Source organism: Notamacropus eugenii, chromosome 1 (genome assembly GCF_028372415.1).
Source record: "Notamacropus eugenii isolate mMacEug1 chromosome 1, mMacEug1.pri_v2, whole genome shotgun sequence".
Taxonomy (NCBI): domain Eukaryota; kingdom Metazoa; phylum Chordata; class Mammalia; order Diprotodontia; family Macropodidae; genus Notamacropus; species Notamacropus eugenii.
In genome coordinates this window covers 717824658-717968836 of record NC_092872.1, presented here as the reverse complement: position 1 = coordinate 717968836, position 144179 = coordinate 717824658, and the positions used below count along the sequence as shown (strand labels likewise).

Here is a 144179-nt window from a genome sequence, read left to right as displayed (position 1 = left end):
CCTGTGGTTCTGAACTTATAGGATCAGCACAGTGTTGAAGTAGACCCAGCTTTTGTCTTGCCCCATCTCATTGACTCCCAGGAGGACGCAGAGCAGGAGGGACTGGGATATGGCCTTGTCTTTCCTGGTGATGCGGAGAAGCCCCTAGTCCCCCCTCCTCCCCGGACCCCCACCCTGACCCATCCCGTCCCCTTTGCATCTCATGTTTGATTTTGTGCATGCCTTCTCATCCCATCTCCTCACATTCCTCTCTCATTGTTTGTCTCCCTCCCTCCGGCAGATCCTCATTCACCCTTCGCCATAAAGCAGGAAACCCCCGATGGGTCCAGTTCTAGCTCCACCCCTTCCTCTTTATCTAGCTCGGCCTTTTTGGATCTGCAACAAGTCGGCTCAGGGGGCCCAGCTGGTGCCTCGGTCCCATCCTTCAATGCTTTTCCCCATGCTGCCTCCGTGTATGGGCAGTTCACAGGCCAGGCCCTCCTTGCAGGTATGGACAGGGAGGTCCTGGGGGGCCCATGCAGGGCATTGTGGGAGGGTCTATAGGGTTATCAGTCTACCACCATCCCTTCTCTCACTTCTTTCCTCCATACAGAGTGACTCTCTCTCTGTCTCTCTCTCTGTCTCTCTCTCTGTCTCTCTCTCTGTCTCTCTCTGTCTCTCTCTGTCTCTCTCTGTCTCTGTCTCTCTCTGTCTCTCTCTGTCTCTCTCTCTCTCTCTCTCTGTCTCTCTCTCTCTCTCTCTCTCTCTCTCTCCATTCCTGCCCCATCTCCACCAGGTCAGATTAGGTGTGACATGAAGGGAAGCACTTTGAAAGGCTTAGGAAAGAAAGAGGCATCTGGCAGGTCTGATTTCAGTCTAGCAGTCCAACTAACCCTCTCCCCAAAGTTGGCAGGGAGGATATGAACTGGGGTGCGGGGGTCTAGGGGTTGAGGGGCACTCACTTCTGGCTTGGGGGTGATCATGGTCACTGAAATGTCTTTGGGCATGAAAACTGGAGGCAGGGACCTTGCCCAGAGTCCTTTCTTCTTTTTTCCCCAATTTAATACAAGTTTATTATGGGCCAGGCAGCACTAGACATTGGGGAAAGAAAGGGAACAAGTTTTCATTAAGCTCTCTCTGTGTGGCTGGCTGTGCTGAGGGCTTTACAAATACTGATCCTCACAAGAAACCTGAGAGGGAGGAGATTATCATCCCCATTTTATAGTTGAAAAAAACTGGGTCTGCTCTAGATGCAGTGCTCTATCCACTATAACACCTAGCTGCCTTTGAGTATGTGAAAGCAAAATTGAAGCAGTGCCTGTCTTCAAGGAGTTTCTAGTCAATGAGTTGGGACAGAGAAGGATGAAGGACAACAATTATACTTATTATTAATGCTTTTCAGTTATTTTTCCAATTGTGTCTGATCCTTTGTGACCACATTTGGGGTTTTCTTGTCAAAGATACAGGAGTAGTTTGCCATTTTCTTCTCCAGCTTATTTTACAGATGAGGAAACTGAGGTAAATGGGGTGAAATGACTTGTCCAAGGTCACACACAGTTAGTAAGTTGTATGTGCAAACTGAGACTGAATTTGAACTCAGGAAGATGAGTCTTCTTGACCCCAAGCCCAGTGCTCTGTCCACTGTAACGGCTAGGTGTACTCGTAAGTAAATGTAAATGATGTAAAAGTACTTTAGGGAGAGCAGGAGTACAGTTCTAATATAAAAGGTGATTCATTAACAGTAGAAAAGAGGGCACAAATGGAGGGTAGGGGATGGTGCTGGCCCAGATTTCTAGCCATCACACAGAGGTCTGGCCCCATTTAGGTTTCCATGAGAAAAGAATCTCTGCAGACAACCCAGCAGCAACAACAGCTGGGTAAGCTCACAGTTGTTGACACTGTAAATCATGTTTTTCCAAATAGTCTCAGGATGAACATCTGTCTCTGGTGCCTTTCTTTTTTATTGCCTGCTTGGCAACTGGGAAATCTCTTTCTCTTCCCAATGCTGTGTTGAATGCAAGAATGCTTTTTGGAGGAGATGTGAAGGAAATCTGGTTAAGTGCAAAGCAGGAGAGAAGTAAAGAGGGACATTGAAAAAGTGAATGGTTAGTAGAGAGAGTTTATTTAGTCTAGATCAGACAAGGAAGAGAATCTGAGAGAAAAGCAAAACTCAAAACTGGGAGCAAATGGGCTAGGTGGAATGGCGAGTGAAGTGTCCTTCTGATAAGGAGCATGATGTGATTCGATGGGCATATGATTCTGTTTGCATATATAACGGTTTTGATGAGGAGAGCATTGTCCTTGCCCAAGTGATGAGTCACAATAGATAAAGAATTGTAAAGCAAGAAATAGGTTTTCTTCAAATACTGACAGTGAGTGGAAGAAAAGGATTCTGGGATTTTCTTCATAGTCATGAATGTTATGCCCTTTAATGAGGGAGGGAAGAGCTTGGGATGGCCGTAAAGGCTATTGGACAAGGCTCCTGCAGGAAAAAAATATATAAGAAAAAAATCATAGACTCTTAGAGACAGAAGGCTCTTAAAAGTGACAAGATCATAGAATGTAGAACAGGAAAGTCCTTAAAGATCATCTATCTATTTCGAGGGTTCTTATCCTGGGGTCAATGAATTTGCTTTTTAAAAAATACTTTGATAGCTATATTCCATCACAATTGTCTTTTGCTGTAACCTTATGCATTTTATTTTATACACTTAACAACAGAAGTCTGAGAAGGGGTCCCTAGACTTCACCAGCCTGCCAAAGGCGTACATGACACTAAAAGGGCTAGAAACCCCTGATCTAATTTAGCTGTTTCTTTATCCACATGAGGAAACTGAGGGGAATGTATTAAGTATTTCTAAAGCTTCTACTACATGTCAGGAGCTGTTCTAAGCACATTACAAATGTTATTTGACCCTCATAGTGGCCCTACAAGGGAGGTGTATTATCCTCATTTTGTCACTGAGGAAACTGAGGCAAACAGATATAAAGTGACTTGACCGAGGTCACATGGCTAGTAAGTGTCTGAGGTTGGATTTGAACTCAAGTCTTCTTGGCTTCAGGACCACCTAGCTTGCCTTGAAGCCCAAAGATGTCAAGTGCTTTAACCAAAGCCTATTTGTATAGTGTTTATATATACATACACACATATGTACATACACACATACATACAGACATATATATACATACATATAGACACATACATATACACATATAGTTTCCTCCTGCTCTAAATGTAATGAGAATGAATTGGAGATTTATACATATATATTTTTATATACATACATGCATATATAAACATATCTGTGTATATATATGTGTGTGTTTGTGTGTGTGTATGTGTATTTGTGATAAGGTTTTTAGCTGAGAAAACTAAACAAATAAGTTTTAATATATATGGTGTATGGTATGTAGTGTAATATGTATAAAACTGTATATAGTGCAGAACTTGACCTCAAAGGCACTGAGTTCAAATCTTGACTCTTTCACTTATTGCTTATGTGACCTGGGCAAGTCACCTTTTCTGGGCCTCAGTTTCCACATTTATAATACCAGAGGGTTAGGCTAGATGACCTCCAAGCAACACGAGGGCTTACAGCTCTAAATGTATAATCTGAACATACTGTATGAGATTGATAAGGGAGGAAGACTCAAAAATTGTTTTGCTGTTGCGTGATAAAAATGATTGAGGAACAAATCATTTTTTTCTATATTCCCAAAGTAAGAATTCCTGTTTTTACCGAGGGAGTCCCAACCTCAGAGAAATATACAAAGGTATTAGTAGAAAAGAGGGGATTCTATTTCTGTTTCTAAATTGACTTTCCAGATTAGATAACCTAGAAAAAGAATATTCCAGTAGAATGTAAACTGTGAGAACAGATTTTTGTCTCCATGTCCCTAGCCCATAGAACAGTGACTGGTCTTTAGGGAACCTTTAAATACTTACTGTAACAAGTCTCTCCCCTACATACCAAATATTTAAATGTCAGTCACCTAGCATTTATTAAGTGCTTACTGTGTGCCAAGCATTGGTGATACAACTACGAGTGGAAGGAAAGACAGTCCCAACCCTCAGGAAGCTTGTGTTCTGATGGGTGAAGGCAATGCATCAAAGGAAGCTATCAAGTGGAGGTGGAGGAAGACCAGATATGAGCATGGCAGAGCCTGGAGAGGAAGAGAGCCACGGGTGGCCGGGCCCGCTCTTCAACTGGAGGTTCTGAGAGGAGCAATCCAAGCATAGGGAGAGAGGGCAGAGGAAGACAAATCCTGGGACTGGAGTGAGAGGGCAGGATGCAGAGCTGGGGCATGGCAGAGGAAATCCAGAGTGTAGTCTAGAGGTGGACATTTAAATATGGCAGAACAGGCGATAAATCCAGTCATTCTGACATTAAATGTAGATGGGCTACACTATAGTGTACTCTTATGAGAAGGAAAATAGATATAGAGTAAAAAAAAAAAGTCTAAAAACATGAAACTCATATAATACCTGGGCTTAAACTGAAAAACTAGTCTAAAGTATACCATGGAAACATTACCCCCACAAAAACCTAGATGAAAGGAAGAATAACTGATAAATAACTGATAAAAAAAAATCTGTCCATCTTCTCTACTTACATAGCATTTGTTCAAGGGAAGGCCCTCATTTTCTCTTCCTTGGACAGTTGCAACAGACTCATAACTTAGTTTCTTGCTTTCAGTCTCTACCTCTTCCAGTCTAACCTCTAGATTGATATTCCTAAAGCTCAGATTTGAACACATCAGTCTCCTGCTCAAAAAACTTCTCAGGCTCCCTATTCCCCCAGGACAAAATGAGACCGCCTTTATTTGGCGTTAAAAGCATCTCACAGTCTGACTTCATCCAATGTTTAAAGACTAATTCGCATTCCTACATCTTCCTTATGGGTGCTATATTCCAGGCAAATTGAAGCATGCTTGAGGCTTCCCATACACACCACTTCATCTCCTGCCTTCTTTGCACTGGCTACCCCATGTCTGGAGTGCTCTCCCTCTTCAACCATGTCTTTGGAATCCCTAGCTTTCTTCAAAGCCCAATCAGGGAGGTTTCCCTTAATAATGACAAAAGAGCAAACATCCTCTGACAACTTTTATTTTTAAAAAATGTTATGTAGTTACTAGCCTAAGAAGCTTATCAGGTACAAAGACTTGACCTATTAGATTGTAAGCTCCTAGAGGTCAAGGACTATCTCTTTCTTCTTATTGTATTTCCAGAACTTAGCATAGTGTCTGACATATAGTGGGCTCTTTGTTGTTCAGTCATTTTTGCTTGTGTCTGGCTCTTCATGACCCAAATTAGGGTTTTCTTGGCAAAGATACTGGAATGACTGATTCATCATTTCCTTCTCCAGCTCATTTTACAGATGAGGAAACTGAAGCAAACAAGGTTAATTAACTTGCCCAGGGTCACACAGCTAGTAAGTGTCTGAGGCCAGATTTGAACTCAGGGAAATGAGTTTTCCTGATTCCTGGCCTGGTGTTCCATCCACTGCACCACCTAGCTGCCCAAGTGAAGTAGGCACTTAATAAATGTTTACTGATTGATCCACCTGGCTCAACTTGACTGCAATAAAGAGTTGGACAAAAGATAACACAGATCACAAAATCAGCACGTTAGCTAAGGGGAGGGGGAAGGGCAAGTTGACCCACTTAAAGAAACCCCAACCACACATGCATCTGTACTTTGTCAGTCATATGGATGTTATTTTAAACCATGCCTGGTGACCATTGGGGAAGCATGTGAGCAAGTAGTAACTCAACCCTAGGACCAAAGGACAAGAAACAAATCCAGCAACGCCTTCCCTGGGGAAAATAAAGGAGCCAAATAGGACCCTAGATAAGGAGCTGGAAGGGAACTTAGAAGCCACTGGGTCCAACCCTCACATTTTACAAAGGGGGAAACCAAGGCTGAGGTGGTTTGATTTGCCCAAGGTTACCCTGGTTGTAAGCATCATAGGCAGGATTTCAACCTGGGTCCTCTGACTCGTCTGTCAGGCAGTTCAGAAACTTCTTTTAGAAGAACGCACATTTCTATCCCTCACATTCAAATCCGTTCCTCTAGACATGGGTGCAGCTCCATGGAGCTTGCCATTTCCATCTTTTTCCATAAGAGCCATACCATTGACTGATCCTAGCTAGTCCTCAGCCCTCTACTTTGGGTCCCATGAGACCCAGTTTTCCAGAAGAGCTAATGCCATGGTCAATTCCAGGTGCCACATTTTAGGAAAGGCATTAACAAGATGGAATGCATCCAAGGATGGGCACCAAATGGGGAGAGCTCCAAAGAGATAATGCCATTCAAAGATCAAAGTGAGGATGTTTAGCCTGGAAAAGTGAAGAGAGAGGAGGATACAACAGCTGTCTTGAAGGATCATGGCGGGAGAACTAGATGTTCTATAGAGTCAGGTTTCTGTTTAACACAAGGGAAAACATCACAGCACTCAGAGCTGTCCAAAAGGGGAATAGGCTGCTTTGAGAATAGTGAGTTCCTCATCTCTGGAAATAAGTGAAGAGAGAGTTGTGGGGATTCTTCCAAAGAGGTTTTCTGCTCAGGTATGGATTGTTCTCAGTGACCTCCTAGCTCCTAGACTGATGTCTATGAAATAATGAGGCCCCAGTGATAAGAATTGGCCTTTAGGAACATCTTTAAGGTTTACCCAAAGTCTTCCAAGCTTATGTGAGCTTCACAACAGCATTGTGAAGGAGGTATTATAAGCATTATTATCCCCATTTCACAAAGGAAAAAATTGAGGGTCAGAGAAATGGAATTTGGACCTTGGTCTTCCTGATTTCCAGTCCTTGCTGTCTTTTTATTTGTCCAAAGTTGAAAAGTTCTTCCCTATTGCAGCCTTAAATTTGGAGTTATAGCACCTCATTAAGATCCTGAGTGCTGCTTCTTTATGATTAGGCAAGTGACCCAACTTCTCTGAGCCTCAGTTTCCTCATCTGTAAAATGAGGGAGCAAGAGTCGATGATCTCTGCAGTTCCTTTCAGTTCTAAATCTAATCCGTGTAAGATTATGAGCTAGTTTGTTGTAGAAGGGTATGTTCTTGAGAGGTATGGTAATGCTCCAAATGCAAACAATGAGAGGCAGCCAGATGGCATGGTGGATAGTGTGCTGGATTCAGAATGAAGAAGTGAGTTCTAATCCTCATCAGGTACATAATAGCTGAGTGACCCTAGGCAACATCACTTAACCATGCTCTCTGCCTCAGTTTCCCCACTTGTAAAATGAAAATAATCTACTTCCCAGCATTCCTATTAGGCTGGAATGAGATAAACATATGGAAAGTGCTTTGCACACCTAAAAGTGCTAGGTGACTGTTAGTGATTATTATTATAATATAAAGAAAGATAATGATGGGATGCTCAGAAACACTGGTGAAAACCGGAGACGAAATAGGGTAAGGCTGAAAATTGTGTCTCTAGTGATCCCTGAGGGAAAATGAAAGAGAGGCTCAGAGAAGAGGCAGGAGAAGAGGCTTTGAGTGAGAGAATTCTGAGTTGGGGGAAGGGGGGAGGAGAAAGAGAGAAAGTGCCCTAGTCTGCAAGGAAGTAAAGCTAAAGAAGTCATTTACTTGGAGGAGCCAACTGTCCTAAAGTGTGCATTGAATGGATAAAGCACCATTGTGACCTGAGGGGAAAAATGCAGACGGCAATCTTGAACACTATAGGTAGGCAAGGCTAGACAGAGGTGGGGCAGTGTTTGACGAGGATGCCCATGACGTGAACAATGAGGAAAGAGGGCATTCAAGTTAATGAAGGGTGTAAGATCGAGGGAGGTGTCAGAGCTGGAGGGTAACTTAGGAATCATCTCATTCCATCCCCCTCCTCTTACAATTGAGGAAATTGAGAACCAGGGTCAGACTCTCCTCTAAAAGCTCAGTAAATGGCAAATTTAGGGTCAAGTCAGCACCTTCTCCCATTCCTAGCATTGCCTCCAGTACTCCTCACCACATACACCTGTCCCCTCTTCTCTTGGCTGCGCATGTATTTGCCTCATTCCTAGTCTCATGGGTCTCATTAAGAATTCTCTTCTGTTCCTTCCTTCTGGTGTTGTAGCCGGAAGAATCTCTGTGGTTTGTTTTGCAGTTCATTTAGAAAAAAAAATGTCTGAGTTTTCCAGTCAAAACAATGATGTTTATTTACATTTGGGACATATTATTCATTTTTCTCAAAACATACCATAATAATGGTGTAGTAGATACAGACCAGCCTTGGAGTCTCGAAGACCTGGGTTCAAGTCCCGTCTCTAACTTAGGTTGTCTGTACGACCCTAGGCAAGCAAGTCATTTCCTTTCTTAATGTCCCAGAAAACTCTCTTGAAACTATACCTTGCAGAGTGATGCCGATATATGGTGGCAGACAGAGTTTGCTCCTGGTAAGGTCTTTAACCTAACGAAATCGCAGGCTCGGTTCACAAATAAAACCAAGCCAAACAAACAAACAAAACCACTTATATTTCTATTATATTCTATTAGATAGATTTCATTTACATTGTTTCATTTCATCCTCAAAACTACTTAGTGAGGTGGATAATGATAACGTAGTAATGTAGCACTTGAGGATTTACAATGTATTTTCCTCACAACAACCCTGTGAAGTAAGATAGGCTGCGCTAGCATTTTTATCTAAGTTTTACAGATGGGGAAACTGAGGTTTGGAGTTTCCCAGAGTCCCATAGCTAATAAATGGCAGAGCTGGAACTTGACCCCAGGAGCCTCTGGCTCCAAGTCTAGTCTTTTCACTGCCCTGACCTAAACACAGTTTCTTGGCAGAGTTTCCAGTTCTAATGCCTTTCCATCAGTACCATTGTGTTCTGTGAATAGGAGTCTGCCTAAAGAACTGCTGTTTGGGTTTTGCCTGATTGGGTCCAGTTTCGAGGATAGATTGCCTGTGTTGCAAGCAGACCTGGCATTCAGAGATCTGCACTTGCAGGCCAAATAGTGCATTTTTAATCAGATTTGGGTTACAAGAACTCAATTTCCAGGCAGCCTTTTTAGGAAAATGGCTTCACTGTTCTAAGCAAGGTTTGGCTCACAGTACAACTCCCTGAAGTTCCCTGAATTTGAACTTGACTGAGCTGGAGATAGGGGACTATGCAGCAGCAGCGGTCTGGTTAATGCTTTCTTACTTCTGAAGACCATGTGAGGTCAGGGGTGAGGCAGGGTAGGAATCAGTGTAGCCTTTTTAATGGGGGAGGAGAGTGAACCTTAAAGGCACTAAGGGGTATCATGAGTCCATGCCAGAGTCACGAGCTTCAGGGAGTCAAGAGAGGGTGCTGGTGATCCAGGGATGGTGCCCTGGCTCCAAAGGATCTGTCCCATTCCATCCCTCGCCAGCATGGTGGGACCAAAAGAGCTCTGGACTTGGAATCAGAACACTTAGATTGAAGTCCTAACTGGGACACCTCCTACCTAAATCACAACCTTTCTGAACCTCAGTGATCTTTGCTGTAAAATGAACTAATGCTACTCAAGACAGTCTAGCAGAGTGGATAGATCAAGTGATTGTGGTTAGAAAGACCTCTGTTCAAACCCTACCTCTGACACTTAATAGATTTGAGCCTCTGGGCCAGTCATGCTCATTTATTCAGCCTCAGGTCACTTCCAAGGATATATCTGCTAAGTCATAGATGGAATCAGGTTTGCTTTGGAAGAGAGATCATGAGATCATAGCCTTAGAGCTGGAATGGATCCTAGAGGTCATTGGATCCATTTTACAGTTCATTTTACAGTTGAGTAAACTGAAGCCCAAGGAAGTGACTTGTCTGGGGTCACATAGCTAACAAGCAGAATTTGAACTCAAGTCTTCTTGACTCTAAATTCAGCGCTCTATCTAATACACTGGGTTGGCTCACATGGTCCAACACCCTCATTTTATAATTGAGGAAACTGAGCTCAGGGAGGTCCCCCATTTGCATTTGTGCCTCCTACCTTGAGAGAAGGTGCAGAAGATTCTTGGTGAAATTTCAGTGTACTTTGAAAACAAGAACTAGCTTATTTCACTTCCATCATTCACTAATACAATATAGTATCTAGCTTTCAAAAGGCTTTACAGGAGAATGGTCTATATGGAGAGTTCAGATTAGGAAAAGGGAGGAGTAGCAGCTTATCTGCTTTCATAGGGAGTATCAGTTGAGTGGGCAGTACAGTGTATGATCAGTCACCCATGGAGGGAATGTTTTCCCAAGAGACCTCAAAGGCACATGGTGGGAGGGAGAGTTAAGGGCCAGCTCTGCTATTGAGGCAGCCACTGTCCAGTAGAGTTAGAGCGCTAGAGGACACTCAGGGACCTAGTAAGGCTTACAGGAGAAATGAGATGATCATTCCTGGAGGAGAAGGAGGGTATGTGGGTGGCATCACTGAACTCATACCGGAACCAGAAAATGAGAGGTGGGAAGGGAAGGACTTGGGGAGGGGAGGCAAATGGGAGGGATGGTCAGGGGACTGGGAAAGGAAGGAAATTGGAAATTGGGATGGATTGTAGGCAGTACATAGATGGTAGAGACTTGTTTTTTGTTTTTTAAACAAGTTTTATGATACAAGGGACCCAGAGACACTGACCAACGCTGAATTTTTTTGTGAAGGCCAGTAGTCACAGAATCCAGTGACATTCCTGTAATTAAAATAATAATAATAAATTATATCTTTCACCTTTCTATTGTTTATAAAGTTTATAAAGCATTTCCTAATTAGCTACTGTTTCCCAGTGGCTCAGAAGCAGATGTATATTTCTTGGGGCTGAAACATTTCCATTGAGGCACATGACTAAGCAAGCTCTTCCTGGTTGTCTGTAAATTCCAAACTCCCTGTAATGGAGGGTGACAGTAAACCAGCAGACTGGCGGTACTACCCAGATGCTGAGGTCCACTCTTACCACACCAAGCCTCTGTTGGCTTCTGCCCACACCAAGGGACCCACAGCTCATTCTAGAGACTTGGGAGTCTGTGAACGTAGGGTTATTGAAGAAGCCTGCACCTGGAATTCACTCCCTCCTCATCTCTGCTTCTCAAAATTCCTTGTTTCCTTCAAAACTCAACTCAGATGTTAGTGTTTCCTGTCACCTCCTTTCCCCAGGTTCTAGTGGCCCCCACTCCCAATCATTTTGTTTCTACTTTTGTGTGTACTTGAATCAATTGACAATCAACATGCATTTATTAAGCACCTACTATGTGCCAGGCACTGTGATAGGTAGGTGTGGGAAAACAAAACAAGTGAAGCCATCTAAATTGCCCTGTCATTTTCCTTAATAGAAAGTGAGCTTCCTGAGGTCAGGGACTCTCCTTTTGTCTCCATATTCCTATAACCTAGTACGATGCCTGGCACATAGCAGTGGCTTCATAAATATTTGTTGATTGATTAATTGAAGATCAACTGTATGCATGGCACCATGCTAGGCACTGTGAGGAGTAGAGAGGGAAGCATCTGCCCTCAAGGAGTTTACACTTTTATTGCTGAAATGATGGCACGGCTTATGAAGTTATTAGAGAACGGTGTGAAAGCAGTGGCCCCATGATGGCTGCAGACTCCATGAGCTGGACCCATTCAGAGAACAGAGACATTAGTGGGGCTTGGAGCAGTCAGGGTAGGCTTCATGGGGGAAACAGCTTGAATAGGATTTGTAGAGGAGAATGCGGGGAGGGGGGGGGGCATTTGAGGCAGGAACAAGCCACAAGAGAAAAGACTGTGGGCATCTCCAAAGAAGGAGGTCATAAAGGTTGAATCCTAAGCTCATGATGGCTTCTACTTTTTCCATTTTTTTCACAGGGCGGGAGATGGTGGGACCCACGCTGCCCGGATACCCACCCCACATCCCCACCAGTGGCCAGGGCAGTTATGCCTCTTCTGCCATCGCTGGCATGGTGGCAGGTAGGGAGAGTAACTGGGGACCAGGGTTCTAGGGTTTTGAGGGAGGGGACCTTACCATGAGTAGATGGAGGCTGGGAGTGAAGAGATGGCTCCCTGGTTTGGAGTTACCAGAAGGCACTGAAGGACAGTCCCAGAATTTGTCTCCTTTGGAAGGCAAGCTGCTTTTCCTCTTTGGGCAGTTTTAGTTCCCTGACTGTCTTCAGTTTGTGCTTTCCTTTCCAAGTTTATGCTCAACTCCAAATTGGGATCAGGCATCATGGAAGGAGCTGGAACATCCTATCTCTAGCTGTCAGTCCCCTGGCATCTCACAATGGCTAACTTAAACTTGTTGGTAGCAGACATATGACTTTCCTAGTGCATGAAGCAGGGCCAACCTTAGTGCAGTGGAAGGAATGCTGGGTTGAGAGTTGGGGATGCATGGGGGGATTCAGATCACCATGGCACAGTGGGAAGAAAGATGGATTTGCACTTAGAGGGCATTAGTTTGATCCCTGATTCTGCCAGTTTTGATCTGCATAAGATATTTCATCTCTCTGGGTCTCAGTTTTCATATCTGTAAAGTGGAGGGGTGGGCTCTGACTTCTAAGGTCCCTTCCACCTGTAAATATATGATCAAATGAACAAATGACTTGTAAGACCCTTTTAGCTTAAAATCTATGACCCTATGATGATCCCATCATCTTTAAGATCCATTCTAGCTCTGAATCTATGGTTATATGAATCTCAACTCTCCTTTGTGCTACTCTTGTGACTCATCTAATCCTTCTGGGCCTCAGTTTACTTATCTGTAGAATTAAAGTGTTGGATTCAGTATCTTCTATGGCCTCTTCTGGCTTGAGATCTATGTTCCTATGACTAGATGACCTCCAAGGTCCCTTATAGGGTTTAATATATGACCTTTAAGAAGTTCCTTCATCCTGTATTCTGGCCTACTGTTGTCCCTCAAGACCAGGGATGATTACCACCTATTTTGGAATTTGGAGGTGTGGGAAGTGTCATGTGAGGTCCTCTATTCTGTCCTTTTGTCCTCTTCCAGAGTCTGGTCTTCAGACAGGAAGCACACACTGAAAGAGGATGCCTGGCAGGCCACACTGCCTCCCACCCCAGGGCTTTCTGTCAGAGAGCAGTGGTAGAGAGCACTCTCTGGCCTCTACTCCAGACTCTCGTTAGAAGTAGATGAGTATTCGTCATGTTGGAAAGTGATCCTCTGCTTCTAGTCACTGGGGTGGGAAATGGAACTGCTTTATGTAAAGAGGGAAAGAGAGGAGATAGAGAGACAGGGAGGAGGAGGAAGGGGGAGAGAGAGAGACAGAGAGAGAGAGAGAGAGACAGAGAGACAGAGACAGAGACAGAGAGACAGAGACAGAAAGAGAGGAAGAGAGAGAGAGAGAGAGAGAGACCTCCTGAGGCTGCTTCGGCTCCTAATACCATGTTGGCTCCCCTGGCTCCCACCTCCCAAAGCATTGCTCATTAACCTGCTCCTCCCTCCCTCCTTCCCTCTCCAGACAGGAGTTAATTTTTTGCCGGCTGCCTGCCCCTTGGTGCCCTGTGTTGAGGCAGGTGTGCTGAGAAAGAGACAGAAACAGAAAAAGAGAGACAGAAAGAGACAGACCCAGATAGACAGAGAGACAAAGAGATTGAGAGACAGAGGGACAGAGACAGACAGAGAGGGAAGGGAGGGGAAGAGAGAGAAAAAGATAAGAGAGAGACATACACACACAGAGGCAGAGATGGAGACAGAGAGAGGCAGAAAGAAACACAGAAAGGCAGAGACAGAATGACAGAGACACAGAAACTAGATACAGGCAGAAAGAGAGAGAGAGACAAGACAGAGAAAGAAGGACAGAGGAGAGACAGGGAGGGAGGAGGGAGTGGAAAGGAGGGAAGGAGGTTGCTCTCTCCCTGGGAACCTGCTGAGCTGGCACTTGTTGCTGCTTGGTTACCGTGGCGATGTGGTTAATGCACCGTTGAAAATACAGAATACTGACTCCTCTCTCCCTCCTGGCCCAGGCCTCCCTCCCTCCCTCCCTTCCTCTCCTGGAGCGTGAAATGAGATTGGTCAAGATAAAAAAGGAAAAGATTCGGTTATTTTTTTTAAGAGTGTGGATAATGGGGGCTCTCAATCACAATCCAGGGCTCCAGTCGGTTCCCCCTGCCTCTCACTACCCCACTCCTCTGCAGCTTGCTTGGAGAAGGAGAAGGAGAAGGAGGAAGAAAGAAGGAAGCAGTTTCTCTTAATTATGACTCACTCCTCAGGCCTGGCCAAGGGGAAAGGTGGAGGGCACCTGGGGCTAAGTGGGTGAGTTATTGGCTTGTGTACCAGGATAGTGGTCAAGGCTCCGACCTGGAACCTAGTGGGAGAGCCCATAAGAGAAGACTCTTTCCCATACAGTTTGCATAATACCTCCACCTTAGCTACACCTTAACTACAGATGTAAGAGTCTTAAAAAAGAAAAGAAAGGTAACCCATTAACAATCACTGATTAAATGCCTACTGTGTGCCAGACACTGTGTTAGGAGTTGAATTTACAAGACAAAGAAGGAAGTAGTCTCTATCCTCAGTTTTTAATTCCAGATGTTTCATGCTGTGTCCAGATCATTTTAGGTGTGGCCCATCTATACCTCATTGGGCAGACTGATCTCCAGAACAGATGGGATCCTGACAAGTCCATTGGTGCAAAGCTCTAGAGCTGAAAGGGACCTCAGAGACCATCTATAACAACCCCCTCATGTCCAGATAAGGAAACCTTGTCTCAAAGGGCTTAAGTGAATTGCCCAAGGTCACACAGAAGCAAGAGATAAAACCAAGACTTGAACTCAGGTCCTCTGACTCAGTGTAGTCCTTTCTCTACTTTGCTCACAGAGCAAACTGTGGGAAATTAAGTCTGATCTCAATGTGGGTTGGCTGTTTAAAGGATCCTTCTATAAAACAAAGGCTTGGATTATGACATAATTGGGCCCATCCTTCCTCCACATAATTCAATTGAGATCAAAGTTCAGATTTTTCATAAAAAGGCATCGCTTGAGGCAGAGAGAGGGAACCAGCTTTTATGAAGCACCTACTATGTGCCAGGCACCAGGCTAAACACTTTACAATTATCTGCTTTGATTCTCACAAAAACCCTGTGAGGTAGGTGCTATTATTATCTCCATTTTACAGATAAGGAAACTGAGGCAAACACAGGTTAAGTGACTTGACAGAGTCACACAGCTAGAAAGTGTCTGGGACCAGATTTGGTCTCAGATCTTCTTGACTGGAGGCCCAAGGTAACCACTATACAACCTAGGTACCTCAAATGCCCATCCATGTAAAAACCAGGTTCATGTTATTGCTTGAGAGTGAGAGTAGAATAGGTAATGGAGATCTGGCCTTGTCATCAGACCCAGATTTAGCTCCTTCCTCTGACATACATTGTTCATGACCTTGTTTGAATCACTTGACTTTATAGACTTAGGACTGAAAGGGACCTCAGGGTCCCAGAAGACAACTCTTCTGTCCTTCCATCCCATTTTTCCGGATGAGTAAACTGAGGCCCAGAAATTAAGTGATTTACCCAAGTTCACACCAAAAGTCAGTTGTAGGTTTTGAAGTGAAGGTTGAATAATCCAGAAGTAATGTTCTCTCCATGGTGCTATACCAGTGTCCTCAGGCAACTTTCTAAGGCTACAAATTCCCAGTCAACTGCTGGTCTGCATTGGCAGAGGGATTGTGCACAGTGGGAGTTCCACAAATTAAGGAAGTCTGAATCCCTCTTGCTTTCCCCAACTCAAAGCATTTGGTGAATAGGTCCTTCCCATGGCTCTATGTGCCTTTGCACCATTATTTACCCTGACTACTATGAGAATGAAGTCAGCATTTAGGTCCGCTTGCCTTGGGTATCTGCCCCACTGCTCACCTTTATTCTACCTCCAGCAAGTCACCTAATTTTCCTGGGCTTCAGTTTCCTCATCTGTAAAATGAATGAGTGTGGTACTAGATGACTTCTAATTGATCACAATGCCATCTCTTCTGCCTCTCTGCCCCTACTCCTGCATACCTGGTGGATTTAAGACTTGGGGCGAAGGCTAGAGCCAAAATCTCAGCTATGCATGCCTCAGTTTTCTCATTGATACAATGATGATTGTATTGATACTAGATGGCTCCTGAAGCCCCTCTGGTTGTCAATTTCTCATCTATAAAATGAAAAGGTTGAACTAAATGGTCTCTGGGGTCCTTCTAGGGCTCAGTTGCCTCATCTGTTAGGTGAGGGGGTCAGAGAAGATGATCTCCAAAGTCTTTTCCAGATCTGTGAAATTCTCCCATATTCAGTCAGCTTACACTGAGGTGCACCTGCACTGATGCAATCTGGGACAAGCACTTGAAAACATGCCAGAGCATCCAGGGGCTTAGTCTCTGGATTGTTCATCCTGATTGGGGGAAGGGTGTAGTGGGTAGAGTGATGGACTTGGAGTCTGGAACATCTGGTTTGGAAGACTCCATCGCAGACACTTACTAGCTGGGTGACCCTGAGCAAGTCACTTTCATGCCTCAGTTTCCTCATTTGTAAAATGCAAGGATTGGACCATGGTCTCTTCAAGTTTTAAATGTATGTTCCTATAGTGCTCCAGAGACCTGAATTCTACCCCTGGTTGTGTTTATTCTAAGTTCTGTTCTTTCATCTGTGAAGCAGGAGTGGGAGTAGAGTTGCTTGGACTAGATTAATTGTTGTCTAACTGTCTCTTCCAGGTCTAAAATTCTTTGACTTCTCCCATTTTCTCCCACCCATAATCAAGCCTCAACCTTTCCCACTTCATTCCCAGGTATAGCCTGCATCTCCCTTGGGAGAAACCAGTCTTGGGGTTCAATTAGAAACCTTTAAATTTGGAAGGACAATGGAGATCCTCAGAGAAAGTTCCAATGGAGTAGTCTTAGATACAACTCTGTCTTACAACTGAGGAAACTGAGACTCCATTAAGGTGGCTGATACCCCCTTCCTCCCCTGTCCCCTGAGCCTCAAGCCCTCTCTGCTCCCTCTGCTCTGGAACAAAGATACTGGTTCATAGAATCATATATTTAGAGCTGGAAAGGACATTAGAAGCCACTGAGTTCAGTCCCTTCATTTTACAGACAAGGAGATAGGAAAGTTAAATGACTTATCCAAGGTCATATAGCTAGCAAATATCTGACATGGGATGAAATCCAGGTCTTTCAGACTTAAAGTCCAATCCCTGACTGTTGGTTCCTAAGGTTCTAGATTGAGAGCTGGAAGACACCTTTCCAAGTGTCTGCTTTGAAATCTGGTCCCACTCTCTGGAACTCAGCCACCCCCCCCACACACACACTCCCCAAGCTAGATGCCTCACAGGCCTTTCTTCTTCTGTCTTATGCCAGCAGGAAGCGACTACTCTGGAAATGCCTATGGTCATTCCCCCTACCCCTCCTACAGCGAGGCCTGGCGCTTCCCCAACTCCAGCCTGCTGAGTAAGTGTCCTTCTCTGGGGTCAGCCAACCCTCCTAGGGCAGGGAGGGCAGTAAACTGCGTTCAAGGTGTTGGGATGGTGAGCAGAGAGGGGAGAGTTAGGGAAGGGGGCAGACTGTCTGCCACTGGGCTTCCCCTCCAGCTGGCATGAGCTATGGTCATGGCGCCCAATGAAATGAAGAGAAGGAGTTAGGATCCCTCCCCTGAAGAACCATCCATCAATCAACCAATGAACTTTTAACAATCCACTACTATGCTCTGGGCATTGAGAGCAGTGCTAGGGATACAGAGATAATGATGAACCAGACCTTGGCATCATCCCTCCAAGACCTTCCTTTTCAACGAGGGAGTCAATAAGTCTACAAATAAGTATACATCTATGTCTATATGCATGCATACACACATACATATGTACACACATACATCATGCATGTGCCATGTGTGCATGTGCTTATATTTGTGTTTACATATATGCTGCATAAGTTTAAAAGTATATACACTATAGATACATACTATATTGTACATATACTATATGAAGTATGTGTACTTTACGTAAGTATATATATATATACACAAACACATATATAATGATATATACTTGATATAAACTTTATATTTGCATGTGTACAATACACATATGTGTACCTCTATACATATATATACACATACTTACAGGCAGCCTACTTTAATAAAAATGATAATTATCACTGATATGTGCCAGGTTCCATGTTAAACACTTTACAATTATGATCTCATTTGATCCAAACAACAACCCCAGGAATTAAGGGTTATTGTTACCTCCATTTTACAGATGAGGAAACTGAGGCAAACAGAGGTTAAAAGACTTGCCCAGAATCACATAGCTAGGAAGTGTCTGAGACTGGATTTGAACTCAGGTATTCCTGACTACTACAGGCCTAGCTCACTATCTACTGGGTAGAGAGCTAGACTTGCAGCCAAAAAGACTTGGATTCAGATCCTGACTGACACTGGCTGTGTGGCTCTGGGCCAGTCAGGTCACTCCTTGGTGCCCTAGGCAATTCTCTAAGACTAAGTTGAAGAGAAGGTAGAGGCCTGCATCTGTAAAGGGATTGTTCTCATCTGGGAGTTCCCTGTACCAGGGAAGTCACATATCTAGCTTCTATTCCTATCCCTAGAATGTACACAATAACCATGAGAATAAAGGGGAAGAGCACCCAGGCCCAAATAATTCCAAGGCAGTATATGTTAAGTCCTTCATGGATTCCAGACTTTCCTCCTGTCCTAGCCATTGGCCCTGGGATTCACTGGACACCAGGAGAAGACATTGTCGGTTGAGATGGAGGAGCATATTTCAGATCTTCTGACTGCTTCTGCTGGCAAGAGTGGAGAGATTAGTTGTGCTATATGAGGGAGGGCTTTGCTGTTACAGTGTCCCTGGGGTCCAGGCTTTGGGGTGGTGTGGTAGGAGAAGAAGTCTTAATCTTGAAGGCCTTCCATCAATGACTTGCTCATGGAGATCATCCTTTATTAGACTCCTCTCAGGTAGAAGAGTAGCCCCTGGTTAAGTCTGCCCCCTCTGCCTCTTTCCACCCCTCCCTACCATTCTCACTTATTGCTAGACTTCTGGGAGCTGTAGAAAACACTAAAATTGAGAAAATCTTAGATCAGTTTCCACAATCTCTCCTGTTTTTCATCTTCAGTTTAAAGATTTGGGGGACAAATAGTTGATTAGACAAAGAGTTGAAGGGTGGGGGTGTTGAGAGAAGCTGGAAAAGAAAAAATAACATAATGAGAACACTGGACTTGGGATTCAGAAGGCCTGGATTTAAGTCCCAACTCATCCAACCTCTCTGGGCCTCAGTTTCCTCATCTGCAAAATGATGGGGTTGTACTTAATGATGTTTTCCAGCTCTGTACCATCTAGACTCGATGACTCATCAGGGAACATTTCCCCGGATATTTAAAAGGCTATCACGTTGGCATCCAGTGGGATCCTTGGGGAAAGAATTACAAACCCAACTCCTCTTCTTGTCCTGCACCCTTCTGGCTAGTTAGGACCTTGTCCTCAAGGAACTCAAAGACCACTGTGCCATCCAGATGTGTTTTCACCATTACGCTATTAGTTCTGCAAGATGTGGTCTTTTCCCAAAGTCAGAGTGTAGAAAGTCAGTTATCTCAAAAAAAAAAAGAAGGAAAAAAAAAAAGAAAGAAACATTCTCACCCTTGCCAGAAAGTCAGTGCTAAGGCCTGGGAAGCAGAGGAAATAAGAAGAGAGAGGAGTTAATCTTTGATGATCAGATAGGAGAGGGGTAAATGTTTAACTTCAGCTGTCTTAAAGGTCAGCAGATGCAGGGAAATCTCTGAGACAACTCTCGCTTCTGACCAGTAACATTGTTATTTCTTTTAACTCGTCCAGGCTCCCCATATTATTACAGTTCCACCTCAAGGGCAAGCGCGCCTCCCACCACCGCTTCGGCCTTTGACCACCTGTAGTTACCATGGGGACAGCGGGAGCGACTGTTCGGCCGGCCGGCAGGAGGATTCGGGCTGGGACAGGCCCCAGGAAGTCACACAAAGGAATCTTTATTTATTACATGAAAAAATAACCACAAGTCCAGCTTTGCAACTCCCTGTGTGGTTAATTTAATGAAACGTGAAAGACACAATGACCTTGAGGAAGGCCAAGCTGTCCCCCAAGACTCCTTAATATGAGGCAGGAGTCCTGGAGAAAGGAAATCATCCCATTTTTAAAAAAAGAGACAGATTTGGAGAAAAAGCAACTGTGGACTGTGGCTTTAGGAGAGATGATGGGAAGGCAAAGGCGAAAAGTTGGGGAAAGATGGGTCCTTGGCAAGAGTGAGGTGGGAGGAAAGCCAGCTCCAGTGGGGTATAGATGTGGCCTCCCTTGGCTTTGTACTCAGGGGATGCGGTGTTGGGATATGGGGGCACTCCTGCAGACACCCCCAGCTCACCCCCACCTCCTTTCCCTGATGCAGATGCTCCTCCCAGTGACTTGCCCATCTCTCTCTCTCTCTCTCTCTCTCTCTCTCTCTCTCTCTCTCTCTCTCTCTCTCTCTCTCTCTCTCTCTCTCTCCCCTACCCTATCTTTCCCGGAAGAGGGGCAGGGAGGAGGGGTGTGCTTTTTTTCTCCTCTATTCATCTTCTTGGGCTCCCCTTATACCTTATTTCATAGGCATGGACTGAGGGACACTCTTGATCGGACCCTCGGGCTCTTCACTAACCTTCATGCCTTCTGCTGAAGCAGAAGTTCTTTGCATAAAAGTGCCCTATGAGGTATTCTTCTCATGGATCCTCCCCTTGACCGATGCCACCAGCCGGACCTGACACAGGTCTTATACAGACTGAGAAAGGAATGGACCAAAAGCTCCTCCAGCAGTCCCTCAGACACCCTGGGGATGATGGGAGAAGCAGGTTCTCCTCTGGTCAAACTTGTATGGTGTAGGGGGAAACAGAAATCATTTGGGATCCATTTCCCTAGACTGATACATCATTCCTAGGTCACGTGCTCCTTCCTAAACCCAAACGTACCATGCGGGAGACATCCTTCTGAGGTCTGGCTAACTTGGGGAGGACCAGGATCCTCCCTTAGGGGAGAAGATGCCCTCCTTGTGTGGGGGTAGGGGGGTGGAGCCTCAGGTTCCATTGGGCCTATCTGTAAATACTGTAAATGACGTTCAGCCAGAGTTCGATCCCTCTTTCCATCCCTAGACCTTATGAATTCTCCTTATGAATTCTTTACCTGTGGCAGCAGGACTTCCCTCATTGATGCTTCTCTGAATACACACACACACACACACACACACACACACACACAGACACACACACACACACACACATGCACACACACACACACACACACACACACACACCTCAAAAAAAAAAAAAAAACCCTGCCACCCACCTCAGTAAATAAAACATTCTTCTTTGTTTCAGACTTCTGGATTGGCTGGGGAAGGTGTTGGGTCAGCCTTCTAAGAAGGTTCCTGAGGGAATTTTCTTGTATTTTCCTTGGGGAGATGGGGAGAATTTGGGAGACAGAGCTAGTTGATGGGGATGAGGAGCAAACAGTGAATAATCATAAAATGCAAAAAGGGAGAACCCTGCGACTCCCAGAAAAGACTCTGGGCGCTTCCGGGGTCCTTCCTTAGCACACTGCATAAGAGGACTAACGATCAAAGATACTATGAGGGTTTTCAGTGACAGAAAAGTTCAAAAGGCAGTCCCACATTGTGTAAAGAATTCTGGATCGGGAGTCAGAGAGAGCTGGGTTTGCATCCTGGCTCCAGTACTTACTCTGAGGGATCCAGGGTGAGTCCCTTAAATTCTTGGTATCCTCATTTAGAAACTGAAGGGGTTGGTCCTCCAGATGTAAATCTTAGAAGGATTCTTCTGAGCTCCCAAGGCTCCTGGTAGGGGAGCATGGAGTAAAAGAACTGGTTTGGTGATTTCACAAGATCCTCTATGACCCCACCAAGCTTTGGCTAGAGTGAAAGAACAGAGGTTTCCAACCATGCCTCTGGGGTTACACCTGGGGAGGGGAAGGCATTAGAGAATGCCTGTGAGAGGTTTGGGGGGTCATGGAGGAGAGGCATGGGGAGGGATATGGAATCTGTCCAGATGGTTCAGCCCAAAGAGTCAGAGCTGTACTCACCAGGCTTCACTATTAGGAAGGGTGCCAGGAGGTCAGGGAAAGAGGATGGGTCTACCCACTAAGGCTCAAGTTCTAAAGGAAATGGCCAGCAGACTCCCCAAAGGCAGGGATGCCATTTCAAAGATCCCAAGTGGGCTTCCTCCCCATGCTGAGAACCTGGTCTGTAGCCTCCCAATCTCCTTTGGGGTGGGGATGGGGAGTAGTATACACACACACACACACACACACACACACACACACACACACACACACACACATATACACACACAATGGCACCTGCCAAGGAGAGACTTACCCTTATCCTTTTGAGAAAGTACCTTAGCTCGGGGCTAACCACTAGGACACTGGGGTCCCATTATGCCTTAGATCTGCCTGAGGACTTTGAATCTCTCCCTTTTCTGACCTGTAGCCCCTCTCCCAATGGACTGTGAAGAATTCCTTTCCCTTTACAGAGGTTCAGTGATAATTGCCACCCAAAGAGTGCTTTGGGATCCTTGACTAGTACCCAGAGAGCTCCCTGCTCCAATGGACCAGAACCCATCTTCAGGAGCATTCTATGCCTGTAACTTGGAGCATGAGAGCCCCTACAAGGCAGGGGTGGAATCTGAATTTTGTTTTTGCTGCAGTTATGATAGAGGTGCTAGTTCAGGACACCCTACAGCAACTATATTTGAAGCTGACTATGAAACAGAGGGATCGTTAGGTTCCCCCCAGTGTCCACAGCCCTCAAAGCTCAGAGTGAAAAGTCCAGATATTACTTTTCCCAGATTGCTCCTAAAAGTGAGGGGACAGGCAACAGAGCTGGGCATATGAAAGGAGGTGTGTGCCTTGCCCTTGTGGGTAGGTAGGATAGGGGAAGGGGAAGAGGGAGCAGGGGGTTTCAAGGTGGTAGGAGATGAGGGATGGCACATGGGAAAGAGGTCAGGAGCTGAGGAGACCTGGGAAGAATGTGCATGGGAAGGAGGGATGGAGAAAGGAATGAATGGGAAGGAAGGTGATCTTGGGAAAGAAGGCATGAGAATTGTCAATGAGTGGGAGGAGGAGGGATGGGGAGAAGGTGTAGGAGGGGAGGCAAGTGTGAGAAAGAGGAGGGATGGGGGAGGTGTGCATGGGAAGAGGTGTGGGAGGGAGAGGGACTATGAGGAGAGGATGGAGGGGGCATGGGAAGGGAGCTTGGGAGGAAGAATGGGAGGGCTACATGGTTAGAAGTCCTCAAGTTTACTGGGAGGGGATGGTAGGAGGGACCGGTATCAGAGCCATAGCTTGGAAGTTTTCACTGTTGAGCCAGCAGCAGCAGCACAGGGGAGAGTCTATCTTAGGATCAGAGTTTTGGAGCTGGAAAAGACCTCCAATTCCCTCATTTTACAGATGAGGAATCTGATACCAAGGGAAATTAAGTGAGTCATCCATGTCACAAAGATAGGGGCAGAGCTGGGATCTGAACTCGGGTCCCTTGACTGCCAACTTTGCCTTCTGTCCAATGTACTGTAATGTAATTTTGATGGGATGGGATCTTGCCCTTTTGGGGGTTTGGAGGGAAAGTTGGTGGCTATGATAGGCCACTGGTAGTCATGGCTTGGGGTGGTGGCACTGGGAAGTAGGAGCAAAGCAGGAGACACAGAGAAGAATCATACTGTCACTGGGATGCAGTGGGCTCCTCCCCAGCAGATGTCAGTGCCCTGGGAGAAAGCCCTGCTTTCTCCACACTCGTTTACACTTCTGTGATACACTCTTTCCCAGAAGCCTGCACATGCTATGATCCCAGGACAGGCTTTGCCTCTGGTTTAGTCATGAAAGCCTTGATACCGAAAGTAGGTCTCTGTAGTTCTCCACCCCCACTCCCAGTTTCTTAGCAGTCTTGCCCAGCCCCCTTCTTTTCACATTAGCCTGCCCATTCTGAGTACCCCTCTTACCCCAAGGCAATTGGTCTGGGAGGGGATGGAGGGAGGTGGCCCTCCCATGTCTCGTTAGGGCAAATCTAACTAATTAGCTTCCCCTGGAGGTGGTGGCTTTCCTCTTTTGAAAATAAACATGCAATGGTCCATTGTGTAGCACAGGGAACTCTTACTCAGGCTTGGGTTGGGTCAGATGTCCTCTGAGGTGCCTTCTTACTCTGAGAGTATCTGTGTCCATGCTTCTGGGAAGCAGGAGCTTGAAGAAAGGCTAAACTAATCAGGGTAAAGGGAGAGGTAAATTAGGGAGAGAGGGATGACAGTAAGGAAATGTATTAGAGAGAGAGACAGACAGATCAGGGACAAACAGAAAGAGATGGAGAGATAGACAGAAAGAGACAGGAGAGAGGGAAGGAGGGAGACAGAGAGAGGGAAACAGACAGAGACAGAGAGACAGCCATAGCCAGAGACAGAGACAGAGGAGAGAGGGAGAGGCAGAGATACACAAAGAAAGACAGAGAAAGAGAGAAAGAGAAGAAAGGAGAGGAGAGGAGAGGAGAGCTGGGAAATCTGCTTTAGAATGCCTCCTAGGGATACTGCCCCTTGCTACTGACTCTCTCCGTGGGGAGTGTGGAAGGCTTCTCATTTTCTGAGGTCACCTCCCTTATTAAATCCTGGGAGACAAGCCTTCTAGGAGGGGGAGGAATCCTCCACCATAGTTTTGGACCTGGACCTCATCAGTTCAGCTGCCAGTAACCTTTATCCTTGTATCTCTCCCTCCATCCTCTCCACTCTTCCTAGTGGCCCTCTTCCTGTGGGCTAGTCACTGAAGAATTCCCATGAGAGATTGGCCTAGGCCCCCAGGTACATACAGCTCCTCACACCTCCCCCTCAAATCCTCCAACCTTCTCCTTTTCCTCCTTCCCGTACATTGCTTCCCCCTCCCCCAAGCATAAGTACAAATTCTCTAAGACAGGACTGCCTCAATGCTCTCTGGAGTTTCGGGGAAACTCCTTTTGGTCCCAATTTTTCCCTGCTCTGCATCACATGTCCATTCCCTGCTATCTGGAGCATGTTAAGATAGAATGGAGGCATTTGAACTCTGCCAGAAACACATGAACCCTGAAGTCAGGACCTGGGTTCACATTCTGCCTTTGACACTTCATAGATGTGTGACCTTGGCAAAGGTACTTTATCTCCATGACCTCAGTTTCCTCTTCTGTAAAAAGAAGGGGTTGGACTAAATGATCCTTGCTAGTTCTAGGTCTATGCTCCTCATTTCCTTGACTGCCATGAGCTGCCTCATCTGTAAAATGACTCACTGGCTTCTGAGATCCTTTCCTTCTCTTGATTTATGATTACTAAATATCTTAACCTTTCTGAATTTCACTTTCCTCACGTGTTAAGTGGAGGCCAGGGCCTCTGAGGCCCCTTCTGACCCTGGAGCTATGATCTTAATGACTCCTTGAGGTCAACAGCTCTATTCTGGATTCCCACCAGTCCCACCTCCCTTTCCTTTCTCAGATACCCCAGTAAGTGATGATGAACACTAGTACAGGTGTTAGGAGAACTTCAAAACACCATTTGGGCAATTTGGGGAGGGAGTTAAAAATCCCTGGACGATCACAGCTGCCTAGTACCCTCCTCCGTTCTCATTCTGGTGATACTGGGTCCTGGTTCTCAGCCTTATCTATGTCTGAGCAGATGAACCTGGCTGGATTTAGCATGAAGGAGCCAGTGTTCAGATTCTAGCTTTGCCTCAGTTTTCTCATCTGTGAAAATGCCAGGGTTGAACTGAATGTCTCTAAAGTCCTTTATAGCTTTAAATCTAGGAGCCCACGAGTCCGTGACTTAAGAGTGAAAGACATTGTTGACATGGTTGTAACTCCACTTTAAATTGTCACTATTCTAGGACAGTGGCCCAGGGTCTCTCCTCATCTGTAACGCTTCAGTCCTCCAGCCTTTTAGATTTATAAAGGATTTATGTTCCTTGAGAAAATAACTGCTCTCCTGTCTGTCAAGGGGCATCATCATGTTTTGTCTTCTCACCCATATGTTGGACAAGGCTCTCATGCTGATGAAAGTTCCCCTTCTTAATAAAAGCTGCTTCTTCCCCTCTCTTCTCCATCTTTTTCTCCTTAGCTCTCTTCATCCTCTTGACTTTTCATGACTACCTGACCCTTCTGGATTTGCCTCTTACCCAGAGAATGTTGTATCATGGCATTTTAGATGCCAGGGTTGGGGCGGGGGAGAGATGGCATGGTCCTGGACTGACCAGAGAAAGACAAATTTGGGGGGCAGATGAGCAGGTGGGGACCAGGCTGGTGGACCAGGCTGGACAAACAAGGGATACTGAGCTGGGAAGCTGGAGCCAAGTCTCTGAGCTGTCTTCTGTTTATTCTTGTTTTTGGAGGGACCTGGAAAGTGTCCTCTCATTTCTGCATCTCCTCCCACTTATCAGGAAGAAAAGTGTCTCTCCCTCAACTCTGTCCCATCCCAAGGGCAGTGGGAAAAGGGATTAGACAATACCAAAGAGCTCTGGATATGAAGAGAAGGGAAGGGGAGGAGAAGGGAACAATTATTTATATAATGCCTACTATGTGCTAGGTACCTTGCTAAGCACTTTACAAATATTATCTCGTTTATTCCTTACAACAACCATGTGAGACTGTTATTATCCACATTTTACAGTTGAGAAAACTGAGAGAAGCATGTAAAATTGACTCACCCAGGCTTACACAGCTAGGAAAAGTCTGAGATCAGATTTGAACCCAGCTAGCTCTCTATTCACTGGGACAACTAGCTGAATCAGTGGACCTGGACTAGGCTGCTGGTTTTACTACCTATTGTTAAATTACCTTGTCCAAGTCATTTCTCCTCTGGTGTCCTCAGTTTCCTCATATGTTACCCCTGATGGCTTCTGAGGTCCCAGACCTAGACCTATTACTGATGACTTTTTTGGGTGTCAGTTTCCTCATCTGTAAAGTGATGTGATTGGACTTGGTGATCTCTGGGCTCCCTGCCAGTTCTCAGCCTATGGATTCACTGTGCTTAGAAAATTATCCTCCATTGAATGACTCTAATATATCCTTTTCATTTTTCTTTCCTCGGGGTCCCCTTCCCTTTCTGTTTTACTCTCCAAGGCTTCAGTGATTGTATGTAGATTGAAAGTTTGAGGATCTGAGTGAAGGGGTAGGGGTGGGTGGGTAGAGGGAGGGTGGGGCTGAAATTAGCTCTTGCAGGACAGATACAACAATTTCTCCCTCTCCTCCCTTCCCAACCTAACTTCACTGGCATCATGTGTTCTCTCCAAAGACTAGAATCAGAGAGCCAGAGGAAAAGTTAGCTAGACTGACTTTCAATGCCTTGGAAGGAGGTAGAGTGTAAAGGTGACAGGGATTCCTTTGTCCCTTTTCCTAGTGGTCATTCTCTTCTTTACTCCTTTGAATCCTCCAGGGCTCCTGTGTTAGTCAGCACTCAGGTCCTAGATCCTAGGCTCTTGGAGAGATATTAGAGACCTTAGAGAACATTTAGTTTAACTGCCTCATTTTACAGAGGAGGAAACTGAGATACAGAGAATGGACTTAAGATCATAGGACTGTAGATTTTAGACCTAGAATGGATTTTAGTGACCACCTAGTTCAACACCTTTATTCTCCAGATGAGGAAGCTGAGGCACAGAAAGGGGGAATGAGTAGGATTATGGATTTTAGAACTGGAAAGGACTTTAAAGACCACCTAGTCTAACTTCCTCATTCTTCAGGAGAGAGGAAACAGGCAGAGGAAATAAGTCTCAGAGCTGAGATTTGAACCTGGGCCCTCTGACCCCAGATACTGTGTTTTTCCATGGTGATACCATACTATTGGGAGGCTTGATGGAGAAGGGGTTCTTGGAGGTTCCTTGGGGTTTTGACTGCGGTACATGGGATGTTTGTGTGTGGGGGAAGGGTGGGAGACAAGTTTGGGGGACTGGCATGTCTCCCCATCTGTGATGAGGCGGCAGCCCGCCAGGCTTCCCAAGTGTGGCACTCGCTGCCTAAGGATTTCGCTGGGAAATGTGATTTCCCCTTGAGTGAAACGGACTGTGCATTGTGGAAATTGGCTCTTTTCTGAGCGGGCGGTGGCTGTCGCCACGGAGCCCGAGCGGGGATGGGGCCTGCGGGGGGCCGCCCTGGCCCCTAGAGTGAACCGGGAGCAGCCATGTGCTCAGAACTCATTAGGGATAAATCAAATCTGAAACAGCACGACACTGACGCACCCCCTCCTCCCCTACCCGAGCCCCAGCTTCCTCCATGCCCCTCCTTCCCTCGGCTCCCCTTCCCACACCCCTACCTTCTCCCCACCACGGCACCTCCTTCACACAGGCAACTACCCTCTATCCAGACCCCAGGAGACATCAATTACGAGCAGACATATTCATTGCAAATAAATCTTGGGGAGCCGCGGAGCCGCTGGCAGTGTAGGACTGAATCTTGGAGGGCATACAGAGATGGGGAGCTCACACCCCATGTCCCCGCGGGCTGCTGCCCTCTTTGCCAAATCACCGGGAACTGGCGCTAGCCTGACAGCAGAGATGGCTTCCTCAGCTGCCCCGCCCAGTCCCCCCACTTTGAGAGAAAAGGTGGGGTCACCACAGACGGACCTCCCAAGAGACCTTTCAGCGGAACAGCTCAGATGAAAAAATCCGCCCCCATCCTGTTCCCCACGCACCTTATATTAAGATGGAAATAAATTGCCCGGAAAATAGAGGCATGGGGTACGACTGAACCCTCGTTTATTTAGCAAAGAAAGAAGGAAGAAGAAAGGGAGGGAAGGGAGAATGACAGCATTCCTGCATGAACTGGTGAAAACCTCTATTTCTGAGCGTGATTTAAAAATATATATATATAAACATCAAAGAAAACGGTTTCATCCCCATTTCCAGTTTGCTGAACTTCTCTCCCTCCCTCAGATCATAGATTCGCTAACGATATGGGAAAGGGGCCGAATCTGCATATTATTCTGTAATGGGCTAGATTTGTGGGAGTTATTAGGTCCCATTAATTATGGTAATAATAATAATGCCATTAGCAATTGAGCTGGGTGTTCATAAGAATCAGGACCAGATCTCCCCTGGGAGCGAGGGTGGAGACAGCATGGCGAAATACAAAACATTGCTCCCAGTTGGGAGACCTACGTTCCAGTGTAATGAGTTGAGTGACTTGGGGGAAGGCAGTTGACCTCTCTGGGTCTCAGTTGCCCCAGAAGTAAAATGAGAAGTGGCTGAAATTCTTCTTGACAGTTCTCGTTCTACACTTACAGAATCAATCAAAGATACAGGGGCCTGATTGATTGAGGAGAAAATCTTGTTTAATTTCCCCAGGAAATCATGAAAGGGAAGGTCTAGGAGGAAACTTTCAGGTCATGTAATCTAACCCTTTCATTTTTTTTCAGATCAATAAGCATTTATTGTGTGCCTACTGCATACCAGGACCTAGGCACTGGAGATTCAAAAAGAGGCTAACAATAGTCTCCACCCTCCTGGAACTCACAATCTGATGGGGGAAAAAAACAAACAGATGCTCAATAGCTACGTGAACACAATGAATTATACATCAACAAATAAACATAGGGCAAATGTCTGAGTTAAGCAGATTGCAAAAAAATTTATTCTTAAGGAGCCTGGGTTTTATCAATCATTGCCGATTTTAGTCTAACAGTACCATATAACAGATGAGAAAACTGAGCCCTGAGATTGAAGTCACTTTCCCAAGATCACAGCTAATTAGTGGTATCACTGGGACATAGGTATCCCATGATGACCGATCCAGGGATCTCATGGCTACATCAGTGGACCCTAGAGGCTGCTGGGCAGTACAGTAGATAGAGCACAGGATCTAGGATCCAGAAAGGTCTGAATTCAGTATCAAATACACTCTGGGAAAGTCACTTAACCTCTGATTACCTCAGTTTTCTCAACTGCAAAATGAGGATCACTCCCAGGGTGGTTGGGAGGATCAGATGAGGTAATTGGTATAAAGTTCTTTCTGCAGGAGCCATCCATGCAGTCTTGGGTGGGGAGGTAGTTGAGGGTTTTCCCAACAAGCTTTATCCTCCCTCCTACCCCAAAGTCCCCAATGGGAAGAAGGTGGACCTGGGAAAATCAGATGGATTACCCTGGCGCTGAATTAGACCATCTAAGAAATTGTCAATATGACTGTTCTCCAGGGCAGCTGGTTGAAGCAAACTCCAGCAGAGATGATCTTTTTAGGAAAGTTTGAGTGTTGTTGTAGCCCTCATCAAGTCAACTCTCAGTTCTTCTCTCAGACCAATGAGGAGCCCCCTGTACTCCCCACCAAGGAGCCACTTAAAAGAATAAAGCCAGCTGAATGCTTGTATTATGTATAAGGGGGCAGCAGTGAGTAGAGCACTGAACTTGGAATCAGGAAGATCCCTCTTCTTGAGTTCAAATTTGGCCTCACACACTTACTAGCAAGTCAATGAACCCTGCTTGCCTCAGTTTCCTCATCTATAAAATGAGCTGGAGAAGGAAATGGCAAACCACTCCAGTATCTTTGTTAAGAAAACCCCAAATGAGGTCACATGGGATCAGAGACGGCTGAAAAAGTACTCAAAATAACAAAGGCAACAATTCTATATAAGCTAACAGGTTCTTGGCCTGAGATGGGTCACTGAGGCAGGATAGAATGCACAGACATGGGAGAATTGAAATGAATGTGACGACTCCTCAGCATAGCAGCCTAGATTTGGATGTGGAAGGGAGTCATCAAATGAAACCTCTTCATCTTCTTTTGTAGCTGAGGAAATTGAAGCCCTGAGTGACTGACTTACCCAAGGTCACCTAGGCAGTACATGGCAGAGCCAGAATTTGAACTTGATGCCTCTGGGTACAGATGCAGCACTCTTTCCTCTATTTGGCCTAGAGGGCAGAACTAAGAGCCCTTGGTGCAAAGAAGAAGACTAAAGCTTATTGTTGGGAGCTTACCCAAAGGGCAATGGGCTGCCTTGAGAAGTGGTGGGTGTCTCTCTCTTTGGAAGTCTCCTAGCAGAGGCTGGACACCCCCTTCTCCAGTATGCCACAGTGGGATTCCTTAATATAGGAGTTAGACTGAATGGCAACTAAGGTGCCTCTCAACTCTCAAATGTTACAATTCCATGATAGCACATGGCCTTATGATTTCCTCTTTTGTTCTAACCCTACATCCATCCCATCTCACACTCCATCTTCACCCCTATATCTATATAGATGGGTCCAGTGTTGGCCATTTCATAAAACTTCCTTCCTGTTCTCATCTCCCAGAACTGGGAGCAGAGGAATAGGGAAGGGAGGGGGAGAGGGAAAGAGAGGAAGGCAGTGGGAGGAAAGAGAAGGGATCACTTTGTCTGACTAGTTCTCATTTTACTTATATGTAAAATGAGGAGTTGATCTTGATATCTCCTAATACCCCTTCCAGTCCCAAATTCTAAAATTATTGGTTTATAGACTGAGAAGAGACCTTCAGGATAATCTTATCCAACCTTCTCATTTTACTGATGAAGCAAATCACTTAAGAGGAAAGTGACTGATGAGGAAAGGCAGCTTGGGCCTCCAGAGAGAGCCAAGGAGTAGAAATGATTTTCCCATGGTGCCTCCCTCTGACCTTGAGGGTCAAATGTAAACTTCTTTGTTCTTCAGCATTCAAAGTCTTTCAGAAGCTGGCCCTTTCCCATCTTTCTAGCCTTTCTTCATCAATAAGTCTGTGGTCCCTGAACATGAGGCTACTTGCAGTTCCTGCATCATTTCCACATCACAAGCTATTCCTCATTCTGGGAGAGCTTTGCCCCCTTAATTCTGTCTCTTGGTTTTCTTGACTGGCCTTAAGCCTCAGCTCAAATCCAGCCCACTCTAGGAGGTCAACTGGTAATGCCTTCCCTTCTCAGATTGCCTTTCATCTACCCTATGTGGTTCCAAGAAGAGGTAGCATGCATGGTGTTCACACCCCTATAAGCCATCTCAACAGATAGGCTAAACCAGGTTGAGAGCAACTGGTTTGTGAGGTTAGTGGGGTATCTACCCCAAACCTGTGAAGACTTCTTCCAGTGGAATGGGTGAATGAGAACAATTTTTTCCAAAGGCCACAAAGGCGGCCAAAGCAGGTACTGTGGATCACTTAGAGCTTGATCAGACATGGAACATGCCAAAACCATCCACCACATCATCAGTCGTCTTGACTTTTCTCCTGCCACTGGATTATGATGCCTCTGGAAGAGAAAGTGAGGTTGAGGACTTTGTACAACTCTGCCTCATTTAAATCTAATTCATGGGCTAGTCAAGATGGCACCTGTGATGTCGCTGCTCTTCTGTGAAAACAAAGGATGAATACTAACTACATGTATCTTGTTTGAACCCAGTAATTAATCTTTTGTCGCTTCCATTGGCCTGCAAGCTCCTCAACGGTAGAGACTATCCTTTTATTTTTCTTTGAATTCTTATGTCTTAGTGCAATGCCTGACATATAGGATACAATTAATACATATTTGTTGACTGAAAGTAACCAAGAGGCAGGATTTCAACCCTGGTCTTCCCAATAAAGAAGCAGGGCCAATATTCTTTCCACAATATCCAGGTATCTTCCAAATAGGTCTGATGCAGAGTATGCACTCATTTAGTCTCCATTTCCAGGCATTCTCAGGATACAGATACTGGAATGTGCCCAACTCATTCTCAGGCATTAGCTTCCCCTCAGCCACCCTTCTTTTTTCTCCAGTTTGTTGCTGTCTATTCATACCCAGAGTGGTCAAATACAGTCCTCGCCCTTCTATATTTGGAATCCCAAGATGAAGAGAAAGTGGGCGGGGGGATATAGGGAGGAATCTGGATAGGGATTGTCAAGGAAGGACATAAAATAGTAGAATTCACATCTGACCTCAGACACTTCCTAGCTGTGTGACCGTGGGCAAGTCACTTTATCATTTGCCTCAGTTTCCTCATTTGTAAAATGGGGATCATAATAACACTTATATTCCAAAGTTATTGTGAGGATTAATAAATATGAACGTGCTAAATATATGTATGTGTTTGTAAAAATATGGCTAATAATAGCACCTACCTCGCAGGGTGTGCCTGGTACATATTAACACACACAGATGTGCTAAATACATATTTACAGATATATATGCATCCAATGAGATATTTGTAAAGCATTTAGCACAGTGCTTGGCACCTGGTAGGTATATAGAAATGTTAACTATTATTGTTACTATTATGATTACTGTAGGTTCATAGATTTAGAAGGTACTCTAGAGATAATCCCTCTCACCTTTCCCATTGTACAGAGGAGTAAACTGAGGAACAATGAAGCTAGCGTCAGAGGTAAGACTGGAACCAGGAGGAGATTGTTGCCTCACTTGACCAAGGAGTTCCAGGGCACTTGGGTTCTTGGCCACGTCCTCCTGTGTGGTGGGGACCTTGGCAGAAGAGATTGGGGCAGGCCAGCCTCTTCCAACTTCCAACTTCCACCCACATCTCCCCCTAGCTGGCCTGCACCAGGGTCTGCTGGGAGGGAGCTGGGGCTAAGAAGAGCAGGTGCATTGGGCCCCAGGTCAGGGAGCTGGGGTGGGGGGGAGGCAGGAGGGCTTGGGGGCTGGGACACTGGCAGGGCCCATCTGAGCATGTCGCCCGCTAACGAGGAGAGGAGGCGGGGAGGAGGGGAGGGCGGGGAGGTGAATAAATAATAGGAAATAAAGGTTCATGAAGCAGAAAATAAAAGGCAGATTATACAGATGTGGCAATTTGAAGGATCATTGCCTCTGTCCTCTTTTTAACTGCTGCATCTGGAGTTTGGAAGCCGCTTCCCTTCTCCCTCCCTCTGCCAGTCCTCCCCCCCATCCCTGCCCCTGCCTGGCTGGCATCCCCCTCAGGGCCCAGGCACAAGTGGGGACGATAACCTCAAACTCCTTGGCCATGTGGTGTTTCAAAGCATTCTGGGATTATGGCATGGGCCTGAGCCTGGGCCTGAATCAGGATGTGGGCATCAGTGTGGGTGTAGTCCTGGGTGAGTGCGTGGAGGGAGGAGAGGGAACACAGGTGATGAGGAAGCTGAGGATGCAGGCTGCTTGACTTTGCTTCTCCCATTGTCTCACTCCTCTCGAAATGACTCCCTGGCACAATCTAGGGAAACGGCCATGGGTGAGTGCATGGGTCTGTAAGAAGGCATGGGCTGTAGGTAAGATCTTAAGGGTGGGTCTGTGGTAGGCATGCTGACACTGTGTGATCTGAGGCTGTGGGTGTGGGGAGATTACAAATGGGGGAGATTCAAAGATTCGTAAACCTTGATCGGTCATAACTGAACATGGGCAAATGAGGGTTTGGTCCAAAGCGCCAACATACCATGGGCATAGGTGACTCCTTCTCTTGGTGATCTTTGTCCTCCCACTCCCAATGGAGGGTCTCTCTTAGGCTTCCATCTCTATGGCACATCCAAAAGTAGGGTTGTCTTTTCCCCTAACCCACCAAAGGGCAAAGGCTCTCTTGGGCACCAACTCTCCCCGTCTAACTGTACCTGAAGCTGGATGGTCTCCTGCACCACCACAGACTCCCCTCAGTCCTACACACACACACACACACACATACACACACACACAGAGTTCTCAATTATGACTGTGGTCTCCGCCATCTTTACATAACAAAAATTTACATTTCTTTATTAAAATTTAAAATAATTTTAAAGAAAAACAGAGTTTAGCAAAACAAATGGACATATAAACTAGTCTGGTGGTATGTGCAATTTTCCATTTCTGCAAAATAGTGCATTTACTTACAAGTGCATCCAAACCAATCCTGGGCATTATAATGCCACAGTAAACACTCCTATCTCTGCAGTATTTTCAAGTTTAAAACCCAATTTCCTCTCAGCCAACCCATGAAAGACCATAAGGACTTGAAAGTATTATTACCACTGTGTAACAAATGAGAAAATAGACTTAGAGAATGTAAGTGACTTATCTAAGGTCATACAGCTAGTTGCTGTCAGAATCAGGATTCAAACCCAGATCTCTTGATGGTTAAGCCCAGAGTTTTCCTCCCTCATCAGACACATATGAGGTACCTATCACCTACGAGACTGTACGAACAGACTCAGCTGCTGTCTTCAAGGCATTTATGATGTAAGACAGATGAACCCTCTGACATAGGAATAGAAATACAGACCATGGGAAATAAACAAATTGGAAAATTAAATAGAAGATAGGAAACTCACTTCGAGGGGTGTTCAAGTATGTAAGAGAAGACCCCAGCATTTAGATGGGGGGAAATTGGCACCATTACTTATTATTCCTCCCCTTGCCAAGTTGTCTAGGATAATAGAACCACAGATTTAGAGGCAAAGGGAAACTTAGAGATTGCCTCATCCTTACAACACCCTCATTTTATAGGTAAGGAAACTCAGGCAGAGAGGATAAGTGATTTATCCAAGGTGTCACAAATAGTAAATGTCAGAGCAGAGATTTACATGAATGCTCTCTGATGCCAGATGTAGCTCACTTTCCTTTGCCCCATGCCAACTTAATCCTGAACAACTGCCAAGGAATCTCTTCAGCCCCGTTGATGGTAAGGCATTGGGTACTTTCTTGAAGGGCTGGTGCCCCCTTTCTGTGCCTCCTAATCCCACCCCAGAATGGAATTCAGTCCTTGATAAAAGGCAAGAAAAACAATTTCTTCTGCTCAGGTCCTTTCTGTGACCCAATGAGCCTCTCCAAGCTCCTTATATTGAGGAATATATGACTCTATAGCATGACATGTCCCCAAAATCTTAAGCTCTCATGACTCCTCCCCCTGAAGATCTTCAGTAATGGAGAGCTCACTGTGTCCTGGGACAATAGCTCCCATTTTTGGACCTCTCTAATTAGCAGGAAGGTTTTCTGGCCTGATACTTCCTAGCCATGTGATCCTGGGCAGGTTGGCCTCAGTTTCCTCATCTCTAAAATGGGTATAATAATGATTGCCTCTTAGGGTGGTTGTGAGGATAAAATGAGATAATATTTCTAAGGCTCTTTGCAAACCTTAAAATGCTATCTCCATGTTACTATTGTTATTATTATATCAAATGAAAACCAAATAAGATAATAATTGTAAAATTAGTACAAATGCTATATAAATGTTAGTTATTATTGTTATATAATGTTATTATATCATTGTATATCATTATGTTATGTATATAATGATATTAAGTCAAAATCTCTTCATTTTCTTCCAACTGCTCCTAATTCTATCTTTTTTTGTATTCTCAGTACTTACTGCTTTGGCCTTGCATGCACTAGGCACTGGATAAATGCTTGTCAAAGCTAAGAACATGATTAATTCCTCACCCTCCTAAGAGCCTTTAGACACTTGAGGTTCATCATCCTGACCTCCCTGAGGTTTCTCTTTTCTAGTCTCTGTGTCCTCAGCCTCTTGGGTTACTCTCAGTGTGGCAGAATATTGAATTCCCTCTCCTTCCTGGTCACCCTGCTCTGTTAATGGCCATCCCTAAAATGTCTCAACTCTGAAGGGCTCTATGTTCTGACCCAGGAAGTTTACAGCAAGCACACAAGGGCACCACACTTCACCGTGACTCTTCAACATCTTCCGATGCAGGTCAGCACAAGCTCTGCAACTTACAGTCTTCAAGAACACTGAGTGTTAGAGAAGTGGATCATAAAAGAGAATTTAGAACATTGATATGGAAAATGACATATCCAAGGTCACACAGTCAGCAAATGTCCTGCCTCTGTTGAGTTTTCTGTTCCTTGAAATTCTCAGGCCTCTCTCACATCATCTACTATCTAGCTGTGTCCTTCCGTATTTTAAAATAATAACTAATGATAGCTAGCATTTAGATAGCATTCTAAGGTTTACAAAGCACTTCACAAACACCATCCCATTTAATCCTCGCAACAATGCTGGGAGGTGGATGCCATTTTTATCTCCATTTTACAGATGGATAAATTACGGTTGAATGAGGTTAACTGACTTAACTCTAGCTAGTAAGTATCAGAGGTCAGATTTGAACAGATGATTTTTTGAATCTAATTGTAGGACTTTATGCTTACCCGAAATGCATTTCTTCTTTGATTTAGCCCATCATTCTAACCTGTCAGAATCTTGTCCTTCACCATGCCGGCTATTCCTCTCAGTTTCACGCTGTCCACAAAATTGATAAGCATGACATCTACGCCTTCATCAAAATCATTGATGAAAATGTTGAATAGAGCTTGGCCCCATGGTGCTCCACAAGAGAATCCTTCTGAGGCTGACACCAATCCATTAATCACCCAAGTTCCAAATCTACCTGGCAGTTCTATCCTACCCATATTCTTCCATACTGTTCATGAAAACCTTGTGAGAGATTGCCAAATGTCTTATTAAAAATCCAGAAATACTGTATCTGTGGTGCACCCCTTAACCACTAATTAATATTCCATCAAAAAAAAAAGGAAATGAAATTCATCTAGAATGATTTATTCTTGATGACCCCATGTGTTGGCGCACGGTGAACAATGCATCCCTTTTCGGTGCTCACAAACCACCTTGAACTGGTTTCCTTTATAGACCTTTCAGCTATGGCATTCTACTGACCTTGAACCCTAGGAATCCATTCTTCTCAAATTTAGGGTGTCCATGACATTTTGCTCTCGTTTCTCATCCTTATTGATCAAGAAATCTGAAACAGCATGATCATTTCCTCCAAGTTTCTAGCTACTTATTTAAATTCATTTTTATTTATTTCAATGATCCTTTCCTCCTAATGTTAAGAATTAAGAACAGAACTATAGTTCCCTACACTATTTCCTCTGCTAAGAATGAACTTATTATTAAAGCAAGTTAAACATTTTTTTTTTAAGCTGCTCTGATTTTAAGAGAGAAAACTCCAGCAAATGTCTGGATAGTTGTAGTCCCTCACCACTTTTATATCATTCTTCCTTGACAGTTTTATGATCCACTTCCAGAATTCATCATCCATTTCCTCCTTCTGGCTCGGTGGTCTGGAATATACTTCCACCATAATACCATTTTAGTTTCTCCCTCCATTGGTTCTCTTTCAAATGTCTAATGCCAAATGTTCCCCTTTCAGTTCATAGGTTTCCTCACAGTAGTATAACTTAATACATAATGCCATTCTACCATCTCATTTATCTAATCTGCTCCATTTTAATAAGATATCCTCCTCAAATGGCATAACCCAGTCTCTAGTCCCATTCTATTGCATCTTAGAACTAAGAGCAGTGGATGGAAATCACAGAAAGACAAATTTAATTGTGATTTACAGAACAGCTTCCTTATGACTAGAGCCATTCAAAAATAGAATAGGTGGCCTAGGGAGGCATCTATCAGCCAACAAATCAATCAGTAAATATTGATTAAAGTACCAGGAAATCATTGAGCTAAGACTGAAGGATAATTTTTAGGTATAGGTTGGCTTAGGTGGCATCCAATATCCCTTCTGTCTTATGTCTTCTAGGGTGTAGTGATACTTTTGAGGTCAAATTCACCTTTTTGCATTAAGGTCTCTAGCTTACTTTGTTCATTACTCACACTCTATACTTTTGTGCATGTAATGCTATCAATAGGTCATACTTTCTTGTCTCCCATGGATTATGGGAGCCTACGTTACGGATTTCTTTCTCATGTCATACTGTTCTTTTTTGTTGCTGAGAAGGAGCATGCCGTGGTGGGTAGGACTTGGAGTCAAGAAAACTTCAGTTCAAACTCTGTCTCAGACATTTTCTAGTGGTGTGATCCTAAGTTTCACTTAACTTTTCTGGTCCTAGGGAAATCATGACACTGTGAAGTGGTGAGATCCCCATGCCTCTGTCTTCCCCCAAAGTCTGGCCTTCCTCAGTAATATTGATGGGGCATTCTGTGTATCTCTCATGGGTCCTGTTCTTTCATGCTTTGGAACAATACTGTCTTCTTCTGATAAATGAGCTACTTTCTGGTCTATATCTATGGTTCTACTACATATCAACCTTAGCTCACAGAAGCAGGTAATTTACTATCTCTACTTCTATTTTCCATTTAGTGCTTTCTTGGTCAGATCAATGTATCTCCAGGCAAATATAGGCTTCCTATAGTGGTACATTAGTGAGTACTAGTGGTAGATTAAAGGGTAGCTAGGTGGTGCAGTGAACAGAATCAGAACTGGCGTCAGGAAGACCTGAGTTCAAATATGACTTCAGATATTTACTAGCCATGTGACCCTGGGCAAGCAAGTCACATAACCCTGTTTGTCTCAATTTCCTCATCTGTAAAATGATCTGGAGAAGGAAATGGTGAACCACTCCATTATTTTTGTCGAGAAAACCCCAAATGGGGTCCTGAAGAGTCAGACACAACTGAAATGACTGAAAAACCCTCTTTAGATATGTACTGTATATGGTCAAGAACCCATTTGAAGTCCTTGTACAGAAATTAAACACCTGTTTTCTGATACTATCAATCAACATTCAAACAATGAGCAAGTATCTCCCAAGTGCCAGGCATTGGGGTGCAAAGAGAGAAATGAAACCAGTCTTTGTCCTCAAAGACCTTCCATTGAGTTATATTGGGTTATATGGGTGGGAACATGTACATAAGGTGGGTCTATGTCAAATATACCCAAGGTGATATAGTAGGAGGGAGTATTTACACTGAATCCTGATGGAGAACAAGAATTTGCAGAGGTGGAGGTACATTCCGGGTCCAGGGAACAGCAGGTGAAAAGGCAGATAATCAAATTCTTCCTACAAGGGATGGCAAGAAGTCCTGTTTGGCCTGAATGGAGTATATAATGAAAGCTGGTAAGTTTGTTGGGGTTGAGCAGCAAAGGGCTTGAAATTCCAAGCAGAGAAACTTGTCTTTGATGCTAGGGGTAATAGGGAGCCACTGGAGTTTACTGAGAAGGGGAATGATGTGGTCAGATCTATGTTTTAGGAGAAAAACACTTTGGCAGCCATGGCCAAAGTGGAGAGGCTTAAGGAAGAGAGATCAACCAGGAGGTTGTTGGTGCAGTGCAGGTGAAAGGTGATGCGGTCATTCTAGGCCAACTAGGGTTGAAGCCAAGTGAGTAGAGAAAAGGAGGTAGTTGTGAGAGAAGTTAGAAATGACCAAATTTGGCAGCTCAGTGGAAGGATGAACAAAGCTGTGAGATGGAGGGTGATTTTGGCAGTGGTATATAAGATGACACTAGGTGGCACCATAGTGCACAGAGTGCTGGGCCTGGAGTCTAGAAGACTCATCTTTATGAGTTCAAATCTGACCTCAGATACTTCCTAGCTGTGTGACCCTGGACAAGTCACTTCACCTTGTTTGCCTCAGTTTCCTCATCTGTAAAATAAGCCAAAGGAAGAAATGGCAAATCACTCTAGTATCTTTGCCAAAAAAGAAAAAACCAACCCTCATTATGAAGTAAAAAGAGAGTCGGACATGATTGAAAATGATGACAAGACAACGTCAGATGGATTATAATGGGAGGTATGTAGTTTATATTTGCAGCCTTAAGGGTATAAACCAGGGCAGGGCCAGTTAGAATAGAAAATGCCAGAGAAGAGAGGGAGAGAGAGAGAGAGAAAGAGAAAGAGAGAGAGAGAGAGAGAGAGAGAGAGAGCACATATGAGAATAGATTAGGCTTAAAAACTGAGAGGAAGGAGGATCTGAGGACTAGTAGAATCAAAGAGGTTTTGACCCTAACGGTCTACAAGAAAGAAGAATCAGTTTGAAGAACCAGATGTCGGGTTTTGACAGGTTGAGTTTAAAATGCCTGTTAAAGTGGCTGAGGAGATGTATGATGGTCACTAAGAAGAAGTCAGGCCTAGAGATCCAGATTTTTGAGACAATTCTTTATAAAATGTCATTGCAGTCAGGTGAGATTGATGAGAGAAGGGCATTATAAGGGCACCACAGGCAAAGCCAAGAGAATAGGTTAATGTTCAGAAGGTGTCATCAAAGACAACATTGCTGAGCTGGTGAAACAAAGTCATCCCTACCCAGTCCTTTGGATGTTCTTTGCCTAAGATCTCAAAAATCTTACATCACAGCCCCATGTATGTGACTTTCTGAGGGATGAGTCCAAGGGATACATGCAGCACAGGGAAATATAGACATATAAGAAAAACTACCCAGGAAGCCAGATAATCTAGAATTGTACCACATCTTCTACCAAGAGGCTAAACTGCCCCTTTTCCTTTGCAAAACAGATAGTTCAACTACTTCAGCATGATGGGTCAGCCCCAAAACCAGTCCAGACGCCCATACTTAGTCTGTTTTTCTCTGCTGCCTCCGGAAAACCTTAGAGTAGAAATGGGGTCACCGCTCTTGTTAAAGATTTGGGGAAAAAAATTAAAATAAATAAACAAATACATAAAGAAAACTCAAATGATTAGGGTAACGTCTGTGCCCTTCTTACTAATTTCCCTACTTCTCTTTTTTGAACCTGGGTTTCTGTATCTCATCTGAGCTGACAGTTCTGTGGCCACCCATGGCCCTATCCATGTTGATGGCCATGGAAGACTGGACTTGCTCACTTTCTGAGGTGGGCTGTCTCATCCCTCCTCAGACAACCGGCTGGCCCATACTCCCAGGAGATCAATACATAGGTACTAGACTTAGAGTAGATAAATAGCTGGCTTTTCCCTGCTACGCTCACTCCCCGACTCAAGTGATCCTTACCAACTTCAGCCTTTGTGGTAACAGGGATTACAGGTGTGAGCTACCAGGTTCTGGTCTAATTGCCTTATTCTTTTCTAATGAGAAGAGAAAATGTCTTAGCTTTAAGGAATAGTTGAATTTATGGTATAGAAGGAGGAAGAAGGATAAGAACAGGAGTTATCAGAGAAGTAAGAGGAGAACCAGATAGGGTAATGTCATGGAAGCCAAGGTAAGAGAGAGTTTCAAGATTGAAGGGATGGTGAATAAGGCCAAATGGTGCAGAGAGACCAAGGAAAATAAATCTGGCAAATAATCTTGGATTGTTCTCATTGGATTCGATGATTCCAGAATAAAGGAGTGGAAGTCAAGCTATAAGGGGGGAAAGCAAAGAATGGGTAGAAAATGAAGGCAATGGGAGTAGACCACTTATTTAAGAAAATTGCTAAAGAAATGAGGGAAATCAGGTGGTAACTAGACAGCATAAAAAGATCAAATGAGGAGACCTGAATATATGTAAAGGCAGAAGAGAAGGAACCAGTAGAAAAGGAAAATTGGAAACATTGGAAAGAGAGAAGAAAATATTGAAAGGTGGTATAGGAAGAGCACAGTTGAATGAATTGATTTTAAAAATTAATAAAGAGTAACTCCTTCTTCTCAGATAGTGTGGGAGTCAATGTGGTACCATGAAAAGAAGCTTGACTTTGGGGTCAAAAGTCTTAGTGGCTTAGCTATCACTTATTAACTGGGTGAGCTTAGGTAAGACACAATTTTTCTTGGCCTGAGTTTTCTCATTTATAAAATGAGGACTAGATGACCTCTATCTATCTGCCCATCCTAATTCTGTTAGGAGGAGAGAAGAGAAGGGATCTTGGAAGCCTCCATTTCTTTCAATAAAGTAGGAGGTGAGAACATCTGCCAAGAAGGAGTGGAGAGCATGGTGAGTGTAAGGAGAATGGAGATAGTTTGGAACAGCTGTGGTGAGGATGCTGTCTCTATAGAGCAATACTCAGGTGTGAATGGTGCTGGCACTGGTAAACAAACCCATGGGTCATTTCAAATAATTCATAAACGGGAAATTGAGCAAGCTGACATGAGTGTAGAAGTGTTCTGTTTAGCCTCCATCGGCCCTTAGTTGAATTCAAGGAAGGTGAGTTTTGGCTATGTCTAGGTCAGTAGGGCCCAGCTGTAATGCCAAGGATCCATGTGGGGAAAAGGTGTTGGTAAAAAGAGAGGGCAGCAACATCAAACCAGCTGCTCTGGGGTTTGCACCTGTTAGAGAGGAGGGGAAAGGTCATGGAGGACAGTTTGGGTTCTACTGTTTTGCTCTTTCTTGACCTAGGAGTTTCTCTCTTTCCTTCTGGTCCCCTGGGGCTTCTGCAGGAGATGGATAAGGCACTAGAGAGTCCAGGGAGGAAGGGGCCTCTCATGCAAGACCACCGGGCTTTCAATGTCACGTTCTCAGACATTTCTGGATTCTAGGTCAACATGAAGAAAATTCCTGCAGTCCGCCATGTGAAACCAAGAACCAAGCCATCCAGAAATTACTGCACTTTAGCAAAAGTTATGGAAGGGGTGTGCTACAAGGTGCATGCCACTCTTCGGGCTACAAGGAGGAAATAACGCTTGGCTCCCTTAGCCTCTGGGTGCTAAATTCTTACCTTGGTGGGCTTGGCCATGCCTGGGGAGGAAGGAAAACATGGAGAGGGGAGAACAGGAGGGGCCCTTTCCTGATCCCCTCCCTCCACTCATTGCTAGTGCTTTATCCATGAGATTTTCTCCCATTTACCCAGTATCTATCTTATACTTACATAGTATTTACATGTTGACTTCTCCATTAGAATGTGAGTTCCTTGAGAGCAGGGACGGTGTTTTTGCTTTCCTTTGTATCCATAGTGCCTGTACAGTGCTGGTTTAAGTTAGCTTAGCATAGTACATGGAACACAGTGGTCGCTACCATGTGCCAGGTAACATGCCAAGTGCTTTCCAAATATCATTTGATCCTCACAACAAACCTGGGAGGCTAGTGCTATTATTAGCCCCATTTTACAGTTGAGGAAACTGAGGCTGGCAGAGGTTAAATGACTTGTCCAGGGCCATACAACTAGGAAATGACTGAGTTGTTTTTTTTTTAAAGTCAGGTCTTCCTGAGCCCACTGATCCATTTAACCACTGATCCATTACTGGTCACAGGATTGTAGATCATAGAATGTAAGATCAAAGATTTAGAGCTGGAAGGGATTCTCCCCATGCCCTGGCACCGGTTGCCTTCCCTCCATCCAACCCCATTCCCCTTTCAGCTTCTTTTGGTGAGTTGTCTTGCCCATTAGCATGTAAGCTCCTTGAGGGCAGGGTCCGTCTCTTTATTTATATTTGTGTCTCTAGCTCAGCACCACTGACACATATATGCTTACTGACAATTGACTCAGAGGTCTCCTAGCCTCCATGAGCTCCTCATTTTGCAGAAATGAAGGGAGAAGTGACTTGCCCAACATCTCATAGGGAGTACGTGTCTGAGGCAGGATTTGAGCCCAGGCCCTTTCATTCCAGAGTCCATTCTTGTCTGTTTCTGAGACTTTTCCTAAAGTCTTTGCAGGGTAGTAGATGCTCCTTTAGCAAAGTCTTTGAGACCCCAGGGCTACAGCTTCACCATGACAGGGAAGTTAGGAGGCAGACACTACTAGTTACTTAACAGGGATATGGAGAAAGTAATTGTTTGGTTCAGTTGTTTCCAGCTCTTTCTGATCTCATTTGGGGTTTTCTTGGCAGAGATACAAAAGTGATACTAAGCCATTTCTTTCTCCAGCTCATTTTACAGTTGAGGAAACTGAGGCAAACAGGGTTAAATGACTTGCCCAGGGTAACACAGCTAGTGAATATGTGAGGCCAGAAATAAACTCAGGTCCCCCTGACTCCAGACCCAGTGAGTGGTCTATCCACTTTGCTATCTAGCTGCACTAGTTAGCTGGAGGATTTGACTCTTAATACAAAGAACTCCCAGGTAAGGAAACGTCCTTTACTAATGCAGGCTGGCACATTCTCTGCATCTTATAGGCTTAGTAGGGATGAAAGCACTCAGAAGGGAGATGACCTGCCCAGAGTTCTGTAGCCAGTCAGAGTAAGAGACAAGACCCTGAATCTCTCCGTTTCTTGCCCTCAGGCTGATTTTCAATTACCAAACACATTAACCCAAGTTTGTTGACCAACAGCCCACCAGAAACTCTTTCCCCTAGCCTGGCTGTTTTGGAGGAGTTGGACTGTTTTCTGGAAACCGCCTCTTTCTCTGGGGAATGATCTCACGGCACCAATTCCTTGCCTCCGAGAGATTTCCCCTAATAGAGTTCCAAAGTTTGTAGTATGAGAGTCAAAGTGGAACAGGGCACTGAGGACCTGGAAACAGGACTGCCCTGTGCCATGAAGCCCATGGCAAGAGTGTGGGAATGAAGATGAGGAAGATGATGGGCATTTGGAGATGTGTCCCACAATGAGGTGTGGCTTCCATTTCACAGTCTTACCCTCCGACTGACTTTGCCCTCCTTGTAAAGGGGCTCTGACCAGTGTGCCCACCTGTCTGGCTTCTCCTGAGGCTGCCATGTAGTGATTATACAGATGAGAAAACCAAGGCTCTTTGTGGAGAGAAATGGGGCAAGCACATGTACCCTCAATCAAGACTGGTTCTGATCCCTATCATTTATAGATTCAGAGCTGGAAGGGACCTCAAAGACTATCTCACGCCCCCATCCCCCTCATACTAGGACACCAAGGCCCAGCGAAATTAACTGATCTGCCCAAAGTGAAATAAGTTCTCAAGTATAGTTAAGAGATGACTTGATTCACAAATCATTCATTTCAAAACCAGATAGCAGAACTGGGATTTGAATTCAGGGCCTTTGACTCTAAAATCAGCTTTCTCCTTCGTAGGGATGCCCTTCTGAAAATGCTTCCCTTGGTCCTGGTCTCTGTCTCTGTTTTTTCTTTTTCCTCTCTGTCTCTTTCTCTCAGAGTCTGTCTCCCTTTCTTTGTTCCTCTCTCTGAATCTCTGTCTCTTCTTTCTGTTTCTATCTCTCTCCAAGTCTCTCTTTTGGTACATCCTGTCACCAGCTCCTTGCTTGAGAGCGACAGGCTTGAGCAGCAGTAGCCCATCTCAGGGCATCGGGGAGCAGGCAGAGGGTCCTCTAGGGCACAGACAGACATTCCCCACCTGCCCAGGGAGCTCAGCCTTGCTCAGCTGGACTCGAGGGCTCAGGAGGCTCAGGCAGTGGGCTGAGCACAGGGCGGACCAAGGGTTCCCTCAGGTGGACAACAGCGGCAGCTACAGCCTGACTGGTAACAATTCTGCCTGGGGCTGGTTCACTCCTCACCCAGTTTGTGGTGCTTTGAGTCTTAGAGGTCTAGCCCACACCCACTGCCCCTACCCATTCTACAGATGAGGCAACTGAGGCTCAGGAGGTGGAGCGACTTCCCTGAAGTCCTGTGCCAAGTGTCAAATCTACCTCCTCTGAATCCAGACTTGAGTGACGCTCCATCGTTCTGACCCCAAGGAGAACTGACGTAGGAATGTCACACCCTAGGGCAGGCCCATAGGGGAGACATTTTTCACTGTGGGAGTAAGGGTTGGCTTTTTGCGCCGTGCCCCCCCCCCCCCAATCACACATCCAAGGAGCATCTGCTATGGGGTGGGAGCAAATAAACTTTGAAGGTCCCATCTGCCTCGGGGAAGAGCAGCCCCTTCTGGACTTAAAGGATCAATTAAGGCCATTTTCCTAGCTAATGACTGGGCTACAGTGAGCTCAAGGTTGGTCAGGACTCCCTTAGGGTTGAATCAGTTCTCCCTCACATACATGCACCCAAAGACATGGGCTGATGTAGACACAAAGCTTGTAGAGGCATAGGCACATGGTATAAACCTCGAGACACCACCCCACCTCAGGAAAGCAGCAACCCTCAGCTCCCGAGGACCACCATTCACCATCAGTACTGCGGTGTAGACCATGAAAGCACACACCAGGATGCATCACTCATTAGCTTCTATTTACTGAGCACCCACTGGGTGCATGCCATTGCTTTCCTGGAGCCAGGAGGAGTTCAGAAGACAATGAAGAAGCAGCCTTTGGAAGTGTGTGCTCTCCTGGATGTTGAGGACAGGCTGCAAATGGAAGAGGCAGGGAGGCCCAAGCATGGCTGTGGGGACTGGACGGATGGGGGTTGGAGGGTGAACCTTCCTTGCTGGCTGGTTCACTTGGCTGAGCAGAAACAATGAGGGCCCCTCCCCGCTCTCCGTCCCTCAGCCTTGACCTCGGCCTCCCACATGTGCTGACGTAGTCTTCGTACCTCGGCTGGGAAAGACCAGAATAAACCAGGGCTCTGGGGATCTGGAGCCATTTCTGGGGGGGTGGTTCCTGTGGGGATCTTGGTGGAGACATCAGAAGCCAGAATCCATCCCTCACAACCAAGGAAAGAGGGCTTGCCAGGCCAAGGCTGTGGCTCCTTCTGCTACAGAGGGAGAAGACACTTTTCCATGGGTTTCCAGAGGGCTGCATTATGTCAGGGTGGTCCTGGCAGGGAGTCAGGCTCAGGGCAGTCAAGAGCATGGCTGGGAGGAAAGATGGGACTCCATAAGGATTTCCAGAGCCCATAATCCTCCATCTAAGCCATCACTCCCATTGTATAACTGGTCAGAGGGTGATTCTGCTGTCTGGGGGAACTGGGCTGGAATACTGGGGAGCTAGGGTATGCTGCAAAGGAAGTCCTGTTTTCTGCTGCCCCTTAGAGGAGTCATCACCCCCGTGCATCCCTCCCTACGTGCTCTTAGGGACCGGGGAGGAAGGGGAAGGGTCCAGCAGTGAGACCCTTTTTCCTGCACCTCAAGAAACAAAGGCCACTTGTTCCCAGAGTTCCAGGTGTCTTTCCTCAGCCCTGCAGTTTCTGGAGAGTGGAAGGTTTTCTCCACCCCATTCTGCTCCCCCCCCTCCCCAGACACTTGGCTCTGCTTGGCTGATCACCGAATGGGTGTTCAAGCCAGGGGCCTCTCCCAGCTGGGAGGGCCAGGGGAGGGGGGAGGGGCAATAAGGATGAGGAGGAGGAGGGGCCAGGACTTTTGGGGAAAATGTTGCCTTGCCAGGCTCCATCCTGGGACACCTGCTGAAGCCAAAGCTGGATGGGAAGGGGAGAGGGGGGAGTGACTAGGCCCACACTTTTTCTCTTTCATATCTGCCAGGCCAACCTAGAGAGCTCTGTAAGCCTGCACATACAAGGGCTCGGGGTTCGTTTTCTCCAGGGTGGGGGAGACCCTAGAGCCATCAATAGATTAGACCCTCCCAAACTCACCCCAGGGGCTTCTCTAAGCAGGCAGCCTGGCCTCTCCAACTCTGAACCTTCGACTCCCTTTTTTCTGGACCTTATGCTTCTGGTGGTATGTATGAGAGATAGCACTCTAGGTGTTCTCTAGCACCCCAGAACTAGACATGAATGTAGAGAGTATCTAGTCCAGTTGAGTTTTAGAAACATGTCCCACATTAGGTCAGGGGGAGAAGCCCAGGTCTCTGTTCTCTGTCTCCCCTTGCCTTCTGTCCCTGCCCCCCAATAAGCAAGCATGAATTCTCTGGTGGGTGGGGAACATGGGGCTCATTCTCCACCTTCACTTCTCTCTCACTCTGGGAGGCTGGGGGTGGGGGATGTGATTTGAAAGTTGAAGGCTAGAGGAAATTTGGTGACTTCCATGAAGTTAGGAGGAGGACAGGGTTGGAAGGAAGAGGAAGAACAAACAACTAGACACAAAAGGGAGGAGGGAAGAATCCTAAATCCCAGAAATGAATAAGCCACCTGCAAGGGATGCAGTCTGGGGGGGGGGGGGAGGACTGGTCAGGACCTGCTCAGCCTGGAGGTACAGACAGACTGAGGCTGGTGGTTTCTCTCCATTGCATAGCATTGACTCCTGGGTTGGATTTACCAGGGGCCTTGTCCAGCTCCCTGGTTCACAGCTGGTTCCGGTTCCTCTTGGGGATAATCTTGCGGTATGTCCTTCTCTCAGAAATGTTCCGCTTCACCTTGGCTGTGGTGGGGGCCTCTTCCTGGTGCAGGGAGGGACTAGAATGGGATTTCTTGAGGCTAGGCTCTGGTGTCCAGGTCCCCTCAGCCTCCTTTGTCATCTGGCTCTCCCATAGGTCCAAGTCATCAGAGGGGTAGCGCAGGCGGGTCACCAGTAGCAGTACGTAGGTCTCATAACGGGTTTTCTGTAACACACAGGTCCCTTCAGTCCCTTGTCTTAGTATAAGTCCCACTACAAAAGGGAGGGAGGGAGAAGAACTGACCTGGAGCAGGGCAGAAGGTGGCATAAGGCTGGGGACCCTGCAGAAGAGTTGGTATATGCATGACTGGGGTGATGGGGACAGCCCCATGATCTTTTCAAGTTGGGGTATGGGGAAGACTTCTCAAGTATGTGTATTTGTATGTGTGAGTGTGTATGTGTGAGTGTGTATAGATAGATTTGAGAGGGACAGAGGGAGAAAGAGGGAGAGACAGAGAGAGAGAGGAAAAGTAGAAAGGCGAGGAGAGCGATGATAGATGGAAAGATGGATGGATCACATAGTTATGGGCATATGTGTAGTGAAGATGCCTAGTCTTCGCTACTTGTCCCCAAGCTCAGCCCCCAAAGCAGAGTGGCAGAAATGGACTAGATTACTGGCAGAAGCTCTTCCCTCCCTCCAATACCACACTTTACTGGCAGAAACATGCCCATATTGTGTAGTTAGAGATGCCCAGCACTGATATTTTCCAACAAATCCCCAGTCCCTCAGCCATTTGAACCCTCCTCCTCTGGCATTGCCCAGAGCACAGGAAATGTTCTGCCTGTCCTTATTCGCTGCTTTGTATGCAGGGGAGGATCTGATCAGGGTGGACCCTCCAAACAGTGAAGAGTGTAGTTCCTCTAGGACTTAATATATAGTTTTGAAGAGGGGAAAAACCCCCAAACAAAAACAAAAAAAAACCACCATCCTAAGCCCAACCTGCTGATGAGATTCCCTGGGCTTTAGCTGGAATGGTCCTAGGTTGACAAGTCCTTCTGTCTTGTTGGGGTTGGCTATCACTTATGCCCAACTGGCAGAGAATTTAAGAACCAATGAGAACTTTAAAATTTATAGGTTTAAAATCACTGGAGAAAAAGGAACCCACAGAGGTATAACCAGGGTTGCAGACCTAGGCCTTTGCCTTAGGGTGCTGATTTTGAAAAAACAAAAGAAACAGAGATCTAATCAGGGTCACAGACTAGACTTTTAGGGGACATTGACAGTACTTGATCTCCATTAGCTAAGAAGAAAGATGATTCCCTAATTCCTGAGACTAATGAGTCAAAATAGGAAGCTACCAGCTGGCAGCTTCCTTTGCCTAGAAGCATCAGCCAGGCAAGCTCCTTCTCAGTCCAGGGCATTCTGGGGTCTATCACCCCTTCAAGGGACACGGTCTTAGGGCCTCCCCGGCCTTACCCCCATCTTAAAAAGTTGATTTGAGGGTTTGCTCCCTTCAAGTGACTTTCCCCCAGGCACCTCAGGGTTCTTTAAACCTTTTGCTCCAGATACAAGAAGTATTAGTAACAAGCCTGTAGACAATGCTTCAAGAAATAAGGTGGAAATTCAGAGGCAAATCTGAATTTGGACAAAAGAAAAAACTTGGTGCCCTTTCCAGATTTATTGGCTATGCTAGTTGAGAAACATCAATTTGTATATTATCTAAACTTGGGCAGCCCGTAAAAAACCATGCTAGGTAAATTCAGAGATGCAAAGACCTGTAGGAACAATTTATGGCTGACAAGAAAGTATTTTTTTTTCTAATTTTATGGAGGAAAACAAAATAAGCCCAAAGGAAAATGATTTGGGTTAAAAATATAAACTTATAGCATTCTGTGCTCTGTCACAGGCCTACAGAGACTTTGGCCAGGGAAGTATTCTCAGACTCAAGAGAATAGAGGTACAGAGGGCCAAGAACCTGCTGATCTCCCAGCTTCTGAGCATTTATCAATGTCTCCTATCCCCTCGGGCACCTTATTGATGCACAGGGTGGAACCACCCAGGGGAGGAAAGTACAGGAACACAGCTAATGGGAGAAGAGCCGTGATGGGGGGAGTGGAGGAAGAAAAGGGAAATGGTCGAATAGCTGTAGAGAAGGCCTCACTTACCTCATACTCCAAGTACTCCTTTCGGAGCCTGTACTCCTCTAAGTCTCGACTCCGGCCTCTCCGCTCAGGCAGGCTCTTCTGAAGATCTATTAGGTCGTCAGAGGCTGCATCCAAACAGCTCTCATGGGACCGGTGCTGCTCCTCCTGTGTTTTAAAGGGGGCTGGACTGAGGCTAATGCCTCACCTTGGGACTGGCCAAAGAGCCACTATAAATGGGTCATCTGGATCCCCCCATCACCACCATGGGGGTCCCTGCCCTCTACCCTCTCCTTTGCCCAGGGATTAACATACCAGGGAGCTCCTGGCTGGGCCAGTGGGGAGGATGGGTCGAACAAATTTCCGTTGAGAGCCCACAGCAGCAGGAAAGGGTGGTGCAGAGTGGGTGGCTGCAGCCAAGTTGATCCGGGAGATCCAAGAAGTCATCTCTTTGGCGGTTCTAGAGTCAGCATCGCAGAAGTCATTGAGTGGGATTGGGAACAAAGGAGAGAAAGCAGTCAGTTCTCTATTAATTTTCCCTGTTTCTCACCCTTAAACCATCCCCCCCCCCATGCCAAACATACCCATTTTCTCTATTTTTATTATCTAGTTCCCCCCCCCCCCCAGAAAGCACACTCCCTTAGGGTTTCATGGTGAGGTGTGGTCCAAATCAATAGTGGACTGAGCCCAGTTCTCAGCCAACAGCAAAGGGCCAGTAAGGGCTGAAGTTCCAGGAGAGGGTAAAAAGGAAGTTTTATGAGAGCCCCAGAAGTGTTCTGAGAGTCACCGCTGGGTTCCATACTCCTTCATCCTATCCTCCTGTAAGAACTCACGGTGCATGGAAGAGGTAGAGACGCCAATCAGCTGTGCGTAGTTGAAAGACGTGAGGTTTCTTGGTATAATGGACAGCTGGGACTGCCAGTGCGTGATGTACCCCCACAGCTTCCTCTGGCATGGGCCCTTCCAAGGGCCAGTTTTCCGGACAGGACTCTTCTCCCTGCCCCAGGGGGATGAGACTTAGAGATGAGAAGAAACTTCCCAGCTCTCCAGAGGAAATGTGGACCAGGATTTGACACTGGGCTCCCATCCCCTCTCCAACAGGATTCTAGGCTGCCCACCATTTGGATGTCATGCTTACCTTCAGAAAGTAGAGCACCATCCCTCGAAGAAGGGTGTGGAACATCTTCCAGCCACGCTTCCCCCATGGAGCTATCCAGAGAAGAGGAAAGAAGGTGGTGGGCATGCAAGTAAGTCCAGGTGTCTGAGGCTTTGTCCCAAGGAGTTCTCCTTGGTGCCATCCTCTAATCAGGGAGGGAGGAACCTTTTCTGTGCTTATCAGGTTGGCCCTGGGATAAGCAGTGCTTTCCTAGATAGGAGAGGAGGTACTTGAGGGGCCTCTGAACCCAGTTTTTTGGGGGGGAAAGGTGCATTTCAGGTCCCCTAACCCTCTAAGGACAAGAGCTAGAACCCCACATTTACTCCAGGGTAGGGGGTAGTTCTCCCAGCTCTCAGCAGCCCTGTGTTAAAAGTTAGACTGGACAGGGGTTTCCAGACCAGTATTCCCCACTTGCACCTATAGTCACTGAGTTTGCCCTAGGCATCAGAGTGGACAAGTCAGGTGGAACAGTGAATAGAAAACTAGGCATGGAGTCAGGAAAACCTGAGTTCCAATCTGACCTCAGTCATTTCTTTGCTATGTGACCCTGGGTAGGTCACATAACCTTTGCTTAACCTCAGTTTCCTCCACTGTAAAATGGGGATAGTAACATTACCTACTTGTAAAGATCCAATTAAATAATATTTGTAAGGCGCTTAGCATCCTACTTGGCACATAGTAGGTACTATACCAATGCTTGTCCCCTTCCCTTTCTCCTTAGCGATTCCCTGCCTTCCCCCTTTCCCAACAGCCTTGGCCACTGAGAAGTTCCAGCCCTGGCCAAGTTTTTCCATGGGAAGCTGTGTGACCTACCACTCATGGAAATGCAATTCTATTCCCTGGGAAAAAGACAGAATAAAAATAGCCCAGTTCAAATGCCTTGTCCTCTGTGCAGCTTTTTGCGATCTTCCCCCAACCAGAAAAGATTTCTTCCCCTAGGTGGCGCAGTTGACAGATCACTAGACCTGGTTCAAGAAGAGCAAAGTTTGAATTCTGCCTATCTAGGTGACCCTGGGCAACTCAGAATTTTTCAGTCTTCATTTCCTCATCCACAAAGTGAGGATAATAACACCACCTACCACATGCTACTGCTATGAGGTTCAAACGAGATAACGTTTAGACGCATCATACAAAGGTGAGCTGTGATGAGTTCTTACTGTCCCTCTGTGTGCACCACAGGTCTTTTCTCAGTCTGTTTTGTATTAGGGCTATTTCTATATCGCTTTCTTCTCCATCAAAATTTTAAGCTTTTTGAACTGACGCTGAGTGAAGTGAGCAGAAGAAGGAGAACATTGCATACGGTAACAGCCACATTGTGTGATGAGCAACTTTGATAGACTTAACTCTTCTCAGCAATGCAGGAATCTAAGACAATTCCAAAAGACTCATGATGGAAAATGCTATCCACATCCAGAGACTATGAAGTCTGAATGCAGATCAAAGTACACACTATTTTCCCTCTTTTTTTTCTCTCTCATGTTTTTTCCCTTTTGTTTTGATTCTTCTTTCACATCATGACTAATGTGAAAATATGTTTAATATGATTGTACATGTATAGCCTATGTCAGATTACTTACTGTCATGGGGGAGCGAAGGGAAGGAGGGAGAAAAATTTGGAACTCAAAATTGTACAAAAATGAATGTTGAATATTATCTTTACATGCAATTAGAAAAAAATAAAATACTATTAAGAAAAAAAGAAAATAATTTAAACTCTTTAAGGATGCATCTTGTTCACTTTTGTGTCTTCCCCCATAATCATTTGCATGTAGTGGGCACTCAAGTCATGTTTGCTGACCTAGACAGTGGGGACAGTCAGTTTATGTACTTGTCTCATACACGCGCGCACACACACACACACACACACACACACACACACACACAGCCTCAAACACTCACTCTTTTTCCCATCAACATCAGCGTGCATCTTTCGAGCGAGGAGTCCTTGCTTGTAGGTGGGTACATTAGGGTCTTGGGCGAATTGGACCAAGGTGTTGCGTCTCTTCTGGCTGCCTGAAATGGATGGCCTGTGCTTCATGGGCTTTGTGGCTAGCTCCTCCTCTTCGTCCCTGTGAGATGAGGAGCCAAAGTGTATGAGGGCTGATTGGGATGATGAAAGGCATCCTTTAGAGGTACAGTCACAGTAGAGGAAATAGCTCTGAGGGCATAGGGGAGAGAATACTGCCCTTGGAGTCACATAGATCTGAGTTCAAATCCTGCCTTAGACACTAGCACGTAATCCTGGGTGAGTCATAACCTCCATCTGCCTCAATTTTCTCATCTATAAAATGAGAGATAGTGATAGAATCTATCTCACAGGGTTGTTGTGAGGACCTACTGACAGAAAGTGCTCTACAAATTTTTAAAAATTTATTTCATTCCAAACTTAAGAAATAAAACAACCATTTCCATAATATAGAAGAATAGAAAAAATGATTGTACATCAAACTGAAAATCTATTATATACAATCTGCTATTCCTTTTAAATATATAATAAAGTTCTCATGTAACTTTCTTTATTTCCTCCTTTTATCTTCCCCTCCCACTTCCTTTTTCAGCTGTCCATTATGCTCTCTGTATATAGATCAGAACTCACCTGGGCTCCACTTCTCCTCCACCCTTCTTTAGACACATTGGATTGACACAATGTGTCAATTGGGTTGGGGCTTCCCCTTTTCCCATTGGTAGCACAGACCAGGTCCATGCTTCTATCTCTTTGTCCAGAACAAGCTCATGGACCTGTCCCTGAGGTTGCTTAAGTGGCCCATGGTTTCTGGGTCCTAGGAGAACCACTTGGTCCCACAGTCTACCCTGGAGAAATCCTGCCAACATTAGCAGTCATTGGAGGCACCATGGGAAGAGGCTGGAGGTCAGGGTTGTAATAAGGAGGGGAAAAGGGATTAGTACTTACACTGCCCATTCCAGCTTCTCGCTGCGGATAGACCAGTAGAGTGTCTGGAAACAGAAAACAACACCACATGAAGAAACAGACCACAGTCACCCTTAAAAGTTGATGCAATTGAGGCTTGAGGAGGTTAAGTAATTTATCTAAGGTCACAAACATTAGAAACTGTTTTTTGAAGTCCAGCTCCTGTGGTAAACACTGCCCCCCAACTCTACACTTCCCAATTCCATGCCCCACTACCAACTCTTCTTTGTCTGGGGCCCCAGGGGTGGGGAACCTGTGGCCTTGAGGACACATTTGACCCTCTACGTGCTCAAGGGCAACACTTGAGGACTTGGAGGTCATACGTGGCCTTGAGGAAGCAGGTTCCCCTGCCCTGACTCTGGGCTCTTAGGGGGACAGTGTCCAAAATCCTTTTCCTAAAGGGATAGTGGATCACCAACAACCCACTCTGAGCATCTTCCTTCCTCAACTTTAGCATTCTAAAGCCCAAAGCAAGACAAGGAGGAAATGACCTAGGCATCCTAAATACATCATGTCTTTCTTATATGACGTGGTATCCCTCACTGGGCCTGGCTGGTGATGGGCAAGCTTACACTAATCACTGAATGGAGGAAGCTTTGTCACCCAATAGCAAATTATTTCCCCTCTTTGGGACTCAGTTTGGCTGAACTGTAATGAGTCCTGGGCTTAGAGTCAGAAATCATGTGTGACTTTGGGAAAGTTATTGAGCATCTCTGGTTTTCCGTTCAGTCATCTCTAAAATGAGGGGTCGGATGAGAAGACCTCTGAGGTCTCTTATCATTTGGTATGAGGAGCATAAGCACATCAAGGACCTGGGTGTCCTGAGCTCCAAGAAGAAACCACTAGCACCCCTTGTTGGTCTCCACACCTTCAGCAGCTCCTTGGGGAAGTTCCCACCATCACTCAAGCCATGCAGGTTGGTTATGAACTCCTGGCAGCTCATGCTTCTGCCAATGTTCTGTGGCCACATGGGTCCAGAGAGAAAAGCATGTAAGTTACTACCCAACAGCATCGCCTCCCCCTCTCCCCCATATCCCCATGTTCCTGCATGGCCGCTGGAACCATCCTCAATCTCCGTCTCAGATCTGGCCAGCTGGCCCCTCCATGCTTTCCCTACTGGCTCAGATCTCCTAAACCCCCTCCCCCTCATTCCATCTCCTTGCCTTAGGTTCCACAGCACCCCTGAGTGCTTTCCTTGCCCATCCTATATCATGCAAATGCCCTCTACTTATTAAGCCAACCTCTGATCTACCACTCCCACTAATCATGAGCCCTTCTCTCCCTGATTTCTTACTTTTATGGCTCCAGGACTATGGCTTCATGTGGGGGAAAGAGGGTACTCTCCCCACTTCTAGCTCCAGTACCTTCTTAGACTGAGCAAGCCAGTATTCCAGGAGCCAACCCCACTGACCTTGAATCCCAGGAAAAAACTAAGAGTTGGAGTTTTTCCCATTTCTTCTCCTGTCTCTGCCTCCCTCCCTTTCTCTCTTCCTCTATGATGTCCCCAACCTGCCACAATTCCTACTTACCTGTCCATGCAAATCTGTGTTAAGGAGCATTACTGCACACGTCAAGGTGTGGACAGCATCTATGGAACAGAGAAACCAGGATATCTAGGGTTTGAATGTGGGGATCTCAACTACTATTAACACTAGCTGATTCAGTAGAATCAGGTTTAGCAATTCAGTAGAACTGTATTTTTCCTTTCCCCTTCTCCTCCTTTCATTTAAATCTCCCTCTGATGCCTCACCATGTCATGAAAACCAAAAGAGGACAGATTTAGATCTGAAAGGGCCCTTAGAAGACATCAAATCTAACACCCTCCCCCCATTTTACAGATGATGAAAATGAGGCCAAAATCACTTAAGCAAAAACTTAGATTTAAACCCAGGTCTTCTGACTCCAAATCCAATATATACTCCCCACTGCACCATACTGCCTCCTTGAGCATTGGAATATAAGTCTTGAAAGAGACTGGTCATCTTTCATCCAAGGACCAAGTGAGGTGTGAAGAGCCTCATTCCCAGTGCGTGGGTGACTAAATGACTCATTTCCACTCCTGAAACCTTCTATTAACATCTGGAAAGAAAGGTGGCTGTAAGGAGGGGATGCCCCTCTAATGAACTCATTGATTTCAGTGTATTTGAGGGGTGCAGCTCTCCCTCCTCCAGTCCATTCCTAAACAGGCAATGATAGACAATCTGCCTCTTTAGAATTCTTTTGTCCAGTCAGGACTCGTCCCCTGCAGCCCAGCCCATCTCCCTCCATGATCCTCCTTTTCTTACCTGCTGATGGGAAGGCCCCTGGGTTGCAATGGTGGAAACGTTTGGAGAATTGATAGAGGATTCTCTCTCGCTCCTGAGTCTCCCCACTTAACACCAGAGCCTGGAGGAAGCCGCTGGCATAGGGTTGAGGGGTGAAGGTAAAAGTCAGGGAGAGGAAATCATTGGAAAAACATGCAGTCTCCCAAACCCAGAATGGATCCCACCCCCTAAGTCCACTCCATTTGTCTACTGAAATCCTCCACAGAATCCTAGGTCCAGACTAGAAAGGACCCAGGTGGTCACCTAGTCCAATTCCCTCACTTAACCATTGAGGAAACCAAGGCTAAGAAAAGTGACTTGCCCAAAGCCTCTTATTCTAGGGAATATTGATCTACACCTGGTAGGGACCTCAGGGGCCTTAGGAGGTCCAATTCTTTCATTTTCAGGTAAGGAAACTGAGGTCCAAAAAAATTAAGGGGTTTGACCTTTGAGTCACAGTGGAAGGAAACATTGGAAGTGGGATCTGAACCCAAGATTTAACATATGCTCCTGGTATTATGGGGGCAGCTAAGTGTCACAGTGAATATAGAGCTGGGCTTGGAGTGAGGAAGACCTGAGTTCAAATCTGGCCTCAGACACTAGCTGTGTGACCCTGGGCAAGTCTCTTTACCCCATTTGCCTCAGTTTCCTCATCTGTAAAATGAGCAAGAAAAGGAAATGGCAGTACTATAACCCAGTGTCTTTGCCAAGAAAACCCCTAATAGGGTCACAGAGTCAGACATGACTGAACAAGAAGCTGATGTCATGGTTATTTGTGCTTGTTGTTTTGCTCCTATTGATAGTACAAGCGACATACCGAAGGGCTTGGTCCAAGCTCTTGTCTTTAAACTGGAAGAAGGACAGGTACTTCTCAGCCACATCTCTGCTGAAGTCATTGCTGCAAGCCAAGAAGGGCATGGGAACAGTAAGGAATCTGAATCTTGGAACCAGAGCCAGGCAGAAAAAGAGATGGAGAAACAGGAGCCTCAGTTGGCCATGGCATGCTTGGAAGTCTCAATAGGAGGGACAGAAGGGACCCAGGGGGAGTGTGAGGACAAACTAGATTGGTTCAGTGGTGAGAGAGAAGGAAAATGGGACCAAGGGTGAGCCAGGGGGAACAGACATGGAGCATGCAGCAAGTGAGGCAGGGAGGAGGAAAGACGCAGGGACGAGATGACAGACTATACAGGAAGGCAATGCCATGAGCATATTAGCAGTAACCAGCTAGCCCTCTGATCAGAATTCCCCTGGAAGAGGAAGCTCCATCTTGTCAACCAACCAGCCTAGACCCCTGCTCACTTCTTCTGAAGGTGCATGGCCACCTCAGATTTCCGGAAGCCATCCAGATGGTAGAGGCGCGAAGCCAGTTTCCAAGCCACTTGGTCAGGGTTGACTCCATTGGCAACCTTGTCTTTAGACTCTGGCTTCTGCCCTTCTCCCTGGGACTCTGTTTGGGACACCATGCTTCCAAGATGTCTGAAAAGAGAAGAAAGGAGAGGACCTTAAGGACAAAGCTGGCAGACCCAGGGCAGACTGCAACAGAATCACAGGACTAGGTTAGTTCGGATGGCACAATATTCATGCTGCTAATGAAGGTCCCACATCTACTATCAGTCCCAGGCCAGAGGACAAACCCAGGCCTCTGTGGAGGAAACTGAGGATAAACTTGACCCAAGGCCAACTGCAATAGGGAGGACAGCTTCAGGTGCCCATTATCCCTGCCCTCTAACCATATTTAGATCAGGCCCTAAAGTCCAGAGATGGAGCAGTAGATAGAGTGATAGACTTGGAGTCAGGAAGATTAGAGTTCAAATCCATCCTCAGGCATGTGACCCTAGGCAAGCTACTTCTCCTCAGTTTCTCCAAGTGTAAAATGGGATAATAATAGCATCTCCCTCCCAGAGTTGCTGTGAGGATCAAGTGAGATTATTATTATGAAACGCTTAAGCATTGTGCCTGGCACAGAGTAAGCACCATAAAAATGTTGACTATTATAATTATTAACTTCTCAAGACCTTAGTTTCTTCATCTGTAAAATGAGGGTTGGGTTTTAAGGTCCCTTTCAGCAGTAAGTCTATAAACCTGCCCATCTCAGGAAGGGAACCTAACTGTTTTAGGGTCTGAAAAATTAATAATAATAGTCAACATTTTATAATCATTTAAAGTTTGCAAAATGCTTTACATATATAATCTCATTTGATACTCACAACAACCTTGTAAAGTAGGTGCTGCTGTTATTCCCATTTTACAGATAAGAAAACTGAGGAGTTAAGTGACTTGATCATGAGTCGCATATGGAAGTGACAAGGAAAAAGTTAGATTGAGTATGAGCTGAAGTGAAATCTAGCCTAGTTCTCCAAACCCTGACTGACAGTGCTGATGATCTTCAGTCTGCCTGGACTCAAAGACATCCAGGAAACAAAAAATAAAGAAGTAAACCAACTCAAAGTGCTAGATCCAGCCACTCCCATCTTTCCAGCTAGTACTCCCCCTCCGCCTCGTTCTCCCTTAGTTCTAACTCTTCACGATTCCTTAGAACCCTCCAAGTTGGGGTGAGTAGCAAGGGAGCATATGGACAGGCAAGCTATCAGAGAGCCTAACGCAGCCCCAGGAGGAGGAATGATATAGAGAGCACACAGAGAACTGTCTCCCTTTCCATGAGACTCTTTAGTATAATTAGACATGTTTTATTTGCATCTATGAAATAACTACAGCAAATGGTTATGGGCTAACTGTTTCTACATCAGCAAAAGAGCCAGCTTCTCTAGCTCCTCTTGGAGAAACAAAATGGCCCTGGGTCCTGAGGAGCAGATGATCAAAGGGGATCAAAGAGGATCAAGCAAAGGGGAGTTCAGCATCCAAGCAGGAGGCTGAGGATAATTAGGGGAAATGGTCTAGAGGAAGCTGGGCTCCTGGAGAAAATCTTGCTTTTCTTCCTTTCTTTCTTCCTTCCTTCCTTCTTTTTTTCTCTTCCTCCCTTCCTTTTTTCTCTCTTCCTCCCTTCCTCTTTCTTCCTTTCTTCCTTTCTTTCTTTCTTTCCTTTCTTTCTTGTTTGCAGTAGCTAAGTCAACTACCTCCAGACTCAACCAGGAGTAGGCATAGAAGAACAGGAAAGAGATATCTAGGGAGTCAAGGTAAGACAATTGAACTTGGGCCTCAGATCGTCAAAGATGAGAAGTCAGAAGAGAATAAAGACTTCAAGGGGGACAAGCTGGAGTCAGAAACAAGGAATTTCATTTTTTTGGTTGTTGTTCTTTGTTCCTAAAGAGGAACAAAATGATATGACTTTGTTAGAGGCAAATTACAACACACCTGATGGTGGCTGCTCAGACCAGTATGAGCTCAGAATGCTCTACCACAGGATGGCCATAGATAGCCCTTGTGAACATTTGGGGTGGATTCTCTAAATTCGCATGTCTTGTATTTCCTTTGAGCAATTTCAATTCTGCTTTGCTCACAGAACACAGAACCTTTTCTGATGTGGACACACCATGCTGAGTGGTCCTATGCCAGTGTCTCCCACATCACACAATCAGTCCCAAAGTTATTAAGAGAGACGTTGAGAGTATCCTTGTATTACTTTTTCTGACCACCATGTGAGCTCTTACCCTGTACAAATTCTCCTTAAAAATAGTCTTTTATGCAAAAGTACGTGCAATACAATGTATCTGGGATACATTTAGATCAATAATCATCCTGATCAAACTGTAATTCTCTGCAACAGTAATTTTTGTTGCCCTCAAGAGGATTGGGTTATAAGAAAAAAAGAAAACTGTATTAGGTAAGAAAAAAATCTTTCTCATAAATCCTTGTGATAAAAATGAGACATCCAACTCCAAAAGAAATTGTCACAAATTTGAAAGAGTAAGACCCATTTTCCCACAAGTCAACAGGTAGTTATCAAAAGAACAAAAAGCTACTTTAATAATTAAGTATAAAATTATTCAGTCTTTAATATGCAAACTAAAATAACTTTGAGATGCCACATCACACAGCAGAATAGCATTTTTTAGCTCAGGACAACAAAAAACCAAATGATTAAAAATGATAAAATCCATTGTTGGTCAGACTGTGGAGAAATAGGCACAGAATTTGTAGAGTCATAAATTGATGCAATCTGTTTGGAAAACAATATGGAACTATACAATAAAAGCTACTTTTCATGGCTTTTCTACCAGTGATCCCACTACTAAGTATTTTAGTCACAATGAAAAAATGTTTCTCTTTATACAACATCCTTTAGCAGCACCATTTGCAATAGCAAAAAGCTAGAAACAACCCATACGGGCAGGGATGTCTAGAAAAATTGGGAAATATAAAGGCGATGGAATATTATTTTTATAAGAAATGGTAGAAATGAAAAGTATAATCAAATGAGAACATATGTAAAACACTTCACAAACCATAAAGCACTATGGAAACTTTAGCCAAGAATATTATTACAAAGAAATGTAGGGAGATTTATAAGAAATGATACAGAGGGAGGAAGGCAGCATCGGAAAGCATACACAAACTATGGAAATTAAAAATAGTTGTAAAACAATAACTAAGTCCAGAAAAAAAATTCAAAGATGAAAAACCAAAGTGGTTTTAACCAAAGCACTACTAATAGAAATGTAAGTTTTACATACACTTATGCTTGTAGCCACTTTTTTATTCTTTGTGCATTCAAATGTTTGTTTTTTTGATCGTTACTAAGGTCTAGATAAAATACATAAACTTCATAGCATTTTAAAAAAAAGAAACTGCATATGAGAATGTGCTTCGCAGAAGGACATGTGGGTGGGGAGATGAGAGGGGTGAGGGAACATATTAGTTTCAGGAGGCCACCTAACCACAGGAAGAGGCTGCACATCTGCAGAAGGTGGGGGGTGAAGTCAGGAGTCTGAGCACAGGGGAGAGGTAGACGAAGTACACATGTATTAAGTGGGATAGGGGAAAAGTCACACTAATTCAATACCCTTCAATTTGATTCTCAGTTGACAAAATGAATTCAGGCATCCTCAAACATCCAAGGGAGAATAAGACAGAAAGAAGAGGGGAGAGACTTCTTTTTTCCTTCCTTCTCTCTCTCTCTCTCTCTCTCTCTCTCTCTCTCTCTCTCTCTCTCTCTCTCTCTCTCTCTCTCTCTCTCTCTCTCTCTCTCTTCCTTCCTTCCTCTCTTTCTTTCTTTCCTTTCCTTCCCTCCTTCCTTTCTGAGATTTTTGATGAACACTGTGTTCTTCTACTACCCTATTTTTATTACTGATTTACAGTCTCACCCTGTTCAGTCCCCTACTTAGAAGCCCAAACAATTTAACTTCAATTCATGGGATCTCTGGGCACAAATTTAAGGACAGGCAAACCAATGCGGGCTGCTATGTCCTCCCTTAACCTAGCCTGAGGCAGGTTCCCCCTCAGTCAGGCTCTTAAATGCCTTGTTGCTTTGGATTTCAAAGCTAGACTTAAAGTCAAGAAAATTCAAATACTGCCTTGTACACACAACTAAACTTCTCTCAGCCTCAGTTTTCCCATTTGCAAAATGAGGATACTAATAGTGCTTTGTAGGGTTGTTGTGAGAGTCAAGTGAGATAACCTATGTAAAAATGCTTTGCTATCTTACTATTCATCGTCACCATCATCATTTTAGGTCTCACAGTCCCCCAGCTTATAGTTTCAGCCCCAACCTTTGGGTTACTCAGGCCTCCTTCCCTGGCCACTGATGATCTTTGCAACTACACGAGCCCCCATTTCAGGGTTCTGTTCTCCCCAAATTCCACTCAACACCTCTATCACATCTCCCTTCTCCAGGTCCTTTCTGCCTGATTAGATTTTCCTCCCCAATTCAGGGAGGGCCTGGGGTTGGGAGGTGGGTTTGCACCAAGCAGTCCTGTGACCTCCCAAGCTGGACTTGAAGTCAGCAGAGCCAGGTCAAAAATCGGCACTGACCCAGAAACAGAGGGAACGTCACCTATTCTTATTTGTAAAATGAGTATAGTCGCACACATACTATCAGCCTTATAGGGTTGTTGTGGGGAAAGGACTTTTTAAGGCTTGAAGCACTGGATAAACATGTATCGTGATGAGTTTCTAGCTGCTCAACTTGTCTCAGTAACCCTGACAGATCCTTCATTCTTGTCTCTAACTTTCAACTTAAAAAAAGGCTATCTCTTAACAGTCACCTGGCTTCTACCCAGTTGTTCTGTGTTCTGTGCTGTGGTTTCTCATGATTTTATACCTTCTAGACTTCCTCAAAACTCCCCTTTTACCTCTGCCCCTAGCAGATCTCACATCTGGGTCTTTGGGGGCATTTTTATAGCTTGGCTTACTAGGATTATCCTTCCCCTTCCCCCCTCCCCATTACTCCATCCTAGCAGGATGAAACATTATACATCCCACACATTACATACATTATAATTATTCCTGTTAGTCACTATCACTCCCACACCTAACTGGGGAGGTGATTTTCCCCGTACTTACTCTCTGGTGTTGGGGGGTGCTGGGCTGACATCCTTCTGGGCCTCCTCAGCTGCTTCTGCCTTGATTTCCTCTTGGTGCTCCACTGTCTTCTCTGGAGGCAGGGGCTCACTTGTCTTCTTCAGGAAATCAGGATCTACTTCCTCCTTCTCCAAAGAAGAAGGGTAGGAGGCAGCCAGGATTCTCCACTCAGGGAAAGCACTGTCACTGTGAAAACTCCCCTCCAGGGGCTGCACAGGGTTGAGGGTCGGACTAAGGCTAGGGCTGGGGCTGGATTGAGTACTGAGGTCCCTGACCCCAATTCCTAGGCTGCTAGGCTCCTGAAATGAGGCAGGTGGTGTCCAAGGGCCTGGAGTGAGAGGGCAAACTGGCTCAGCATTGCTCTCACCTGGGGAAGAAGGCAAAGGTTTGGATGACCCACTCACTAATGCCTGGATGATGCTCTCCCCTCTAACCCCTTCCCCTTTCCCTCCTCCCTCTCCTTCACCCCCTTTCCTTGACCAGCTTTCCCTTCCCTTAACTATCGTCTGTTCTCCTTCCTTTTCTCCTCTCTTCCCTTCTGTTCTCCTCTACCCTCCTCCTCTCCTTAACCTGTTGCCTCCTTAACTGTCTTCTGCTTTCCTTCCCTCTTCCCTCTCTCCACTCTTCCTTCTTTCCTTCTCTTCCTCCTTCCTCTCTTTATTTCTTCCTCCATTTTTCCATTTTTCTCTTCCTCCTCTCCTTGATCTTTTCCCCCTTCCCTTTAATATCTTCTGCTCCCCCTCTGTTTTCCCTCTCTCCTCTTCCCCCCCTTAGCTCCTTCTCCTCACTCTCCTTCCTCCCCTCCCTCCTCTTCTCTCTCATTATTCCCTTTCTTCTTTCCTCCCTTCTCTTCTCATCTGCTCTCATCCTTCTTTTTCCTTTCTTTGCTCTCTTCGCCCCTTTCTTATTTTGGTTTTAGCTCACCTACCCTTTCTTTCCCTCTTTTCTCTTTGCCCTCTTTTTCCTGCTTGGCTGCTTATCTTTTTCTCTTCCCTTTTCATTTTCCTTTCCTTTCTCTCTCCCTCTCCTTCCTCCTCCATCTGAGCACTGTCAGCACCAGCTCCTCAGGCCCTTGGTTTGACATCTCGCCTTTAACTGGAGCAAGGAGACATCCAGGAACTAGAAGACACTGTGCTTCTATTTGGTTGTTTATGGAGGGAAGCCAGTCCTCCAGGTGTCCCTTCTTCCTTCTCCCTCCCCCATAATCCCATGATGCCTTTGGGTCTTGGGGTTGTCCTCACTCCATCACAGCCCCCCTAGTCCCAGAGCTGTCCCCTGCCCCTCTCCCGAAGTCAGTTTCCAAGCAGGGACTCACCTGGACCTCTCTCCTCGGGCTTGAGCAGTTGCCTGTCCACATCGGAGGGAAGCTCTGTGGTTCCTTGAGGCGTGTGGCTGTCCTGAACCTAGAGGAAAGAAATCCAGGCTCAGTTCCTTAGAGTGTGCATATTTATGAGATCATCTAGTCCAATGCCCTCATTTTACAGGGGAGACAACTGAGGCTCAGAGGGAAAATCCATAGCAAATTCATGGTGGAGCCAAAATTAGAAGCTGGCTTTCTGGAAATTCAAGTCTCCTTTTCCATCAAGTGAAGAAGATCTGGTGGCCAAGCAGAGATTGCTGACTGGGGATGGGGAGATCGACTAGGGGTGGGGCCCCTTCATTCTCCCACCCAGAGACTGCAGAGGCAGCATATTCTAGCTCAGAGGCAAACTGTGGGGCTGGGAGAGCCCAGGAGAACTGAAGTTTCATACCAGAGGGGATGAGAACAGATTACAAAGAAGGCAAAACTGTGTCAGCATATAGCACAGGAATGTGGCACCTAGCAGGAACTCTAGAAACATTCTCAGAATTGACTGCTTATTTTATTTCCCTCTTCTATACCAAGGAGGATGAGTTTCAGCTGGGAAGGAAAACATGATTAATGGGAAACAGAAGAGCTAGCATCTACCTATGGAGAATGTTAGAGTTTGCAAAATGTTTTATTTATATCGCACCATGTTGATTCCCACAACTCTGGCAAGTGTTCTCATTGTATAGCTTTGGAAATGGATAGAAGGGCAATAATTTGACCCCAGAGTCACATAGCTAATGAGTGTGTGGAGCAGGATTTGAGCTGAGTTCCTCCCCAAACCCAGAGATCTATCCATGCCAACTTCTCGAGTGAGCAAAGAGTACAAAGATATCACTAAGACTTACATGATGCTTTAAGGTTTGCAAAGCACTCTATGTTTTCTCATTCAGTCCAATAGGTGCTATGATTATCCCCATTCTATAGATAAGGAAGCTGAGGCTGAGAGAGAAAGTAAAACAGTGATATCTGGAAAATGTGGAGAATAGAAAAAAATGTCATAAGAATGAGAAAGGATACATATATTGATTTTTTTTAAGTTGGGAAGGGAGAATGACTTCTTCAAATTCTAGAACATAAGATTAAAAAATGATTTATGAGTACTTAGAGAAATAATGATGTCCAAGAGTGAGTGTGGATTCAGCCACAATGAGTCTTGCCAGACTTACTTCATTTCCTTTTTTTGACAGGATAACTAGACTGAGAGATCAAGGGGATAGCATTGATACTGCACTGGTCAGATGGTCTTTAGAAGGCACTTTAAAAAGTCCTCCAAGAATTCCTGCTAGAGCTTTGCTTTGAGGCATAGCAGTCTATGAGACTTTTGTCACAGCTCCAGCTACATCCACTTTCAGGTCCAATGGGATGGATGGTAGATACTGACCTTCCCATTTGGGAGATAAGTTCCCAGACTATGATGTCTAGTCTCTCGTTATTCCTCCTTTCACTCCATCTAAGGTAGGTAATTCCAAAAGCTGATTTCAAGGTTTATTCTACTTGGTCAAATTTCTTTTCCAATTTGTTTAAATAATTTGAATTTCTTTTGCCAGCTAGAAAGAAAAGATCCATCTAACTGCTACTGATATCTCTGTCACCTTAAAGAGGTTAAAAAGGGCAAAAAGTGTGTCCAGAAATGTCCACATTCCAAAACTGGGGGCCAAAGAAGAGAGAGAACACTTCTGTCATGAATGCATTTCACTTCCAAGCCTGTAACTACATAGGCAAAGAAAGTTTATAGAAGTAAAGCTTGGTTCAATCTAAGGAAACACTTCCCAACAATGCAAACTGTTCCAAAGTGGAAAGGACTGTCTTGGAAGGTAATGAGTGTCTCATCGATGTAAGTTTTCAAATAGACGCTGGATGACAACTCATTGGGCATTTTGCAGAGAGGATTCCTCCTTAGATTTGGGTTCTACTAAATCAGAGGTTCTCTACCCCCAAAGAATCTGTGGATAGATTTTAGGGAGTCCATGATCTTGGGTAAACAATTTACACCTTCATTTTTACTCATCTCTAGTGAAAAATGCACATTTCCTTCAATTATACATGTAGACAATAAAGCATTATTCTGAGAAGGGGGTCCGTAAACTTCGTTGGACAACCAAAGGGGTCCAAGAAAAAAGAAAAGGTTAAGCTCCCCTGTAATGGATGGTCTCTGAAGTCCTTTTCAAAGATATTGTGATTTTATGATTATCAAGTCTAACCTACTCACTTTAGAGATGAAGAAAATGAGAAACCCCCAGAAGTGGTACCTTGCCCAGAACGAACAGTCAGCCAGTGATGGAGGCAGGATGGATGGCAGCTTTCACTCTGGGTGCACTATCTATTTCACTACAACATATTGTGGATGGGAACAATTAGGACAGTCTTTCTCTGGGGTGGTAGGAAACCATCCCTCGGAAGAACCAGCCAGACCCCTTAGAGTGGACCTTCCTTCAGAGGAAGAAGCAACAAGGGGAGCCAGATTCTTTGCCTAATTCTATTCAACAAAGAGTTGATGACTGAGGTGGAAACCATGGCAACTGTAGTGCATAGAACGCAGTGGGACACTGGAGGACCCCAGTTCAAATTCTGCCTTAGATCCACACTAGCTGTGTGAGCAAATCATCTTTGCTTCATTTGTAAAATGGGGATAATAATAACAGCTCTATCCTAGGGTTGTTGTGAGATTTAAGTGAAATATTCATATAGAATACACACACATATATGTATACACACACAAACATATGCATACATAATCTGATATGCATATGCATACATACATAATAATAGCATATTTATATGGTACCATTCTAAATGAGAGCTATATTATTACTGTTCTGTTGAGGCAACCATGGTTAGGTGACTTGCCCAAAGTCACTCAGCTAGTAAGTGTCTGAGGCTGGATTTGAACTCAGCTTCTCCTAACTGCTCTATCCACTGTGCCACCTAGCTGCCCCTATTATTACTATTATTCTAAATAATGAGAATCTTAGGAACGGAAGGTGAGGACTTTCCCCTGGGTGATTGTATCACAGGTATCTGGTCTGCACACTTTAGCTATAAACTCTAAGGAATCTGTAGTACACCCTTGTCCTATGTATTATTTGCTCCCCTGACCCTGCTTCTTTGATTGAGCACCTACCCGTGGTGGAAGGTTCCACTAGGAAACTAGAAGAGAAGCCCAGGGACTTCCAAAAGACAGGAAGTCTCCCTCCCCACTCTCCCCTGCCCCAAGCATATATTCCATGTCTTAAAGAGTGAAGGTCCCATATTCAAAGGCACTATGGATGGAGCAAAGGACCCAGATGTCCAGGCTCTCCATCTCATCATCAGATTTTAACCCTTTCCAAGGGTCCCAAAACACCTTAAAATAAGCTGGTCCCAATGCTTCTACAGAAGGACCCTGGAAGTGAAAGAAACTACTCTAGCCAGAAATGTCTCCAATAGTGTGATGGAAAGAACCTGGGTAATCAGAGGTCCTGGGTTCAAATCCTGTCTCTAGCACTTTTTAACTCTGTGACCTTAAGCAAGTCACTTGGTCTTTCTTGACCTCAGTTTTTCATATGTAAAATAAAGGTTTTAGATTGGATGAGTTCTAAGGTCCTTTCTGGTTCTGTTTCCTTGACACTGGCCCCCAGAGACAGCTTTGTTGTTACCCTTGGTCCCATCCCCTTGTGCCAAACAGTTTAGTTTGTGACCTCATGGACAGACTCAACCCTGATTCCAGGACCTTGGCTTCTTCCTTACCGACAAGGTCTCCTCTACAGGAATGGAGACAGGGGTAGGCAGTTTGGGACAGTCCTGCTTCACCCAGGACTGATAATGCAGTTTGTAGGTGGGCACTGGATACAAGAGGTCAGTCTCCCTGCTAGGGTCAGCTACCTCAACCACCGACTCAGGCTTATTCTCTAGGCTCCAGGAGCCCCTTCCTTCCTCAAGCAGGGATCTCTGGGTCCATTGAGTCTCTGGTTGGAGGCTTCCTTGCTCAGTCCTCTCCTCTCCATCAGATACTGGGAAGCTCCAAAAAGGCTCATCATGAGCACTAGTGACAGAGGTAGGACTCTCCAGGAAAATAGGATTGTCAAAGAACAAGCTCTCCTCCTCTTCCCCCCACTCCACAGGAGAACTGAGGGGCTCGATTTGGGAAACCTCTCTGGGCTCCTCCTCCGGTCCACTGCTGTCTTCCTCAGAGTCGGCTGCCATGTGCAGGGACCTGGAGCTGATGCCTTGGTCCTGAGAATCTTGACCATGGGGGGAGAATCTTGGGAGCTCCACGGGGGAAGGTATGCAGCGCCTTAGCTCTTCTCTGAACACGTCTGTCTTTTCCAGCTCTTCTTCCAGGTCAAGGACACACATCTGGGCCTGTAGGATGCCAGCCCAGAACATGACTTGGGTAGAGTTGTTCTGGCTATCTCTCCCTGAGTGATGGCGTTCTCTTGGAGAACTGGGTGAGGTATCCCTATTTGATTTAAGGTAGTGTTCTGCAAGAGGTAATACCTGTGGGCTGTTGTTAGCACCCAGCATTCTGGGAATATCTTGGTTTGCTGGATCAAAAACCCAGGCTTGGTCCACACATGGTCCAGGAATCTCTGGAGGCCCATAGACTCCCTTTGGGTGTTCTCCAGAGAGTTGCTGAAGATTCTCCCCCATGTGGGCCAGGTGATAACCCATGGACTCAGGATGACCAGGGAGCCCTTGGCCATCCATCATCCTAGGAAGTGTAGTAGCCAGCTGAGGCCTGCCTGCTTCCTCTGCCTACAATCCCATTGTCTTTGTCGAGAGTAGGGCAGGTCAGAAAAGTCCCTATGTTGAACGTGGGTCTACCCTGTAAAGCCAAAGCAAACACCAGTTAGTGAATTCTGGGTGAGATCCAGCAATGCCTCCAAGGAAAATCACACCTCTGGGGGGCTCAGAAGAAAACAGAAAAGTATGGGGTAGCCCATTTTTCAGGGATGTGTGTGTATGTGTGTATGTATGTGTGTGTGTGTGGTGAGGGGTTTGGGATTTCTGCTCCAGCACAGGTTAAATGAGAGGATACCTGTGGATTTTCTTCCATTTATCCAGTATATAGCTTATTTATCCATAGTCATTTTATGTGAGCCCCCCTCAGATCTTAGCATAATGCCTGACACATAGCAGGTGCTTAATAAATGTTTACTGACTTTGCAGAATCAGAACCCATAAGAAGGGACCTTGGAAATGATTGATTCCAACCTTCCATCCATTGCAGGCATCTTCTCCTTCCTCATCCCTCCATGTGACAACCCTGACTGGGGTGGGGGAGATGCAGCCTCTCCTTAATACCGCTTGTCATCCTTCAGTTTTGTTATCTTGAGGCACATAGGGAAGAGGTGAGGTTCTCAAGGAAACCAGCTCAGCTGAATCTTAGACTCAACAATAAATACTCATTAATCACTTAAATCCTGCTCTGATACTTGCTAAAGGCAGCATGGTATGGTGAAGAGAGTACTGCCCTTGGAATCCTGGGTTCAAAACCTGCCTCAGAAACTTACTTGCTATCTAACCTTGGGTAGGTCCCTTCTCTGCCTCAGTTTTCTCTTCTGTGGATGTTGACTTTGGTGACCTCTGGGTTCTCTCCCAGCTTCAAATCTTTGAGCTTGTCTCTTTTAAGTCATTTCATCTCTTCTAAGCCTGAAGCAACTGACTAGGAAGCTGTTGTGACCTGTGTCTGGGGAGAGAGTGACTGTATCCCAGAAATCCTGGGTCCTCACTTAATGAACTCTACCCTTACTGTGTGACCTTGAGCAAGTCACTTCCCTATTCCCCCTACCCAGACTCTTCATCTGTAAAATGAGGGCATTGGACCAGAAGGCCTTGGAGGTCCTCTCCAGCTGTAGCTGAGCACACTAACAGCTGGGGAAACAAAAGCAGGACACAGACTCTTAAGGAATCTACAGTCAATTGGGGGGGGGGCAGTGGGAAGAATCAGAACTTCACTAATGCAAAAGGGGCTGAGGCTCTGCCTGAGCCTAGAGAGTTCAGTTGTGCCTGGAGCCCCTCAGGGAAGAAGCCCCTAGGTGCAGTGATGACACATTGGGAGGCAGCGAGGTGAAGAAGAGTGATAGCTGGAGTCAGGAAGAAAGGCCTGGATTTGAATCCTGCCTTCCCTGATGACCTTGGGCAAGTCACTTAATCTCAGATTTCCCATCTGTAAAATGAAGCTAAAAATAGCACCTGCCTCACAGGATTGTCATGAGGATAAGGTGAGATCATGTAATGAAAGGAATTTGCAAACCTTCAAGTGCTTTATCAGTCTGAGCTCTTTTTCTTTCTCCTCTTCCTGCTCCTTCCTCTTCCTCTTCTTTTTCTTTCTCCTACTTCCCCTCTTCCCCTCTTTCTCCCCTTCCTCCCCCTCCCCTTCCATCATCCCAGGGACACTGCCATTCTCTGGCCATGGCTACATTATTTAGATCCGGAGGAGGAGGACTTGGGCTAGATCACAGCTGTCCTGTGCCTCATCAGCAAGAATGCTCTAAGCAGCCCCTAGCTGAGGGACTCGAGCCTTTTTATCCATGACCCTTGTGTACTAACACCAGAATGTCAGCCTGACGAAGCACTTCTAGCAGATGGCCACCAGATGGAAAGCAAGAGCAAGACCTGCCAGCCCTCCTCAGGCTAGTTAGCAGGAGAAGGGGAATCCTCTTGTGGAATCCTAGACCCAGAGCTAGGAAAGACCTTGGACAGCTCCTCACGCAACCTGGTCATTTTCTAGTTGAGAAAACAGAGGGCCGGGGAAGTCTGCTGACTTCACCACGGTCATGCAGGCAGTTGGCGTAAAAGGTGGGATTTGAACCCAGGCCCAGTGCTCGGTCCACAGAGAAGACAGTGGGCAGGGCTAGGTAGACTGCAGCCTCCAGTAAAGACTCCTGAATCCTGGAGCTCTACTTCAATTGCCTCCTTTCACAGTGAAAAAAAACACCTGCTTTGTTCACTATTGTCCCTGAGCAGAATCGATGTGGATGCCCTTTGGGGTAAATTGAATGGGTGACAGTCATCTGTGCAAACATCTGCATAGAAAGGGAGGAACAGGAGGGAGGGCACTGGATTTAGCCTCAGAAAACCAGGGATTCAGTCCCATCTCTACCACTCACAAGATGTATGACCTTGGGCAAGTCGTTCAACTTTTCTAAGCCTTGGTTTGCCCATCTGTCAAATAGGGATGATCATACTCTCTCTTATAAATAAAGCTAACTAAACCAGGATTGTAGAATTGGGTGTTTCTATTATTATTATAATTGATTTAGGGAATAATAAGGTTAAACTGTAAGACCCTACAGGACAGAAGAGAACATCCAGAGAAAGAGAAGAAAGTTGAGGGTAGAAGCATTCTGTACGCAGAAGAGAACAGACTAGGGGATAACATAGGGAGGAGGTGCTCAGCTCAGGGATGCTCTTTGCTCATTGCTCTCATTTAAGGAAACTGAATTCCAAACAGGGAAACATGACTTGCCCAAGGTCATCTCCTCCTGGCTTAAAGGCTAAATGGACAGAAACATCTGAACACAATTCCTAGGTGAGAGAGATCCTGGATCAAGCTGCAGGAGGCAACAAAGGCAGGGTGTGGGCTAGAGGTGGGGAACCTGAAGCCTTGAGGACATATATGGCTGTCTAGGTCCTGAAGTGTGGCCACAGATTCCCCACCCCAGCCAGATATGTTTCTTCATCTCTAGAAGGAGGAGGCTGGCCTTGGCCCCTTTAGCTCTAAATTGACCATCCCATTCACTTAACCTGACTATGCCTGTTTCCTTATCAGTAAAATAGGGATAATAGTCCCTTGCAGTACCTACCTACCTCCCAGGGTTGTTGGGATGTTCAGCTGAGATGAAAAGGACTTGGTAACACTCAAAGCCTCATGGGAACATCAACTGCTACACAGACTTTTTGACTGTGGTCCTGCCCAAGCCATTAGAAGAAACCCAGATCTAAGAGACTTCCAACCTGCACAAAAATGGTGGCTATGGCCCCATCTGCATAGGTGGGCAGCCCTTGGCCCCCATAGGAGAAAGAGATTCAGCTCTCTGTTCAGGTGTGCAAAGAGCTTTCTCTACATGTATTAACTTATTTGAGCCTTAGAACAATCCCTTCAAGGAAGGTGCTATGCCCATTCTACAGATGAGGAAGCCAATCCTGAAAGAATTTATGGGACTTGTTTAGGATCCTATAGATGAAAATTATCTGAGGCAGGATTTAAATTTGGGTTTTCCTGCACTCTATTCACTCACTGGGTTCCCAATACTGAGCACTTTGGTCCGGTATCAAAGACCTCCCTCAGGCCTGTCTTTACTGAGAATCCTTCCCTGACTGCATAAGTTCTCATTCACTCCATCCTGGAAACTTCACTTCCCTTGGACAAAGAGCCCCATGATTTCTCTGGGTCCATCCAAGGCTGATGACTCAGGGACTGGTTTTGCCCATCCCATTTAGGAATGTGTGGCTGGAGGAAATGAATTGGAGAAGTCCCTGAGATGGAAGGAGGGAGAGACTCTGAGTCCATGCTCCAGAAGGGCAGGGAGCTGGCAAAGGGAGAAGACTGTGCACAGCGGTCAGATCTCTGCTCCAGGGGAGAGAGACATCTCCCCGGAGGCCCCACATCCTGCCAGGAAGGAAGAAAGACCTAGTTCATGCAAATACAGCCAATGAGAGAGAGGCAGAGAACAGAGAGGGGAGGGAGGAAGAGGGGAGGAAGGCAGAGACAGAGAGGGGAGGGAGGGAGAGACAGACAGAGAGAGGAGAGAGAGGAGGGGAGGAAGACAGAGACAGAGAGGGGAGGGAGGAGGAGGGGAGGATAGCAGAGACAGGGGGAGTGGGGAGAGACACAGAGAGGGGAGGGAGGAGGAGGGGAAGAAGACAGAGACAGAGAGGGGAGGGGGGGAGGGAGGAGGGGAGAAAGACAGAGATAGACGAGGGAGGGAGGAGGCAGGGCTCCTTAGAGGCTGCCTGCTTTTTGCTTCCTCTCCTTCCCCAAGTTCTCCCCCCCTGCCCCAGATGCTACAGGAGAAAGCAAACCAAGCAGGTTCCCCTCCACTATCCGCACTTGCCCCCACAGCCCCATCCTGAACCAAACTGGTCCAAGCTCAGCTCAGCAGAGGAAGAAACTGCTGCCTCCCTTTCCTTGTTCTCCCTCTTCTTGGAGCCCCCAGAAGGGAGGGGCTGCCACGCCCTTAATCCCACCCCATAATACTCTGCCTAAATAATGATAACGTAATGATAACAACAACATTTATGTGGCACTTTACAGTATTTCACTTGAAACTCACAACTACCCTGAGATGAAGGTGTTCTTATTACTCCCATTTTGCAGATGAGGAAACTGAGGCAGACAGAAGTTGTGTGACTTACCCAAGGTCACACTGTTAGTAAATGCTTGAGGCAGGATCTGAACTTAGGTCTTTCTTACTCTTCTTGGCTCCCTAGGAGCCAATGTGCAGCTCAATCCCTGTCTTCCTTCCTCTCCCTTTCCTCTTCCCTCACAAAACATCTGATCTCTCTACAACATGTCTGGCATTTCAGTCTTCTGGAGTCCAGAGGTTTTGATCCTTTTCTTTGTGTCTTGGACCCCTTGGGCAAGTAGTGAATGTTAGGAACCCCTTTTTAGAATCATTTTTAAATGCGTAAAATGTAATGTTGTTGGGTTGCTTTTTTTCTCTGACTCTATTTGGGGTTTTCTTGGCAAAGATACTGGAGTGATTTGCCATTTCTTTCTCCAGTTCATTTAATGGATGAGGAAACTGAGGTAAACAGAAATGAAGTGACTTGCTCAGGTCACACAGTGTCTGAAGCTGGATTTGAACTTCTGGAGTCCAAGTCTAGTGATCTATCTACTGTGCCACCTAACTGCCCCATAAAATGTAATAGGTAGGAATATAAAGGAAATCAATTATAGTGAAATACAGTTATTAAAACATATGTATATTTATATGTATGAACATATGAGTACATAAGTATATAGAGCAGGATTCTTAAACTGGGTGCTATAAACCTGTGTTATAGACACAAACACATATGCACACATATATTTCATATATGTAATATATATGTACATACATTACATATAACATTATATGAGATGTGTGTATATACCACACATGTATGTCTCAGATATATAACATGCTGTATGTGTGTAGACACATGCATATAACATGTTATATATGGGAGATATATGTATATACATGTATTCTTTCTTTCTCTTTCTCACAAGTTGATAGCACCCACGTTAACACTGCTCTAATTATATAGCTTAAGTATCCTGGTTCTGATCTCCCTTTGATTAACTCTCACCTGAACTACTTATAATAGCCACAACTGGTCTCCCTGCTTCAAATATCCTTACAAAAAATGGTCCTACAGCACAGGTAGGAAAAAGGAAGGAGAAGGGAATAGTATTTATATAGTGCCTACTATGAGCCAGGAACTGTGTTACACATTTTCTTTTTTAAAACAAATATAATGTCATTTGATCCTCATAACAACTCTAGGAGGTAGGTGCTGTTATTAATCACATTTTACAGAAGAGGAAACTGAAGCAAGCAGAAGTGAAGTGAGTTGCCCAGGGTCATACAGCTAGTAAGCATCTGAAGCTGGATTTGAACTCAGGTATTACTGACTTCAGGACCGGTGCTCGGTGCTCTATCCACTGTCTCACTGGCTGCCTCTAATGATCAAGACCACATCACTCCTCTACTCAAAAGACTTTGGTGGCTTTCTATTATCCTTGGGATAAAATACAATTTCTTTAGCTTGGCATTCATAGCCTTTTACAATTGTGTTCCTACCTGTCTTTCCAGCTTTATCATGCATTATTCCTTTCATATACTCCACATTCCAGCTGAACCGGAGCACTCATATTTTCCCAAATTTGATATCCTATTGCTTATCTCCTGAACCTCGAAAGAATTCCCTCCTTGAGGGCAGGGATGGCTTTTTCTTTTCCTTTGTCACCCCAGTGCAGAGTGGCTGGTACATGGTAAGTGAGGGTTTAGTAAATGCTCACTGATTGACTGATCGATTGGTTGATTGATGTGTACAGAGACTTCAGACTGTCCTCCCTCCATCCCTCTCCTCCTTCCCCACCCCTGTAGAACAACTTCATATGGATGAGGACTTTCCTCCTTCCTCACCACATTCCTTCACACACATCATCAGCTGTTTAGCACATTGGTTGAATTTTGCTGCTGTTGAATGGAAGGCAGACCAGGTCTCTGGAAGCCCGGATCTTATCGTTGATGGCTTCCCAGAGTCTCTGATGGGAGTTCTCAGAGCCTCAGGTGAACACTCCTCGATTTTCATGCCATAGCTGAGCACTCGAGGTTTGAGAAGGGGCATTAGGCAAATGCGTTTCCCAGGATGATTGTGGGTCACTTCCTGACAACTAAGGAGGTCATAGTCTCGAATGCAGACACTGTTGCTTGGAACCCGTTGAAAAGCCTGGTTCGGGAGCCTGTGGGCTTTCATGGACTTGGAACCCCTGCTCTCCATCTCACATGGTTCTTTGTCCACCAGCCCTGGTCTGGCCCTTGAACCTCAACCTCTGAGTTGTGGAGAGTTCTGGAGTGGTTTGCCTAAGGGAAAGCTCCTGGGGGCAGGGGAGGGGTAAGCTTCCACCTTGACTTCCCTAGACCTTTTCTTTGCATTCCTTTGGATTTCTTTGCAAGGTCTCCAGGAGGTGGGGCAAGTGGAAGATTTAGGATTGACCAGGAAGGCATTTCAACCTGATCATAACCAGGAGGGTCATGGTGGTGATGGAGAAGGAGGGCATAGCACATATTGCCTTTCCATCTATCACAGAACCTTGGATGCTTGGCTGGGAGCCAGCAGGGGGGAGGGGGGAGCACAGGAGAAGTACTTTCTGATGTAGGCCGGAAGGAGTGGGGTGAGGGCTGAGAGGATGTGGCAGGATGCTATTAGCTCTGGGTTAGATACCATGCAAGAAATACCTGCTAACCAATTGATGGTTAATCATCACGTAATTAGCCTTTCATCTTCTTGCTGGGTTTTCTCACAAGATTATAAATTTAGAAATAGAAGGGACCTTAGAGATCATTAAGTCCTGCCCTTTATTTTACAGATGAGTAAACTGAGGCCCAGAGACATACAAAGACTTGTTGAGGATCACATAGGTAGTAAGTATCCAAGGTAGGATTTGAACTCAGGTCTCCCTGATTTCAAGACCAGCATACTACCCACCCACCCCTCTCCAGAGTCCTCCCAGAAGACTCTTCCCATACCTTGCTCTGCAGTCCCTTGTCCCTTACCAGGTCCCTCTCAGTGGATCCACATCACTCACCCCTCTAGGGCTGGAAGAAGGAGTAAGTTGGTCCGGACCTCCCCAGGGAGCAGCTCCGACCTCCGAGGTCTGTCCTCCCTGACAAATTAGCTAGCTTCCGCCTTCCGCCCTCCAGCTCCCAGTCACCTCCCCCATTGCTCCCCCAAGAGCTCTCCGTTCACACACTTCCTGCCCACAAGATGTAGCTTTGCCCAAGGGCGGTCCTCCTCTTCCCCTTTCTCTCTCTTTTCTGCTCCCTGCTCTGCCCAGTGGCTGCTCACCTGTCCCTGCACCAGGCTCAGAACTGGGGCCAGGCCTTGCCTTTCCCTGGTTCTCATAGGGACTGGGGTTGGCATGGAGGCAGGGGGAGAGATAGTCCCCCCCCTCCTCCCTAGCCCTGTGACTCTCAATCATCACTATGTCAGCCCTGTCCTTCTAACTCTTGTGCTCCTCTGGGGGACCTGATGTGGTTCATGGAAGCAGGTTGGCTGCCCATTTTCTCTGCTTTCCCACACTGGAGTTCCAGCTTTGGGACCTGTTTACCCAGCATGTGCATGTTTGAAGAATGTACCTGTGGGGTGCTCTAATCACTCCTCTCCTTTGCATACAGACTTCTGCAAAGACACACATGATCTCCACACCTCTTAGTGGGGGAGGGGGTGGAATAGGGCAGAGATTGCTAGCTTCATATATCAGATGTACACACTGAAAGTGGGTGAGGTGACTTACCTAAAGTCACACTGCTAAATCAGTCTTGGAACCAGAGTAGAAGTGGGGTCTTCTGACTCGCAGACTAGTCTATGTTCTATTAAGAATGCAGTACAAGCTGGAAAATCTATCTTCTTTTACCTTTGCTCTCAGGCTGGGAGTCCTGACCTTTGTCCTATGTTTGGCTGGGGGGGATTAAGTGCAATGGCACATGGCAGAGAGGGGCATTAACAAATAGACCCCCAAGAGCCCTGGCTTGAGATCAGGGTTGCCCCCAGTTCCCTCTTTCATGACAAGAAAAGAAATAGTTCTTGGAGCCCCAATGGGGAGAGCTCTCTAGGATTTAGGTCAACCTAGACCCCATGGTTGGGTTTAGATTACACAAAGATATAGAGGGAAAACCATTCTTCTCCTCTACACAGGCCCAAGAACCAAGGCTGAGCTGACCAGCAGGGCCTCTCAAACTGTAACAGATCAACATCCTTTCCAAGTCTAAACGGATGAGCCTATGATCTTATGAGCTACAATTAGGGCAAGGCAACTGGGACTTTGCCTCAGGGCACAGATATCCACGGGATGCCTTTCTTCTCAGTGATTTTCTGGCCTATCACCCCATAATTTTCAGGTCTTTTCTAGGCCCATGTCATGATCCCCAAATCTATATCATGACATCTCATTTCCTTGCCTAGCTCCTGTCCACTACTCACAAGGGTCCTGTCCCTGTCACATGCTTCTCTCAACATCCACCTTTGCCCAAGGCCAGCCTGTCACCTTTCTCCATCCAGCAATACTAACAAGGGCTTGACTCTCTGGGGAGTGGGTTGCTACTCCTCTGGTACAGCTATCAGCTATGTTGGCTGGGCCAGATTGTCTATCACACCACCTCCCATCCATCCCTCTGCCCCTCCCCAATGAATTCACCCCAGGAGCAAGAATGGCTGGTTAAGTCCAGCCAATAACCCCAGATTCTCACCCCCCTGGGTCCTTCCCTTCTTGCTTCAGGTCATGCAGAGTCCAATCCACCAGCCTCAGCCTGTCCTTGATGTACAAACTGGACAGACAGGCCTACAGTAGGGCAAAGCCTTCCTCTTGCCCCTAATACTTTCTTCTGGGAGCATAAGCTCACTTCCTGTTTGCTTAAAAAGGAAGCTGGGTAGTAGCAGGTAGTGAGTGGGATGAACTCTTGAGACAGAGCTGCTCTATAGGGCCAAGAGAAGGGATTAGATCTCCTGCAGGGGGCTAGGCTCAGCCTCAGAGTTCTTGGCTCTTAGCCCATCATCATCAGATACATCCTCACACACACTTCCACAGTCCCTGAAAGTGAGTACAAGATCAGGGTTGTCAGCATCCAACTGTCCTGACTTCCTTCTCAGATGTATTCTCCACTAGTTTGACTAACCATCACCACTAACAATGAGGCGTCACAGGGTAATGAGGCTAGGGACACAGGCTAACAGATTCTAGCCTTGCCCTGGGTCAACATGCTTCTAGATGTATTTTCATTGGGTACTTCTCCTTTCCAAGAAGACCCCACTGGAGCCACCCAGTTTCACTTCTACCTATCTGGATGAAATTCTCTAGCTTCCTGAAGCCCTTAATGTACAAACTGGACAGGCAGGCAAGCAAAGCCCTGCTCTTGCCTCTAACCCTCTCTGCTGGCAACATGAGCTCCTCCTTCTCCTATCTATCTGAAATCTCCTCAGTCTCCCATGCTGGGTCATCATCTGTGTCACAAATAGGCATGTCCCATTCCTGTTCTGGGCTCTCTTTTCCTTCTACGCATTCTCTCTCTCTCTCTCTCTCTCTCTCTCTCTCTCTCTCTCTCTCTCTCTCTCTCTCTCTCTCTCTCTCATCAGCTCTCATGTGTCCACTTATCTCTATGCAGAAGATTCCCAGATCAATCTCATCGACCCTCATGTGTCCACTTATGTCCATGCAAAAGACTTCCAGATCAATAGATCTCATCAGCCCTTACGTGTCCACAGAAAACTCCCACATCTATAGATCTCATCAGCTCTCATGGATCCAGTTATCTCTATGCAGAAGACTTCCAGATCAATAGCTCTCATCAACTCTCATGTGTCCACTTTTCTCTATGCAAAAGACTCCCAGATCTACAGATCTCATCAGCTCTCATGTGTCCAGTTATCTCAATGCAGAAGACTTCCAGATCCATAGAACTCTCTCATCTCTCTCTTGAACTCCAGTCCTGAATCTCCAATGCGTTGTTAGAAATTTCTGCCTAGTTTTCCCAGAGCCATCTTAAACTCACTATACCCCAAATAGAATTCATTACTTGCCCCTTCCTCTCTCTTCTGATATTTGCTGTTCCTGTTGAAGACAGCACCATCCTCTCGGTCATCCAGAATTGTACCTTCAGAGTTACCCTCTATTCCTCCCTTTCCCTAACTCCATTCCACATCCTAACAGCTGCCAAATCTTGTCAACTAGGTGACTAGATCGCTGAGTCTGGAGTCAGGAAGACCTGAGTTCAAATCCAGCCTCAGATGCTTTACTAACTATGTGACCCTGGGCAAGTCACTTCACTTCTGTCTGCCTCAGCTTAGACATCTTCAGCTAGCACCTACCTCCCAATGTTATTGTGAGGATCAATTTAGAATAATTATAAACTGCTTTGCACCGTGTCTGGCACATAGTAAATGCTAAATAAATGTTAGTTATTATTAGGAGCTATTATTAATTCTACCTCCATGATCTCTCTTGTATTCCTCCCTTCCTCTCCATTCCCATGGACAAAATTCTTGTTCAGACAGTTATTCCTCTTCACTTGTAGTCTTCAAAGAGCTTCCTAATTGTTCTCCTTTCCTTGTCTCTCCACTCTTCAATGTATCCTGCACACTGTTGCACACGATGCATCCAGATACCAAAATTATGCTCTTAAAGCTCAGGTCTAATGATGATACTTGTCTCTAGATACTCTTACCTCTAGAAATATAAATGTCAGGGTTTGGCATTTAAAATCTGGCTCTGGCCAATCTTTCTAGACTCTCCCTACCACACACAGACACACACACACACAGACACATACACACACACACACACACACACACACACACACACACACACACTCTATGTTCCAGCCATACCGGCAGACTTATTATTTCCTGTACACATAATTCCACCCTCTGCAGCTCGGGACAGACCAGTCATGATGACTAGAAGGTTCTCCCTCCTCACTTCTACATGTCAGGATTTCTAGTCTCCTCAAGGCTCAGCTCAAGTGCTTCTAGCCCTTCCTGATTTCGCTTTGGAGGCTAGACTTCTCATCTCCTCAGAAATGACATTGTATAGACTTGGAATAGACTATGCATCGTATGAAATGTATGCTGTACATGTTGTTTCTTCTCAGTGGAAGGTAAGCTTCTTGAGGTCAGGGATTGTTACATTTTTGTCTTCAACTCCCCAGTTCCTAATGCAGTGCGTGGCACGCAGCAAGTGTTTAATGAATGTTTTTAAATTGAATTAAGAGCTATGTGCAAAAGCCAGTCAGACCACTATAGGAAGAACTGTTTGCCCTTGGATGAAATGTTTGCTGAAACAAATTAAATTAGGCTCATAAGACTTTAGATTTATCCAATTCTCTTATTTCATAGAGGAGCCCTCTGGAGGTAAGAGAGAGGTGTTTTGCCTAAGGTCATAGAGGTAGAAAGTTCCAGAGCTAAGTTTTAAATCTTGTTCTTTTTTTTTTTTTCAGTTGAATTGATTTGGACAGGTGCTGATCTGCTGGGGAGAGAGCCCAAGGAAGGCACAACTCAAACCTCTCCTTCACCCCACATACGCCCCTTAGGAAGGGCAGGAAGCGATTACCTTGGGACTCACAGAAGCTACAGTCTCCTGGCCTGGATTCCCAATAGTTGGAGGAAGGTGTAGTAACTTTTAAAAACTTCAAAAATTTCACCCCCACTGGAGTTCTCTTTTTTGGGGATATTGCAAGACAAATTAAGGTTAAGATTAATAATAACAACAATATACAATAATTAATAATATATAAAATAATATGACTAGTATTTGTAGGATACTTCAAGGTTCGTGAAGTACTCAACAAATAGTATTCCGTTTGATCTTCACAACATCCCTGGGAGACTGACGCTGTTATTATTTCCATTTTACAGAAAAGGAAACTGAGGCTGAGGGAGGTTAAATGATTTCCCCCAGGAAAGTATCTGAAGCAGGATCTGAACTCAGGCCTTCAGACTCCTGCACTCTATCCTTGGTGCCTCCCATTTTAGAAAGAGATATGGTATCAGAGGATTTGGGTTCAAATCCTAGCTTTACCATTTACTATCTCTCCGTCCTTTGATCAGTTACTCTTCAGGCCTCAGTTTCCACATCTGTACAATAAAGGGGTTGGACCTTTTGTCCAGTTCTAGGTATATGATCCTGTAAGTGGCAGATTCTCTGATTCTCTGATTCCAAATTGAATCCTAGAGTTAGAGCCCAAGAGCTAAAGCCAAAGACCTTAGTTGGAGGCAGAAGAGGTTTGTCCCATCTCCTCATTTTACCCAATGGGAAACTGAGGCTGGAGAGAGAAAAGACCTGCCCAGAGTCACAGGGAACATGATTCAGGGCTCCTTGATCACTTCATCTTCCTTCCTTTCTACCTCATTTCTGCCACTGAGGTGACAAAGTTGGGTCTAAAAATGAAAAGCCTTTCAATCCTGCTGTGGTCAGAAGATGCTTGTGTGTGTGAACATGTGTGCGTGTGTGCATATGTATGTGTAAATATGTGAGTATGAGTGTGAATGAGTGTGTGTGAGAGTGAAAGAGAGCATATGTGTGTTTGAGCGTGTGTGAATCTGTGAGTAAGAGTATGTGTGAGTGTGTAAGGAGGGAGAAGGACTCTTGATGGGTAGTGAGAGAACAGAGCTCTGTGACTCAGGACTGTTGCTTATGTGTCTCTTTCCTGGTCTTGTCCTAGGGGCTGGCTGTGTAATCAGCCTCCACTCTCTCCACTCCACTTCTCCCTGGCCTGTCTGCATATCTGTAGTCTAGGAGGTGGGTGTCCCAGAAAGGCTGAGGTTTCAGCAGACGCTTTAGGCTCTGAAACATGTTCACGAGAGAAGGGATGGTGATGGAGGTCTAGATTCAAAGTCATTTTATTTTTTTCTCTCCTGAAAATTTTTCTTTGCTTTATAGACAGAATGGAGAAAAGGAAGAAGCCAGGATGAAGAGAGAGAAGAGCAAGCACGTGTCTGCTTCATCAAAGGACATGCGGTCATTTGACTAATCTTTGATGGATTTGGAAGCCAAGCCTGTTTCTCTGCTGTACTCAGGATACAGCAACCTTTGGGGCAAAGGATGCCTTTAAATCCAATTCATGCATGAGTCATGATGTCACGCATCACATGGTGACCTCATTGGATCTCCCCCAAAATGAAGGATGGACAACATAGATAGGCAGGATAGGACTTGTGATGCTTTTAGGGGGTCGAACGAATACCCCTTACAAATCTGAAGTGGCACAATGGTCAGTTCATTCATTTGTACAATCATTTTTTATTTTGCCTCAAGGGCAGCTACATGGTGCCATAGTGCATAGAGTACTGGGCCTGGAAGCCCCATCCTCCTGAGTTCAAATCTAGCCTCAGATACTTAATAGTTATGTGATCTTGGGCAAGTCACTTCACCCTTTTTTGTCTCAGTTTCCTCCCCTGTAAAATGTGCTGGAAAAGGAAATGGCAAACCTCTCCATTATCTCTGCCAAGAAAATCCCAAATGGGGTCACCAGGAGTTGAACACAATTGAAAAACTCAACATCTTTTTCTGGAAAGGCCTCAAGTTAAAGGAGGGGAGGGGGTTGTCTCTCACAGTCTACCTTTTAAGCATCATCCCCTCCCTAATCCTCTTTTAAAATGTAAATAGAAGAGATCTGGCACTCTTTATGGTATGTATCCAAATAGTATGAGGATACAATAGTACATAGCCTGGTGAATTTGACTGACATGGCAGTCAGTTTGGCTGACCTGGTTTTTCCTCTTTCTTTGTTATAAAGAATGGATTTTTGGGAGGGGAGGGGAAAAGGATACATTGGGAAGTAAAGGTGAAGTAAAATCAAGAGATATCCATAAAAATTTAAATTGAAAAAAATAAAGAAGTAAATATGCCTTGGAAGAATGACAGATTGAGTCCCTAAGAAGCTTATTTATTTATATACCAATATATATATATATCAATGTATTTACCAGACACTTTGAGGAAGGTGAGAGAATTAGGGAGGATTCTGGGAGGGATAGAGAGGATACCAACAAGGTAAGAGAGGGGAGAGATCCGCCCACTTCCCAATTCTGCCTCACTTATAGGTAGCAGATAAATCTCTCTCTTCATTCTCAGGTTCATGCTCTGAATTCCCTTACCCTTTTCTGTTAGGCTGGAAAAGTAGCCTGACCTCTTGGTACCAGGCATCACAAGAGGGAAGGGTGTAAGTGGTGACTTTAGGCAGGATGGGTGAGGAAACCACCCAGGAAGGCATCCCAGGTGCCAGGAACATAATAGGCATTAAGAAACAGGGAAATCTTGTGATTCTAATAATATCACTCATTTTGGGGATGTAGGGAGGCAAAGTCTTTGAAACTCTGGGAGAGAAACAGAAGGAAAGCCCTGATTAATGTCTAGGTGGGAGGAGTCAGCTGCTTGTGGCAGGATTTGTGGGGAAACTTTTGTTTGCCCAAACTTGCCTCCTTTTACCACATTGCTGTTACCGTATCTGCTTTTCCACCATTTGCCACTCCTTAGGGTTAAGGCATTGAAGGACAATGCTAAAGGATACAAATATTTCTTTGCAGTATTGATATATTAATCAATACTGGCCATTAACATCTTATCTTAAATTATTCACATTCAGATTCAAGGGTTCTTAACCTGAGATCCATAAACTTTTTTTTTAAATACAATTTTTGTTGGCTATTTCTATATAATTGGTTTCTCTTGTAAGCCTAAGTATTTGATTCTGCACATTTAAAAATGATTCTGAGAAGGGGTCCATAGACCTCCCCAGATTGCCAGAGAGGTCCACAACATAAACAAAGGTTAAGAACCCTTGGATAAGAAGAAAGCAAGGCTTTCAGGGGAAGGGAAATTGAACCCTTAGGTTTGGAGGAGAGAGAAATAGAAGAAAAAAATCCAGAATACAACAAGGATGGGGAAAGGCTACTAGAGACGACAGACCCAAGTGAAAGTGAAAGGTTTAGACTAGGCACAGGGCAGGCAGGGCATTACTATGGATGTGGAATGGGGACAACATGGAGCACCATCTTAAAGGGATGTTTGTGGAAATTCTGAAACATGAACTCTTTTCAAGGTCACACTGCTAGAAAATGTCAGAGGTGGCATTCTGACTCCAAGTCCAGCTTTCTGAATTCAGACGACTTACAAAGCACTTTCCTCCCAACTGCTAAGGAGCCCAAGAATGATCATCCTCAGTTTTTTGACAAGGAAACTTCCTGAGTCACTGACACTAAATAGGAATAGCCTGAGGGTCACGCACCCTTCTTTGGGGAGAAGAAAAATAGGAGGCTTCTTCCACTATGCTTTCCCCACTGTCTTTCCAAGACATTTTGCAATTTCCTTCCTCCACATCTTTGCTCAGGTCATTTCCCCCTGCCTAGAAAGACTCTCTCTCTTCTTTGCCTCTCCTTTGAGACCCAGCTCCAATATTTAACCTCCTGTTCAAGTCTGGATTTGGAATCAGAGGGACAGGTTCTGCTACTTCCTCATCATAGGGACTTGGGGAAGTCATTTCACTTGTATAGCCCCAACTGCAAAATGAGAGTTAGAGTGGGTGCTTCTAAGGTATACTACCAGCTCTAAATCTTACGACAGCCTCTATTTCAGCTCAAATCTCACCCTCTGCAAGGGGTCCTTCCCCTTCCCCACCACCACATCCAAAACAGAACTCATTAGCTTTTTCTCCAAGTCCCTCCCCTGAACTTCTCTACTGAGGGGTGTATGGGGTGCTCAGGAGGTCTAGCACCTTTGGTGTAAGGGCTTCTCATCCACCTCCAGTGTCCTCCCAATTCACCTGACTCTCACCTGTGGCTCCAAGAAGCTGTAGCATGAACGGCAGTCACACCTTGGCAAAACCAGGAGAGTGGCTGAACGAGAATGAGGGTCACTGTCAGGCTTCAAACCTGTTGGTGAGTAGGGGACTGTCTACTCTAAGCAGTGGAATAGACAGATGAGAACAATTTGTTCCAATAGTCACAAAGGCAGTTGAAGCAGGCTCTGTGGAGTGCTTAGAGCTTGGTCAAATGCTGAAGATGTCAAAGTCATCCATTGAGTCTTAGGCCACTGCCAGTCATCCCAAATTTTGTCCTGCCACTGGACTTCCAATGATTCAGGAAGAGAGAGTGAAAACTTTGTGCAACTCTGCCTCACTTCAGTCTAATTCATGTGAAAGTCAAGCTATCCCCTTATAACAATTACTGCCCAAGGAACCAACCTCCCTTGCAGTGATCTGGTCTCTGAACCTTAGTACCATCCTCAACAGCTCACTCACATTTTCTCTACAAATCCAATCTGTCACCAAGACTCATCATTTCTACCTGTTATCTGCATTCTCTTTCCTCTGACACTGCTACTGCTTGGTGCAGACCCTCATCCCCTTAGGCCTGAACTGTTGCAGTAGCTGCTGGTGGGTCTGTCTGCCTCATGTCTCTCCCCACTCCAATCCTTCCTCCATTCAGTCACCAAAGCACAAGTCTGATCATGTCACTTCCACCCTACACTCAGTAAACTTCATTGGCTCCCTATAGCCTTCAGGATCAAATACAAAATCCCCTATTTGACTTTTAAAGTCCATCACAACCTGATCCCTCCTTACCTTTCCAGTCCTTGTACTCAGTGACCTGGTGACATTGGCCTCATTGCTATTCCTAGAATAGGATAAACCCTCTCCCAACTCCAAGGTTTTCATTGGCTGTCCTCCAGGCCTGGAGCACTCTTCATTTCTACCTCCTGACTTCCCTGACTTCCTTCAAGACTCAGCCCATCCCACCTTCCACAGGAGGCCTTTCCATTCCCTCTATCCCCCACATTGCTAGGGTTTCCTCCTGGGCTCACTTCACCACCTATCTATACAGATTCATGATGTATGTACAATTTTCTTTTGCATGTTGTCTCCATGACCTCCAGGACAGGCACTCCTTAAAGGCAGTGAATGTCTTCTGCTTTCTTTGTATCACCAGTGCTCAGCACAGAGTCTGGCATCTAGTAAGTACTTAATAAATACCTGCTTGCTTGACGTGCTGGCCCTTTAAGGTTTTCAAAGAACTTTCCTTACAGTAACCTAGTTTACTAACAAGTGCTGTATCATCCCCACAGGTTTATAGACAAGAAACCTAAAACTTGGGAAAGTTGTGTCTGTCCCTTTATTGTTACAGACCCTTGGAACACCACAGCCTGGAGGGATATTCAAGTCTACAGGTTAATGTTTGCTCCTCTACAAGGACCTGTTTCCTGCTTATATAAGCTGTAATACCACACAGGGATGTTTTTATTTTCCCAATTTGATCGAAAGCACTTTAAAGGCAGGGGTCACATTTTAAAACTTTGTTTTCCCTGCAGAAATGGATGTATACTTTTAGTACAGGATAAATATTTGTTGTTCAGATGAGGTGGTTCATCATTTCACAGGTGGGGAAATGGAGGGCCAGAGAGTTTGTGACTTTCTCAAGGTCACACAGACAGTGACATTTGAACATAGATCTTCTAACTCCAGAGCCGGTGAGCCCTGTACCAAGCTCCCAAGTCAGTAGATCCGAGGGCAAAATAGGGTTTAAATTCTTGTGCTCTGGAAGAGGGGTCTAATTCATGGCTCTTAGAACCAGAGACCAAGCCCTTCTCTTGATGGAAGGGAGGACTTAGCATGAGGCAAGCGAATGCCATGATTTTGGAATTTTGGGGCATACTGTTATTTTTAGGCTCTTCCCTCTACTGCCTTCTTCTGTTGTTCAGATACTGCTCTGTGGTGAGAAAGTTGACCTTTATCCCGCTTCCATGGCCTTGCTCTACCTGAATTTTGGCTCTCATTAAGTTTCCATGTCCTTCTCCTGATGGAGACTCCACTCTTTCCTAACAGCATCTTTAGAGTGGTTAGATTTCCTACATGTTTATCTCTGCATGTGCTATTTTCCCCTACATATAAGGCCCTTGAGGACAGGGAGTTTCATTTGTGACTTTGTGTATCTAGTGCCTAGCACACTGTCTATGTGGTACATAGAAAGTGATTAATAAATATTCGGTGAATGACTGATCTCCTCACAACTTGATGGGTGCAAAGGTATTATAAGAGGCATCTGGTGGCTCAGTAGATAGAGCACTGGGCTTGGAATCAGGAAGATCTGAGTGCAAATCTGACCTCAGACACTTTCTAGTTGCATGATCCTGGGCAAGTCACTTAACTTCTGATTGCCTGACCAAATGGACCCACTGGATCCACTGGAGAAGGAAATGGCAAATCATCCCAGGATCTTTGCCAAGACAACCCCAAATGGGATCATCAAGGGTCAGACATGATTGAAATGACCAAACAACACACAACCAAAGGTAATATGGCACAATGGAACAAGTATTGGACTTGACATCACGAGGATCTGGGTCCTCATCCCACCTCAGACACTTATTAGTGATGTGACCATCTCAAATTGCTTCATCCCCTTGGATCACAGTTTCCCTATCAAAATGAGGGCATTAGACTAGGTGCTGGTCTTGGAGCTACCCTTCAGCTCTACATCTATGAGTCATTGATCCCTTTCTGGGATCAGTAATCCAGACTGTTAATGCAGGATTCTCCCTCCACCCTTTACCATGTATAATCCATGCCATTCATCTCTACCACTCTTCAAATCATAACTGTTGTTGTCTGCTGGTCATATGACCAGAGTTTGGGATGTAGAAGAATAAGACAGAGAGGCAGGAAGATATAACAGAGTAATATTCTTCAGAACCAGGGACAGAGAGGTTCAAATTGCTGCCTCAGTCACTTACAAATCACTTGATTTCTGAGTCTCAGTGTTTTTTATCTATAAAATAGATAGAATAACAGCATTTCTATCACAGGGTTGATTCAAGGATCAAATCAGCTGATACACATAAAGGGCTTTGTAAACTTTAAAATGCTATATAACAGCAGCTATTATTATATTATTTATTATTATTTAATATTTTATTATTTTGCAACTGCTTATTATTGTTTATCATCATTTTATTATTATTTTACCAGATTAATTTTTAAAAGCATTTATTAGTTAATAAACATTTAAGTTCCTATTTTTGTGCCAGACACTATATTAAACACTAGAGATACAAACAAAGGTCCAAAACAAAAAAAAAACCCAAACCAGAATACAACAGTACAAAGTCCTTCATCTCAAAGAACTTGCAATCTAATGACAGAGACAGCATGAAAACAGCTGTGTCTAAACAAGCTATAGAACGTATAAATTGGAGCTAAGCGACAGAAGAAGGCAACAGCGTCATGGGGGATACATCCAAAGTCATGGAGACCTTCAGGACTATGAGAAGATCAAGGATATAAACATGGAAGCATCCACAGAAGTCTGTTGTTCTTAGGATGGGCACAAGAGGACATGAGTTCAGAAGGAGATGCCCAAAGATCAGTTCAAGACTTGGGTAAGAAGCGAACAAGGCAGGAATCCAGTTTCTACCAACTCAGGAATTAATTAAGCTCATTTGCCCAGGGGAGTGGGTTGAGTTAGGCAGATAATTAAATAATTAGAGTCCAGACCTATTTGCACTTTCTTAGATGACTATATCCATCTTTCTGCCCCACCTTCATCTTTTATTTTTCAGCGTTCATGTAGACACATTTATCTCCTCCTTCATGCACATCCTTGACTTTAAAGGTTGTCTTCATTCTCCTTTCCACCTTTATCACAAACATGCACCAACTGAGGCAAACTCCTCCTCATCCTCTGCCCCCTTCCTCTATCTTCCTTCTCTGCCCCTTTGCTGTGGCTCTTTTCCTTGAAGACGCCACGTACCTGGGCTGCCCCTCTCTGACATCCTTACCTGTGATTTCTCCCACATCCCTACCCTATCCTACCCACCAAACCTGCTTTGCATCCTCAGAATCTTCCGTCATTCAACTCCACCCACTTCACCATGTCCATTAACTACCACTTAACTCATTCTCCACCCTAGTGTCCTTGCTTAATCATTTCAATGTAGCCTGACCCCTAATTTTTCCCCAAACTTCCTTTGACAGTCCTGGACCACAGCCTGGAATCAATCAATCAACAAGTATTTACTAAACACCTACTATGTGCTAGGAACTGTGGAATACAAGTACAGAGAACTAAACACTGCCTACTTGCAAAGAGTTCACATTCCAAGGAGGGAGATAATAAGTGCCTATATAATTACATGCAGCATATAAAATAAATAAACATGAGTATATTCAAAGTGGCTAAATAGAAGTTAGTTTGGAATGGAGGCAGTAGCGGTTGGGAAGATCAGGGAAGATTTCATACAAAAGAGTATATTTGAATTGTGTCTTAAAGCAATAGGACTCCAAAACGTCCCTCTTCTCCCTTTATGACTTTTAAAAATTTTCTATTTTTATTTTAAGGACTGGATCTCCTTATCTCATCCAGGTTGGAAGTATAGCTGAGTCCTCACAGGCCCAGACCCCGTGTGACTGGCAAGGAAATTTTGCCCTACTCTGCTTGATCTGGGTCTGTTTGCCCCTCCTTACACAACATGGTGTCTCACTCCCTTTCCAGGGGTTCACCCTATTAGTGCTGAACATGGCGCATATACCCAATTAGCTTTGCCACTTCAAACTCTCAACTTCAAGAGATCTGCAAACTTCAGACAACCTTAATAACGGTGATTACAAGACTGAGACAGAATGACTGGATTCCGTATCCATTAATTTTCTGTTGCTGTTTACCCATGTCTGAATCTCCATGATCCCATTTGGGGTTTTCTTGGCAGACACACTGGAGGGGTTTGCCATTTTGCTTCTCCAGCTCATTTTACAGGTGAGGAAACTGAGGCAAACAGGGTTAAGTGACTTGCCCAGGGTCACACAGCTAGGAAGTGTCTGAGGCCAGATTTGAACTCAGGAAGATGAGACTTCCTGACTCCAGGCTCTATGCCACCGAGCTTTTCCACTCATCCCTTAAAAGCTGACTCAAAGGCCACTCCTCCTGGAAGTCTTCCCTGATCCTGGTCAGTAAAGACTTTTCCCTGCAGACCTTACATAGCCCTTGGTTTTTATTTTTCTAATGTACTTCTCATGCAACACTGTACATGAGGTTTGTTTGTGTGTTTGGTTTTTTTTATACAGGTAATTAATCCTTTTGTTTTTGTGATAAAATGCATGAATGAACTCCCTTCCTCTGGGGCCTTCTCCTACATCACTGCATGGTTCTGAAGGAACCGGGCCTTCAGGGCTGCCCTGGAGCCTCCCTCACCCCTCCTTATGACTGTCCTGTCCACTCTCCTGCCCTGGATTCCAGGCCTTCTCTCTCTCAGTAAGCCCCCATTTTTCTCACCTCCCTTTCCTCTCCAGTAGATATTGGTACCTACTACTTTACAAGGCAAGCACGGGAACATCCCCAGACATTGTTTTCCCTTCAACACGTCACAAGAAGCAATATAGTATGTGGGAACCTTTTAGTTTCTCTAGAAATATTAAGAAATATAATTATTTCCCTACTATAAAAAACCCTTTACCAAATCCTTGGAAAAATTCCTTGGAAAGATGAATGATATAGTTCTGGGGGAAAAGGTTTTTTCATAGGGAAACAGATGAGTGGTAACTATCTTCTAAAACAAAGAATAACTCATCTTGTTTATAGACAGATAGGTCAATACAGTAAGACCTGAGTTCAAATCTAGCTTCAGACACTTACTAGCTATGTGACTCTAGTCAAGTCATATAACCTCTGTCTGCCTCAGTTTCCTCATCTGTAAAATGAAGATAATAATAGATCCGACTTCCCAGGCTTGTTGTGAATATTAAATGAGATGATATTTGCAAAGTGCCTCGCAAATCATAAAGTCCTACATAAATAATGATTGTGATGACAATGGTAGCCTCACCACCTACCTTCAGTGAATGGTGTTAGACTTAACCTTCTCCATTGATTAAGGATATTAATATCTGTCTCAGAGATGAGGTCCTTTTGTTCACTCCAGGAGTAAAAGGAGTGGTCCAGGAGGAAATAAGAATGTTGCTCAACAATTCTAGAATGCTAACCTTAACTGTATTTTTTACCTTTGGCAGTCCTTTACTTGTTTAATATTCCTGTAAATATTACCTGACATTGTCTTGAGGAAGAGGGTCACATTCGAGGGCATGGAGATGTGGGCCAATTGTTTTTTCTCCAAGAGAGAAATACCTTGGATCTAGATTAATGTTAAATTAACTCAGAATTATTTCCGGCATATGTGGGCGTAAATCAACGTACTAGATTAGCATAAATTTTTTCTTCTGAGTCAGGAGCGCTGGCCTATGCCTGTAATCCCTGGCTTCAGGGAGGCTGAGGCTGGTGGATCCCTTGAGCTCCCAACTAAGCTGATGGGTTGTCTTCATTGTCTGGCACCAACGTAGTAGTAGGGGGTAGGAGTGGATTAGGCCACCTAAAGATAGGTTAACCAGCCCAGGATGGAAATTAAACAGGTCTAAAACAGGTCAAAGCTTCAGTGTCATATAAGTTGCCATTATTCTTTAAGCTTGGCTAACGTAGGGATATACACACATATCTACAAACACACATACATATACACACATTTATATTGTGTGTATATATGTGTGTACATATACATACATATATATACATGCACACATTTATATATCCATATACAGTATATATGTATGTATACACAATTTATTTTATAAATTTATTTATATTTACTATATTTTCTTTATTATTATATACACATATATACTTATATATCATACAACATATATACACATCATACCCATATATACGTATATAAAGCATATCTGAAAGCATTGCATTTGTCTGAGCAAGCATCCTCTCCATTAGAGAGAGACCTGTTCACTAGGAACATAGAATAATTGGCTAAAATAAAATGAGAATTGCCCTATCTTCAAAAGACAAACAAACAAACCAAACCATACCTGCTGGAAAGGAGAAAAACTGATGACTGAACAAGAGACAGGGAGTGTTACAAAATTCAAAATAGATAATTTTGATCATATTAAATTAAAAAGCTTTTCTACAAAAACATCCAATGCAACCAAGATTAGAAGGAAAGCAGCCAGTGTCTCCGATAAAGAGACATTTCTCAAATGCACAGAGAACTGAGTCAAATTTATAAGAATACAAGTCATTCCCTAATTGACAAATGGTCAAAGGATATGAACAGACAGTTTTCAGATAAAGATGTCAAAGATAACTATGGGCATATGAAGAAATGCTCTAAATCACTTTTGATTAGAGAAATGCAAGTTAAAACTACTCTGAAATACCACCTCACACCAATCAGATTGGTTAATATGACAAAAAAAGGAAAAGGATAAATGTTGGAGGGAAAATTGGGACACTAATACACTGTTGGCAGAGTTGTGAACTGATCCAACCATTCTGGAGAGCAATTTGGAACCATGCCCAAAGGGCTATAAAACTGTGCATATCCTTTGATGCAGCGATATCCCTACTAGGTCTGTATCCCAAAGAGATCATAAAAAAGGCAAAAAGACCAATATGTGCAAAAATAATTATAACAGCTCTTTCTGTGGTAGCAAAATATTGGAAATTGAGGGGATGCCCAGCATTTGGGAAATGGCTGAACAAACTATGGTATATGAATGTAATTGAATGCTAACGTGCAATAAGAAAGGAAAAATAGGCAGATTTCAGAAAATCCTGGAAACACTTACATGAAAAGATACAAAGTGAAATGAGCAGAACCAGGAAAACCCTGTCCAGAGTACCTGTAGCACTGTGTGTGTGATAAATGACTCGACTCTTCTCCACAATGCAATGATCCAAGACAAGTAAAATGGACTCATGAAGGAAAGTGCTACCCATATCCAGATAAAGAACTGATGGACTCTGAATGCAGATGGAAGCATCCTTTTTTCACGTACTTTATTCTTTCTCGGGTTTTTTAAATCTGTTTCTTCTTTTACAATTGTGACTAATATGAAATATTTTTACATGATAGCACATGTATAAACTATATCAAACTGCCTACGATTTTCAGAAGAGGGGAGGGGAGGGAGAAAAATTTGAAACTCAAAATCTCGTAAAAATGAATGCTAAAAATTTTCTTGACAGGTAACTAGGGAAAAAGAAAATACTATAAACTATATATCTGTACCTATGTGTGTACATATATACATGCATATACATAGATACATAGATACACATATAGACAGCTGCACTTATATCTTTTTTTCTTTAACAGTATAGAAGAAAGAGTACTGTCCTGGGGATGAGAATAATTGTTGTGTTCATCCTCTGTTCTCAAAGAGGACCAATGGCATCACAAGGATGATGTCTTGACTTCTGAGTGAACTGGATTTGAGTGAGGCAGGGCTGTGCAAAGTCATCAGCGCTGCTCTCCTCTAGATCAACGAAGTCCAATGGCAAGATACAGGTCAGGATGACTGGCAATGGCCCTGGATGCAGTATTTAACACTGGCCTTTCTAAACCAAGGTCTTTCTCAGGTATCAGTTTGTCTGAGTCAACACCCCTTTAAGGACCAAGGGATAGGTAGGGATTGCAACAAAAGAAGGCTTAATTTACCTTCACAAAAATATCAGTCTGGAAGGGGAAGACTCTAGGAGTTTCTGGCCAGAACGGAAAACAATTGCTATTTATGGAGCCCTATTTCTCCATCTTCTTGACTGTGTGACTATGAGCAGTCTGTAGAGTCCAATTTCCTCATCTGTAAAATGAGGCTCATAGTTGGCTTGGTTTATGGAGGGCTGGACTTAGAGTCAACAAGACCTGAGTTCAAATCTCCCCTCAGAAAATCACTAGCTGCATGATCCTGAGTAAGTCACTACCTCAGTTTCCTCATTTGCAAAGTGGGAATAATAACAGGTTTTGTGAACAAATGAGATAATATTTTTAAAGTACTTTATAATACAAAGTGCTATAGAAATGCTATTATTATGGTGCAAAAGTGAGTCATTATTATTGCTGTTAAAAAAATATATTGTCTAATTGGTGTTAAAACTTTTTAGCTATTGCTCCATTGACCCTACATGGTATATCGATTAGTGTTTCCTGTTGTTTCCTTGATAAAATGCATCAAATGTGTCCAACAGAGGCCACAGGTGAGAGTCTTTGGAAAAGTCAAACATGGTGGTGGCAGAGTACCAACTCTCGCTCCTGTCCTTTAAACTTTCTTGTACCCAGGGTGAAGCAGCACCACCTGTGATGATGACAGTCAGGGCCAATAGCCACCCCCCTCATCACCAGGCACCAGAAAAGTGACGTCTGACCGGCCCAACTAGAAGACTGGCTGCAGGCGGCATGCTTCTTTTTATCCTCATGTTTCCAGAAGCCTGAGTTGGCATTTCTAGGTTTTTTGAGCAGGAAGAGACCTTGGAACTCAACTATTTCAACCCCTTCATTTAACAGAGAAGGAAACTGAGGCTGAGAAGGGGCAAGTAATTTGCCAAAGTCACACAGCTAGTGAATAGTAATAGCTAGTATCATGTTGTAGTTGTCTGGATAGAGCTGGAAAGGATCTCAGAAGGCATCTATTGTAACTGCCTCCTTGTGTTGTTGTTAATTTAGTCATTTTTTTAGTTGTGCCCAACTCTTTGTGACCCCATTTGGGGTTTTCTTGGCAAAGACACTGGAGTGGTTTGCCATTTCCTTCTCCAGCTTATTTTACAGATGAGGAAACTGAGGCAAACAGAGTAAAGTGACTTGCCCAGGGTCACACAGCAAGTAAAGCCTCGGATGAGGCCAGATTTGAACTCAGGAAGATGAGTCTTCTCCACTCCAGGCTCTGCACTCTATGCACTATAGTACCACCCAACTAGAAACTGAGGTCTTGGCATCCTAAGTGATTTGTCCAAGAACATAATGCTAGTGTTCTTTGATTCTAAATTCAGGGTCCTTAAAGTTTCCCAAGTACTTTATGTTCATTATCTCATTAGATAATCACAGAAACTCTGTGAAGTAGGTGTCGTTCCCAGTCCCCCTCCCATTTTATAGATAAGGAAACTGAGGTTGAGAGGCTAAAGGCACAGCATCACATTGCTAGTAAGCAGCTAGGTGGCATTTGAACTCAAGTCTTCCTGACTCCAAGTTTGTCACCTAATCGAGTACATTGCACTGTCCCTAGGAAAGTGGGGATTCAAGACCAAGCATAACTGCAGAATTATAGAATCATAGAATTTGGGAGATAGAAGGGATCTCAGCAAACATTAGTCCAACTCACCTCCAAAAGGGATTCCCGCTACAACATACCTGGCAAACTGTCCTCCAACTTCTGCCTGGAGTCCTCAGTCTTTGCCCTGATTCACAGCTGCCTCTCTCATGACCAGACAGCCCAGGGGAAGTTGTTTATGAGAGAGAGAGAGAGAGAGAGAGAGAGAGAGAGAGAGAGAGAGAGAGAGAGAGAGAGAGAGAGAGAGAGAGATGGAGAGGAAGAAGAAGAGGGGGAGGGAGAGAAGGACAAAGTGAGACACACACACAGAGTGGATGAGTGAAGAAGGGAGGGAAGGAGAAAGAGGGAGAGGAATAGCATGTATATATGTGTGTGTGAAAGAGAATGCATGTGTGTGTATGTGTGTATGTGTGTATGTGTGTGTGTGTGTGTGTGTGTGTGTGTGTGTGTGTGTGTGTGTGTGTGTGTGTGTGTGTGTGTAAAGAAATATCTCACCCTCCTAAGGGCACTTACTTACTCCCTATTTGGTTTCAGGTCCTCAGTGCAAGATGTGCAGTCCACCAAGCCCTGGCCAGCCTTTCACTTTGGGGCCTTTAAATGTCCCAGTCAAAGGACCTTTAAATGTCCCAGCCAAAGGGCCTCTGTGGTTTACACTTCTCTTTTTAGAGGGAGGTCCTCTTTAGGGAGTTTCTATGGAGCTGTCTGTCCCTCTGGCCACCATGGGGCCAGTCAGTTCCCCAAAGAAGGCTGACCTTCTCTGCTTATCTCTCAAAGCCAAAGATGTCACTTCATATTCACAGTAAGAAACATCTTTCTCCTGTTCTAGAATAGCGGCTCAAGTCATTGTCTGCTTGGCTTCAGACGCTGAGATCCCATTTGGTAAGACATAACTTTCCACAAATAGCCCTGAGAATGACTTAGCATTTTGATCTCACAGACCCACCCCCCAGCTTTGAGAACCACTGGGCTAGAGCAATGGGTCATATCTGAGAATATTAAATTTAACATGGATAAATATAGAATAATACACATAGGTTTAAAAAAATCCAACTTAGCTCCATAAATACAGAATGAAAGAGGCATAGCTTGGCCATTAGTTCCTAAGAAATGTCAGAGGACTTTAGGTTAAATAAGAGTCAACAGCAGGAGATGGCAGGCAACACCCCTGATCCTTCCTAGGCTACATTATTGAAGGCACAGGGTCCCCACTGAGGGTGGTGATGGTTCTGCCACACTGTACCATGGTCAGGTCACCTCTCTGCTAAATCTGGAGAGCCACATTTCAGAGAAGACCCAGATAAATACAGGATCATGTCTGGAAGAGGCCGTTCAAAAAAGGGAGAGGCTCAGAGATGGATGGAAGGAAGTGAGGAGGATGAGCCTAGAGAAAAACAATCTTGGGGGTAATCATGCCAACTGCTCTCAAGGCCAAACAGGGGGGAGAGAAGTGACCATTCTTAAAGCGCTGTTATGTGGAAGAGGAAATATATTTGCTTGGTTTGACCACAGAGGTCAGAGTTAAGAGCAGTGGAAGTCACAGAGAGGCAGATTTAGTAAAAGGAAACACTTCCTAACAATTGCCATTAACCAAAAGTGGAATGGGTTGCTTTGGGAAGTAGGGAGGGAGATAGATTCTCCCTCATTGGAAATCATGAAGTAGAAGCAAGATGAACATTTGTTGGGCCAGTGGATAGCCAATGCTTGTTCACATACGGTAGGGCAGTAGATAGAGCACCAGACCTAGCACCAGAAAGACCTGAGTTCAAATCCTGCCTAAAATACTCACTAGTTACGTGAACATAGCTGGGTAAAGCCACTTAACCGCTGCCTGCCTCAGTTTCCTCATTGGTAAAATGGAAGTAATAATAGTACCTACCTTCCAGGTTGTTTTGATGATGAAATGAAATAATATTTGCAAAGCACTTTATAAACTTTCAAGTGCTAGCTATTGTAATTTTATGGTTTGGACTATCTAGCTTCCTTCCAGTTCTAAGACCCTGTGATCTGATCCTTTGTAATCTGGTTTCCACCCCTACCATGCTACTAACATTGTTTTTCCTCTCCAAGTTTTCTAATAACCTTCTCTAGCGGAGAAATCTAATCCCTATTGACCAGTCTTTCTATCTTGTATAGTGTCAAGACTACATGGTGTCAGACGATTTGGGTTCAAATGCTGCTTCTACTGTTTCCATGGATTCATGACCTTCAGCAAACCATAATCTCTCTAAGTCTCAAGCAGCTCTCTATGACTCTAAGTAACAGACTGACTGTAATCTGAATGGGAGGAGAGAACTCTTGAAACACCAAATGAAATCATAGGTCCTCGATGCATTGATTCTGTAGTTATATACACCAGAGATGGGGAGAACAGTTAGGAGGTTAGTCATTTATTCAAAGTTTGCTAATTGTACTCTACTGGACCCTGTGGGAGATGAGTAAGGCATAGACCTGGTGTGGAAAGACCCTCTATGGTTTGGTAAGAGAGATGACATTTACATAAACAATGACAAGGAAGGCAGGATCCATCCTATACAATGATGCTAGCACACCTCATGGGTCCATAGAGTTAGCACTGGAAGGAACCTTACAGGATGTCTAGTCTTCTCCATCCCTACCCTCCCTCTTATGCCTTGCCTAGATGTCACAGGATTTTAAGCAGAGACTGGACTGCTATTTGTTAGGGATAGATAAACAGACAGACAGATAGATAGATGACTTCCTCTCAGACGTGTTGGATTCAGTGGGTGCTGAGGTCCTTATTATCTCCCAAATTGTATGATCCTATAATTTGGTGACACCCCTAGTCTTCCACATCTGCAACTTTGCAGGAACTTTTTCTCTTTTTCAAGGCCCTTCTTAATCTGGTTTTCATGGAGTATGTAATCTGGCAGGATAGGTTAGAAGAAGCCAGCCCAGGGACTTTGGTCTCATTAATCTGGTGCTTTAACCAATAAAGCCAGCTAGCTCCAGATCTGATTGAGTTGATTTCAATGTGCAATGAACTAAATATCTTTGGTCGTCTTCGGTGCTGTGGAAACTACAAACATATACTTAGGATATGACCTCAGTGGTCACCCTAAGGTTCTAAAGAAAAAGTGCAAGCCAGTAAGATTAATTCATTCCACAAATACTGGATTATTTATACTATATTTGTGGTTGTTATTTAGTTATTTTTCAGTTTTGTCCAACTCTTTGCGACCCCAAATGGGGTTTTCTTGGCAAACACACAGGAATGGTTTGTCATTTCCTTCTCTAGCTCATTTCACAGATAAGGAAACTGAGGCAAACAGGGTGAAGTGACTTATCCAAGGTCACATGGTGTCTGAAGCCATATTTGAACTCAAATCATTCTGACTTTAGACCCAGTTCTCTATGTACTGTACCAGCTCATTGCCTTATATATGCAAGATGCTAAGAGGAATAATTTAAAAAAAAGATATAGTCCTGCCTGCATGGAGTTTATAGTCTATGTCACATACACACAAAACTAGAAACATAGACTCTCAGAATGTTAGAACTGGCAGGGAACCTAGAGATCATTTAGCCAAAATCTCATGAAAGGACAGTAAAAGGAGGGCTTAGAAATCATAGATCACAGATTTAAATCTGAAGGGACCTTAGAATTTATTTAGTCCAACCTCCTCATTTTATAGATGAAGAAATCATAGTCCAGAACACTGCACCATTTCCCATCAAGAATGCCAGGTCAGCTCCCCACCCCAATGAGTCACAGGAGGAGGACCCTAAAATTTTAAATGGTTAAGTATAGATGCCAATTAAGTCTGCATTTAGCATGCTGATAATAAGGAAACCATGAGTGGTGAGGCAAGTCACCCTTCTTTACTTGGTAAATGGTGTGGTATAGGATTCAAAGAGCTGGCTTCATGGGGCTTCTTCCCCTTTCCCACCACCCATGGCAAAGCCTCCCCACTTCTTCCTGTCTAGTCAATCCTCAACCTCTCCTTGACCACTCTAGAGACCACTTTTCTCCTTTCTTTGAACTACTCTTATACTTACAGGCAGTTTGTTATTCAATTAATTGCTAGTTGTTGTCTGAGTCTTTATCACCCAGACTAGACACTATCATTCTTGAGGGCAGAGGTCATAGTTTACATTTGATTCAAGTCAATTGACATTTATTGAATTCCTGCTGTGTGCAAGGCCCTGGCTTGACTTGCATTAAAAAAGGGAGAGTCAGAAATATAACGAGGGTGGGGTAAACAGGGTTTTGTTCCAGTGTACGGAATTTAGAGGGTGTCAAATTTAAAGAATGCCAGCATCACTGGACACCCTCCAGCACAGTAAAAATAATGCTTGGTCCTCATTTCACAAGACTCATCAGCTAGAATAGAAACCTACTAGGTGGTGAATTGGGGTGATTTCCTTTTCTGTCCCATTCTGCTAGACCAGGGTTTTTAATCTGGGACCCATGAACTTGTTCTTAAATTATTTTGATAACTATGCTTGAGAATAACTGGTTTCTTTTGTAAGACTACATATTTTACTTTTTGCATTTAAAAAGATTCTTCCAAGAATAATAATTATCATCATTATAATAATTATAATAGCACTTCTATAATCCTTTAAAAAGCATTGCAAAGTGCTTTGTATATGTTATTTCACTGGATCCTCAAAACAACTCTTTGAGGTGTGTGTCCATTATCCCCATTTTACAGATGAGGAAATTGGGACTGGCTAAAAATCACCTAGCCAGTGAGTGTCCAAAACAAATCTGAACTCTGGTCTTCTTGATTTCAAGTCCCATACCCTCTTTGCTAAGACAACCAGCTACATGGAGGTCCATAGTCTTTGTCCGGCTGATAAAGGTTCATGACACAGAAAAGGTTAGGAATTCCTGAGCTAGACCCATGCACTCCCAACTGAGTGTGCATGATGAGCTGTTTGATCTGGCATGATTTTTAGTATTTCCTTTGGGACAAAAATTCCTAGTTCTAGCTCTGGGTCCAGAATAAAGCATATGATAGACTCTGCCTCGGTAAAGTTCCTTCTGTAGCACCATGTTTCATGCTGGGTGCCATATTCTAGTTGGGCAATGGATAAAGCAGAGAGCACCTAGCTAGAGGATGGTAGCCAGGATGGTGAGAGGCCTTCAGTCATGCTATATGAAGACTAGCTGAAGGTGCTGGGTATGTTTAACCTGGAGAAGAAAAGACTTAGAAGCTACATGGTAGTCGCCATCATGATAGCCTTTAAAGACCATCACATAGCAGAGGCTTAGCTTTATACTGCCTGGCCCCAGAAGGCAGAACCAGGAGCCATGGATTAAAGTTGCAAAGTAGGTCATTTACGCTGAACACCCTCAATAAGGTGAGGAAGGACCACCATACATGTTGGCAGAGTGAAAAAATCTACATTGATAAAACCATAAGTCCCTTGAAATTGAAGAGGAAAAAAAATGAGTTCACACATACTGTGTGTTTAATCTGAGGCCTTTGGAAATGCTGGGACTGATTTATTCCTTTCATCAAAAGAAGCAAGCTTCCTTCTTTCAGCAGAAAGGTGGGGGACTATGGAAACAGAATGTTTCTTATACCATCAGATGCAGTCATCCTACTGACTGTTTTTATTTAATTTTGTTATTTTTATTACAAAGGAAGATTCAAAACTGAGGAATAGGCTGCGGAATGTTTCTGGAATCTATGATATAAAAACCAGATGCATTAATAAAACTTCTTTTTAATCTTGTTGTCTCCAGTTCAGAGGAAAGATTGCTTTATTCTGGAGCCAAAGGATCTAGGTTTAAATCCTGCCTTTTATGGTTTCTAGCTGTGTGCCCTCTGAGTAATTCACTTAACCTCCTTAAGCCTCAGTTTCCTCATCTGTAAAAGTGAAGGGGGTTGTTTTGGATGGCTTCCAAGGCCCTGCCCAGCTCAAGAGCAATGATGGTAAACTCTTCCACACAAAGAACACATATCCAATAATGCGTCATGTAATAAAATGGGACTGATAACAGCATATAACTCACTGGGTTGTTTTGATTGAATGAGATAATGCATGTAAAATGCTTTGAAAAGCTCAAGGTATTACATAAGTGCCAACTGTTGTTATCATTGTTTAAAAATATTACAGGAGGTCATAGTTCTAAGGATCGGGAAACTTGGCCATAGCCTTGGACCTGCCAGTCAAATTACTACATGACTTTAAGCAACTAAGGGCACTATTCTGGACCTCAGTTTTCTCATCTATAAAATGAAAAGCTTCATTTAGATGAACTGTAAGACTTTTTTCTGCCCTAAACCCTTTCTATGATCATTATCATAATAGTTGTTCAGAAGATGGAGTCTGAGAATGGAATCTGGATTTCTATATCATGTTTTAGGGCAGAGGATGACAGTCTTCTGAAAGGGATGGAGTGAACCTGACTGAAGCTGGAAAGAATGCATTAGCTTGGTGTTTGCCAAATGTAGTCCAAAGGGCTTTCCCTGAATCAGGAAGACAGAGGGAGAAAGCTACCCACACATACTCAGCTAGCTAGATACCACAGAGAGCAGTTAACATATAGGGAGAAGATTCATAGTTGAGACCTTTAGGGGCTTACAAGACACAAAATCCAAGGAAGGGGCCAGCAGAAAAACCCATGACCTGAAGTATCTCTACAAAAAACAAAGTCAACACAAAAATGCGCAACAAGCAAAATGAACTAGTTATTAGGGAGGAAGCCTATTTGACCTCATGAGTATTATTCATACGTGATAGGATGAGACACGTGGCTCTAGATGGGTATACCTTATTCAACAGAGTAGGAGTGGGGTGAGGTAGGGTAGGAGTAAAGTCCCTTAATCAACCAGCATTTATGAAGCAGTTATTACATGCCAGGAACTCTACTAGTTGCTAGAAACACAAAGACCAAAATTAAATAGTCCCTGCCCTCAAGGAGATTACAATCTACCAGGGGAGATAATATATGTGTGTGTGTATACTAGATTGATAGATTGATAAGTAAATTGATAAGTAGATAGATAGATCAATCAGTAGATAGATAGATAGATAGGCAGACAGATAAAATGTCAGGTGAGTTTTGAAGGAAATTTGGCAACTAAGACCTCAATGGTAACTTTGAGGACAGCAGTTCACGTTAAGTGATGAGGCCAGAAGGTACATCATAAAGGGCTGAGAAATGAATGAGAAGGTAGAGAGCAGAGATAACAGGCAAGGACAGTTTTAATTTTCTGGGAAAGGGAAGGCAGATATAGGATAATATTTTGAAGGGATGGGGGACTCCTAAGGGTTTTTTTTTTAAAGGTGAGGAAGCTTGATGTGATTGTAAGCAGCAAGGAAGGTTAGAGAGACACTGAAGATTATAGAGAGAAGGAAGGACTCTGAAAGGCAATCGATTGGAGAAGGATAGAAGGAATGGGACCAAAGGTGAACACAAGGGGTGTTGACTTTGGTGAGAAAAAAGCCACCTTTTCAACAAGAACTGGAGTAATGGAAGATAAAAGATAAACATTGTGTATTAAGGTAAACTCATGGGAGGGAATTCTTGAACTAGTGGGGGAAATATGATGGAAAGCATTTGGGTAAAGATCAATGGAGGGAGAAAGAAACATATTTGTCATTGTATACTAGAGATTAGCTAAATGTATAGCGGAATTAGACATATTCATTGTTTCATAAACAGATCAGAAGCCTTACACAGAAGTGTGTTATAGTAGTGATGGAAGACTTGAATTACCCACACATCTGTTGGTACTCTCTCTGCCATACTCAGAGCACTTAATGACTTCTTGATTTGCCTTACAATAATTTCATCCTTATAATGGTGTAGGAATCAACTGCGAGAAAACGTCTTGATCTGATTCTCAGGAATTGGGAAAAACTGGAGTCATGTAGGTGTGGACACAACCATGTATTCTCAGAGTTTGTGACAGAAAAAAAGCCAGTTATTCACAATATATTTGAGGGAAGGAGATTTTAAAAGCTTCTGGGGAAGGATAGACGGGATTTCATGTGCTACAATTTGACTGGGGAAGTTAATTCCCAAAAGGTGAGAAACTCAAGAATGAAACTATGAAGATGCAAAGGGAAAAACTTTCATTGAGGAGTAAAAAGATTGTTTTAAGAGATCCATGTGGTTGCAAAGATGACTCTATTATAGCAACAATAATTAACATATCTGTAACTGCTTGAGTTTTGCACTTTATACGATTTCATTTCATCCTCACAACAGTCTTGGGAGGTTGATGCTATTATTATCCCTATTTAACAAATGAAGAAACTGAGGCAGATGGAAGTTAAGTTACCTGCCCAGGATCACAAAGCTAGTGAGTGCCTGAGGCCGGATTTAAACAAAGGTCTTCCTGACTGCAAGTCCCACGCTCCACTCACTGTACCATCTAACTGCCTTGCACCAACTTTGATTTTGGGGAGGGAGGGGGGAAAAAAAATAAAAAACTAATGAAAGTGAATGTTAAAAACTGAAAATAAAAAATAATTAAATTAAATTAACACAGATAATAACTACATTAAATATTTAAAACAAATTTTAAAATTAAATTAAATATTTAAATATTTTTTTTAAAAGAAAGCAAAAAAAGTAAAAAAAAAATAGATACATGTATGTGTGAAGTGAGTTGGGTGTACTGTACACTAAAAATTCCCAGTAGAGGAAGACTGATTAAAGAATGGTCCATACTAAGGACTTGTTAGATCTAGTTCTCCTTATATTTTAATTCTTATGGCTCCATCACCTTGTGTCACCCTTTCATTATTTTATAATGAAACTTGTATAAATTCAATTTTATTTCTGTACATGCATTTTGGTATAACATAAATCTGGGAACTTGAAATTTTAATTTTGTGTTTAAATTAAAATTAATTTAATTTTTTTGCCTAGTATTGTCTCAAGATTTTATTAAACGAATCTCATTACTCAAAGCTGCCTAAATCCATTTAGAAAATCTTTAAATAAAATTGAGAATCCTTAAAGTGAGTTTATTGGCTTTTCTGGTCCATTTTTGTTTGGATCAAAAACTAGTATCTTACAAAGTACAATTGTACACACACATATATACACACATACATACATACATACATGCACATATATATTTAAATATATATGTATACATGTACATATATATTTAAATATATGTGTTTATATTTGCTTAAATGGACTGAGGTGATTTTAGATAGTATGGAAAAAGTTTAATGTTAAAGTCATATTCTATATGAGGTGGGATGAAGAGTCAAGGATGATTCTTAGGTTGTAAACCTGGGTGACTAGAAGGGAGGTCTATACATGTATCAAGTTTGAGATGTTTACAGGACATCTACTTGTAGCTGTCTGATGGTTGGTAATAGGAGTCTGGAGTTCAGGACAGAGACTAGGACAAAATATATACATCTGAGAATTATCCACCATAGGCATAATTACTGAGTCCATAGCCATCTCTAGTCATCCTCATAAATATCTGGTCCCTGGATCCAGATGTCTCAGGAGGAGAAAGTGAGATTAGTGACCTTACACAGCCCTTCCTCACTCAAAACAAAGTGAAGTGCAAGTCGTGTCATCATTTCTCTGATGGCATGGTCTTCTTTGAAAACGAAGGATGAGCACAACAATTAACATGTTGAAACATGGGACAAAAGGCATCGATAAGAATTATGAAATACTTAAAAGAATATACACATAGAAAATGGAAGGAAAGGTAGGTAATGGAGAATGGACACATTAGGACTGTATCCTAAGAATATTGCTATAACCCAGTTGCAGATGGTAAAGAAAGCTAAGAACTAAAAAGGAGGAGGATTGTATTTTTTTGTGTACGTTTTCTCTGTCAATATGAGGAGAAAGAAGAGAAGCCAACAAGTGCCATTGCCTATGTGGCTAGAATGGTGATAACTCACAGCAAAGAGGGGCAGAGTTGTTGAATGCTCAGTAGGCTCTTGTATTTCTTGCCAGGGAGAGTGGCCCTTTCACAGGGAAGGACAAACCAAAAAGAGCTAATAGGTAGCTGGTTGCCAATATAAATACAGAAAAAGAAAGCACCTAGCTAGCTGCCCTTGATGAATGAAAGTCACATGGGCCAGATGACCTATATCATCAGATACTAAAAAAGCTGGTGGATTGAATTGTTGAGCAACTTCAGTGACATTTGAAAGATCTTGGGGGAAAGGGAGGTGCCAGAAGGATGGGAAAATGGCTAAACGTTGTCTCAATTTTCAAAGAAAGGCATGAGAATTTCACCTGCAAACCATACAGGTCAGTGACCTCAACTTTGATTCCTGTCAAAATTCCACAGCATGATATTAAAGAAATGGTTAGTGGACCTCCAGAAAAGGAAGTCATAATCACAGAGAGCCCATACCCCTAAATATATATATTCAGCAATAGTGAGTTAGATAAGATTGATCTTATTTCTTCTTTTAGAAAGCGTATAAGTAGATCAGGTGAAAGTGGTAAATATCACTTACCCAGATGTCAGCAAAGCTTGGGATAAAATATAGAATGCTATTTTTGTCTAAAAGATTGGGAGACTTGGATAAGACCATAGCACCATGGGAGAGATTCAGAGCAAGTTCAATGAGAACTCAGTGTCGACTTATAAAGTCCATAATGGAATACCCCAGGATTTGCACTTGGCCTTATGACACCTAAAATTTTGATAAGAGATCAAGATGGCATGCTTTTCAAATCTGCATATAATGTTGGGAAAAGGAGGGAGCTATAGTTTCAACAGTATGGATCCACAGCGTTCCTTGTACCTGTGTGTTAGGTGCCACCCTGGAGACCTGTGAGTGAATGTTCGTGAAGTAACCAAAAGGGAATGCCATATGCTGTTAAGATATTTTTCAGTTGTGTCTGACTTTTCATGACCTCATCTGAGGTTTTCTTAGCAAAGAGACTGGAGTGGTTTAACATTTCCTTCTCCAGCTCATTTTACAGATGAAGAATTCAGGCAAACAGAGGGAAGTGACATATCCAGGAGCACACAACTAGTAAGTGTCTGAGGCTGGATTTGAACTCATGAAGAAGAATCTTCCTGATTTCAAGCCTAGTGCTCTGTGCATTGTGGCATCACCTAGCTGCCAGTGCTACATGAGAATGACAGAAAGCTGGAAGGATAGCTAACCCTGAATGACAAAGTCAGGGTCCAGAAAAGATTTCAACAGGTTAGAAAGCTGGGAAGACTCTAGTAAGATGAAATTCATTATGGGTGAATTAAAGTCTTCCTTTTGGTTTTTGAGAATACGACTTTAAAAGTACAAGATGGAGTAGGCATGGTTAGACAGAAGTTCATCTGAAAAAGATCTGGGGGTCTTAGTGAACAGCAAGTGAAATAAGTTGGCAGTGTAATGTGGCAACCACAAAAGCTACATCAGCCTTGGACAACATATGCAGCAATATGGAAGTGAGAGTTCTTCTGCACCATGCTGGATAGATCATGTTGGAATATTGTGTCCTGTTATGGACTTCACATTTTAGGAAGAATGATGATAAGCTAGAGAAGGTGGGGAGGAAGGGATTCAGGATGGTGAAGCGCCTCAAGTTTATGCCGTGTAGGGTGAGTTGAACTGGAGACATTTACCCTGGAGAAGAGAGAACTCTGGGAAGCATGATCCAGTATTTGAAAGGATGTTTTATAGAGAGAAAGAACTTTCCCATTGGGCAGAATGAGGAGAAGTGTGTAAACGTGACAAAGGACCAGGTTAGAATGGGAAACACTTTGCATTAATTAAAGATGTCCAAAAGCCAGCTGGGCCTCTAGGAAAGCTGTGGATTCTCCTTATCAGAGGTGTTCCAGCAGAGACTCGATGATCGTTTACTCAGGGAATTGTCATGCGAATTCCTTTTTGGATCTGGCTTAGAGTATATGGCTGCTGAGTTTCCTTCCAAATCTGAAATTCTTCAACTCTCTAATCGCTAAGACAGTGATTCTCAGATGATGGTCTGTGGAAGAGACCTTTTCAGGGTTCACTGTCAAAACTATTTTTATAATAATATTAAGATATTTTAATTTCTCAATACTGATGGATATAAACCACATAAAAAGGGCAATTGGGTGGAGCCATAGCCCATAGAGCACTGGGCTTAGAATGAGGAAGACATCTTTCTAAGTTCAAATCTAGCCTCAGACACTTACTAGTTGTATGACCCTAGGCAAGTCACTTCACCCTGTTTGCCTCAGTTTCCCCATCTGTAACATGAACTGGAGAAGGAAATGACAAACACTCCTTGTATCCTTGTCAAAAAATAAAAACCAAACCCAAAATAGGATCACAAAGAAGCAAACACGGCTGAGATGACTGAACAACAACAAACCCCACATAAACAAAAGCTCTTTGGGTGGTCCTCAATAATATTTAAGAGAGTAAAGGGGTCCTGAAATGCTCTGAGATCCCTTTCTAGCTCTAGAGTTCCAAAAACTTATGAGAAAGTTTTTTGAATAAATGCTTCCTATTTCCTGGACTGTCAGTTCCACAAAGGGAAGGACCATGCCTTTGCAGTATCCTCCCTCAGCATCTTGCACAAAATTAATTCTATCTCTGTTGAGCAAATGAATGAACCTGGTTGGCCTAACCCTGCCCTGGTACATTATGACAGGGGCTGAGGCCATATCCTTGAAATGTTCTTAACTACGTCCACAGTATCATGGGACCCCAAAGACATTCAATTAATCATATGTTACATTCAATCAGTTCTGGGCTAGCTTGCTCAACTGATTCAAGCAGTGGGTTAATGAGGTCAAGGTCACAGGCCTGATCCCTGGGTGGGCCACTCAGTTGTCCTCTGTCTCACCACCATGTGCTTAGTTCCTCACCTTAGCCAGTTGTCATGACCACACATGCCTTTGGTCACAAGAGGAACTGGATGAAAGAACAGAGAGAATGTAGAGAGAATACAGTACCATTCCATTCCCCAAACTGGAAAAACCACTCAAAGCCTATGTATCCTACCATGTACACCAAGAATCACAGGATCCCCAGGATTCTGGAGCTGGGGACTGGAAAGGGTATGGACTCCTCATTCAGGTCCTGCCTCTGACATTTTGTACCTGCTGGAAATTGGATAAATCCCTCAACTTCTTCAACTTCATTTACTTCTCTGTAAAAAGGGCAGCTAGGTGGTACAGTGAATAGAATGCCAGGCCTGCAGTCAGGAAGACTCATCTCCCCAGGTTCAAATCTGGCCTCAGATACTTCCTAGCTGTGTGACCCTTGGTAAGTCACTTAACCCTGATCATATCTGTTTCCTCTTTTGTCAAATAAGCTGGAGAAGAAAATGGCAAACCTCTCCAGTGTCTCTCCCGAGAAAACCCCAAATGGGATCATGATTGCAAACGACTGAACAAACAAAAAGAGGGATTGGGATGAGATGACCGCTGATATCTCTAGGAGCTCCAAATTTATGATCCTAATTTTGCTTCATCACCAAAAAGACGAGGAACCTTAAGAATCATCACCATTGTCACAATAGCTAGCACTAAGTGCTTTAAGGTTTGCAAAGAGCTTTACAAATTAGATCTCATTTTATTCTCACAACAACTGCTATTATGATCCCCATTAAACAGCAGCTGAGACAGTTTAAGGTTAAGTGACTTGCTCAGGGTCACACAGCTAGTAAATTTCTGATGGGAACCTCACTCTTTCTGACTCCAATTCCTGTTTCCTATCCACTGTGTCACCTGGCTTAAATTTTAGAGTTGGGAGCACCCTTCAATATGATTTCAATTAAAACAAAGCACTTGCTTTCCTAGAAATGTCAGTGTTGCCCACTAGGCCAAGATTTAAAAAATTAGAAAGCAGAAATCCAAGTGAAGAAGATGTGGTGCATATGAGAATCTTTCTTTCCAGAGATTGCTTCCCAATTCCTTAACTTATTCTTTTTTTTCTGTCTCTGGAATTCAGGTGCTACCCCAGCAAAGAGGAGAGCATTAGCTCATGATTGATATTGTTTGTGCTGTTAGTAATCATTGTATGTATACAGTGCTGTAAGGGTATGACAAGATCTTATTTGACATATCCTAGGTAAGAACAAGAAAAAAATGAGTTCCAGTGACTTGTCTAAGGTCATACAGCTGCTAAGTGGTGGATTTGGGACTTAGCACTGGTCTTCTGATTCCAAAACCAACTTTCTATAATGTAATGCTCTTTCTAGAAGTTTGATTGCATTGTAGGTATTGAGAGAGGAAAGTATGAACCAATCCATAGAGTGCTGGAGCTGGAGTCGGGAAGACCTGAGTTCAAATCCGTATTCAGACACTTAAGGGCTGTGTGACACTGGGTAAGCCATTTAATCTCATCTACCTTAGTTTCCTAAACTATAAAATAAGGATAATAACAGTACCTATCTCCCAGGATTGCTGTGAGGATCAAATGGGATAATATTGGAAAGCACTTGGCACAGTGTACGCACACAGTAGGTGCTATTTAAATGCTTATTCCCTTTCCCCTAAACAAAGTGAAATGACATTAAGTAGTAGTTTTAAGGCTCAAGATACCTGCACGTGGTCCTTCCTTTTGATATTCAGTAACTTCAGCTAAATTTCTCCTCTTGCCCTTTCCCACCTTCTTCCGCCTCTCGATTTGAATCCTCCACAAAATGCACAGGGAAACCACACAGACTTCCGACACATGTCACCTTGGACAAGTCACTTAACCCAATATGCAGGGGCAGGAGACCTGAGGCCAAGTCTCTTCAGCACCAACAAGGTGACGCTGAGGAGTTACCCGATCCCCTTGTTAATCCTCGTTGCGTTGGACCTAGATCTCCCAAAGCAGGCAGAGCCAGAAGCCCCTGCTCGGAGTGACAGCTCATTACCACTGCCCGTCTGGGTGCTTGCTGGAGAGCTCCCGCTGCTGCCCGCTCGCCCTCCTCTCTCCCAGCCCTACTCCAGCGTCCTCACCCCAGTCCTCTGGAGTTCCTGAAGCTGACCTCGTTCCAGCGTGACTCCCCCACCCCGCCCCCATCTCCCGGCAAACAGCCGGGCCAGATTCTTCCATTCATTTCCTGAGCGTGGCATGAGGCTGGGAGGAGACCGGGGCGCAGAGGGGGCCCTTCTCTCGGCTCAGCCCTCTCCTGTCTCCCTCCATGGTAGTCCTCTCTTCCTCTCCTCCCCTCCGCTGCCCTCCCAGGGACCTCAGCGGGGCAGGTTACAGTCCCCTTACCCATTTCCTCCTGGCCTCTGCTGGAGGCTCCTACTCTCTCCAGGTACCAGCCCAGCTGCTCCCCCATGGCTCCACGCCCAGCTCTGGGCCAGGGAGGGGGGCAGAGCTTCGGGCTTAGGGAGGGGTCTCAGCCAGGCCTCTGCCCACAGAACTCTCCAGGGCTCCCAGGAGACTGCTTTCCAGCATACCGAATGCAAGACAGAACCGGCAGGAGCCGCAGGAGAGGGGAGCACAGCTGAAGCTCGTCCGACCGGTTAGACAGCTGCCGTCATCCTCCCGGGGGCATGGGGCTGGGGTTGGGGCGTGCCCTTCGCGCCGTGCCAAGCCGCTCCTCTCGAAAGAGGACTGCTCGGGTCACGGCCAGCCAGGGCAGTGCCCGTAGCCCCAGGCACGCCTTCCTGGAGGTCGAGCTCAGGACTGGGGCTGTGGACCCCTTCCCCTTCCCCACCTCCCTCACTTCCGTTTAGTACCTGACCAAAAGGGACCTAAAAGTCTCTGGCCTGGATCGCTATACATATATTCTGTTGGAACAGTAAAAAGATGACTGCATCTGGTTTCAGACACTTACTAGCTGTGTGACCTTGGGCAAGTCACTTAGATCGCTACTTGCCTCAGTTTCCTCTTTTGTAAAATGCGGAACTAGACTACACTGTCTCTAAAATCCCTTCTGGCTCTATGATCTTATGATTCCATAAAGGTTCTGGGCTTCCAATTTCCTTGTCTATAAAATGAAGGGAGTGGACAGGATGACCTCTGATCTCATTCTCAACTCCTAATCTATGACCTCCCTGCTGCTTAGCATGGAACGGCAGCCTAGCCCAGCAGAGAGATCACTCTCTCCAGGTTAAGGAACTGAGTTCAAAGCCTGCTCAGATACCTGTGACCTAAGTCATTCATGTAATGGGTCAGGCCATGCATGCAATCTCCCTGGGCCCTGTTTCTTCATATGTGAAATGAAGCGTTTGGGCTAGGGGAATGGCCTCTGAAATCCCTTCCAGCTCTAGAGTTTCTAGCTGTGAGACCCTGGGCAAGTCCCTTAACCATTGCCTGCCTCAGTTTCCTAATCTGTAAAATGGGGATAGTTATAACAACACGGTTATAGGTTATAGCAAACCAAGGTTGCTGTGAGCATCAAATGAGAGAATATTTGTAAAGCGATTAGGAAGATGCCTGGCACATAGTAGGTGCTGTATAAGTGTAAGTATTGTTATTTAATATAGCAGTTATTTTCAACCTTCTTCAAGGTCTTTCATCCCCTGGCCTACTGAACGTCCAGATTCTGGCAAATAACTTAGGGAGGCAGTTGGTGAAAGTGGAATGAGACCCAGAATAGGAGTCAGGAGAGTTGGCTTTTAATTCTGACCCTCTGCTTCTAACTAGCTTTGTGCCTGAAAGCACACAACTTCACTCCTCTCTTCCTTTAAACGTTCCTTTCCTAGATTGCAGATTGAGTTTTGGACATGCTGCGTTTGAGATGTCTCTGGGATATGCAGATGGGGATCACCGACAAGAAGTTGGAAAAGGAATATATGTGTAGGCAGGGATGAGACTCCGCTGGGTGGGCAGAGTGAGGGACTGGGCTAGGCCCAGGGAATTATATAACATTGTTCCGATTTAAACTGTTTTTTCGAAGCTGTGTGTTAAGCTGAAGCTCTCTAGAGCAAAGAGTCTTAATCCAGGATCTGTGGGTTTGTTTTATTTTTTAAAAAATCTTTTGATAACTATGTTTCAGCATAATTCATTTCCTTTATAATCCTCTGTATTTTATTTTATGCAGCTAAGAAATGTCATTTATGCTGAGAAGGCATTGACTTCTCCAGACTGCCAGAGCAGCCCATGGTACAAGTTAAGAACTCCATGACTAGACAATCTCTAAGATCCCTTCCAGCAATAAAACTCTGACTCTATACTTTTATACTGAGGAAACTGAGTCAGATACAAACTCTCTTGTTGAGGGCAGCTAGGTGGTGCAGCGGATTAAATGTGTGACTTGGAGCCAGGAAGACCTGAGTTCCAATCCTGCCTCAGACCACAGAAATATGGCCCTGGGTAAGTCACTTAAGTGCTGTCTGCCTTGGTGTCCTCATCTCTGAAATGGGCATAATGATAGTACTGATCTGCCAGAGTGGTAGTGAGGATCAAATGAGATATGTATTAAGTGCTTTCCAACCCTTAAAGTGCTATAGATGTGTTAGCTCTTATTATCTTCCTTTCTTTCCATTTCAGAATAATTTTTCTACTGTAACAATTTAACAAACATTTCTTAAGTACCTACTATGTGCAAAGGACTGCCTTTTGCCTTTCTTTGTATCTTCAGTCCTTAGCTCAGTGCCTTATACATAATGTTGCATTAAGTGCGTGTTGTTGGGTCATTTCAGTTACGTCTGACCCTCCATGACCCTATTTTGGGGTTTTCTTGACAAAGACACTGGACTGGTTTATCATTTCCCTCTCCATCTCATTTTACAGATGAGGAAATGGAGGCAAACAGGTTTGAGTGACTTGTCCAGGGTCACACAACTGATATGTGTCTAAAGGCAGATTTGAATTTAGGTCCTCCGGACTCCAGGGTTGTCCGCTGTACCACTCAGCTCCCCCTAGGGGCTTAATAAATGTTTACTAACTGACTGCAGGGCACTGTGTTAGTCCTTGGTAATATAAAGACATAAATGAAGCAAACCCTGCCTAGCAGGGGCTTACATTGTCCCAAGAGGATAGAACACGTATAATGCGTTCGTCCTTCATTGCTGAAGAAGACTATGCCATCAGAGAAATAATGACATGACTCGCACTTGACTTTTTGTTTTTTGAGTGAGGGAGGGCTGTGCAGGTCACCAGCCTCACTTCTCCTCCAGAGCCATCTGAATCCACAATGTTAGTTTAGTAGTCACTTAAATCTGAACTCTTTCTTCAAATTTCTCTTATTGACTGAAATTTTTATTGCACTATAGTCTATAAAGAGATATTTACAATTTCTATCTTTATGTATTTATTTGTGAGTTCTTTTCTCCTTTCTTTATATAATTTTTTTTAAATAAAGGTACCATAGAAAGTTGAAAAATAGATTGGCTCTATATGGTTCCCATACAGGAATCACCAAAGTATCTATCTAATTTTCTAGAAATCTGTTTAGGATATTAATTTCTTTGTTTTGTTAGATTTGTCTAGATTTGAAATGGGCTTTGCAATAATTATGGCTTTACTATCTAGATCTCTCTGTGATTCAGTCAGCTTTTCCTTTAAACAGAATAATGCTGTGCCATATATGGATATGGGTGTGCATGTATATATACATATTTTACATATAAATACACATATGTATGTATGTATACACACATACACATACAGAGGAGCCATCTACTGTCACTTATGGCCAATGTGACTTTGAAAAAGTCAAGTAACACCCTTGGACCTCACCTTCTATATCTGTTAAATGAGGAGATGGATGAGACAGATTCAGAGGTACCTTCTAGCCTTACATTGGTGCTTCTATGATCCTCCAGGCCTGTCTAGGTATCTTCTTAGACCTTGATTACACTTCAGACCTTAGACTCTCTTCTGGAAATATGCTGGGTTTCCTGACTCACATTTCACCCACATCCTTTCAGATTCCTTTTCTTTGCTTTTCCTCCATAACTTCTAACATCGCAGTGAACTACATTATCTTTTCTATACTGAGATATAATATAATATAACATAACAATATAACATAACATCAGGTAAGATCAGGTAACATAATGTAACAATGTAACAATGTAACATAGCAATGTAACATAATATAATATAATGCAATACAATTCAGTTCAATATAATTTAATATGATGTAATTATATGTAACACAATAATATACAACAGTAAGATTATTATTCAAGCTAAATCCACATTGCAAATACTCACTACTGAGTGAGTTATTAGTTAATCACATTATCCTGCAAGACCCAGTTCCCATGGCCTGAGGCATTTATTGTGCTTATCAGTGATTTGGAGCTTATCACTACTACCTTGCACTTTGAATCATCTTTTAATGCTTCAGTGCACCTAGAATTCCCCTTTCCTATCTCCTCCCCTAAATTAATTCTACCTGTTGAAATCCTCTAAGTCCTTCAAGACCCAGTTCCAATGCTGCCTTCTTTATGGAGTCTTCCTGATTTCATCTTTTCTGATTGGAAATAACTTTTCCTTTCTCAGGTTGTATTCGTACCTTCTATATTCACTTATTTATTGTATTCTATTTTCCATGATCACTCTGAGTTCTAATTACGTATGCCTGAGTCTTATCCCTCCTCTCCCTCAATTATGAACTCCCTGAGGGGAGGGGTTGCACTCAGCTAAGCCAGCTTCTCTACTGGTCTTCCCACGCAGTGATCCCCACAGCTGAAAGTGATCTTCTCAAATTTTCTCAAAACACTTTGCCCCTATTTCTCCTTTGTCCCTGTCCATTCTATCTGGAATTATATCTGTCTGTGTACATGTCATGTCATGTGAGCATCTCAAAGGCAGCTGTGTGTATGTATGTACACACACTCCCATACCCATGTAAACCCATTTTTGTACACACACATGTGCATACATATGCATATAGAGAGATACATATATCTAAACCCATATATAAATATACACATAATATATAGGAGTGTATACTTATACACATACATGCACACACATATACATATATACATATGTGTATGCATATACATATATATGTATGTGTATATATATGTATATATGTATACTTATAGGTAACCCCAAATAGAATTGGTCCATGAATTTGTCTTTAAAAATATATACATTGATGACTATTCACTGTAATTGGATTCTTATGTTATTGTTTGCATTTTATTTTATGTTTTTAATGTTATTATTCCATTTGAGAAGGAGTCCAGAGGCTTCGTCACACTCCAAAAGTCTCATGAAGCTGTAAGATTAAAAACCTTTGATGTAGGATCCTTTCTGAGTGGTAAATATAAATCCAGGATTTGTGAAACTGTTCTTCAAGGAAAGCCTGCCCCCTGGTGGAAATTGATTTCATTGCTTCTCTGAAATCCCTTCAAAGCCTGAGTTGAAATTTGCTAAAGTTAACCCAGCTAAGAGAGTCACTTCACTTTTTTGGTGAGAGCTGAATTTTATGCCAAAAATATCTAAATTAGCTTTTTGGTAACATGGAATTCCTTTTCTCACCAGTCTCTTGATAAGATACACTTAGTGTTTTTATAATGCATTCAGCACCATACGACACCTATTATGAATGCGAACTGACTCTTAGGCTGTAACTAGGACAGGGCAAATAAGACTTTGCCCTACACCAATATCCCGCTCTCCACCACCACCACCACCCCCTCCACTACCCCCACCCCTCACCCCACCCCCATCCCACCATGGTAACCACCATTGGGAGGAAATGAGGATAAGGACCTACTATGTGCCCAGTACATACAAGTAATAAGCATTTTTACATCTTACAACTGAGGAAACCGTGGTGAACAGAGGTTAAGTGACACTCCAAGGTCACACAGCTAGGAAGTGTCTGAGGCCATATTTGAACTCAGGTCTTCCTAACTCCAGACCCAGGGCTCTATTCACTAGGCCACCTAGTTTCTACAATTTGTTTATGATGTCATCTTTCATGTCTAAATCAAATATCCAGCTTGCCGTGGTATACAGTGAGAAATATTGTGGATATCTAATGTCTACCAGATTGCTTTCCAGTTTTCCCAGCAGTTTTTATTGGAAGAGTTTTATCTCCACACACTTTTATCAATATAAGAGAAAAATGACATCTCAAGAAATTAGAATGCTGCTAAATATACTGCAAAAACAATAAACACGTAAGTATAAATTTGAAAATTAAAGAAGATCTAAACAAAATTGAAAACAAAAGCCGCCCCATCAATACAACTGTGAAATTAACAAAAGTAACCAATAAATAACTGAAGTTGTAGCTACTTTGGTACATAAAAGGAGAAAACAAAATTAGAATACTTAAGAAATCGAAAAAGAATTCATAACAGATGCAGAAGAATAAAGTAATTTGCTGAAAACTATTTTGCCCAATTATACTCTAACAAATCTGAAAATGAATACAATGGATTACAATAAAAATATAACATCCGTATTGATAGAGAAATAAAGATTTTGATTTCTCCTCAGCCATAAGAAGGAAAGAATTGTTAGGGGTAGGGATAGGGGTGGGAGTCATGGGGCTGATTAAGTACTTTCTTTGTGACTTGGGGACCATCCTATGTCAGGCCCCCCCAATGCAACTGCAGTGCTTCTGTCTGAATACACCTCCCCAACCCCAAGAAATGGCAGACATTGATTATTAATGGTCCCAGATCTTTACAGCCTCTCTCTTCTGCCTTTTTCCCTCAAGGTAGAATATATTGTGTGGAAGTCATTTGGTATCATATTGGTCTCCAATACTGGCTATGCTTTTTCCATTATCTCCAGGACACTGCAGTCATTAGTTGCCTCAAATTCTCTAGAGAGCTTTAACCCTGTTTTTTGTGTAAGAGAAACTGAGGATTGGAGCCAGAAAGGAGAGGGTGTTGGAAATCAGATCCTGCCAACCTCAGTTGCCTTCCTCACTCCCTCTCTGCCCTAGGACTAGGAAAAGATTCATATACGAGAAGCCAATGTGATGAGTTTTTCAAGGTTTTATTGAACTGATGCAGTAGGTCACAAGACATACAAAAAAAACCCCAAAACCAAAATGCCTGGTTCACAAATCTGAACCATTAGCATCTCCTATAGTTCTCCTGGGTCTATTTCTTGGTGGGGCAGGTTTGCTTTCCCTGAGGGACCGATGGGGACCCTGAGACCAAGAGAACAGAAAATCAGGTAACATTTGCTGGCCAAGCTTAGAACCAGATTAACTTTGGAGCGGCAAGAGTCCTCAGAGGTCACTTCATCCAACCTTGTCATTTCACAGATGGTGAAACTGAGATTTAGGAAAAGGAAGCTAGCTGTCCAAGGTCATATAAGTTAAAAAGTGGCAACCCAAGTCTCCTGATTTCCAACCCTCATTCCTCAGTGTACTGGCTCAGAAATGACAGTACCCACTGCTACCTTGGAAGGAACAACAATGGAAAAAGATGGGGATTTCTAGGTCTTGCTGGGGAAGGCCAGAAGGAATGGAGACCGTACAGAGGTAGGAGTGGAAGTAAGCGGTCCTCTTGGAGTTATTCCGTATGGAAGTAGAATTTGGTGATGATTGACTCTGTTTGAATGTTGGAGAGGCTGACTGGCCTGTCAGACTCAGCCTGGGTGCAGAGGAACCAGCCAGGGCAGGCAACGGACTCAAAGCTGCAGGTGGGGCCATTTTCAGACTTGATAAAAGTGAAACGCTTGGACTCATTTCTATCCTTGCTCAGGTCTGTGATGTTCACTGCCTAGAGACAGAGAAGCAAGATGGTTTAATAATGAACTTATTAGGGATGAGTGGAGAAAAGGGAGAAGGAAAAGGGATGGTCAAAGAAACAGAGAAAGCACCATCAGAGAGGAGCAGAGCCAGGAGGAAGCAGTGCCTGGCATGGAAGTTAAGAAAAAACGAATTTCAGGGAGGAGGTTGAGTCTACAGAGATCTGTGGGAGCTATGAGTCCTTGGAGATAGACCCTCCCTTCCCTGGGTCTGTTTTGTCCTCTATAAAAGTGATGGGGCTAGATTAATTCATGTCTAAGGTCCTTTTCAGCTCTGAAAGTATACAGTTATCTGATTGTAGGAACAGTCTGCAAATGGCAAATGCTCTTCGCCATGCTGGATCCATTCTTTGACTTAGATATTTAAAACACGTACACGTGTACACACACACACACACACACACACACACACACACATACATTCTGTTCCACTTAGGGAGGGTGAAGTGCCGGATTTTTTTATTTCAAGTTTTTAAATATTTATGTATTTTTAAATAATGCATTCCAGTGATCAAGCTTGTTGTAAAGGCAACACAACAATGAAAAAAACACTTGCCTTCAGATTAAATGGTTAAGACTTTGACACGGTTTTGAATTTTACTCAATAAGATTTATTTGTGATCTTACTCTGTTTCACCAAACCAGGAGTACAAACGTATTCAGTACAGTGCTTGGCACGTACAAATGCTTAATAAATGTTCTATCTATCTGTCTATCTATCTATCTGGTACCTATCCATTCACTCATCTGTCCGTTTATTTCCATCTATCATCTATCCATTCTAACTACCTATCATCTATCTTTCTATTGATCTCTATCCATCTATCTTTTATCAGTTCTATCTACCTAGCATCTATCTTTATGTCATTCATTTATCTATAAAGCAACCTATCATCTCTCTATTATTATTATCATATATCTATCCATTATCTATCTCTATCCATTGATCATCTAATCCATTCCATCTATCTACTTATCATCTATCTATCTATTCATCCATCTATATACCAACCTATCATCTATCTTTCTATTTATCTATTTCTATCCATCTATCATCTATCTATCCATTTCCTTATCTATCCATCATCTATGTATCTAAGAATGTATCCAACTATCATCTACCTATCCATTCACTCATCTATCTATTTATCTCCATCTATTATCTATCTATTCTACCTACCTATCATCTATCTATTCATTCATCCATCTATTTACTTAATCTATCATCTATCCATCTTTCTTTCTATTTATCTATCTCTATTCTTCTATCATCTTTCTATCCATTTCTTTTTCTATCATCTATGTATCTATATATCTGTCTAAGCACATATCCATCTACAATCTATTTCTTCACTCATCTATCCATTTATTTCCATTTATCTGTCATCTATCCATTTCTTTCCCTCTCTCTCTCTCTCTCTCTCTCTCTCTCTCTCTCTCTCACACACACACACACACACACACACACACACACACACACACATACACACACACACATCTACTACTGTCTTCTTACCCACTCAAGGTAGATGGAATGATCACTTGTCAGTATTTTATAGTAAAGATTACTTTGGCATATAGGTTGGATAGATGGGTCACTGAAGTTCTTTCCAGCTCTGAAATTTTGTAGTTTTATGATTCTGAATGGGGGAAGCAGGGTAGCTGCTGTTAGTCAGTCAACAAGCCTTTGTTAAGTACTTACTACTCCAGGATGGAAATATAAAAAGAAAGGCAAAAAGCCCCTGCCTTCAAAGGAGCTCACATTCTAGTAGAGGAATTTATACATAAAAATTGTACATGTAAGATAAAATACAGTGGGAACAGAAGGCCTGGGTAGGGCAATATTTTAGCTCACTAGTCATTAGGTTGTTAGACTCTAAGACCTTGAAGGGAAGCTCAAGACCAAATAATCCAAAGCCTTCATTTTATAGATGAGAAAACTGAGACCATGTTAAGGAAAAGGACTTAGCCACAGTCATACAACTAATACCTATGAACATGTTGAAGGATTAGTTTAGCCCTTTCCTAGCTGAGATTAGTGAATTGAGGGAATGTGACACAGTAAATAAGTTCCAATAGAGATGGGGAAATGTTGGAGGCCAACACTTCCTCAACAGACATGGTTATGAGAGGGCACCATAATGGAGGAATGGAGATGACTTTAATGGAATGATAGCATGGGCAGAGATTCTTACCTCCAACTGAAGCCGGACTGTATCACCAGATTTGACACAGGCCAGGCACAGGTTCCCGTCATGGATCCCCAAGAGTACAGAATGAGGCTCAATGGAAACCATGTCGATTTTCTCTGGGAAAAGAACACAGCAGAGGGGCCTATGAGAGACCTAGAGTATCAGGGAGGGAGAGGTGCGCAGAGAAACAGAACCATGACCCAGGAGTGGGTCTTGGGCTTGAGCAGCATTTCTAAGTAACTTTGGGGGAGTCCTTTCCTGTTGCTAAGCCACCATTTCACAAAATCTCAGAGCTAGGGTACCTATGAGGCCATCTATTCTTACCTATGCCTAAAGTTTTCTTCTATAATATCCTTGAATATCCTACATGAGTGGTCATCTGGCCTTGACTTGAAGACCTCCAGGGAGAGGGAACCATTAAGACCCTTTGAGATAACACTGTCTATTTTGGGATCACTCTAACTGTTGAGAGACAGTGTAGCTGAATGGACAGAGAACCAGCCTCAACCTGAGTTCCTTTCTCTGCCACATACTGACTGTGTGACCATAGAGAAGTCCCTTGTCCTCAAAGGCAACTCTACCACACTCTAAATTGCAGAAAAGATGTCAACCTGCATTGGGAAAGGGAGTTTCCCTAGCTGGAAGTTATCTCTACCAATGAAATCACAGGTCCCATCCCTGTCCAATTGTTAGCAAGTTCTTTTTTAGATCAAGCCTCAGTCCTACTCTTTGTAACTATGATTCATTTCTCCCAGTTCTGCCTTCTGGTGCCAGTGAAAATTCTGCCTTCTTCACTTTCTCTTCCCTGCCTTAACCTCAGTAGGTGAGCCTCATTTTAAAGTTGATGTTCATGGAGAAAAAAAGGAGAAGCCTGAGTTGCATATTATAAGAAGAGAGAGACTGAGACAAAAATAGATAGAATAAAAGATAACCCTGAGTTCTAGACTTTCTGTGTTGTAAGGATGGGGAGAGAGAGAGAGAGAGAGAGAGAGAGAGAGAGAGAGAGAGAGAGAGAGAGAGAGAGAGAGAGAGAGAGAGAGAGAGAGAAGGCTCTTAGAGATGAACTTGCCCAATTCCTCATTTGTACAGATAGGGAAGAATAGACCTGTGGAGGCAGAGACTTGCCCAAAGTCACCCAGATAGTTCATGGTTCATGGCAGAGCTGGTGCAGTGGAAACAGAGTTCTCTGGATCTAGAATAGGACGATCTGGGATCAAATCCTTGACTCTGCCCTTTGCTACTCACCTAGTCCATGGGGGTTTCAGTTTCTTCATTTGTAAAGTTGAGGGGGATTAAACTAAATGGCCTCTAAGATATCTTTCAGCTTTAGATCTGGGGGCCTTTTCTCTATTTTGCTCCCTAACATGAGGGTGCTCAGGGTATAACAATATGCTATTCTCATGTGGCTCTGGGTATTCCCTTCTCTCATAACACCATAAGCCAAGCTTCAGACTTAGAGACCAAATGAACACTGTCTAGCAAGGGTTTGGAATTGGAAAAAAAAAATGGGCCTTTGAATTTAAAGCTTAAAGAGATTGAATTCAGTGTTCCAGACCCCAAGGCTCAATATATACATGCATGCAAATGAACACACACACATACACACAATGTCAATCACTCAAAAGGCATATATTAAGTGCCTACTATATGACAAGATACTGGGAATACAAAAACACACATCTACACATCCTTCTCCTCACACAGCAACTGACCTTCTAGATTAGTGTTTGAGCCTTGCAAGTGGCCAGCCACGAGTTGGTTGTTCCTCAGGTAGAAAGTCTTCTGGTAGATGTCCCAGATTCTGAAAGGCCAGGGCACATGGTTTAGGGGGCCAGCTCTCCCAGTGTGAGCTACAGACTTGGAGCCATGAGAAACACTACTTACATTTGCTCATTTTAATCCCCACCCTGGCCCCGGGACATAGGCAGGGTAGGTATTGTGATGCTCATATTATACCTCCAATAAGCAATTTAAAGCACCTTACAACTTTAAAAGGGCAGCTAGGTGGTGCATTGGGTAGAGTGCCCGTCCTGGAGTCAGGAAGACTCATCTTAAGTTCAAATCTAGCCTCAGACACTGCCTAGCTGTGTGTCCCTGGACAAGTCACTTCACCTTGATTGCTTTCCATTTCCTTATCTGCAAAATGAACTAGAGAAGGAGATGGCAAACCACTGCAGTACCTGTGCCAGGAAAACCCCAAATAGGATCATGAAAGAGTTGGACATAACTGAACAACAATGACAAAACCCCATTACTTTGAAAAAGTTCAGGAGAATGACCATAATCCATCAGATGGGCTGGGGAAAGAAATGTGGATCAGAGCAGCTAGGTAAGTATATATGCTGTTCTGTAGCTGCAGGGCACAGGTGATATAAATCTGCCCTCTGGGTCCAGACTAACAAGTCTACAGGGAACTTCTGATATTCAAACCCTCTTCAGCAGAGATCCCTTCTCCTGAATTTTGATCTCTCAGGCAGCACTGTCCTGGGGAGAAAGAAACTGTCCAGCACAATTTTTAAACACAGGCTTTGTGGAAATCATAATATCAAGTCAGGCTTTTTCTTTTCATCCTTCAGTGATGAGTCTTTCTGAAAACCCTATCAACTCCCATTCCCATAGCTCTTGCAACCTTGAAAATAGTCATTAAAAGGGTTATTATCCCCATTTTGTAGGTGAGGAAACTGAGGCTTGGATCAGTTAAGAAAATTGACCAAGAATTAGTAGCTTTGCATAGTTTGTAGGGTGCTGGACCTTGTATCAGGAAATGTATGGGCTCAAATCACCCCTTTGTTTAGTCTTCTGTGTATTTATTGTTTAGCAGCAGAATGCCCAACACAGATCATCATAACTGCCCAAATAGTGTATATAGTGCTTAAGTACAAATGGGAGACATGATTTTCTAAAATAAATACTTAAACACAAATTTATGGTCCTACAAAAGAAAGTTTAAACTAGACGGTCTGAGTTCATCTGCCTCCTTGGACCCATAGAAACTGTTATTTTCCCAAAAACCAATTATCAATTTACTGAATCATCATCAGTTCTACTGTGTGAATAATGAATCACAATACGAGTCCCTTTTTCTAAGAGCTTTTTCTGGTTCCCCTACAAACATGGTCTGGACTGAATAAAAAGACAACATGAATTTCTTGAAAGTCAATGGTCCAAAATGCTAAGTATGGTTAAGTATTCTACATGATCTATATTCACTGGTTCCTTAGTTAGGATGTACTTAGATTACTTTCTTCAATTCATCGTGCAGGACAAGCATGAAACCTCCATCCATGCCTCTAAGAACATTGGACCAGGCACCCTTGAAGAAAGCTTTGCCACCCCTCATCTTTAGCAATCTTCTTCTAGCAGTCATTTGTCCCAGTGTCCATGATATCTACTCCTTTGCACCCAGACTGCATCAACATTCGCTGCCTTACTGTATCAAAAGGATAAGAGACTACACCTGCTATAGCAGTCACTGACTGTGCAATCATCCATCTTATCACAATATGAGCGTTTTTCGGATCTGGGAGCATACCTTTTGCTGTATCATAGATGCCAAAGTAAGCTGCTCTATAGATAATGATACCCTGCACTGAGACATTGAAACCTTGATACAAGCATGGATTCCATCAGACTTGGTGATTTTCACAAGGCAGCCTCCCAGACCTTTGAATTCCCTCTCAGTGCCAGATTTCCCAACATCAGCTGCCAAGCGGGTTCTCACAAAATCCAAGGGGTAGGCAAAGCAGAGAGAAGTGGCTTCAGCTGCACCACCAGAGGCCAGATTGCCAGCCAAATACCTCCAAAACTATGTGTGCTTGTCCACTCCTCCCCAAAACAGCTGCTTATATTTATCCTTAAAGATAAAGTTAAGGGTCGGGGTGGGGAAATATCTGATGACATTTGCTAAGTTACCCCGCCAGAAGAAAGCACCCCTTGTTTCTTTGGAATTCAGACTATACGATCCATTATGCCATTGTACGGATTATCTGCAGCAATTTGTTTTCTTGCATGCTGCACCTGCACCAGTAGTTTAACTCTCTCGATGGGGGCACCGCTGTCTTGGAGATAGCAGTGGTGATGCCATCGGCCAGGAAGGCCTTGGTGAAGGAGATGGCCTGTTCCATCATGGTTACCCAGGGGGAAGGTGTTGGAGTTGGAGAAAAAAAGCTGAGTGAGAGAGGGCCAAAAGCTGGGGAACTCCCTCTTTCTTACTTCCTTAACTGTTACTTAATCCCCCAAATGGCAAAATCCTCTTCCATAAAATAGAGATGATAATATATGCTCTAATCATACCTGATTGTTGAGAGGGTCAAGTGAAATAACATAGGCGAAGGACTTTGCAAACCTTTACTCTACTATAGAAATCTCAGGTATCAGATTACAGGTCAAACAGCTAAGGAGTGTCCAAGGCTGGCTATGAGACACCTTCTCTTCTGACTCCAAATCCATCATGCTTCCTCTCTCCTAGGCTGCTTCCCCAAGAGCCGGTTCAACCGTCTCCCCTTTTTCTGAACAGCAGATGGAGCATTCTTTCCTTTGCTAGCCCCCTAGTTCTTTGCCAGCCCAGGTTCCCTAGCCACTCTTAAAGCTAAAAATTTGTCACTGATGGATTTCCCCCAGCCCACCCTTGCACAGAGTGACCAATAACTCTGAAGGGACCAACTTACCTGTAGGTTTGTTGCTTGGCGGTCATTTTCTTAAAGGAAAAAGATGCTGTTTCTGAATGAAAGAAAAAGAGGAGAAAAGTTATCAGGAAGCCCCAGAAACTCACACAGAGGTCCATCTTGCTCCTTTGGCCAGTGTCCACTCCACTGGTCTATCTGCCATTGCAACCCAAGTACTGCTCCTTATAAAGAAAAAAGCCACCCACCAAATTCAGCAGGGCTGTCACTGTCAGGGCCTGGAAACCGGAAATGCATTAGAATTTCCAAAAAAACTATTGTTGTCATTCTTTGGCCTCTGATTTCGCAATTGGTGTCTGTCGTAATAACCCTCTACCCTACCGTGCAATTTCCCCAAAACAAGATTTCTGTTTCCTCTTCACGGATTCCCTTAGACAAGCATATTGAAAACCTTCCTGGGCATCTTTCAAACTCCTTGAGCCTCAGTTTCCTGCTTTGTAAAATGAGGAGGTGGGACCAGAGCATCTCTAATCTAACTAGATCATCCCCTTTCTAGCTGGTTAACGGATATCCTGCTACTGAGCTTGGGACATTTTAAAAGGCGAATTTCTGGGAGAAAATGGAAGTTTTCCTTCTGGGTCTAGACCAGAAGTTGGGGAAGCCCTTGACTCACGAGGTTGCCTGATGGTAATTTGCATCCTTTTAACAAGTGACAGATTTGTAAGGAACTGGTCCTGGGGGGAAAGTTTAGCCTTCCTGGTTTGATGCTCCAAAACGATCAACAACCACAGGCTGGATGACCACTTGTCGGAGTTGTACTGTGGGAATTCCTTTTTGGTTGTGAGTTGGACAAGATAGTTGCTGAGTTTCCTTTCTCCTGTAGTTATAAATAGCACCTTCCTTTCTCTTCTTCTATCTGTGTGTCTTTGGGTGAGTTGTTAACCCTCTCTGTGCCTCATCTGTAACATAAGGATAATAGTACCTCTAAAAATAGAACAATACTTGTAATAGAACTATAAAATTCTAAAATCTCAATGATTCTGGAAAAGAATTAAATGCTAGAAGGGATCTCAGACACCATCTTGCACAAATCTTTTCATTTTATAGGGGAGGAAATGGGCCCAGAGAGATGAGTTTACTTGCCTAAGAGTACATAGTAGCAGAGTCAGGGTTTAAATCTGAATTCTCTAGATAAGGAGAGAAAACAGGATAATGACAAATAATAATATTAGCAACAGCAATAATAAGTAGCATTTGTAGAGTGCTTTAAGGTTTAGGAAGCACTTTATACATGTTGTTTCATTAGTTCCTAACTCCAGGCACAACCCTGGGAGCTAGGTGTAATTATTATTTCCATTTTACAGAAGAGGAAACTGGGGCTGAGAGGTTAAATGATTTCTTCAAGATGATACTAATGGATGATACCAAAGAAATTAATGGATTATACTAAAGGTGATACCACAGGGTGATACAGGGTAAGTGGCCTAGGCAGGATCTGAGTTGTCTGCTGTGCTAACAGTAAATATTAATAGTGACAGCAGAATAATAACAAAATGGTAAAACAAATAGTAAAAATTGCAATATAAATAGTGGTAGTTAATAGTAACTAAACACATTTAGAAAGCATTTTTAGGTTTTGAAAAGCATTTTATCATCTTATCTCATTTGAATCTCACAATTCCATAAGATAATTAATACAGGTCTAATTATCCTCATTTTATAGACAAAGAAACTGAGTTTCAGATTGAGCAAGTCACTCAGTTACACACAAAGCCAACTAAGTTCAGACATTCCTGACTTGAGTCTCGAATTCTACGTACTATACTTCACAGCTTCTTTTGAGGTTACTGCATCACTTTAACCTGGAGAAGAAAAGCCTTAGAAGGAAACATGGTGGCAAGCTTAAGAAAGGCAGATCTAGGCTTGAGGTGAGGAAAGTCAATTATTGCTAAGAACAATCCCAAAGTGGTAATGGGTTCCCCTTCAATGGACATCTCCAAGCAGAGGATAAATGACCACATGAAGATACTGTAGATGGATCTGATGTCAAGTAGAAGTTTGGGCTAGATGGTTCCTGAGGTCTCATTTAACCCTAAAATTCTCTGATTTGAATGTTCTAGGACGTCAAGGATGAGATGTTTTACAGATATGAACACCAAGTCCCCAAGAGGAAAAATAATATGCCAGGGTCACCACGTACAGCCACCTTTAAGAGAGGAGAGAGAAGCCTGCGGTTTGGGACTTGAAGTGATTGATCCCATTCTTGTACCATCATTATCATAACTGACGTCTGGAACAGCTGGGAGAATTGGACAGGGACACACAGACAGGTCCCCCTGAGAAAGGGCTGGAGTCTAGGTCTCTGAGGTTCACAACCCAATGTCCTCCACTCTCCCATGCTGTCTCAGTGAGATTCACTGTCCCAATAGCTCACCTTTCTCACTCTAGCTTACTGTCACTTCACCTGTCACCTGGATCACTGCAGTGTCCTCCTAATCAATCTCCTTGCCTCAAGTCTATACCTAATTTCATCCCATCTTCCACACAGCTGCCAAAGTGATTTTCCTAAAGCTTAGACATGACCATGACACCCCCTCACTCAAAAAAAATTCACAGGCTCCAGGATATTGACTCCAGGATCAAATACAAAGCTCTTTCCCCCATCCCAATTTGGCATTTAAAGCGTTTCATGATCTGGTCCCATCTTACCTTTCTTGCCTCATATATCCACTCTACTCTAGCATGTACTCTGTGGTCCAGTCAAAGGGAACTTCAAATAGTTCTTTCTCAAGACCCTCTATTTCCTATCTTCATACTGCTACATTGATTGTCTCCCATGCCTGGAATGCACACCCTCCTCCTTTCCTTCTCTTGGAATCCCTCCAATCCTTCAAGCTTCAGCTTGTGTAACCTATAGGAGACTTTTCCTGGTCCCCTCAGCTGCCTTGTATATGTTATATCTGTCTATCCATCCATCCATCCATCCATCCATCCATCCATCCATCCATCCACCCATCCATCCATCCCTGTCTCTCTCTCTCTATATATATATATATATAATATATATACATACATACATATTAAATATACATATAATATATGCACAAGTGTATGTATATTATATATGCATATTATATCCCCCATTAAACTCCTTAAGGAAAAGGGTTATTTTGTTTTTGTCTTTATAGCCCTACTATAGCTTGACATGTAAGGTCATAGATTTAGAGTTGGAAGAGACTGATATCAAATTGAAGTCATTCATTCTACAAATGAGGAAACTGAGGTAGAAAGAGGTGAAGTGATCTGACTAGGGTTACATAGCTTGTAAATGTCTGAAGTGGGATTTGAATCTAGATCTTTCTGACTCCCAGCACAGTGCTCTATCCACTACAACAAGGGTTGGTTGAGACGTCGTTTTAAGGTCTGCCAAGCACTTCTACATATTGCAACTCAATGGATCCATATAATAAGGCTTAAGACAGGGAAACTGAAACTCAAAGGAGTTCAATGATTTGCTCAGTAGGACAAGAGTCAGAAGTCCAGGTCTTTCTGTCTCTAGGCTAGTCATTCTATCCACTATAGCATGTTAACTGGTAGTTTTCAATGAACATACCAGAATGGATCCATCTACATGAGTGTTGTTCCTTTCTAAGGAGTGACAGTAAAGGGGATGCCCTCTCCCTTATTCCCAGGTTGCCACCATTGTTCTTCCTGAGTGATACCCTGTGATACAGTCATTTGTCACGTGCTTGGTGGTGGGGAATCTTTATCTTCAAAAGTTGGGTTGGGTTTTTAGAGCTCACAGATGGCCATGTGTAAACATAGTGAATTAAATGGCTGAGAAATCTGGAAGCCACTGTACTGGACCTAATATCAGGTGTGACTTGAATAAAGGGGATGGTTTTCTTACATGCTCTACCAGTTCCAAAGAAGAATTAAAAATATTTGTTGCCAGAGTATATCCTCTCAAGAGGATTGCCTTTAGGATCAACAGATCATTGACCTGGAGTTGGAAAGAAATTTGGAAATCCTTGAATCCAACTCCCTTATTTGACAGATGAGGAGACTGCAGTCCAGAGAAAGGGACCAGCTTGCCCAAAATCACACAGATGGTAGGTAACAGAGACTGATTGGAATCCAAGTTTTCTGGACAGAGTCTTTTTTTTAAATTTAGGCAATTAGACTTAAGTAACTTGCCCAGGGTCATATATCAAACAAGTGTCTGAGGCCAGATTTGAACTCAGGTCGTCCTGACTCTAGGACCAGTACTCTATCCACTATGCCACCTAGTTGTCCCAGTCAGAGTCTTTATTTTTTAGGAAACCCAAGTTTTTTTGAAATCACATCCAATGGTATTTTCATTGCATCCATGGCCTTGAAGTATATCACTCTTTGGGATGTATAAATTAAACAATAGGTCTCATTACTCCATGGTCATGTTCACAGGAAAAGCAAGATGCCTTCAGGATCTTAACCCACCTCTCTCCCCATCGTCATTCTAGACATTCTGATTATTGACTTTGTGGCTGCCATTTCCTCATATGTAAAATGAAACCATCTGAATAGGAGATTGAAGTCCCTCCCAGCTATATCCCCTGTGACCTTATGACCCTATGATAATTCTCCATCGTAAGGATATTAAGATTCCTGTGTTCACAGACTTGCAGATTCAGACTCTCAGGTCTCCAGATGAACACTGGCACTTCTTTCAAGTTTCTTACAAACCAATACCTTCTTCTCAAGTCCTCCTTGGGTTTTGTGGCCTCCAAAGTCACCATAAAATACATTTACATGAAAGATGAAAGGGTACTGTCAGGTCCTGAAATAAACCAAATGCTTAAGTGAAAGAGAAAGGAAATTCATCTTTATTTGAAATTTTTAAAAAAAGCAGCAGGGAGTCCCCAAAATGGAGACCTATAAGAAGTTTTTTATACCTCACAAAGGCAGGGGGAAGGAATAGCAAGACTGGGTCATGAGATACTAGCTGCCCTGGGCAATCTGTGCTAAGGAGAACCACTTGATTCTGGCTTCCTTCATGCCATGAAGCTTAACAGAGGGGATGGCAATGACAAGGGGGCAATCTGGCTGGCTCTGTTTACTAGGAAAGATTCTGAGGTGAGGGTTTAAGATTCCAGGATGGAGGCTTAAGGTGCATCTCAGCTCAAGCTAATCTCATTGGAATTTTGACATTGTCGTGGTGACTAAGAGGTTTAGCAGTCTATATTACAGTCATAATTAAGAATTTTCTATCATTATGTTAACCATTATATTAACAGTTTTGTCTGCTCTCCCCCAGTATACCTGATTCTTTTTCTACTTATTGGATAACTTTTGGTTGCCACCATCCAATGACAAAAATGGAGGCAATTTCTCCTCTTAAGACCTTGGACTCACAGATATTCTTTCAGGCAAGAAGGCTTAGTGGAAAGAAAGAAGTGGAACCAGGAGAGAGATACAGATTCAAATTCTATCTTTTATATCCATTATTTAGCTCAGGCAAAATCACTAACCTCTTCAAGCTTGTTTCCTGATCAGTAGATGGAGACTATGAGGATAATTATGCCTCTAACACTTGGAACACACAGGTTTATTATGAGGATCAAATGAGAGAAGAATGTATGAAAAACACTTTGCAAAGTCAAGGCCTATGTAGCTGTCAGCTGTTATTCACTGATTTATCTTCTTCCCCTGCATTCTCCCCAGTCAGAAAACAAGTATTTGTGGAACACTTATTATATACCAGGCATGGTACTAAATGCTGGGGATGCAGAGAGAAGCAAAAACATCACATGTCCTCAGGGAGTTCACCATGTAATGGGGGAGATAGCAGGTATGTACCTAGGTACTTATATGATATAGTCAGAGTAGATGGAAGGTAATCTCAAAGAAGAAGGCACTAGCAATTGGGAGACTTCTTCAGACAGCAGAGATTTGAAGAAAGCCAAAGAAATTTAGAGGTAGAGATGGGGAGGGAGAGCATTCCAGGTATGAGAGATGGTCAGTGCAAAAGTGAGGAATCAGGAGATGGTCTTTTGTGTGTGAGAAATAGAGAAGACAGTGTAGCTGAAGCACAGATGTGTGGAAGCAAGTAGAAGAAGACAGGAAAGATAGGACAAAAGCTGCTTAGGGAGGACTGCAAATTCCAAAGAGTCTACTTCTTGGATCTTGGTCCCTCCCAAGTCCAGTGCTTGAAGTCATTGTAAGGATACAACTAGTCTTTTCTGGAGTATCTGCAAATACAAGCTAGATACCACTGAGGTAAGTCAACTATGTTCTCAAATTATTCAAGATGGAATTGAATTAAAGCACATATAAACCATGTAAAGGGCAGCTAGATGACTCAGCAGATAGTGTCATGTTTGGAGTCAGGAAGACTTGTCTTTACGAGTTCTAATCTGGCCTCAGACACTTACTAGCTGTGTGACCCTGGGCAAGTCACTTAACCCTGTTTGCTTCAGTTTCCTCACATGTAAAATGAGTTGGAGAAGGAACTGACCAACCACTCCAGTATCTTTGCCAAGAAAACTGCAGATGCAATTGTGAAGAGTCATACACGACTGAAAACAACTAAACACAAGCTCCCTTCCATTTCTAAATCTATGATTCACTGAATAGGGTCAACATGGCATGGGCTGCCAGCTGGAAGCTGTTTAGCTTCTCCTAGTTCTTAAGCAATTTGCATAGTTTCACTTCAATTTTGATTTCAACAAGATTATATTAAACATACAATAGAATTGAGTAACTGCCTAGCTCACTAGATTGAGGTATAGAATGTGGATTGATTTGCATTGATATAAGGAGCTTCCTCATTGGGAATTCCCTATGCTAATAAAATCACAGGATCAATATAGATGTTATGGAAAGCCCAGAGCGAAGAATTGGAAGAAATACAAAGATTTATAAAAAGCATGGTTCCTGTGATTGGTGGCACAGTGGATAGAGCATTAGGCCTGGAGTCAGGAAGACTTGAATTCAAATCTGACCTCAGCTACTTAGTATGCACCTGAACATGTCGCTTAACCTCTCTCTGCCTTAATTTTCTCAACTGTAAAATGGGGATGACAATAGAATCTGCTTCCCAGGCTTGTTATGAGGATCAAATAAGATATTATTTGTAAAGTGCTTAGAGCAGTGCCTGGAACATAGCATGTACTTAATAAGTACTCATATCCTTTCTCCTTCTCACCTTCTTTTTCTTCTTACCTCCTTCCCTCCCTCTTTTCATTCGTCTTTCCCTCCCCTTCCCACCTCTTCCCTCCCCTTTCCTTCCCTTCTTCTCCCCTCTCCTCCCTCTCCCCCCTCCCCCTTCCTTTCCTTTCCTTTCCTTTCTTCTCCTTTCCTTTCCTTTCCTTTCCTTATCTTTCCTCTCTTTATCTTTCCTCTCCTCTTCTCCCTTCCCTCCTTCCTTCCCTCCTTCCTTCCTTCCTTCCTTCCTTCCTTCCTTCCTTCCTTCCTTCCTTCCTTCCTTCCTTCCTTCCTTCCTTCCTCCCATCCTTCCTTCCTTCCTGTAGCACCTCATCTAGTTTAGGGATAGCTACTGTATATAGTAGTATAGAGAACAGTGCATTAGTTCACAGTAGCTAGGGCTTCTCTTTCCGGTATAGTTAATGGAGGATTTTAAAAACATTTTGCGCATAATCCATTCAATGCTGCTTTTTCCCCAAAGATATAACTCTTAACTAAAATGACAGTGGAACAGTTCTCTACTTTTTGATAAGATAAATAAACTAGTAAGGCAATGAGGGACAACATGAAAAAGTAATAAACACCTAAATGAAATATTCTACCTTCTCTTACTTAGTTAACTGTTGTCAATCTATCTTTAACTTAGCTTTGAATATTCTCCCAGAATTAAATAGAGTCATAGGACTGCAGGTTTGCTCTAGTGGTAGTAGAAGCCTTTTCCTTCAAGGATGCTCCAACCACACTTATCTTGTCATCTGGCTATTTGCCTTATGAGAATTAGCTATCTCTTGTGCCACCCATATTTTTAAGAATTACTCCTCACTTATAATCTCTTCCAACAGCTCTCTGTTTTACTTCACTGAGGTAACAATGAAGTTCTAGCTGCCAGTCCCCAAGCCGTTGCCTTCTACATCATGCTTTGTCTGCCATTTTGGTTCTTTGAGGAAAGCTTTATTGTTTAATAATCTTTATAATAGATCATTTAATAATAATATAATCAAGAATTCTATTCATAGTGCATTTGATTTGTTTTTAATGTGAAAGGTTTATTATTACAGCATGGAACCTTGGTTATGAGTTTATCATTCATTTTAGTTATTCAAGTTACTGCTTGGCTAGGGATGCCTTAAAAGAGCAGCATGCTGTCTGTATGACTGAGTCATGCAGTAGCATGGCTAAGTCCTAAAAGTGGGATGACAAGATCTGAGTTTGACTATTGGCTCTGCTGTTGCTAGCCATGTGACCCCAGGGAAATCACTTAATCTCTTTAAAGTCTCAGTTCCTCATGGGCACAATAGGGACAATCATACTGACACTGCCTTTCTCATGGGCTTATAAGGAACATGCTTTGTCAATGGTAATGCAGCATATAAATGGGAGTTGTTATTAGTAGTCTCACCTTCCCAAATTGTAGGCACAAGTTCTTTGGACTTTATAGCAACATTAATTTAAGGTTGGAAGGATCCACAGCAATGATGGGAGGCAGCATAACGGGATGGAAAAAGGACTGGATTTGGAGTCAGAGGACTTGGGTTCCAATCCAATGCAGTCATTTTGATTCCTGTTTGATCTTAGCCAAGTCATCTACTTTCTTTATTCTCAGATTCCTTGTCTGTAATTCATTAGCTAATCAATTGAAAAACATTTGTTAAGCATCTACTATGTGCCAGGAACTGTGCTAAGAGCTATAAAATAAAGTTTTCAAGGCTTTATAGTTATGATCTTATAATATACTCCAATGCTCTCATTTTCTTGATGAGAGAAATGAGGTCCAGTGATGGGGAAAGCTGCCCCCAAAGTTGTTCCAGGTCCAGTGGCAGAGCTTTGGCTACAAACACAGTAGCATAATGGTTAGAATTTTAGGAACATGCTCCAAATGACATCCTGTCACCACCTCACCCACCAACACTACAAGAATTTTTCCCAATCAGGAAAAGGATACCCTGGAAGTCACAATTTCAGTAACTTTCTCTTTCTAAATTTGGTATTTAAATCATGAACTGCTCTTTATTTTTATAAACGTGGAATACATTTTAACCTCTCAAGTAAGAATTGTTTGTTTTTTTCTTTTCTAAATCTGAATCCTTAATGGGGTTTTCCCCTTTTGATTTTCAAAACTAACTTTGAAGAACTTTCTCCCTTTCTCTGTTGAACCTTTGAAATAATTGTCAACAAAAATGGTACATAGTTTTATGGCACAATCACATAGTTGTTTTCTTTGGGCATTTCTAAAGGCAAACACTGTTTGGACTCTGAAGGAAACCCCTTGTTCTCTTTTCTTACATGTTTTGAAAGACTTAAGATCCCCTATTTGTAATTTTAACCTAGAGTCTGAGTTTTATATGTATATATATATATATATATATATATGTATGTATGTATGTATACATATATATGTATATATATGTATATTTATATAATATACATATATGTATATATATGTATATTTATATAATATATTTTTTTAAACTGCTGTAGACAGAGATAAGTATCATACAATGAATCGCCGTATTCTTCATGACTCCTTCTGATTAAACAGCATGGTTCTGGCTTCTGAGCCCATTGGAGGGGAGAGATGTGACTACAGAGAAAGGCAGAGAATGTTAACTTGGAGCCAGGGGACCTAGGGTTGAATTCTTTACCTTCTCCTTTCAATCATTGGGACCATGGACAGGTCTTTCATTTACATCCATACTTCTCTGGGTCTCAGATTCTTAGGAAGACGAAGGTGTTAGATGAGGAGAGCTTTAGGATCCCTTCTGGCCCTAACATTTGTGATTCACAGGAACTCATGATTAGAAGGGACCTCAATGGCCAGTTAGTTTCTGCCTGAAGATCTCCAGTGAGGAAGAGTGCATCAGCCTTCCTTGATCCTGAAATTCCCATCATTTGATCGTTTTCTACAACCTCCATCTTAAGAACCTCCAAACACCCAGTGGCAAGAAATTTCCTTCCCATTCTCCAGATTGGAAAAAATAAAAACCAAACCCAGGGACTAGGAGGGGATGGAACTTACCTAAGATTGCTTTCTGTCTGCAAGGGCAAGGTGCTAGTTCTTTCTTTAATAAGTCGCTGTGATTACCCGTCAGAGGAGAGGTCAAACCTGGTGAAGAGGAGAATGCATGTCACTCCCAATGACAGCAACTGGGCTTTCCTTCACTAACCTGGACTGTTTTTTACCTGGGGACAAGAGGAGGAGCAACAGCCTATCATTTTTCATCCTCCCAGGAGAACACCCTGGCTGCCTTGTGGGCACTGCGCCGAACTCCACCCATCTTTCAGAAGACAGGCTTTGCTGGGTGATTCAGACCAAACAGAAACCTGACTGGTTCTTATCTGAAAAAAGCAGGCATCCTCTGATGAGGAAATCAGTCCAGGAATCCTAAGGCTCAACAAATAAAAATCATTTTGGTTCTTAGTAAAAGAAAAGAATCAACTCAGGGAACCTAGGTTAAGAACCCTCAAGTCCAGTCCAATCCCCTTATTTTATGGCAGCTTCAGGATATGGATCTGGAGTCAGAAAAGCTTGAGTTCACATCCAGCCTCAGATATTCAATAGCTGTATGACCCAGAGCAAGTCACTGCTCTGTGTGCCTCCATTTCGTCATCCCTAAAATTGGGATGATAATGATACTGGCTTCCAAGGGTTCTTGAGAGGATCTACAGAGTTAATATTTTTAAAGCATATAAGATTCTGTATAAATACCAGCCATTATTATGGATGAGGAAACAAGCCTGGAGAAGGAAAGGAACTCGAGACCCTAGATCTAGTGCTGAAAGGAACTTCATCTAGTCCAATACTCTTGTTTTGAAGGCTAAGAACATTAAGTGCCTTACCAAAGGTCATACAAATTGTGAATACCAGAAGTGGGATCTGAATCCATCTCCTTGGACTCTAAAACAAGAGATCTTCCTACTGCAGATGGTATGCAACTTAAGTTCTTACTGTGACTGAGTCATGTTCGACTCTTCATGACCCCATTTTGGGATTTTTTCGGCAGAGATACTGAAGTGGTTTGCCATTTTCTTCTCCAACTCATTTTACAGATGGAGAAACTGAGACAAACAAGGTTAAGTGACTTACCCAGCTGGGCAATGTTTGAAGCCAGATTTGAACCCAGGAAGATGAGTCTTTCTGACTCCAAGCCTGCTGCTTTATCCACTATGTCACCTAGCAGCCTGATTCTTAGGTTAATCTTTACCCAGAGATATTCTAGAGACAACAGAATGATTCTGATAACATGTTTCAGGCATTTGGAGCAGCTGAGACTTAGAGCAAGGTTCTGACCCCTGCCAGTAATGAATACTTTATGGTGGAATGATGTGACCTGAATGAATACATTCTGAATAATGAATACAGCTATGTGCAGGGTAGAGTGGAGGACAAGGGAAGTCAAGGCAGTTTGGTCGGTCTGTCACTGCTTGGCCAAAGAACTTATGCTTCACCTAACACTCCCTGGTAAAGGCATATGTAATTCTAAATAAAATCCAGCTCCTGTTCTAGGATAAGGCATTGTTCCCTTCCCCTATTCTCCTGATCCCCCCTGAGTCCTGTGATGGGAGCTGCTTCCCTAAGCCTGCAGAACAGGAAGACAAAGGCCCAGGCTCTAGGGAGCCCAGACTAAAAACAAGAAAAGCATCCTCATACACAAGGGACTTCCCAAGGAACCATCACTTCCTGTTGTCTCAGACCTCTTTGGCACCCCAGAATTTTTGAGAAACCTGGCCCCTGAGAGAACCTTGGGAGCTTTCCGAGAAGGGCAAACCCCATAGATTCTCGGGTGTCTGAGCACCAGGAACTGAGTTTTGTAAATCTGGAAAGTTGAACCCCCAGGGAAGAAGAAGCATAATGAGTCCTGCATCAATTAGGGGCCTAGTGTAGACTCCATCCTAGGGGCACTGGAGCAGGAATGGCCCCAGTTCAGATTGTTTTAGGAAATCCTGGGCCAGGAGCCAACAAGGACAAAGGGAGAGACAACAGAGAGAATTGGAGGGGGGGGGGGGGGAACATCATGAACCGTCAATTCATGTTGTGAATGATAATAATGAACATCTAAATAGCCCTTCAAAGCTGGCAAAATACAAATATGGTTTCTTTTAAACCTCTTTTTTTCATCAGGAGGGTTTCCTGCTCCCCTGACTTTCCCTTCCAAGATTACCTTCCCCCTGCTCAGTATCGATCTTAGAGGTCCCTAACTAGAATGCAGATACCACATTAGAATATAAGCTTCTTGAGGATAGGGTCTGTTTTTGCTTTTCTCTGTATCTCCAGCACTTAGCACAGTACTTGGCACACAGTAAGCAATTAATAAATGCTCATTCATTGATTGACTAACTAACTGACTCACAATGCCCCTATGAAGTGGGAACTACTTTATTATTTTCCTAATTAGACAAATGAGAAAATGAAGATAGAGAGATGTTCAATGATCTGTTTGTGGTCACCAAGTTCTTAGGCATCAGAAGTGGAATTCAAACTCAGACCTTTCTAATTCCAGTATCAGAACTCTATATACCATGCAGCCTTATTTATCAAGCATCTGTATGATAAATGAACATCTGCCCAACTCAAGACATCCAAAGACCAGGCCTGGATAGAAAGTGCAGATTAGATGTAAATCCTGTCTTCATGGAGGCTATAGTCTAGTAGGGGCACATGTCACCAATGAAAGCAATTAACATACAAAAAAAAGAAAAGAAAACCTTTTAAGTATGTCCAAAAGATATAAGTGCACTCAGCCCCCTGCTGAGTAAAGTGCAAATTCCTGAAGTTCACGTTCAAGGCCGTACAACATCTATTGCCATCTTGCTCATATGCTCATATTATCATCTAGGGATACTGGGAATCAGGGTGAATTTCCTGGAGTAGATGGTATGCAGGTTGTACTTTTAAAAAAATAAATACAGGATAACTACTAAATAAGGCAAGATGGATAGAGCACCAGCCCTGAAGTCAGGAGGACCTGAGCTCAAATCTGGCCTTAGACACTTACTAGCTGTGTGACCTTGGGCAAGTCACAAACTCTGATTGCCTCCAGAAATAAAAATGAATAGGAATTCAATAGTAATGGATGAGGAAGAAGGGGGAATGGTCATTCCAAGAATCAGAGCTGCAACTACTGTAGAACAAATACGGCTTAGCTTTAGGATGCCAACCACTGGGGGAGAAAGTTACATTTCCTCTCTCTGGTGACCCCTGTCCCAGGGTCTCACCTACTGTCAGCCTACAGTGCCATTTCCTTCAAGATTCAAGTCAAGTGACACGTTCTACATGAGATAGAAGGTCTACATGAGGTCTTTCTTGGTCTCTCTAGCCACTAACGCTTTCCCCAAATGGCCTTGTGTGAACATATATGTACATATACATATAAGAATGGTGTGATTCATGTATATTACATGTCTATAGAGTCACACACAGATATGTGTGTATATACGTATGCATATAAGCAGTTATGTATCTACACATATGAATATAAATAAATGTATGAAAATATAAAAAGATATGTATGTAAACATACATGTAAATTTATGTATATGAATACACATGTGAATATATGTCTATATGTGTGTCTGTCCTTCATTGCTGAAGAAGACCGTGCCATCAGAGAAATGATGACATGACTTGCACTTGCCTTTGTTTTGAGGGAGGGAGGCTGATATGTACATAAATGAATGTATGTGTATATGTACATATGTATACAAACAGGTATATTCCTTCATTCATTCGTTTTTTAGTTCATTTGTTTATATGTTCTTTCTTGTCTTCCTTGATTGACCATAAACTCTGAGGATAGGGATTGTTTCCCTTTTGTCTTTGTAGCCAAGGTGCTTAGTAGGTATTTAATAAATATTTGTTGATTGATTAATTGATTGACTGATTGGTTGATCCAGGATTCCATCACTCATCCCTCAACTCTCATTCTCTTTTCAAACCAGATGGAGACAGTGGCTGGACTTTCTAGGGACTGGTTGGCTTCCTTCTCCTGGTCATACCTGTGGAATGACTGGCATCTGTATCACAGTCCTTTTCTCCCAGTTCGCCTCCTCTGCTATAAGAATTTCTAGCTCTGCCTCTGCTGACTAGAGGAAAGGCTCAGATGTGGGAAGGTAGAGGACCTTTAGAGGCTGAAGTCCAGAGTGCCCACACAGTGGAGGCCATACGAGCAAGATGGCAATAGATGTTGTAAGGACTTGAATGTGAACTTCAGGAATTTGTACTTTACTCAGCAGGGAGCAAACAGCCACTGAAGGGTTTTAGGGCTTGGACAGAGGAGAGCCGGAACCAAGTCTGTTCATAGAGTCTAGGCCATGGGAACTGTGACTGTTCTACTTTACCCAGCCCAGCCCTGGGTGTGTCCTGGAGCCCAGTCAATCCCTAGAGCCCCATGCCAGAGATGTCACCCAGGATAACGCAGGATACCAGGCTTAGCACTTTCTGCTTTATCCTGGCACTACTGAGAGGTTTTCTGAACACAACTCCTCTCCCTGCCTCCTTTTTCCCTTACAGTCTCAGTTTACTTCTTCATAACTCAGGAAAGAAAATTTATTCTAAGGGTGATAACACATGTAGACTCTTTTTTTGGAGTCTGTTATGTGCTTTATAAGGCCCATCTAACCCCAGAACCCACCTAACACTGTAAATCTAAGGTCAGTTCTGTATTTTTTCAATGATCCTAATGGAAGCAAGAATTTGGAGCTCTGTCCTATGAAGAATTCCTGGGCCTGCTCAGGATATGTGATTTGGGAGCCCTACCCCTCCTCTATTCTGTCAGGGGGAATTCCGCTTTAATAACATGATAAGAGGCAGATCTCATCTTCCTGCGCTAAACCCCAATCTGTGTCCTCTAGGCTACCAAGATATTAGGCCACTGGAAGGTTTAGCTAGCAAACCTGGATTTTTTCAGTGTCATGAAGATGTTCCCACACTGCCTCCCCCTTCCCTCTCCCATTCTGAGAGGCATAGTGAAAAAAATGTGATCTTGGAATTGGGTGAAACCTGCACTAGAATGGCCCTTCCCACCTACTGTGTGATCAAGGCAATCCTTCTGCTTTAGGATGAAAGCATACCACAGTGGGTAGAGAGCCATACTTTGACTCAAGAATATCTAAGTTTGCATTTCACTTTTAACACTTACTTGCTGGCTGTGTGACCCTGGATAAGTCACTAAACCTCGTGAGTTTCCTCATCTGTAGTATGGGGCAGTTTAATAAAAGCACCTATCTCACAAAGTTGTTTTGAAGATTGGTTGAAATAATATAAATAACTTTGCAAACCACTAAGCACTCTCTACATGCAAGAGATTTTTATTGCTCTTGCTATTTGGAGTTAGAAATCCTGGGTTCAAATCCTGACCCTGTCCTGTGTAACACCAGGCAAATCACTTAACCTCCTTGGGTTTCAGCTTTCCCGTCTGTAAAATAAGGGAATTGGACTAGATAACCTCTGTGTTTCCTGACCTAAAGCCAGATATCCATGAACCAGCTGGCTGGATTTCCATTTGTCAGCTGGAGGAAGGTGGCCTCCGCCTGACCTGGTGTTCTGAGCAGGTTCAGAAATCCTGCCTAGGTCAGAGCTCCAAGTTCTCTCTTGGTTTAGAGTCATTGCTGGGATGCCTGGCGTTGGGTCTATAACCTGTGATTGCAACATGGGCCAAGGCAGGGGATTCTGCAACCACAGGGTCCAATGAACAGAATAACAACATGTTCCTGGGCTGTTTTCTGTGAATTGGTGAGCTGTGGACTCTGCTGGATATGTCATGTGTCCAGTGAGGCCAAGGTTTAGCCCCCTCTTCTGGGGTGTATGTGTGTGTGTGTGCGCATGTGTGTGTGCGTGTGTGTGTGTGCATGCGTGTGTGTGTGCGTGTATGTGTGCATGTGTGTGTGAAAGAAGGAAAGAAAAAAAGAAAAAAGGGAGGGAGAGAGGAAGGAAAGAAAGAAAAAGAAAAGCAAGAAGGAGAGAAACAGAAAGGAAAAAGAAAGAAAAAAGAAGGGAAGAAGGAAAGAAAGAAAGAAGGAAGGAAGGAAAAAAGAAAAGGAAGGAAGGAAGGAAGGAAGGAAGGAAGGAAAGGTCAGGACAGAAACAAAGAGAGTGCTTGAGAGAGGGAGAAAGTTTGGTCTATTTTAACACTTCATATGAGTCTTTTAACCTAGACTTTATAATTCTATGCCAATAAAGAGTAGACTAGAGTGTGGACAGTCCCACAGGGCTCTGTCCTGGGTCCCCTTCTCTTCTCTCTCTATACTACTTCACTTGGTGATATCATCAACCCCCATGGATTTAATGATAAAATAAAAAACCTTTTGTTAACTGCTAAAGCAGAAGAAACTCTGGGTCTAAAAGGCGGACCTGGAATGAGCTAGATTCTGAACCCAGGTTACAAAGATTATAAAACCACTTATTGCCTGAATATAAGCTTGTAGACTGAAGCAGAGGCAAAGTTCTCAGTTGCTCAAACTAGAGTAGGAAAAGGTTGAGATATTCATATACACTGGTTATTGATGACTATCTGAGGTATTCATGACTAAGTTGGGGTTCAGGGAGAAGCACCATAAATAAGTCAGGTGGGAAGTGGGAGTCTAGGGAGAAGATATCTGTAAACACAAATGCGAAGCAGTTCTTAGGTAAGTTAGAAAGCAAGATGTTTGCTGCTCTTTCTAAGCCAGTTGAGACTGGTTTCAGTAGTTGCAGACATTTTCAAGTTCAGTAAAAGTTTACTTGCTACTTGCAAAGGATCACTGGTATGTCAAGCAACCCTAAGTCCTCCTAATTGGCTACTTGTTGTGCATTGTCTGGTTCTCCTGTGGAAAAGGGAAGCTCTAGCATATTTAATCACGTGGTATAGTCATTACAGAATTCACCCTGCCAATGCTCAAATCTATCTTTCCTGCTGCAGTCTCTTTGAAGATCTCCCATCACCCAACTCCAACTGCCTTTCAGATATCTTGAACTGGATGTCCAGTGAACATCTTAAATTCAACATGTCCAAAACACAATTCATTATTTTCTCTCTAACCCTTCCCCTCTCCAACCTCTCCTATTATTATGGAGGGCAACACCATCCCCCCAGGCCCTCAGACTCACAACCTAGCAGTCATTCTGGACTTCTCACTAGCTCTCGTTTCTCCATATCCAAGCTGTCACCAAGGTCTGACTGTCTCACCTTTTCGACATCTCTTGAATTTGCTCCTTTCTCTGCTCTGATACTGACCCTGCCCTGATGCAGGTCCTCATGCCCTCACACTTGCACTACTACAACAGCTGCTGTTGGGTGTCTCTGCTCCAATCCATTCTATTCAGCTACTAAAGTGGTCTTCCTAAAACCCAGGTCAGACCACACCAGCCCTACTCAGTGAGCTCCAGTGGCTCCCTAGTGTCTCCAGGATCAAGCACAAAATCCTCTCTTTGACATCCAAAGCCCTTCATCGCCCAGTCCCCTCTTACCTTTCCAATCTTCTTACACCTTTCTCCCCACCTTGTACACTTGGATTCAGTGGCACCAGTCTCCTGGCTGTTCCATCTCTTGGCTCTGGGCATTCTCCCTGGTTCTACCCCACACCCAGAAGACTCTTATCTCCTCATCCCACCTCCTGACTTCTCTGGCTTCCTTCAAGTCCCAGCAAAAATTCCACCTTCTACAGGAAGTCTTTCTCAATCTCTCTTAATTCTAGAGCCTTCCTTATATTGATTCCCTCCAATTTATCCTGTATATGGTTTGTCTACACCTAGTAGTTTGCATGTTGCCTCACACTAGACTAGGAGCTCCCCAAGGTCAGGCACTGGCTTTCACCTCTCTTTGTATCCTCAATGCTTAGTTCAGTGCCCAGCATAGAGTAGGTGCCTAATAGATGTATGTTGAATGACTTAGCTAAAGTTCATCTCCATTTCTTGAAAAAGCAACTCAAACAGATAGAAAGTCATTATTGCATATAGCACATGGCATCCTTTATTATAAATTGTTTCTGTATAAGGTCTTTTAATTTTCTCACCATGAAGTAGTCAGTCAAGTAGCATTTATTAAGCCCCTACTGGTTTTATATGACATACTTACATGAACTCTGGATAACGGACAATGCTCTCCTGCTTTCCTAGTCACCATGGAGTGAAGCAGGGCTGTGTGCTTGCTCCCATGCATTTTAGCATAATGTTTTCAACAATGTTGCCAGACACCTTCAACGAGGATGAAATGGCATCATGGTCAGTTACCACACTGACAGTAAATTATGTAACTTGAAAAGACTACAAGCCAAGACAATAATGGAGGGAGAATTGGTGCATGACATGATTGTGCACTCCATGCAGCCTCTTAGCCTGAGAAGCAACAGAGTATGGATGAATTCTCTGACACTTGTGCTAATTTTGGCCTAACAATGAACACCAAGAAAACACAGGTTCTCCACCAGCTAGCACCACACCATCTATACATG

The 144179-nt window shown here is 43.7% G+C and overlaps 3 protein-coding genes and 1 pseudogene across 19 annotated transcripts in view; 1 reads left to right on the top strand and 3 right to left on the bottom strand.

The window, feature by feature from the left end:
• The window catches only part of PAX8 (paired box 8), an 84373-nt gene extending 63113 nt beyond the window's left edge, over nt 1–21260 (top strand). For 4 of the 8 annotated variants that reach the window (XM_072636801.1, XM_072636799.1, XM_072636800.1 and 1 more), the window contains exons 9-12: nt 281–487; nt 11763–11864; nt 17236–17325; nt 19722–21260. In XM_072636801.1, the coding sequence (XP_072492902.1) occupies nt 281–487; nt 11763–11864; nt 17236–17325; nt 19722–19798 (476 nt within the window). In that variant the 3' untranslated portion in view covers nt 19799–21260. The remainder of the gene's footprint in view (nt 1–280; nt 488–11762; nt 11865–17235; nt 17326–19721) is intronic. The other 4 variants (XM_072636804.1, XM_072636803.1, XM_072636802.1 and 1 more) reach the window with 2 other exon arrangements.
• Nucleotides 21261–46517: 25257 nt separating this feature from the next.
• On the bottom strand, nt 46518–111587 carry PSD4 (pleckstrin and Sec7 domain containing 4). Of its 8 annotated transcripts, XM_072636796.1 has the most exons (17): nt 111341–111587; nt 68598–69675; nt 64836–64923; nt 63503–63887; nt 58343–58519; nt 57861–57941; nt 57026–57138; nt 56270–56328; nt 55609–55698; nt 54723–54766; nt 53711–53880; nt 51794–51864; nt 51489–51652; nt 50971–51115; nt 50680–50823; nt 48457–48739; nt 46518–47100 (listed from the first exon to the last, which is right to left on the bottom strand). In XM_072636796.1, the coding sequence occupies exons 2-16, from the start codon at nt 69558–69560 to the stop codon at nt 48482–48484; spliced, it is 2952 nt and encodes a 983-aa protein (XP_072492897.1). In that variant the 5' UTR covers nt 69561–69675; nt 111341–111587; the 3' UTR covers nt 46518–47100; nt 48457–48481. The 8 variants fall into 8 exon arrangements, with proteins under 8 accessions (XP_072492897.1, XP_072492890.1, XP_072492895.1 ...); XM_072636789.1 differs by having other exon boundaries at nt 46518–48739; XM_072636794.1 differs by lacking the exon at nt 111341–111587 and adding an exon at nt 110674–111038 and having other exon boundaries at nt 46518–48739.
• Nucleotides 111588–117978: 6391 nt separating this feature from the next.
• On the bottom strand, nt 117979–135902 carry IL1RN (interleukin 1 receptor antagonist). 3 transcript variants are annotated; one of them, XM_072636787.1, is made up of 5 exons: nt 135772–135902; nt 125616–125667; nt 122661–122749; nt 120952–121064; nt 117979–118728 (listed from the first exon to the last, which is right to left on the bottom strand). In XM_072636787.1, the coding sequence occupies exons 2-5, from the start codon at nt 125639–125641 to the stop codon at nt 118519–118521; spliced, it is 438 nt and encodes a 145-aa protein (XP_072492888.1). In that variant the 5' UTR covers nt 125642–125667; nt 135772–135902; the 3' UTR covers nt 117979–118518. The 3 variants fall into 3 exon arrangements, with proteins under 3 accessions (XP_072492888.1, XP_072492886.1, XP_072492887.1); XM_072636785.1 differs by lacking the exon at nt 135772–135902 and adding an exon at nt 125819–125882; XM_072636786.1 differs by lacking the exon at nt 135772–135902 and having other exon boundaries at nt 125616–125776.
• LOC140521582 (ADP/ATP translocase 3-like) lies at nt 122661–125609 on the bottom strand (annotated as a pseudogene).
• Nucleotides 135903–144179: the final 8277 nt, after the last annotated feature.

Excerpts from the sequence above, each read along its gene's own strand:
- PSD4 (XM_072636789.1), bottom strand. The coding sequence starts at position 69,560 with ATGATGGATGGCCAAGGGCTCCCTGGTCATCCTGAGTCCATGGGTTAT. Across the intron at positions 56,329-57,025 it reads AGGGGCCTTCCCATCAGCAG|ATGCTGTCCACACCTTGACG; the intron begins GTAAGAAAAGGA and ends TCTGTTCCATAG. Across the intron at positions 51,653-51,793 it reads TGGTGCTCTACTTTCTGAAG|GGAGAAGAGTCCTGTCCGGA; the intron begins GTAAGCATGACA and ends CCCCTGGGGCAG.
- IL1RN (XM_072636786.1), bottom strand. The coding sequence starts at position 125,731 with ATGGACCTCTGTGTGAGTTTCTGGGGCTTCCTGATAACTTTTCTCCTC. Across the intron at positions 122,750-125,615 it reads GCCAAGCAACAAACCTACAG|AATCTGGGACATCTACCAGA; the intron begins GTAAGTTGGTCC and ends CTGGCCTTTCAG. Across the intron at positions 118,729-120,951 it reads CAGTCCGGCTTCAGTTGGAG|GCAGTGAACATCACAGACCT; the intron begins GTAAGAATCTCT and ends CTCTGTCTCTAG.